Source organism: Notechis scutatus, chromosome 4 (assembly GCF_049901735.1).
Source record: "Notechis scutatus isolate UNSWTSFEM ecotype Mainland chromosome 4, rNotScu1.2, whole genome shotgun sequence".
In the NCBI taxonomy this organism is placed as follows: domain Eukaryota; kingdom Metazoa; phylum Chordata; class Lepidosauria; order Squamata; family Elapidae; genus Notechis; species Notechis scutatus.
Genome location: NC_142012.1, coordinates 59,175,705 through 59,293,053, shown reverse-complemented (window position 1 = coordinate 59,293,053; position 117,349 = coordinate 59,175,705). Strand labels below are relative to the sequence as shown.

The 117,349-nt window shown below is 42.1% G+C and overlaps 2 protein-coding genes across 5 annotated transcripts in view; one reads left to right on the top strand and one right to left on the bottom strand.

Annotated features, from left to right (window-relative positions):
- Positions 1–9,969, bottom strand: part of CCKAR (cholecystokinin A receptor) — a 28,652-nt gene extending 18,683 nt beyond the window's left edge. The window contains exons 1-2 of the mRNA XM_026687713.2: positions 9,669–9,969; positions 5,251–5,502 (exon numbers count right to left, since the gene is read on the bottom strand). Coding sequence (XP_026543498.2) covers positions 5,251–5,502; positions 9,669–9,789 — 373 coding nt within the window. The 5' untranslated portion in view covers positions 9,790–9,969. The remainder of the gene's footprint in view (positions 1–5,250; positions 5,503–9,668) is intronic.
- A 32,492-nt stretch (positions 9,970–42,461) lies between these two features.
- Positions 42,462–115,441, top strand: TBC1D19 (TBC1 domain family member 19). Of its 4 annotated transcripts, none has more exons than XM_087963502.1 (22): positions 42,462–42,689; positions 49,698–49,770; positions 52,532–52,577; positions 55,430–55,505; positions 60,048–60,122; positions 60,219–60,282; positions 61,913–61,959; positions 65,336–65,446; positions 68,275–68,347; positions 68,922–68,960; positions 76,893–77,005; positions 86,744–86,818; positions 88,340–88,402; positions 96,858–96,942; positions 98,776–98,820; positions 100,347–100,379; positions 101,245–101,354; positions 104,046–104,137; positions 105,608–105,723; positions 107,413–107,483; positions 112,808–112,881; positions 115,251–115,441. In XM_087963502.1, exons 1-22 carry the CDS (start codon positions 42,588–42,590, stop codon positions 115,276–115,278), a joined length of 1,611 nt encoding a protein of 536 aa, XP_087819628.1. In that variant the 5' UTR covers positions 42,462–42,587; the 3' UTR covers positions 115,279–115,441. The 4 variants fall into 4 exon arrangements, with proteins under 4 accessions (XP_087819628.1, XP_026543492.1, XP_087819629.1 ...); XM_087963503.1 differs by having other exon boundaries at positions 42,488–42,689; positions 52,532–52,573; XM_087963504.1 differs by having other exon boundaries at positions 42,571–42,689; positions 49,703–49,770.
- Positions 115,442–117,349: the final 1,908 nt, after the last annotated feature.

Genomic DNA, 117,349 nt, shown 5'->3' with positions numbered 1-117,349 from the left:
TCCCACCACTGGCTGGAACCACAGCATGGCCCAAGCAGATACTGTTGGGTTACAATGCAAAATATTTTGCTGATTTCTAATCAAATGGGCGATTAAGTGAACATTGGCACAGCTTTGATATTGAGGGTTATAATTTAGCATAAAACATATCTTCGACTCTTTTTAAGGGATAACTGCATTCTCAGTGGCCTTAAGATGTTGATTGAGCGTGAAGATATGATATTTTCCCCCATCTAACTCGTTGCTAACTACACTTGTGGTTTACTGGTTAAACTAAGAGATCTTGCTTCTTTTCAAAGCCACTGATATTTTTAAGGAACGTTGGAAAACAGAGAAGAGACCAGAGGTGGTATTCAGCAGGTTCTGACCAGTTCTGGAGAACCGGTAGCAGAAATTTTGAGTAGTTCTGAGAACTGGCAAATACCACCTCTGACTGGAGATTTTACAGTATCCTTCCCCTGCCATGCCCACTAAGCCATGCCCACAGAACCGGTAGTAAAAATATTTGAACCCCACCACTGGAAGAGACCCTGTTCAGATGTAGTCTACTTCCAACATGTGATATTGCACTAATAAGAAAATTGCACCATGTTTTACTTTCGCTTCCAGGACTACTCTGTACAAACTGCTTGACCATGATAAGAAACTAAGTTGGTGGGGTATGCTGAATTGTAAAGGAAGCCTCAAAAAGATTCTTGCCTTGGTGTGAAAGTTTGGCCAGGGTCTGGCCAGTTCAACCGAGATACGCTAGAATGTCTAGCACCATGTTCCAGAAGTGGCACGCAGAGCCGTTTCCCCCGGCACGTGAGAGGTCGCCCGGAAGAGCCCCACTGCGGATGTGCGTGCGTGCCACTGCCTGACAGCTGATTGTCGGGCATCTGGCGTGCATGCACAGGGGTGCGGAGGGGGCACGTGGGAGGCGCACACACATGCACAGGGATGTGCTGCGTGCAAGGGGATCATGCATGCATGCACAGACATGCTGTGCACGAGGGGAGGATGGTGTGCACATGCACAGACGCACGGCACATGAGGAGGGAGTCGCGCACGCATGCGCAGGGGACGTGGGGGGGGGGGCAGCACTCATTGGCTTTCGGGTGCTGGCATGCGAGTGCACGCAAGCGAGCGCACATGCGCAATTATGGGCACGGGAGCCATAAAATATTAGCCACCGCTGGTCTAGGATCTAAGCTAGAATCTAGCTAGGAAACTGAGATAGTTCAGGATTTGTAATTGTATCCTTTAAAAAAAAAGAAACCATTGTTTTGCTTTTGAAAGAAACTCAACTTTTTCCAGCCCTTTTGGAGAAGCGTGCCTGTGAATTCTTCTCCTTCTATCAGTTGGTAGATTCGCAATCAAGCATATGTTATAAAGATTATTATAAGTGTTATAAAATATCTTAATATGTAAATTACGGCATGTATTGTGGACAGCCAGAGTAACAATCAGAGAGGTGTTAAACCAGGGGTGTCCAACCTTGACAACTTTAAGACTTGTGGACTTCAACTCCCAGAATTCCTCAGCCAGCAAAGCTGGCTGAGGAATTCTGGGAGTTGAAGTCCACAACTCTTAAAGTTGCCAAGGTTGGACACCCCTGTGTTAAACCATATAAAACCAGACCCACCAGTGGAAGCTAAAATCTTAAGACTACGTCCGATCTTACTTTGCCATGCTATGCGTGTGACTTCATTGGAGAAGACAGTGATGCTAGGAATGGTTAGTGGAGCAAGAAGAAGGGGCAAGGCAGGGGTGGGCTGCTGGGAGTTCTCAGGGGTTTGGGGGAGCCCCTAGCTAAGATTCTGTGCAGTTTGGAGGACCCCCAAATCCCACTCCTGGCTGGCCCCGTCCACCCCGCCCCTCCCCTCCCAGGGGTCCCCACATGACCCATTTTAGATGCTTGGGAAGGGTGAAAAATGGGCCTCCCAGAAGTTTGGGAAGGCTGAAAACGGGCCCGTTTCTGGCTTCCAGAGAGTCACCAGATCCCGGGGAGGCCATTTTCGCCCTCCCAGAGGCTCAAGGAAAACCTCTGGAGGGAAAAATGCTCTTCCCCAGCTGTGGTGCAGGAGGCCGACTAGGCCACACCCACCCACCATGGCCACGCCCACCCAGCAACCGGGCGGAGAACCCGTCGCTAACATTTTTGAAGCCTGCATCAAAGCGATACAAAGGAGAATATCCAACAAATGAAGGAAGCTGCTGTTTGACAGAGACGCATGGAGAGCACTCGCCTAACAACGTCACCAAGAGCTGAACGTGACTAAATGATTCAAAACAAATAAATAAAATCTCTGGCACCGAAAAAACAGCAACCCTGGTCTCTAAAAAAGATACTCTGACTCTGAAAAACTTCCCATTACTTGAAAAGGTAGAAATCTTCATCAGGTATGGCTATTTTCAAGCTAGACTTTGCTTTGCTTAGTAGAACATTTAATTTTTGTCCAGGAAATGAACAAGTTGGAGACAAAACTGCCGAATCTGAGGCTGTTGTTGATAGGATAAAACATCATTTGTTGGTCATTCTAAGTAAAGAAGCCGTCTTCCTGCAAATCCCTTTGTTTTTCTCATTGGCAGGTAATAAAATCTGTAGCCAGTTCCTCCTGCCTCCCTCCAGGTGTGGGCTTCAAAAGGGATAAGTACCTTGGTCCACATATTAAATGTATGGCCCAGTGGGAGGCCCATATTAAAAAAAACATATACCCGGTGGTGGGATTCAATTTTTTTTACTACTGGTTCTGTGGATGTGGCCTGGTGGGCGTGGCAGGGGAAGGATACTGCAAAATCCCCATTCCCTCCCCACCCCACTAACCTGCTTTCCAGCTCCATTCTCCTGTGCAGGGCAACAAAAGAAGATCCAGCCAATCAGCTGGGACTCGGGAGGCGGAGAATAAATGGGGACGGGCCCAGTCAGAGGTGGAATTTGCCAGTTCTCCGAACTACTCAAAATTTCCGCTACCGGTTCCCCAGAACTGGTCAGAACCTGCTGAATAACCCACCTCTGCATATATCTCATGTATAGCCAGAATCTGGAAACGACATTTAATACAGCACAATTTCTGACTGAGATCGGCATAGATGGGCCTGATTGCGGTAGATTGCAGGAGTGATACAGAAATATAATTTTATTCTATTTTACATATTTACGTATTAAATGATTGTATTTTATCCTATAACTATTGTATTTTACCCTACTCTCATTTTAAATTGTTTGTTTTGAATTTTATCAGTAACGTGTTTAAACCTGTACGTTGATATCACCTATAGACCAATCAGTCAGTCAGTCAGTCAGTCAGTCAGTCTGCCTGCCTGCCTGCCTGCCTGCCTGCCTGCCTGCCTGCCTGTCTGCCTGCCTGCCTATCTATCTATCTATCTATCTATCTATCTATCTATCTATCTATCTATCTATCTATCTATCTATCTATCTATCTTGAGCTTGTTGATCAGAAAGGTCGGCAGTTCGGTGGTTCGAATCCCTAGCACCGCATAACGGAGTGAGCTCCCGTTACTTGCCAACCAGCTTCTGCCAACCTAGCAGTTCAAAAGCACGTAAAAAATGCAAGTAGAAAAATAGGGACCCCTTTGGTGGGAAGGGAACAGCGCTCCGTGCGCCTTCAGCGTTTAGTCATATGAATATATAGGAAGCATAGAAAGGTGCCTTTGGTTTAGACAAGGCTATGAGACACATAGTTCGAAATTCCACATCACCAGAAATTTCTCTTTTGAGTAGCCATTTTTCCTACTGGTTCTGAAGGTAAGTTGGAAGTAGCTGTGCACTTTGGACTTGCTAGAAGAGCCCAACATAGTTATACAAAGAACTGACAACTCCTTCTTGGGCATGTGAGTACAGATACTCCTTGACTTACAACCATTTGTTTAATGACTGCAGTTACGACAGCACTTGAAAGAAATGATTTATGATCGTTTTCCACAGTTATGACTACTGCAGCCTTGCCATGGCCATGTGATCAAAATCCGGATGCTTGCAATTGGCCCACATCTATGACGGTTGCAATGTCCCAGGGTTCATGGTGACCTTCTGACAAGCAAAGTCAATGGGGATGCCAGATTCACTTAACCATCGTGTCACTAACCTATTAACTGGAGTGACTCACTTAACAGCTCTGGCAAGAAAGGCCGTACAACGGGGCAATGGTGATTGAAGGACTTGAAAATGTGGGATCTGTTGCAGTCGTAAGCCGAGGAGTACCTATCACTCATTAGAACAGGGGTGTCAAACTCAAGGCCTGGGGCCAGATCTAGCCCATGGTGTGTGTCATGCCCCTGTTGGAATCTGGGGTCGAGCAGCTGACAGAGAGTGGGAGTCTGGCTCCAGTGGCTGTAGAGGAAACTGGGGAAGGGCAAAGTCTGGCTGGGCATTCAGAGGAAGACCCAGGCCCATCCCCTCTTCATCCTAGGGCATGCAGGGAGGAACGGATAAGGGAACAACGTGGGTTACGGGGGTTATGGGGGAGAAAAGGGCCCTGATTCCCTTCAATTAGCTGCTGCTGGGAAAACAGGATTTTAAAAGGGCATTTGCACAGCACTTTGTTGGAAGCAAATCGTGCATTATCTTTGTTTGTCAAGTCTTATCTGGGTTCGGGTATGCTCCCAACTGTGTGTGGTTTGCAATTCCTTATCCTGCCTTGTCTCATTAATTGCTGCAGCATGATGTGTTGGTTTTTATTTCTAATTTATATGTACTTTGGGTTCTGACTGAATTTCTTCCCTTTAAAAACTGTTCTTGGGAGTTTTTTCTCCAGCCAATGATAACTGGACATTGGGAGTCAAGTTGGAGGTATTACAGGGACTTTACCTACTTTTGTGACTTTGTTGCTTTTGTGCCATGCTCTGGGTCATCACAGGGTGCTTATCTCTGGCCTGTGGGGCCACCCTGGAAACAGCGAAGGACTGGCCCGTGTTGTCTCTGCCAGTGAAAACGGAACTTGTGGGGGCTGCAGGCATCCCTCCCAAGCTCCGTTTTCACTGGCAGAGGGCTTCAGGAGGCCATCACAGACAAAACAGAGCTTGGGAGCCTGTTTTTGCTGAGAGAGTGCTCGGGCCACCACAGGCACCCCTGACATGAGTGACATGGAGCTGGCCAGTCCCCCTCTGACCCCCGAGGTCAAACACAACCCTGATGTGGCTCTCAATGAAATCAAATTCAACACTCCTGTGTTAGAAGATGTCAGCCAACAACTCAAGAGGAGCCGACAGTGACTCCCTCGTGAAACAAGGACCCTTCTTCAGACTCACCCATGAAATAGCTGGTAATTTTGCAGAGCGGGCTGCCAAAAATAAAATCCTGTAGGAGGTTGGGGATCAGGGTGAAAGGCATGCAGAAGAAGCACAGCATGAGGTCGCTGATGGCCAGTGACAGCAGGAATAAGTTGGTGACCGTCCTTATCCTCTTGTTCCTGATCAGCACTGTGATCACCAAGGTATTCCCCGCGACGCTGAGTAAAAAAATCAAGGAATAGAGGAAGATCCGTACTGTCTGGTCCAATTCTGCAAGGCAATGGGAACAATAATCAGAATCGAAAGAAGCACTGTGTGGAATAATCACATGCTGAGGCGAGGTGGCGCAAGTGGTTAGAGTGCAGCACTGCAGGCTACTTCTGCTGACTGCCGGCTGCCTGAAATTTGGCAGTTCGAATCTCACCAGGCTCAAGGTTGACTCAGCCTTCCGTCCTTCTGAGGTGGGTAAAATGAGGATCCAGATTGTTGGGTGGTGGTGGTGGTAATATACTGACTCCGTAAACTGCTTAGAGAGGGTTGTAAAGCACTGGGAAGCGGTATATAAGTGCTATTGCTATTTCTAATGTCAAAGATTCCCTCTAACACTGAGAGAGCAAGCCACTTGTATGTAAACAAAGAGAAAAAACAAAGAACTTAGAGCACTGCTGATATTACCTGCAAAAAAAAAAACAACCAAGTTCAGAAAGCATAAAGGACACCACAGTGTGTGCTGCATTACATGGGCCGCAGTGGTGCAGTGGTTAGAGTGCAGTACTGCAGGCTACTTCTGGCAACTGCCTGCAATTTGGCAGATAGAATCTCACCAGGCTCCAGGTTGACTCAGCCTTCCATCCTTCCGAGGTGGGTAAAATGAGGACACAGATTGTTGGGGGAAATAGGCCAACTCTGCAAACCACTTAGAGAGGGCTATAAAGCGGTATATAAGTCTAAGTGCTATTGCTGTGCTAAAGGGTGGAAGCACTTTCTTTCTACATCAGAGGTGTCAAACTGAATTTCTTCCAAGGCCGGATCAGCATTGTAGTTCTCCTCCATGGGCGGCCGGGGGTGGGTGGGGGAAAATCACCTCCAGCAGCACCCTGCCGGCCAAAACAGGGTGCCCCTGCACTCCGTTTTGGCTGGCAGGGTGCTGCAGGAGACCGTCCAGGCCAAAAACGGGGTGCGAAGAAGCAGTGCATGGTTTCCCCGTGCCTGATTTTTACTAGCAGAAGCACCTCAGGCCAGTCCTTTGCTATTTCCAGGCCAGCCAGATTTAAGCACCCTGTGAGGCAGATCAGGCCTTGAGCTTGACATCACTGTTCTACACGGGGGACGATATGCATGGAGAATAAGGTTCCAAGATTTAGTATGATTATGATTGTTACTAATGTTAATACAGTTGATGTGAATGCAATGAATATTATTGTAAATAATGTGATTATTATTTCCTAAAATGATTTATACCCAGACAACATACTGTTCAATTGAAATTGGAATTTCTGTATGCTATAAAATAAAATAAAAACTTATTACCAAACAAACAAAAAAAGGATCCAAGATTTCTGGGTTTAATCCTTTTAAAAAAGGGGGGTAGTTTTTCTCACAGAGACTTGAAAGCTAGAAAGAAACCAGTAAGGCAAGGCTTGCCTCCTCCATGAGTAGCTTGCTCTTAGTCCTCCTTAAGTGGGACTCCTACAATTACTTGAAGGGAAGTGTTACGTTTGGAGAATAATGGAGACCAGACATCTGATCAGTGACTTCAACTCTTTAATGACAGTAGATAGAACAGAACAGAGCAAGGCTATGGGCAGCAGTAACCCTTTTATAGGGTTGGCTGCTACCCTATTAACCAATAATATGTGCAACAAGTTCAACTAATACCCAATAAGAAGTGTCCTAATATTGGCCAATCAGGGGCTTGTTATGGACCAATCCTTGTTCGTTGTTTAAGGACCAATCAGGTGTGCAGGCTTTCAAAACCCGCTTTACATTTGGGCTTAGTTACTTTTTATTGATTCACAACAGGAAGGGTCTTTTCACATCTTTGCTCCCACCCATCATTTCTTTCTATTGCTAGTACAGTGTGTTAAGCCTGGATTCCCCAACGGGTGTTAAGGAAAACAAACTAAACAGAATGTGCAGCGAAGTCAGATAGGAAGACAGGTAAATGTGTGAGATACATTTTCTAGTTAACACGCAGTAAAAATACAGATACGCTTGTGCTATCAAAAATTATAATTTATTCCATTTAAGAATTATAGCATAGTCATTATAAACAGTCCATTAGTCAAATACCAAATTCAGTCAAGTCTTGTCGAGGATACTCTAATTGCAAAGTCCGTGTCGAATAGCCAGTGTCAGTACACATATAATAAATCTGTCCAAAACTTATCTTCTCTCGTTGAGAAATATCTTCAAAGTAATCCAACACTTCTTCTCCTCCCGATCCAGCAAGAACGCAGTCTTCAATAAGCCAGCCAGTAAGAGCCAGAGAGTGCCTTGCTGCTTATATAGTACTTTTACAGCTGCACCCTTAATTACATTCCTTTAGCTTAAAGTCACATACACTTTATGTGACAAACCATGATTCATCATTTTATTATCTTTACCCAAAACGGTTAGGGTAAAACAATGTTATCCCTAACACAGTGCATCTGCCAGAGGTCTTCAAAGTGGGCTTCAATTTTTTTTTAGCAAAGGTTCTCTGCTAGGTTGCTGGGTGGGTGTGGCCATGGTGGGTGAGGCCTAGTTGCCCTCCTGCACCATGGCAGTGGAGTTTTTGCCCTCCCCGGGCTCCGGAGGCTTTCCTTGAGCCTCCAGGAGGGGGAAAACAGCCTCCCCGGGCTCCGGAGGCTCTCTGGAAGCCAGAAACAGGCCCATTTCCGGCCTTCCCGAACTTCCGGGAGGCCATTTTTCACCCTTCCCAAGACTCCATGCATGCCCTGCCCTTACCTGAATCCAAAATGGGCTTCATGGGGACTCCTGAGAGGAGCAGGATGGGGTGGGCGAAGCCAGCCAGGGATGGAATTTGGGGGTTCTCCGAACTGCACAGAATCTTAGCTAGGGGCTCTCCCGAACCCCTGCGAACCCCCAGCAGCCCACCCCTGGGTCTTCTCCTCTCTAAACCCATGAGCGGTGTCCCCCTTCACTACGGTCTGTCTGGAAACCATCGTTAGCAGCAATGAGGTGCCAAGCACAAGGTTTTCCAGGGGTTCAAAATGAAATGATGTGAAGGGGACGGATGACATTTGGAGAGGAGAAGTCATAAGCGGAGGGTGGGGGGAGTGAAGTAGACATGCTCCAACTGATTTCTCTCCAGTTAGAAGATCCTGAGCAACCTGTGCCAGTTAGCTCAAAATAGGGAAGCATGATAAATAGAGGAAAGGGCTAATCAAGTCTCTTGCTTGATGCTGCTCTTCTACAACATCCTTTTCTGCCAGCCTGATTGGAGAAATCTTATATTTGCTCTCAGTTTTGTGTCTCTGTCCCCCAAAGAATTGGGAAAGGATGACGTTCTAAGTTAGTAGAACTGGAGGATAGCTTTTCGCTGGTAAAGTTAACAGGGGCAGTAATCTTATACAGAGGGCCACCAAAAGAGGAGGGAGTCAAGTTCAACCTATGCTCCAAAGCCCTGAAGCAGGACAAGAAGCAACGGATGGAAACTAATAAAGGAGAGAAGCAACCAAGAACTGAGGAGAAATTTTCTGACAGGGAGAACAATCAGTGGAACAATTCACTTTCAGAAGTTGTGGGTGCTCCATTACTGGAAGTTTTTAAGAAGAGATTGCACAATCATTTGTCTGAAATGATATAGAGTTTCCTGCTTCAGCAGGGGGTTGGATTAGAAGACCCCCAAACTCCCTTCCAGCCCTGTTATTCTGTTATAAACAGAATCCAGGGCAACCTCCAGACTATCTCTGGTTGCTTTCACTACCCTCTAAAATGTAGTTTAATCAGCATATGTGCTCCTTCGATTGCTTTCCATCTTCTTTGTAACATGCGCCGTGGTTTGTTTTTTTAAAGGGGTTGATTTACTAGGCTTCTAAAAGGTTATGCCTGCTTATTGCACCATGATGCAGCTAAACTTTAAAGTTTTACCATTTTTCGACTAGACGTAGCAGGAGACTAATACATAATTGCACATTTGAGTGGTGAATTCCTCCCACATACCTTTTACTGCAGCCCTCAAAAGTGTTCACTGGAATATTTGAACTTCGTTCTCTCAGATCTTTTCGATCCTGCCCTGCCACTTTTAACATTTCTGGCACCACCGGCAGTTTAATCTGAACATTAACGGGCTTTTTGCTTCTGCTTTTCCTCTTTCCCTCATCCACAAATGTCACTTTTCACACAGCCTGACTTGAAAGCCTTCATAAATTGTTTACTTTAGATTAGCTAAACCCAGCCGATGCCTTCTTTATTCTTCGAAGAGCACTCACCTTTAAAAGTCCGGGGAGAGTGGTCCAAGCAGAAAATGGTGTAATTTTCCAAGTCGAGTTCGCAGAGCAGGGCAGAGATATTAGAGCTGAGGTCAATCAGACTGCCGTTGAAGATATCCATCCTTTATTCTCCCGAAATAGGTCTGCATAATTTTCCCACTAAGCGACCATTTTTGGATAAAGGGAAGCTAGCCTTGGCAAACAGGCAGGCAGTTATCCAAAGACAGCTGTCCTACAGCCGCCCATGCAGAATGATAAGACCAAAGTAGTCTAAGGAGCATGAAGGATGGATGCTTCTTAGCAAGACATGAGAAAGCTGGAGACTGCAGAAAGAGACGCATGTGTGCACGGCATAAGTCTTTTTCCCTCCCCTCCCTGCTAGGCCCACCCCTTCCCTGTAATTGACTGTGAGGATCACAACCATCCTGGAGAATGATTACAGAATTAACCCCTTCCACCATCGAACTTGATAAACCTGGCATTTTCTTCAAGCCTCCTCCATCTCCCAGGCAATCCGTCAATTGCAGATGGAACTACCACAGATCAAGTCCTTGATAGCCCCTTTCAAGACGTGTTTTCCTCAGAAGTGCTGCCTGGAGTTCAGCTTGGACTTTCAGAGAGGCAGAATATGACAGCTTGAGGCAATTGTGTTTCCTGAGGAGGTTTTTTTTTTTTTTTTTTTTTTAAAAATTACCTTTTATCTGCCACCCGTTTCTCTGACACATGCAGAAAACCACACACCTCTTTTGGGCTTCTCGATTGTGAAAATGTTTCTTTTATTTTTTAAAAAAATGTGTCTAAATCCCCCCCCCCCTTTTTAAATTTTAAAACTTTATTGAAATTTGAAACATTAAAATACAAGTAAATCTAAAAAATAACTTTGTACAATTCACCATCTTCTCTGTCAGTACTGAAAAATCTTAGTTATATTCATACATTTCTATACATTTCTAATTAATCATGTACATATATACATATTTATATCTTATTCTAATCTATGCATTTCATATTCCTACTATCTATCCATTGGTACCAATTATCCCAAATTGAGTAATATTCGGAGTCTTCCTTATTATTTAATTCTATAGTGAGTTTGTCCATTTCTGCACAATCGAATTTTTTTTTTTGAATTACTAAACTATCTGTCAGTATAGTGGTCATTTTCCAAGATTGAGCAAGTGCAATTCTCGCTGCTGTAGTGATGTGTAAAATAAAATATTGTGTCTTTTTAGGATACTAACCCTAAATCCTCTTTTATCCAAAGGCAGTGGGCAGAAGAAATACCGCTAGAAGCCATTTTTGTTGTCACAGCTCTCTGTGCAAATTGCAGGCAGGTTTAGAGACAGGATCAGTTTTCTAAAACGACAGCACCGAGAGAAATTCCTGACCCCGGAAAGAGTATAATGAGTGCAAGTTCTGCTTTTTCAAAGAAAGCACCCAGAACTGAGGCCTGCTGCAGGAAAAAACACACCCTTCTATAGGGTATACATAGACTGTTAAGAAGAACAGTTCCAGAAATTATAACAATTTGGAAGCATTAGTTGTAGGAGCTCTCAGTTACGCTCTGGGTTTTGACAGAGAATAAACTTTGTGAGCAATTTTAAGGCAAGGGTTCTACTAATCTGAAATCTGAAATCATTGGATCTGCGACCTACATAGAAGTTGGCAAGGTGAGGGGAGTTCTCATTTGAAGCAAGGAAATGAGATGCGTGTTGAATTTTTTCCCCCCCTTCCTGTCATTTTCTTCTCAAATTCCTTGGATTTTCTTGGTGGTGGTGAGTGGGAGCATTCTTTCCTCGCTATCAGTCCACCCTCTCTTCTGCCCTTTGGGAGTGAAATCACACAAAGAAGCTTCTCCTCCTCCTCCTCCTCCTTCTTCTTCTTCTTTTTTCTGCTTCTGCTTCTTCTGCTTCTGCTTCTTCTGCTTCATCTTCATCTCCTCCTCCTTCATTTCTTCTTCTTCCTCCTCCTCCCCTTCTCCTTGTTGTCCTTCTTCTTGTTGTTGTTTTTCTCCTCCTACTCCTCCTACTCCATTTCTTCTTCCTCCCCCTCCCTCTCCTCCCTTTCTTGTTGTCCTTCTTCTCATTGTCGTCATCCTCCTCCTCCTCCTCCTCCTCCCCTATTTCTCCTCCTACTCCTCTCTAATTTATTCCTTGAAGATGCTCTTCACAGTTCATACATCCCATAAGATCTTCCCATTTGGACTTAAAGGCAAGGAAAGGGGAAAAGCAAATTTTTGTAGACGTCTCTTTCTGTAGAAAGTTCTCTGCACATGAAAAATTGAGCCAGGTGCTATTTACTCACAAATTGACTGTGTTCATTTCTTGAATAGGGTTCTTCTTGGGAACCCTTGAACTATGATCTTAAGTTTCCATGGGATTCTGGATTTCTAGAAGCTCCATTGATTTATTTTAGAGCCAGCCTTTCCTTCAGGAATGCAAGGATGGTTAGATAATGTTCCACCTATTTTTCCCCATGAGGTAGATTGGACTGAGAAAGAATGACTGGCCCAAAGTCTTCTCACAAACTTGTCTAGCTGAGTGGGACCTAGAATCTGGCTGTCCTAGTCCAACACTTAGAATCATTAAACATTCTAGTATTTAATATTAAACCATAACAGTTCTTTATTATGGTCTCAGGCCAGAATTCAGCAAGTTAACAAAATAATTGAACAGTTTGTGTTTCAGGTAATATAAAATATAAATAGACCACTGAGGTAATCAAAATGGACTGAATTTTATGAATAATACAATGAAACCTTGCCACCTTGAAGTAACAAATCATACTGCCTTGAATAATACAATGAATTTTATGAATAATACAATAAAACCTTGCCACCTTGAGGTAACAAATCATACTGCCTTGGCAAGAATAGCCAAGTGTAAAATAAGTGAAAATGTATTATATATGAGTTTGTCTTCTTCAGGAAGCTTCTTCAGCTCTGACTGTATGGTAGGGAAGAAGCTTCAGCACAGCTGAAGAAGCTTCTTGGATGAGAAGTGAAATGTCTTCAAAGAAAATCCAGAAGCCTCTTGAAAAAAGCACTTTTGGGACAACCATGACCTGGATGGTTGAGAATCTCCATAGACATCTTCCTCTGATCCCAATCCAAGCGCTAAGGTAGGTTAAAGATGTCTTTACCTGTTCAAGTTTTTTTTTAAAAAAAAGTTTTCTCTTTCCTCCTTTCTTTGTGCTGCAGTCATAATCTAACATACTTCATTGCCAGTGTGGAAACAAGATCTATTTCATCTTATTGGCACTAAAGGATCCTGACGTAAATCTTTTTCTTTTTGGTTGCTGGACATTTTGACTTGACTATAGAAAAAAGAGACGCGGTGGCTCAGTGGCTAAGATGCTGAGCTTGTCGATCAGAAAGGTCGGCAGTTTGGCGGTTCGAATCCCTAGCGCCGCGTAACAGAGTGAGCTCCCATTACTTTGAACCTAGCAGTTCAAAAGCATGTAAAAATGCAAGTAGAAAAATAGGGACCACTTTGGTGGGAAGGTAACAGCGTTCTGTGCGCCTTTGGCATTTAGTCATACCGGCCACATGACCTTGGAGATGTCTTCAGACAGCGCTGGCTCTTCGGCTTTGTAACAGAGATGAGCACTGCCCCCTAGAGCCGGAAATGACTAGCATGTATATGTATGTGCGAGGGGAAACTTTACCTTTTATAGAAAAGTAGAGATTTCTAGCTTCTTCAGTGGCTCACAAAGTACCTCTCTAGTGGTCTAAGGCTCTCAAATTCGCTGTTTCTTAAACACAGTTTTAGCATTCTTGTGAAAAAGTTCTTTTGTAATGCAAAAACAAACCAACAAATCATAAACTGAGGAAGAAAAGTGGGATTTGCCAACTCTGCTGCAGATTTGGTTTTTAAGGACTGCATTCTGTTTTTCCAGTATTGAGAGGGTTGATGGTGGCTGTAATTTTGTACTCATTATTGGGGAAAACAGGTAACGTTTCATTTATCTGCTTTTCATTATTTTATTCCAATTATCAGATTTAGATATTTGGCAGACTCTGGTGCCTTCAACACGGAAAATACAGGACAATTTTTTTAAAAAAGAGAGATATAGTACTTCCAATTGTAATTCTAAATTAAATCAGTGGTCTGTCATAGTCATGCTATTGACCAGAGGTTAATTGAATTTAAAATTGGTTTCTTGGCCTGATGGAATTACAGGAAAGCTATACCTCTGAGGAACAGCACATCCAAAGTGTGGGATCTGTTTCCCAGAAAGGCTGACCCTCAGCTCCTGTACCCTGCACCTCAAATAGGGCAGGATCCTTCAGCAAGCCTTCCATAACCGATCAGATTGGATGGCCAGAATCACATCTGGCAAGTTGGTCTTATCTCTTGGTTAGTTCTAGCCCATTTTGGCTTCTTCACAAGGTACTTATCCTCACTTTTCTCTTGGAGCATTAATCAAGGTTGGAACTCACTAGTTATCAGTCAGTTTCTTCCTTCCACTTTACTCAGTTCAAGGGGCATGATGGCTCAGTGGTTAAGATGATGAGCTTGTCAGCTGGAAAGCCGACAGCCCGAGTTTAAGACCCGAGCGCCGTGCGATGGAGTGAGTTCCCATCATTTGCCTCAGCTCCTATCCACCTAGCAGTTTGAGAGTATGCAAATGCTAGCAGATAAATAGGTACCACTTTAGTGGGAAAGTAACGGCACTCTCTGTTTTGCCACACACTCTGCACTGCAGCGTGATGTCCTGCTGGCCACATGACTGTGGAAATATCTTTGGATAGCATTGGCTTAATGGCTTAAAGAAACGGGGATGCGCCATGCCCCTGGAAGTCCGCTACAACTAGCATAGTAAAACCTGCGGGGACTCCTTTACATTTGATTTAATTCAGTGACCCATCAGCCAGGCTATTTTTTTGGGATGTGGCTTTTAAAACAGCCTGAGACCCATCTTCAGAAAGAGTCTGAAGACATGGATCTCTTCTTCTTCTGATCCTATTCTAATCCCACCTCATTGGAAAGCCCAGAATAACATAATTGGAAGGGACCTTGAAGGTCTTCTAGTCCACACCCTTGCTCAAACAGGAGACCCTATACCATTCTGGACAAATGGCTATTCAGTCTCTTCTTAAAAATCTCCAATGGTGGAGAACCCACAACTTCTGGAGGCAGGCCATTTTACTGATTAATTGTTCTAACTGTTAGGAAGTTTCTTCTTAGTTCCTAACTTATACAAAGGACAACAGTTGAAGATTATTCCTTCTGCTTTGAAAGGAGCGGATTCAAAGTCAGTGGAATCCATAATCTATAAATTGCATTCCCTAATTGTCCTACTGTCAACTAAAAAAATACTTTTTTTGGTCTTTTTAGTTGCCAGCAGAAAGGGGGGTGGGGAATTAGTGCATTCCTTAAATGCTTCAGATAATTGCTAGGCAGCCAAAGCTGTTGGTGCGCAAGATTATTACTGGAGAGCATGATTGATGACTTTTGGCTATGGATGTGTCTCATTGGAGAATATACATACAGGGGTTGGGAGGAAGACCAGGGTCAAGGGTTAAATGAATGATGTGTCTTAGAGTTGACTGCACCCAGGTAACGCCAACATGGTCACTCCTAATAAATCATATTTTTTTTTACTCTGAGGGATACGGCTAGAGACGTATGATTTGAATGGGGGTGTATTGTTGGAGCCTTGACACCTACATTAAAACTGCAAGGACAGTGCAATCTTAGCTATGGAGGCAAAATAGGGCCCAGGGATTTCCAGGTATGTCTACCTGATTACAGTTCTTCATTTGATAAGCAGGCAAAATTAGCCTAGATAAAAATTAAAGAGTCTCTCTACAACTTGACTTATCACAGAAAAGAAATAGTGACCAAAAGGCAGGGTTGTTCACCAATGTTCAGGTTTGGTGGATTCTTTCTCTGCCACCCAGCAAAGCTGAGATCCTTTGAGCATATCTGCATCAAAGCTGTAAATTTTATCAGATTAATTAATAAATTAAGACAGTGAAGCATGCATTTGGCTTTGGGCAGGGGGAAATCATCTTGACAATTAGATGTGGGTCATCATTGATTACACTGATAACATGAGAGGCTTAAGAGGCACCTGCATTAATTAAGCTTTTGATAATATGCAAATGTATTTAAACATCACTGATTAAAGACTATAATCAACCAAAGGGCTTTTAAAGAGCCTCGGTGGTTCAGGGGTTAGAGTGCAGTACTGCAGGCCACTTCTGCTGACTGCTGGCTGCCTGCAATTTGGCAGTTCAAATCCCACCAGGCTCAAGGTTCTTCCATCCTTCTGAGGTGGGTAAAATGAGGACCCAGATTGTTGGGGGCAATAGGCTGACTCTGTAAAATTACTTAGAGAGGGCTTAAAGTACTATATAGCGGTATATAAGTCTAAGTGCTATTGCTATTAAATTGAATCTCTTAATGACTGCCCTATTCCTTGTACAGGAAAATATGATGGAAGCAAAGAGATACAATGAGAAATTTCTCATCCCATATTAGTCTAAAGCAGGGCTCCCCAAACTTGGCAACTTTCAGACTTGTGGATTACGTGCTGCCTGGGGAATTCTAGGAGTTGTAGTCACAAATCTGAAAGTTGTCAAGTTTGGAGAGCCCTGATCTAAAGAGAAACCATTCCACATTCTTAAAACCAAACTGTACCAAGAAGTTATCTGAAATAGTTTATGTAATTGCCTGTGTGTGTTTTCAGAGCATCATCAGTCGTTTTCCTTTCATAGAGGCATGCAGTTCTCCTGTTCTATGGTGGTGCGACTATGATTATTATTTATCATTTATTTCTTAGATTGATTACCTGCCTTTCCTCCAGAAATCCAAGACAACTTCCAATTGATTGATTGATTGATTGATTAACTTTATATGCTACACTTCTCATGGTCAATGTCTCTGGTTTATCAAAGCAGTGCCGGTCAATGTCAGGTTAATGTCAATGTCAAGTCAATGTCACATTAATGTCAAGTCAATGTTGGTGTCAATGTCATGTCAGTGTCAATGTCAATGTAATATTAATGTTGATGCCAATGTGTTGTCAATGTCCCACTAATGTCAACGTCATGTAATGTCAAAGTAATATCAATGTCAACATCATATCAATGTCATTGTCAGCATCATGTTAATATCCATGTCAATGTCATGTCAATGTCAGTGTCTTGTCCAAGCACTCCTCCTTCCATTCCTTCCTTCCTCCATAACAACAATCCAGGGAAGTAGGAATTGCCTCCAAGTCACACTAGGATTTTCCATGGCAGAGGGTGGACTATCTTGAATTTGGGATTCCTTTCTCCTGATTCAGTATTGCAACCATTAACAGCAGTTATATATTTTATTGACATTGATTGTTCCCTGAAAGGTTCTTGTTGATGAATCATGGCAATAGTTATCAGCCGAACTAAGGAGACCAGACCATGAAATCAACTCTTCAGGAAGGCTAAAATGACTTTAATTGATTAATAAAAAGCAAGGAAACCCCTCCCCCCCGAATAACAGAATCTTGCAAATTGGTTTACAGATAACAGATAATCAGAGTTGGAAGGGACCTTATAGGTCATCTAGTCCAACCCCCCACCCAAACGGGAGACCCTACACCAGGGGTGTCCAACCTTGGCAACTTTAAGACTTGTGGACCAACTCCCAGAATTCCTCAGCCAGCTTTGCTGGCTGAGGAATTCTGGGAGTTGAAGTCCACAAGTCTTAAAGTTGCCAAGGTTGGACACCCCTGCCCTACACCATTTCTGACAAATGGGAGTCCAATCTCTTCTTGAAGGTCTCAAGTGATGGTGCTTCCACAACTTCCGAAGGCAAGCTGTTCCATTGGTTGATTGTTCTCACTGTCAGAAAGTTTATGTTTATTTCCAGGTTGAATCTCTCCTTGATCAGTTTCCATCCATTATTCCTTGTCTGGCCTACAGGCACTTTAGAAATTTAGAAAATAGCTTGACTCCTTCCTCTCTCTCTGGCAGCCCCTCAAATATGCAATCATGTCTCCCCTGGTCCTTCTCTTCACTAGACTAGCCATGCCCAGTTCCTGCAACCGTTCATCATATGTTTTAGTCTCCAGTCCCCTAATCATCCTGGTTGCTCTTCTCTGTACTTTTTCTAGAGTCTCAACATCTTTTTTATAGTTTGTGCTGAATCACCACCTTATTTTTCTTACAGTTCAATGAACCAGAGAACGGTCTGTCTAAGCCAGTTTTGAATGTTACTTTGCACTTTAAACATGCTTTTGTGGGGTCCTTGATGCTCTCTGAGCTCGGTTGTTTTCTTGAAGACATTTCATTACCAAACTAGGGAACATCATCAGTGCTGGACGTGAGGTTTGTTGCCTGTTTATATGCAAGTGGCTTTTCCTATCGGTGTTGGTGGGAGTGTTCTTGGTAGTTCAATGAGCATGTGGAAGAGCAACAAGCACAATTAAGGGACTCGAAGTTCAATCATATGATGAACAGGAATTGGGTTTTGTCTAGTCTGACAAAGAGAAGGACTAGGGATGACATGATAGCAGTCCTCCAATTTTTGAGGAGCTGTCACAGAAAAGAGTGGGTCAACTTTGTTGACGACCCTCATTCTGTCAAGGACCTCGGAGTACTCATAACTAATGACCTAAATGCAAGGACTCACTGCAACAACATTGCCAAAAAAAAGCTTCAAGAGTTGTAAATATAATCTTAAGAAGTTTATCCTCTGGTAATACTGAATTACTAACTAGGGCATACAAAACCTTTGCTAGATCAATACTTGAATACAGCTTGGCTGTCTGGAATCCTCCAATTTTTGAGGAGCTGTCACAGAAAAGAGTGGGTCAACTTTGTTGACGACACTGTATATTGGACATTAATACAATTGAGCGTGTCCAGAAGTATTTCACGAGAAGAGTATTATACTCCTCTGTTTGCAACAGAATACCCTACACCACCAGGCTTGAGATTTTGAATTTGGACAACCTAGAACAGGGGTGGGCAAACTTTTTGGCTTGGGGGCCTCATTGACTTTTAAAATTTGACAGACGGGCCTGGTCAGCACAAGATACGATACATATAAAAAACTGCAAAATCTCCGCAAAATCAAGTCACTGCGCCTAATGTGCCACCTTGTGTCAAAATGCCTGTCATTACAAGTCAAAATCAAATGAATGCAATCATTCAATCATTCACATCAAAACTTAATTCTGTACCAATCTTCGGCGGGCCGGATTAAAAAGACCAATGGGCCGGATGTGGCCCGCGGGCCATAGTTTGCCCACCCCTGACCTAGAACTACGCCACCTATGGTTTGACTTACATAGTTTATAAAATAATCTGCTTTAATGTACTACCAATCAATGACTTTTTCACCTTCAACTGCAACAATACAAGAGCACACAATAGATATAAACTTAATGTACACCACTTCAAACTTGATTGCAAATACGACTTCAGCAACAGAGTGGTCAATGCCTGGGACACACTACCTGACTCTGTTGTCACATCCCTAAACCCCCAACTCCTTTTCCCTCAAAACTATCCACTATTGACCTCACCTCCTTCCTAAGAGGTCTGTTAGGGGCATGCATAAGTACACAATTGTGCCTAGCGTTCCCTGTCCTATTGTCCCCAGTTATTCCTACCCATTTCCTGTATTTATATTTATGTTTATTATTTTGTAAGTTATTGACAAATAGATAAATCAACCTATTCTCCAAAGCACCAGAGGGCAAGATAAGAAGCAATGAATGGAAATCTATAAAGGATGGTTCCAACCTGGAACTAAGGAGAAATTTTATACCAATGAGAACAATTAATCAGTAGAACAGCTTGCCTCCATCACTGGAGGTTTTAAAGAAGAAACTGGACAGCCGTTTGTCTGGAATGGTATAGGAAGTCCTGCCTGAACAAGGGTTTGGACTAGAAGACCTCCAAGGTCCCTTTCAACCTGGTTATTCTAAATTTGGCTATTTTCCCCATTTTTCTCCATTTTCTGGACGTCTTGTTAGTTCTAAGCTTGAATGTTTCTATGATTAGGAATAAAACAAAAATGAAATTAGTCTAAATTATTTTCACATAACCTCATCAAAGAGGCTTATCCGCCATCTGTCGAGAACAAAAGTTTCCAGTCTCACTAAGGATGAATATTGTAGATTAGGCTATCAGATTTCTCTGCAATGCTTTGTCTACATTATCCTTAAGAAAATGCATTTTGGAGGGGAATGGCGCAAAGTAATCTGGACAATGTCTTCTGTTTATAGAGCATTATGTCCTGCAGAGAATAAGTGGGGCTGGAAAGATACACACGTTATATTCCTTCTCATTTGTTCAGATTTCCTTTGTATTTGGACAGTTTTTAAAAGTATATTTGAAAATCACATTTAAAAAAAACGTGATGGATACATTGCTCAAGGACAACAGAGTTAGGAATCAAGGAGATATTTCACCTTTTCCCACAGGAGATCCTTTACAAAATGGTTATTAGCACTAGTAATAGACTTATATACTGCTTCGCAGTGCCCTTTCTAAGCGATTTACAGCCTATTGTCCCCAATAATCTGGGTCCCCATTTTACTCAACTCAGAAGGATGAAAGGCCGAGTCAACCTTGAACCGGTGAGGATTGAATTCCTGGCAATGGGCAGAGTCAGCCTGCAATACTGTATTCTTTTTTAAATATTTTTTTAAAATTTTATTTAACAAACATTTCATCTTTTCTTTGTACAGTGTGTCATCTGGGTACAAATATCTTGTGCATACTATTTGTGGTTAATACAATTTCTTTACTATAACAACAACAATTACATTACATTCTTATTTTGAATAATATATCTTATCATTGCAACCATCCCTTTCTTAACTCCTTCCCCTTTATATTCATATATGTTCTATACATATATCTTCTATGTTCATACATTTAATTTCTAATTTCTATTTTTCTTTTCCAACCCTTGATAAAATGATTCCCATATCGTATAATATTCAATTTGTTCTTTTCCTTTAATTGCCAGTGTTAACCTATTCATTTCTGCACATTCTAATATTTTCCTAATCACATTTTCTTCTATCGGAATCTTTTCAGTTTTGAGCAAATAGTATTCTAGTTGCAGTTACTACATGAATAATTAAATGTCTTTTCTTTACTATAACCTTCAAGTATCATCCCTAACAAAAATATTTCAGGTTTTAGGTCTATATGTTTTTTTATCATCTTTTCCAACTACATGTGTATTTTTGTCCAATATCTCTTAGCTTCAGTACATGTCCACCACATGTGGTAATATGTTCCAGGTGTCTGGTTGCATTTCCAACATTTAGTTTATTTATCTTTAAACATCTTTGCCAGTCTTTCCGGCGCAAAATGCCATCTATAAATCATCTTATATAAATTTTATTTGTATGCTGTTGACGTTGTTAATTTATAATTTCTGTCCCAGAGTTTCTGCCATTTATCTAATTCTATCGCATAGCCAAAATTGTTTGCCAATGCTATCATCATCTCCTTCACTTGTTCTGCTTCCAGTTTAATATCCAATATGTAATTATACAATTTTTATCAGTTTTTCTTCTGTTCCTGTTAATATTTTATCCAATTATGCCAGTTCTTTATAAAAACCCTCTGTTTTCACATCTTTTTTCATATCTAGAATGTATTTGCATATATGAATACCAAACCATATCAAACCCTTGTTCATTTAATTCTTGTTTCATGCCTGCATTACTATATTCTAACCACCGCAACACCATGGCTCCTATTAGATGCAAAGATTTTGTTCTTCACCCGTTCATCAAAGATGTCTTGGCGTTAGAGAATCCGGACAAAATCCTAACAGAGAGTTTCCAGTAATATTAGCAAAATAGAGTAGGGAGCCTACTGCAAGATTAAAAAGTCAAGCAAAAAAGTCAAATAGCAATGAAGGAAGGCAATACATTCCTAGGCTGCATTAACAGAAGGACAGAATCAAGATCACATGAAGTTTAGTACCACCAAAAACTGCCTTGGTAAGACCAAACTTGGAATACTGGATCCAGTTTTGGACACCAAGATAGAAAAAAAGATGTTGAGATTCTAGAAAGAACGTGTCATGTCTCTGTTGGAATCTGATTCCGAGGGGGAGGCCGAGCAGCTGACAGGGAGTGGGAGTGTGGCTCCCGGTGGTTGTGGAAGAAACTGTGACCATGGAGATGCGGCAACGGTTATATAAGTATGAAAAAGCTCTACAGTCACTTTTTTCAGTGCCATGGTAACTTCAAACAGTCACTAAATGAACATTTGAAAGTTGCAGACTAATCTGTGCATAGCAGCCATTGTTTTTTCCAGGCATTTGAACTTTTGAGTTGGCTTTTTTGGAGGCGTTCTTTAAATTAGTGATTTCCATGTAGTGTTAGATGACATGTCCTATACGAGGGATGATAAAATACATATTTTTTAAAAAGGATGGTCTAAGCTAGGGTTATCTCTTCTGGCAGAACAATCAGGTTCAATATTTAGTGCCTTGAGATGTTATAGATCTAGTCAGTCTTCCTGAATCAATCGCTCTATACCTTTCCTTTCCTTTCCTTTCCTTCCCTTTCCTTTTCTTTCCCTTCCTTCTTCTTTCCCTTCCTTCCCTCCTTCCTTCCTTTCCTTTCCTTCCCCTTCCTTCCTTCTTTCTTTTCCATTCCTTCCCTTTCCTTCCTTCTTCCTTTCCTTTCCTTCCTTCCTTTCCTTCCTTCTTTCCTTTCCTTCTCCCTCCTTCCCTTCCCCTTCCTTCCTTCTTTCCTTTCCTTTCCTTCCCCTTCGTTCCTTCCTCCTGTCCTACTTATGTTTCCTTTCCTTCTTCCTTCCTTTCCTTTTCTTCCCTTCCTTCTTTCCTTTCCTTCCCCTTCCCCTTCCTTCCTTCTCTTCTTTCCTTTCCTTCTCCTTCCTTCCTTCTTCCTTTCCTTCCTTCCTTCCTCCTTTTCCTTTCCTTTCCTTTCCTTCCATCCTTCCTTCCCTTCCTTCCTTCCTTCCTTCCTTCCTTCCTTCCTTCCTTCCTTCCTTCCTTCCTTCCTTCCTTCCTTCCTTCCTTCCTTCCTTCCTTCCTTCCTTCCTTCCTCTCCCACTGCAGTCTGTAAGTCTTCACTGACCTAAGGGGAAGAAAAGCAGAAATCCAACTTTCTAAAGTTCTTAAGAAGCCTTTCAATCAGTCTGACTGCCTTCTATTTTATGCCACATTCAATTCTTCCCATATTTTCAGCCGGTAAACCACCTTGAGGGGGGAGGGGGGGAGCTTTGGCAGAACATGGATCTTAAAATAAACATTAAATAAACAAAACAGGGATGACTGAGCAAATGGATCCAGAATCATTTCCAAGATATGCATTTATGGGAGGAAAATGTCACCGGGCTAAATGCTTATTAGAAGATACAGCTCAAAGAGGCAGTAAAAACAGAACTCCAATTTGGGAATGAAACTTTTGAGATTCTGTGAGCAGCAAAGCTTCTCATTTTTTTTTCTGGCTAAGTATAGCTCAGCCATGAAGAGGACAGAATGCAAAAAGTGCGCCCTGTACAGCCTAAAGAGAATACAGAATAACAGAGTTGGAAAGGGTCTTAGAGGTCTTCTCGTCTAACTCCTTCCTCAAGCAGGAGATCCTATACCAGGGATCTCCAAACTTGACAGCTTCAAGACTTGTGGACTTCAACTCCCAGAATTCCTCCTCCAGTCAGGTTAGCTCAGGAAATCTGGGAGTTGAAGTCCACCAGTCATGTTTGAAGACCCTTGCCCTACACCTTTCCAGACAAATGATTATTCAATCTCTTCTTGAAAACCTTCAGGGGTGGAGCACCCACAACTTCTAGAGGCAAGCTGTTCTACTGGTTAAGTGTCCTCACTGAGAGGAAATTTCTCCTTACTTCTAGGCTGGATCTCTCCTTAGTTACATCCGTTATTTCTTGTCCTGCCCTCAAGTCTTTGGAGAATAAACCAACTCCCTCTTTCCTGTAACCAGCCCGTCAAATATTGGAAGATTGCTAACATGTCACCCCTAGTCCTTCTCAATGTTAAAATCAAGGCCTGTGGATCAGATCTGGCGTGCCAGAGGCTTAGGCCCTGGAAACAGCAAAGGACCAGCCTGTGGTACCTCTGCCATCAAAAACAGAACTCAGTTTTGCTGGCAGAGGGTTGCAGGAGGCCGTCGTAGCTGAAAAGCTTGGAAGCCCATTTTCATTAGCAGAGTGCTTGGGCCACCACAGACGCCCCTGACACAAGTGAGCTGGCCACATCCACCCTGGCCCCCCGAGGTCAAACACAACCCTGTTGCGGCCCTCAGTGAAATCAACTTTGACACCCCTGGACTAAACATATCCAGTAAACCCAAACCTGAACAGAACAGGTGGGTTAGTAGTTTCTTAGCTCATTTTGGTCCCCAGCCCTTAAGAGTTCTAAAACACATGTGTGCAGAGACCAAACCTTCACATCGATAGTCAGAGAAAGACTATGGCCTCTCAGGCATTGGCTAGGATGTTCCCTAATAGACCAGCAAATGGTTGGAAATGAAATTAAGAACAGGGAACCTATTTTCATATGTGGTGGACATGCCCCCAGCTAAAAAATATTGGTTTAAAATTAGGAACTGGTTGGAGGAAATTGCAAAACAGATAATTGAATTGAGACCAGAGAGACATTCCTATTGGGTATATTAAGAAATAAAATGTGTAAGAAATTCCAATATATTATATTACATATAATAACTGCAACAAGAATAGCTTTTGCCCAGAATTGGAAAAGTGACAGCATTCCCTCCAATATTATGATAATAAAAAAAGGTTTTAGAGTGTGTAGAAATGGATAGGCTTTCAATGGAAATGAAGGAGAGAGAAGAGACAGAGTACTATGAAATTTGGAATTTATGGTATAATTGGCTGCAAGGTAGACACAAAATAGAGAGATGAATGAAAAGTTACGGTGAGATGAAATAATATGGTATGACTAAGCACAACTATGTATAATTATGTATAAATAAATAAATAACTATGTAAATATATGAAAATAAGATATAAATTGAATGTAAAAGAATGTAGTAATATTCTACATACTTAAGAATGTGTCAAAGTGAGCGAACGCTACTACAAATATGCTGCAATGAATGGAAATATGTTTTTAATTGTTTTTAATTGTAGAATTTGTTTAATAAAGATTATTAATTTTTTTTTAAAAAGAGTTCTAAAACACAGGTGTTGAACATCGATAGTCAAAGAAAGACTATGGCCTCTCAGACATTTGTGGAAGCCCAATCATGCTTCCACAGCTACACTGTGGAAATTGAAAAAGAAACTAATTGTGATATTATGGTGCCACAATGCTCTGGAAAGCAATCTTTCTAAGAAGGTGACTCTCCCCCAGCTCTGTTTAGTTCAACCTTGTGCTTCAAGTGTTTCTATTTTTTGAATTTACTTTTCAGCTGCTTCTAATTCCCCCTGAAATGTCAGCTTGAGTATTAGATTTATGATGGGGGGTGTCTGGTAAATCTTGGTTGCAGGAATAAATATTTGTCTTGATTATGGTGTTTGACCTCTCAGACATTTGTGGAAGTTCTTCCCCTAACTACACTGGAAATTGAGGGGTGGGGTGGGGTGGGGAAGCTGATTATGATGTCACTGTGCTGTAAAACAAATGGTAATGTATGCGTTCTATAGGCAGAAGGACAGTAGATTTGTCTGTAAAGAAAGAAACATTAAAAAAGAGTTGAGCAATGAAAGATCCTGGAGCTGTAATTGGCCATTAATGGCGATTAGAGCTCTGAAATCGTGACTTTCTGTTCAGAAACTTGGCGTCTTGCTCTTGAAAAAGGCTGAGGATTTTTAAACAAAAAAAAAAAAAAACCTCTTCATAGTTGCTTAGCCTTTAATAAACCATGGAATTATGTATTGGTCTTAGTGTTATAGAAGAAAGGGACGTTCTCAAATGGGTTCCACAGTGAAAGTTTTGTGGTGGCCAACACTCCCTGGTCATGAAGAGCCTTCAGTTAATCATGTAGACCAGTGGCCCCCAACCTTTTTTGTACCATGGCCCGGTACTGGCATCGCAAAATGATCCACGGACCGGTACCGGCATCAGCACGCACGACTAGGCAAGGCAAGCTGAGCGACCGGCCAGCCAGCCGTCCCCCGCTTCTCCCCGCCACCTTCAACTCCTCCTTTGTACCTTTTTTGTGCTTTTCGGGCTCTTTCTTAATCTCCTCCTGAGTAACACGAGACTCCACCGCCATCGGGAAGGCTCTTTGTTCGAAGCCGCCCCCCCCTCTTCGATGAAACTAAGGCGCGAGGATTCCTTCAGCACCCAAACGCCGCTTTCCAACAACCGACGACCGACAAGCTCACCCGGAAGCACTTTCTCAAGCGCCGTCAAAACAAGATGGCGGTGCCCAAGCAAACCGGCGGCCTGGTACAAAATGATCCCCGGACTGGTACTGGTCCGGGGCCCGGTGGTTGGGGACCACTGATGTAGACCTTTCAATTAGCCACACCACTCTGTGAAAAGTGAATATAGACCATAGAATATAGAATAGTGAGGTTGCAAAGATCTGGGAGATCTTCTAGTCCAACCTGCTCAAGCAGGAGATCCTATATCAGTGATGGTGAACCTTTTTGTTGTGGTGTGCCAAAAGCGCATGCGCGCGCTGGCACCCACAATGCAATGCACCCCGCCCCCCTGCGCATGTGCACACAACATTCCCCCTTACCTGCACTGCACATGCGCGCACCTCCTCGCTGATTTTTGGCCCATTTGCAGCCTTTTTTGGCCTCCCTGAGGTTCAAGGGAAGCCTCTACAGCCTTTGGAGGCCAAAAAAAGGGGGCCGTTTTTCAGCCTCCAAATACCGGAAGTGACGAAACGGGTCTGCCTATTGCCCTACCCAACAATTTGGGTCCTCATTTTACTGACCTCGGAGGGATGCAAGGCTGAGTCAACCTTGAGCCGGTCAGGATCAAACTGCTGACAGTCAGCAGAGTCAGCCTGCAGTACTGCATTCTAATCACTGTGCCACTACGGCTTAGTGCTGCAATCATGCATGTCCATAGAGAGTCAGAGGAAGCAAGGGAGAAAGAAGAGACTCTGTGTGCATCATGACATCAGTGCAAAAACACACGCATGATGCAAGCAGGATCATTTAGCCATCATTATGGTTTCTGTCAGACATCTATGGTAACAACATGCCAAGATACCTTTAAAAAAAATACAGTAGTTTTCTAAACAAAAAGCTTTCTGGCTTAATCTACAAATTCTGTAGACAAATTGAAATGGATTTTTAAACATAATGCTAAAGTAAACCAATGGCATATGATATGCCTTCTATTTCAGTTTTGGGTGAAATAATCTGAAAATCCTCATTTGCATTTTCCATCCTGCTTCTTTGATGAAGTTGTTTTTTCCCCCCTGAATGTTCCTAAATAAGAAACTGATAGAAAATGGGCGTTGGTAGAAGTTACCCTGAACACCCTTTCTATCTATGCTGCGAGAGAGCCCAGGATGGGTTGACTCCTTCCTATGATGTCATTTAGCTGAGTCTGTACTAAGATATAAAAGCCAGCCCCCGGGAGAGACCCCAGCTTTGGCGAAGATACTTGACAGACTGAAAGCTGTCTCTGAAAGCACAAAATGAATACAGAAATATGACTTACCCTCTCCGGACGAATCAAGGGAGGGGCTGGGCTCTCTCACAGCATAGATAGAAAGGGTGTTCAGGGTAACTTCTACCAATGCCCATTCTCCTCCATGCTGCATCGAGAGCCCAGGATGGGACATACCAAAGCTTGCATGTCCATGGGCAGATCCTCGTCTGGCTCATCACACCAACTGTGGAACCACTCGTTGAAGCACCCGTCTGCTGAAGGCTGCAGTCGCCGAGGTAAAGGCATCCAGACGGTAGTGTCTGATGAAAGGAGACCGGGATGTCCAGGTGGCTGCACGACAAATCTCCTCCAAGGGTGCTTGGGTCGCCCAGGCAGCAGAAGTGGCCGTGCTTCTGGTAGAGTGCACCGTCAGACCTCGGGGAACCGGAAGGGCTGCAGCTTTGTAGGCCTGCTCAATGCAAGATCTGACCCACCTGCTAATAGTAGAAGAGGCCTTGTGCCCCAAGTGAGAAGGGAAAAAGGAAACAAACATGGCTTCCGACTTCCTGAAGGATGAAGTGCACTTAATGTATATTCTAAGAGTCCTTCTTATGTCTAGCGTGTGCCACTGCCGCTCTAAGTCATGGTGCGGGAGGGGGCAGAAGCCAGGCAACACAATGTCCTGGGACCTGTGAAACCAGGTGTTAACCTTTGGAATAAATGAGGGGTCCAGACGAAGAACAACCCTATCATCATGAAAGGAACAAAGGTCCTGTCTGATGGAAAGAGCAGCGAGCTCGGATACCCGCCTGGCTGAAGTGATGGAAACGAGGAACACTACCTTCAGAGTCAGGAAACGGAGAGACACTGTTCTAAGGGGTTCAAAAGGGGGGCTTCGTAAGGGCATTAAGGACCACATGAAGATCCCAGGAAGGATACCTGTGAACCACCGGTGGGTGCAGGTTGGAAGCCCCTTTCAAAAACCTCCTGACTGAAGGGTGATGGGATAAGGAAGGAAGCGAACCCCATGAAAAAACCGAGGAAAGGGCCTCAACCTGCCTGCGTAAGGTGTTGAAGGCTAAACCTTTCTCTAGATCATGCTGAAGGAATCCAAGAACCTCTGCCAACTCGGCTGAAGCAGGAGAGAGACTCTCCCTAAGGCACCATTGGGAAAGGGCCTTCCAGGTGGCATCATAGATGCGCCTTGTGCGAGATGCCAGGATAGTGATGATGACCCTTTCTGGAAGATCAGCCTCCTCTAGCCGCTGCCGCTCAAGTGCCACACGGTCAGCTTGAGCCACTGCGGCTCTGGATGGAGCAGAATCCCCTGATGAAGGGAGATTAAATGGGCTGGGATCCTCCAAGGAGAAGCCACCGATAGGTTGACCAGGTCCACAAACCAACTCCTCCTTGGCCAATAGGGAGCCAGGAGGAGGAGCTCTGCTCGTTCCTCCAACATCTTCCAAATTACTGCCGGAATGATGGGAAGCGGGAGAAATGCGTAGAGGAGACCTTTGGGCCATCTGCACCAAAGAGCATTGGGACCCTCCGCTCCCTGGCAAGGAAACCTGGTGAAGAATCTGGTGACCTGGGCATTTTGAGGAGTGGAGAAGAGATCCACCTCTGGCGTACCGAATCTTAGGGAAAGGTCCCTGAATAGAGATGGAGGAATGGACCATTCTGCCTGGTCGACTAGGCTCCTGCTGAGCCAGTTGGCTTGGGAGATGTGGTCTGCCAAGATCGATAACAGGTGTTTCTCTGCCCATAACCCCAACTGTAGAGCCTCTCCCAAGAGGGCTCTGGACCTTGTCCCCCCTTGCCGGTTGACATGAGCCATTGCGGCCATGTTGTCCGAAGGACTAGAACATGAGAGCCGGTCACTGAGTGCTTGAAATGCTTGAGAGCTAGAAAAATGGCTCTGAACACTAGCCAATTTATAGGAAGGGTCTGCTCTGACCTGGACCAAACGCCCTGAGCTATCACGGCCCTGCATATGAGAACCCCAACCCAGGAGGCTGGCATCGGTGGTTATCTCTAGCCTGTCTGGGATGCTGAACAGAAGTCCCTTCCAGATTAACGGAGAACGCCACCAATTGAGAGATCTCCGTATTTGTGGTGGGAGCGGGACCTTGATGGATGAGTGGCTGGTTCCTGCTCATTGGTAGGAAAGCAGGAACCATTGGAGTGGACAGAGTGGAAAAATCTTGGCTCTGGAGATATAACAGAGTAATTTGCAGATCTCGATGGGCCGCATGGATGGAGGAGGACAGAATCAAAATGTCATCCAAGTAGCACTGGATCCTCACTGGAAAAGAACACAGAGATGCCATCAATGCTGCCACAACCTTCGTTAAGACCCTTGAAGCCAATGAGAGGCCGAAGGGAAGTGCTTGATACTGGTGATGGGTATTCTGATAACAGAAACTGAGAAACTGGCAATGATGAGGCCAAATGGGAATGTGGAGGAGAGCCTCCGTGAGATCAATGGAAGAAAGGAGATCGTCCTCCCGAATGCTCTCTTAAAATAGAATGCAGAGTCTGCATTTTAAATCAGCTGTATTTTACAAATTGGTTGAGAAATTTTAGATCAAGGATGGCTTGCTACCCCTCCTGAGGCTTTGGTAATGATGAAAAGGCAAGAGTAAAGCCCACGTCCCCATTGAGAGGGGGGAACAGGTTCAATAGCTCTGATTTCAAGAAGGTGTTGAATGGCCTGATTCATGAGGGCTTGCCTTGACATGTCCCGAGAGACAGGACAGATCAAAAATTTTTCTGGGGGTGGCATTAGGAAGTCCAATTGTAACCCTGACCTAATAGTACTGAGCACCCAGGCGTCCGTCGTTGACTCCTCCCATTTGGAGGCAAAGAAGGCTAGGCGACCTCCGATGGGTGGGGAGAACGCGGGATTACTTAGAGCGACGGAAGGAACAACCCCCCCCGAAAGGGCTGTTTACCAGTAGAAGGTTGTTGCCTGCCAGATGCTTCCGCACGTTAGTCTTGGCATTGGGAGTACGGCCTCTGAGAGCGGGGGAAGCGAGATGAGGTCTCCGCTCGGAAGGCAGGAGGGCAATAAGGAGCTGGGCGAAATCAGCTTTCTTCCAGAGGAAGAGAGAATTTTACGTTTATCTCTGGTTTCGATGAGATAAGGTCCCAGAGCATCACCAAAAAGCTTATTACCTGCGAATGGAACTGAAGCCAGCTTCCATTTTCAGCGTAACTCCGCCTGCCAATTTTGGAGCCATAACAGTCATCTTGCTGCTACTGAAGATGCCATGGCCTTGGATGGAAATTTTGGCAGAATTGAGAGTGGCATCTGCAGTGAATTCCGCCACTGCGATAATCCTATTAAGGTCTTTGTGAGACTGAAGGTCAGAAGCAGGCAATCTATTCTGGAGTTGGCGCAGCCACCGTATGGATGCCCTGGTGAAGAAGGATGCTGCTGTTGAAGCCCGAACAGCCCAAGCAGCAGCTGGTGATTGCGCTTGAGGGTCTGTTTGGAATGTTTATTATCCGGTTTCAGGATATCTTCTGGCTCCGTGGGAGTGCCAGAAGATGAGAACGAGGCCAGAACCGGAATGTCAACAGAAGGCACTGCCAGGGCATTGTCCAGAGCTGCGCTGATGTTGTAGAAACACTTATACAGAGAAGATGGGCGAGGACCTGCCGAAGGGGAAGCGCACTGTTCCTTGACCATGTCCAGGAACAAAGTGGGAGAAGGCAAAACCTCTGCATGCACTACAGGCTTGGAGAAGAGCGAATCCCCTTGGCTAGAGGGATTTCCTTGTGGCTCAGGAGCCACTTCCTCCGGTGACAGCTTGGCAGTGACCAAGGCCTTGCTGAGCAATGGCCTGAAGAGAGAAGGATTGAAGACGAATGCAGAGGATGTCTGTTCTGGGCGAGAGTCTTCTTCCACTGAAAGATTTTGGTCAAAAGTCTCGCCCTCTTCACACTCTGAACGAGAGGGGTAACTGTGTTCAGATGGTGAAGCCCTTCCCTCCTCATCAACCTCCTCCCATTCTGATAGAGAAGAATGGACCCTGAGGTCCTGGGGCCTGTGTAAATCAGGGTGATGAGGCAAGGAACTTACAGATTGAGAAGGGAGAAGGGCTTGAACCCTTTCCAGAGTCGAAGAATTTGCTTGAAGCCTTCAGCCAATCCCTGCCTAATGGACAAAGAGACAACATCTTAGATATCCCCTGGTCTATGCTCAAAGGTGAAGGCAGAAGGCCGCTGCTGTGGGAGTGAAGGTGGCTTCAGGCCTAGATTGAGAAGAGGTTCGAGGCCTGGAGGGAGTGGGAAGAGCCCAGAGCCCAGAAGCCTGTTGGAAATAAGGCCCAGATCTGCTGAGATCCTGAGGATCATATTATACTTCAGAAGCCTAGGAGACCAGGATGGAGGATGGAAAGGTTCATAGATAACTCCTCCTCCCCTGGGAGGGCTTGGCTGGGGCCCACGGGTATCACCTGAAACATGCTGTAGTTGCACTCCCTTCTGTTGAATACTGTAGAACTGCCTCTCTAGAGCTGCATGTCTGCGCTTTTCTGCCCTCAACTCAGCCTGAGTTGCTTTCTTAGGGGCTAGAGCCTTAGCTCTGATTTTAGCAGCCACCTCCCTCTGGACTGATTGGGTGCGTTGCCTACGTCTTTTTCTCTTATTGGGTTTAAGAGGCTGCTCCACTGGGGGGAGCTCTGCCTGAGCCTTATCTTGCTCCATTTGTAGAATAAAGGCTCTTGCGTTGGAAAGAAACTGTTTGGAAATTTTTTGTATTAGGGTATAAATTGGCCCCCGGGCTTACAAAATGGCCGCTCACCTCATGGTGGAAGGCTTCAATCCAAGATGGCTGCTGACTATGGGAAACAGTCTCTGAGATAGAGGAATCGTTCCTTACGCTATAAAGAGCCCCGAGCGAAGTCAGCAAAGGAAAGAGCAGCCTCCAGCCGCACGATCAGCTGGCTGACGCTGCTATCGGTTTGCCGATCGCTTTTTATGACCGCTCAAACCGCGGGGGTGGGGAAGGTCTACAGATGCTGCCCAACTTGTCTGAACAGAGCTCTGGCAACGCTGCTACCAATGTTGCAGGAGAGAGAGCCCTACTCTCCTGGAAGAGCAGCTGTCCTGATCCCTGGGAGCTGCTTGAAGCGAGGAAAAATGGCACTGAAGATAGCTGGTGAGTGCTATCTAACAGAACGCTTTCAGAGACACAGCTACTGACTGAAAGGAGCTGAGTCAAAAGCTGGGGTCTCTCCCGGGGGCTGGCTTTTATATCTTAGGACAGACACAGGTAAATGACGTCATAGGAAGGAGTCAACCCATCCTGGGCTCTCGATGCACCATGGAGGAGAAGGTTTAAAACTATTACTTTATTGGTGCTGTACTGGCTTGAGGCTGTTGCATTTGTATTAATGCTTACAGACAGGTGGGACTGAAGTGGTTTATAACGGTCATAAACAAAACATTACATAAAAAAGATAAATGCTCAAAACATAAATACTGGCTTCAAGTCAATGGAGCCGTAAAATTATGGGATACTTTATTTGTGTAACATTGTTCAATGTCTAAACTGGAGAAATTAATAGAAGGCCTGAAGCCATCCAGGTACAGTATATGAATAAATGGGCCTTACTTAGCAAAATCCTATCTTACCCACACTGATAAAATGCAAGGATTCAATGTCACTTTGGCAAAGTATTTTTTTTAAAAAATATGTCATATATATTTTCATATATGGATCTACGCAAAATGAATTTTGCTGTGTTACATTCGGACTATCTCAGCTAGCGTGAGATAATTTGCGTTCCTATGGTTTCCTTTGAAAACTGTTGTTGGTTATCTATATTTTGGGTTTCTTTTTATTACTTTCAGAGTTGTTATTAAGTTGTTGGATGTGTTTATTTTGTGGATAAAACCAATGAAAATAACAATAGCCCTGTCTTTGATCCCTGACCAGTTGGGTAACCAGACATACTTGACTGTGAGAAAAGTTAAGGAACTGTTTCCCAAGACTTTAATGCCTGCTATTCTAAACAGATTCCTTTTGCGACATTGTGTGTGGTTTTATAGATCTCCCTTGAAATGTAAGCATTCCTTAATTAGCTTAGATTGCTAATTAAAACCATGGAATAAAACTTGATACGATGTAACCAAGCATATATTAATGACATGATGTAAAATGCCTAAGGAAAATAAACGTGTTGTTTTATCAGACAAAGCCAGTGTGTTGCCCAAGTCTGAATGAGGGCCTTAACAGATTAACAGATAATCAGAGTTGGAAGCGACCTTGTAGGTCATCTAGTCCAACCCCCCTGTCCAACTGGGAGACCCTACACCATTTCTGACAAATGGCAGTCTAATCTCTCCTTGAAAGTCTCAAGTGATGACACTCCCACAACTTCCGAGGGCAACTTCTGTTCCACTGTCAGAAAGTTTCTCCTTATTTCCAGTTTAAAGGAAATAAGGAGAAACTTTCTGACAGTGAGAAGGTTTTCCTGCCCTCCGTAAGTAAAATCCCCCTGCCCCAAAATAAAAATGATGATCAAATTTTAACTCATCTGAAGCTGTTCCTGCTTTTGGCTACTGCTCTGCAAGAATCAACTCTTTCGTTTACTTCTGATCTTTGGACCGTGGCAGGAATACCACCCACCACTCAGTCATGTGAAGCTGGGAGGAGGGAAGACAGAAAATGATTTCTTTAAAAATGGTGTTGGACTATCATCATCTGCAGAGAAGAAAGAAGGGAGCTGGGAGGTACAATTCCCCAAACCTGACAAAATCTTGTGTTTATCACTAATAGTTCTTTGTCCCTCCAGATGTATTTGAAGAACATTTCAGCTCCTCTAATCAAAGAAAGAAGCATAAGATGTTTCTTAAACCCACTCATACTTATCCACCTTGTACCAAAATAGCACCGATTCTTTGATCAATAAAAATAATAAAGCTAGCTTGGCTAGTGGTGAAGGCATCAGGCTAGAAACCAGGAGATTATGAGTTCTAGTCCTAACTTCGACACGAAAGCCAGTTTGATGACTTTGGGTCAATTACTAGAAGACTCTTGAGTCCTAGTCCCGCCTTAGACGTGAATGCCAATTGGGTAACTTTGAGCCAGTCACACTCTCTCAGCCCAATCCACCTCACAGGGTTGTCGTTGCAGGGAAAATAGGAGGTGGTATGATGACCCAGGGCGTGACACAAAAATAACAAAGTCACAAGAGTAGAATAAATTCCCTTTAATGCCTCCAGCTTGGCCCCCAATGTCCAATTATCTTCGGCTGGATATTAAACTCTTCCAAAAACAGTCTACGAAGGGAGTAAATGCAGTCCGAACCCAAAGTAAAGATAATTAGAAATTTTAAAAAAAAACCAACACAAACCACACTGAAGTAATTAACACAGCAGGCCCGGATGATAAATTGCAGCACCCACAGTTGGGAGGATGCCAAAACCCAGATAAGCATGACACAGATAACAAGCTGTATGCAAACGCCCCACTTATATCTTGTTCTCTCAGCTGCAACTAATGAAAGGGATCAGGGCCTTTTTCTGTCCCGTAAGCCACATTGCTCCCTTCTCCGTTCCTCCCTGAAGAGGGGGTGGCCCTGGGTCTTCCTCTGAATGCCCAGCCGGACTGTGCCCTTCCCTGGTTTCTTCTACAGCCACCGGAGCCACACTCCCACTCCCTGTCAGCTGCTCAATCTCCCCCTCAGAATCAGACTCCAACAAGGGCATGACAGGAGGAAGGAGTATTAGGTATGTTTACCAGCTTGAGTTATTTATAAAAATAATAACAATGGAAGAAAAATAATTTAAAAATTGTTGATTTTATGCTACCAGCACTATTCCCTCCTTTGCTTCTCACACAAGGGGAAAAAATAAGCAATATAACAAACATCCGTTGTTTTCTATGTGCAAAGTAGCAAGCAAGAAAATAAATGTATAATTCACGTCCAATGTTGCCCTCCCAAAACCCTAACCAGAATCATATGATAAAGCAACTGAATTGGGGATCATGCAACCCCATTTTGGGAAAATGCATCCTATACATTTAATGACAAACCATCAAATCATAGAGGCATGGCTTGGCATGAAAATAATAATAATAATAATAATAATAATAATAATAATAATAATAATAATAATAACAACAACAACAACAACAACAACAACAACAAAGTGGCATAAAATCAATCCCTAAAAGAAAACCACCCAACCACTTACAATTTCCACCCACCCACTGTGACATCACATCCTACTCAGGGGTGGGGTTCAAAATTTTTTAGCAATGGGTTCTCTGCCAGGTTGCTGGGTGGGCGTGGCCTAGTCAGCCTCCTGCACCACGGCGGGGAGGGGGGGCATTTTCCCCTTCCTGGCTCCAGAGGTTTTCCTTGAGCCTCTGGGAGGGTGAAAATGACCTCCCCGGGCTCCAGAGGCTCTCTGGAAGCCTGAAACAGGCCCATTTCCAGCCTTCCCAAACTTCTGGGTGGCCCGTTTTTCGCACTCCCGAGCCTCCGTGCGCCCCTGCACTTACCTGCATCCAAAATGGGCCGCGTGGGGACTCCTGGGAGGGCGGGGTGGGGTGAGTGGGGCCAGCCAGGAATGGGATTTGGGGTTTTTCCAAACTGCACAGAATCTTAGCTAGGGGCTCCCCCGAACCCCTGCGAACCCCCAGCAGCCCAGCCCTGATCCTACCTCAACTGTCCATGTAGCTGATGCAATCCATGATCAACCAACAATCAAAGTATTCCTCTCCTTAATATGGGATGGGAAACCAGGTGACACAGAAAGTCAGGTTGCAAATAATTTCTTTCGGTTTTGATCAGCATTCGGGCGTAATTCATTTCAACCCCGGCACGGTGTTATTCAGAATAAGTGAACTGAAGAACTGCAGCCTTATGAATCGTTCAAGTCAGGTACTCAGTTTAGTCTGACAGTGCAATTTGGCTCTAAACTCGTTCATGTAATGAAATATGCTGCTGTGCAAAAGAACAGCTGGTAAGGAGAGAGAATTTGCCACAATATACAGTATATTATCTCTTCTGAGCCCAGAAGATTGCATGTATAGACTTAGGAAGTAAATCTCACCAGCTTGATAGGTAGCAGTGGGTTATTTTAAAGGAGACTTTGTAAAGGAAGAAGATCAGATGTCATGGTTCTTACAATGAATTTCAGTCTAAGGCTGTAGTTTGGAATAATCATAAAATCATAGGGTTGGAAGGGATCTCGGAGGTTTTCTAGTCCAACCTTCTGCTCAAGGCAGGAGCCTTATTTTTGAAAACCTCCAGTGATGGAACACCCACAAGAAGCAAGTTATTCCATTGATTAACTGGTGTTATTGTCAGAAAATTTCTCCTTACTTCTAGGTTGTATTTCTCTCTGTCAAGGAAGGAAGGAAGGAAGGAAGGAAGGAGGCAGGGAGGGAAGGAGGGAGGGAGGGAGGAAGGAAGGAAGGAAGGAAGGAAGGAAGGAAGGAAGGAAGGAAGGAGAGGTGGTATTCAGCAGGTTTTGACCAGAGGTGGGTATTCAGCAGGTTCTGACTAGTTCTGGAGAACCGGTAGTGGAAATTTTGAGTAGTTTGGAGAACCAGAAAATACCACCTCTGACTGGAGGTTTTACAGTATCCTTCCCCTGCCACGCCCACAGAACCGGTAGTAAAAAAATTTGAATCCCACCACTGGTTCTGACTCATATCTCCAAGCGGAAATTTTGAGTAGTTTGGAGAACCGCCAAATCTCACCTCTGACTGGCTCCGCCCCCATCTATTCTCCACCTCCTGAGTCCCAGCTGATCGGCTGGGTCTTCTTTTGTTGCCCTGCACAGGAGAATGGAGCTGGAAAGCAGGTTAGTGGGGTGGGGAGGGAATGGGGATTTTGCAGTAACCTTCTCCTGCCACGCCCACCAAGCCACGCCCACAGAACCGGTAATAAAAAATTTTGAATCCCACCACTGTGAAGGATGGATGGAATTTTTCTAATGAAGAGGGAAGTTTGGGGCGAGACTCATGATTTAATTGGGGTAACTGCCAGAACCCTGACAATTTAGATATTCAGTACATTTTTTTTAGAATGACTGCATTTCAACATCCTGTTTGAATAAATGTGGAAATGACAAATGGCCTTGGATTTAAAACTCAGCTTATGAACATGAACACATATATTTTGTCTCTGTTTTCTCTTTTCCCCACTTGTGCTTGCTGCAGTCAAACATATTTTGAATGTGTTAGATTAGGAATAGGGAAGACTCTAGAATTTAATCAAAATAGGAGCTATAATAGTGCAATTGAAGCTCCATCCATCTGATAATCTTGACTTTTTAGACCAAATTTTGTGTACACCCTTAGTTATGAATGGCTGTGGCAGACATGTAGGAAGTATTCAAAAGTTTCATAACCACACTGTGTTCAGTCTAAAGCTGGTCACAATAAAAGTGTTGACTTAGATGAAACAATAGAAATATCATTGTTTTATGGCAAAATGCATAAAACAATGGACACTATTCAGGAAAACTTATTTTTTTAAAAACCACTTAGATACTAAGAATTCGGTAGCATATACATTTAAAAAATTATAATGGTTGTTAGAAAAGACAACAGGACTAATGTTTAACTCAGAAATATCATGGCAAGAATGGATATTTTTTATTGCCTCTTTTTGATGCGATGGTAGCTGAGATTCAACATCAGATGACATCATCAAAAATGAGTCAGGGTGATAAGGCTGAGAAATCATTTTAAAAAGTGAAGGAAAAGTCTTTAATTGGTTTTATAACTTTAGAGGGCAATGTGAAATATAATATAGCTATTCTTAAAACAAAATCACAATTAATTTCTTTAGAAAAGCAAAGAAAAGGACACGAGGGTAAGTTATATAAAGATGTCAAGATGGGAATACTTTGATTTCATAATGTTACAACTTGAGGCAGTTTAGGACATTAAAAGGAAATGCATCTTCAGAAAATGTATGAAGTGAACACCAAAGGACAATTGTGGATCATATCAATCTATTTCACTCTAATGGAAATTATGAAAAAAAAAATCACAGCGGATTTAATGACTGTTAAGTCATTTTTAAAAAATTGTTTTTAAATCAGACTTGCTTCGGTGTAAAAGCTTGATACTGGAAAAACAGTTGGAAGGAAAGTAGTTCAATTTCTTTTGTTGAAAACTCATATAAAATTCTGTGAATAAACCACATTTGAATGATACAAATAAAAAACAATAGAATAAATAAAAAATATATATATATGGTTTTCAGCTTTGTTCGGGTATTTTCCCACGTCATTATAGCTGTGCTTTTAAAGTTGTAGCAACGTTTCGGCAGAATCTCATCTGCCATCATCAGGCTTCTTTTGATTTTATATATATATAAAATCAAGCCGCTGTTGAATCTCCTCGAGCAGGGTTCTCAAACTCATGTCATCACGGCATCGTCACGTGATGTATCACAACTTTTCCCCCCCTTTGCTAAACTGGGTGTGGGCATGGCCAGCACGTGACGCATCCGGCCCACAGGCCACAAGTTTGATAGCCCTGATAGCCCCAGTCATAAGAGGCTTGTCTGATCTTTTCCAGCCAAAATAATAATAATCATTACTATAATTTGTTCTGAAACACAAAAACTAAAGCTGATCTCTGGAGGTTTTCTGGATAGAGTGCAGGATTTGAAAACGGCTTCATAATATTGAATTGTTCAAGAGAAAAAGGCAATTGTCCAGGGGTGGGATTCTACCAGTTTGCACCTATTCGCTAGAACCAGTTGTTAACATTCTAAGCAGTTCAGAGAACCGGCTGTTAGAAGAAATTACTGGCCTAATCCTGTAAGGAAGGCAGAAAGAAAACATTCTGGTGTTGCTTACAGAAACTGCATCTCCGTTAACCCTTATTACATTCTTGGCAGGACTAGACTTCCTGTCTCAGGAACGTCTCTGGAGTTTTTTCCCCTACTTTGCTGGTACTTTGCTTGTGTGGAGTGACCATTTAAAATTACAATGGCACTGAAAAAAGTGACTTATGACCATTTTTCACACTTACGACTGTTGCAGCATCCCCACAGTCATAAGAGGCCAGGCAAGGAGATGCGTGCCTGAATGTGAGTGACGTTGAGTTGGCCACGCCCAGCCAGTCACATGACCACCAAGCCACACCCACCAACTAAGCCACGCCCACAGAACCGGTTGTTAAAAATTTGAATCCCACCCCTGAAATCATCTATATATATAAAAGCGAAAGACCGCTCACACCTCATCATATCTCCAGAACCGTAAAGCCTACAAACTTGAAATTTGGCACATTTGTTCCTCTTGGTTTCTAGGTGTTCACTAAGAAAGGATTTTTCAAAATGAGCATCAGAGCATTTAGAGTATTTCCTATATTATTATTATTACTAACACATTCTGATGCTTAGGAGTTCTACTCCGCCTCCCCACCTAAAAAGAAATCTGTTCCGAGTGCAAAACACAAGCAGAGGAGAGGAGTTTCAGTTTCAGTTTCACAGCAGCAAGCAGCTTTAGTACAGAACAGTTGAGCTAAGCCACGCCCAGGCTCCTTGCTGTCTCCTTCTTGCTCACACAACAAATACTCTTTCAGTTTCCAAACAGCCCTCAACTTTCTCACACACTGACAGGACGCTAGCCAGATGAATACAGATGGATGCTGGTAGGCAGAGGCAGATTTTCCCCCACCCCTTATTTTCCTCCCCAAAAACTAAGCACATAGTTTCGTAGTGAAGCACAGGTATCGAGCTAGTTTTAAAATAAATGGCACATTGCCAACAGTCTTGATCTGTTTCCTACCCTGATTTAAGAAGAAAGCTTTTGGAGAACTGAATGATGTAGCCTTTGACATATAACTGTTGAAAACAAGGAAATACTCTTGGTATTCATTCAATGTGAAGAAATATACCATATTCTCCTAAGAATTCTTTCACATTGCCAGCCCAAGTGATTAATGTAGAACTCCAGGTTTTGTTCTCTCTGCTGTATTGAGAATTCTTTTTTTTAATGCAGCTTGTTTTTCTACACGGAGTGAAAATACAGATCGTCCTCAAGTTATGACCACAATTGAGCTCAAAATTTATGTTGCTAAGCGAGACAGGTGTTAAATGATTTTTGACTCATTTTACAACCTTTCCTAATCATAGTTGTTAATTTAGTAACATGTTTGTTAGGTGAATCTCTCTTCTGCATTGAGGGCTGCAAAACATGATCACATGACCTGGGACATTACATCATAAATATAATGTATCATAAATAAAAGTAGTTTGCCAAGCATCTGAATTTTGATCACAAAAACGTTCATGTCACTTTTTTTCAGTCCAGTTGTAACTTTGCACAGTCACTAAATGAACTGTTGTATGTTAAAGACTACCTGAGAAAAGATTGAGGAATACTAAAATACTAAAGGCAAAAGCATTTAGTCTATTTCATCAACACTAGGAGTCTTAGAGGATATTACAACAATAAGAAATATATAGTATTATTTAGTTTTATGTAGTAAATGTAATGCCATTTCTTTCAAGGAAAGGTTATGGTAATAAATTGCATGTACCATTCCTATATTTAATCATGAAATTCTACCTTACAACACAGCAGTCTGGAGTTCAGAGATAATATGCACAGAATTCATTTTCTTCTTTACGGAAAACAGATTAACCTTTAAAATACTCCATTTTAAGTGTCTGACTAATGCATTTTTTCCCAGTTACTTGAGTTTTATGTTGAAGGTAAACCAAAGTAGCAACAGCTATTTATCTAACATGAAAACTATAACATGATCAACTGCTTTGTCCACACATAGCTAAAATATGTTTGTTTTTTCTAAGGTTTTTTCAGGTCTGAAACAGTCAAAGTAGTTATTTCTGAAACTATTATTAGAAGTTATTCTTATCTATAGTGTCATAAATATGGTGTTTATTTCATTTTGCATTGCATTGCTTTTCAGTAATGCATATGTTTTAGATTTAGAAGGGTTTTGAAGAGGGTTATTGTATGTGGTTGATAGCACATAAACTTTATTAATAATTTTTGAACTGTGAGAATATTCTTGTTATTTCTTCAAAGTTCACTGAGTTTGTGCTCAATATACTGTACTTTCTGCTGCAGGAATTTTGAATTGAAAGGAACTTTGCTCTTCCTTTTGGGAAGAACAGCTAATGAAATTGTGGAAGTATGCCCTGATGTGAAGAATAATTTCCTCCATAAAAAGTGAATTAGTTAGGAAACCATTCTTGGGTTATAATGTTGTTTATGCCAAATTCGAAATTTGGGCTCTCTTACTTACTGAATTGATATTTTTTCTAAGGCTTTCAGCATTGATCTGGATTACTGTTTGCTATTTATGACTATTGGCAATCTTTATTTGATTCGTTAAACTATATTTTCAGTTTATTAGGAACAATTGCTTGTATCATATTTTCTGTTCTTTTACAAGCTTAGTCTTTCTTGAGTATACATTTTTTTTCATTTATCCTGTTTTGATGTTTTTTAAGCAAACATATTCATACAGTAGTTAGGATATGTGCGCCACTTTCTTTTTACGAACAGGTAAATCCACCAAATCATATTCATGAAGTAATTGCAATCTGAGTTTCTGCAAGATAGGTAGTACATAAAAATCAAAGGAACTGATGAATATAATTTCTCTTTCTCGGATTAATGACCAATTTGCTTGCTTGTCCCAATTTCTTGTTTTCCTTTCTTTGCAAAACTTTTGTAGAGAAAAGTTTCCCTTCACCCCCATTGAATCTTTTTTTTTATTTAAGAAGATAATAGTTTTAAAAAGAGATTGGACAGCCATTTATAATGACTGTTTCCTAATATGATTTGATTGTCTATTTGTACCTTATGACTATGCTAAGTGTTGTATCTTATGATTCTTGACAAATGTATCTTTTCTTTTTATGTACAATGAGAGCATGTGCACCAAGACAAATTCTTGGCCAATAATTCATTCATTCATTCGTCCAGAATGGTATATAGGGACTCCTGCTCAAGCAAGGATTCTGAATATATTCCAAAAAAGGCTGGCATGAACCTGTGTCCCAGCCCTGCCAAGTTACAAAGCCTTTTATTTGACCCAGGTTGATTTTATATGGACTCTTTTAAAAAAAGAGACGAGAACATGTTTCTGAGTCTGCGTGAAATGATTTTAAGTCTCTCCCTCTACAAAGGAATTCCCACGCTCGGTCGCTTTGCAAGCGGGCGGAACGTGGCTTTCCCGGGCGGCGTTTCCTGGGGAACTCCTCCCCACCGCACCTGCCCCCCCGCCGTTGCCCGGCAACGCCGAGGCAACTCGCTGGGGTTGCGCCTAGACTGGGCTGGGCGGGAGGGTTGCTGAAATCGGTCCCCCGTGCGGCAACGGCCGAAAGCAAGGGGCCCTCTTTCGTCCGCGGGAGCCATGCTAGCCGGCGCGGATGACGGTCTCTCCCTGACCATCGCCCAGATCGTGGAGAGGCTGAAGGGCTCCGGACTTCACGCCCAGCTGGAGCGGCAGGCTCGGGTGAGGCGGCTTGAGCCGCGCTTTGGGTTCCTCCTCCCCGCCGCAGCCTTTTTCCTGCCCCGCCCCGCCTCCCCTCCTTGCTTCTTGCCCGGCTTTGCGCTCGGGCGGCTCTTTCTCAGTTGCCCTCTTAAGAATAACGGATGGATGTCTTGGTTACTTGCTGCCGGTGCATGCATGCAATTGCAGTGTCTTTTAAAAAACTCGTTGCCTTGCAAAAATGATGACAATGATAATAGTGTCATTTCCTCTCAATTCATTGCCATAATAATTAGAATACTAAATACGTGTTTTCATCCTAAAACATTCATAAACTGTTCCCGCTCAATTCATTGGCATCATCATCATCATCATCATCATGTATTTTTCATCCTAAAGCACTCATAATCTGTTCCTCTCAATTCATTGAAATAATAATCATAATAATAAATTAAAAATAAAAATAAGAAATTGTGTGTTATCTCAATTGTAATTGGAGCCCTTGGAGCAATACCCAAAGGGCTGCCTTGCTATTTGGAAATCCTGAAATTGTCAGACTTGAATACCTTGATTCTACAAAAAACCACGCTACTTGGAACAGCTTATATCCTCCAACGCTACCTTAACAGTTCCTAGGTCCTTGGTTCGAGCTGTTGAGCTACCAACCGGCCCCAAAGGCTGTGAATCTCATAAAAGATTAACCAATAATAATAATAACAATCTTTTTCATCCTAAAGCACTCATAATCTGTTCCTCTCAATTCATTGCAATAATAATAATAATAATAATAATAATAATAATAATAATAATAATAATAATAATAATAATAATATTTTTCATCCTAAAGCACTCATAATCTGTTCCTCTCAATTCATTGCAACAACAATAGTAATAGTAATAATAATAAATACGTCAAGAAGTTGCAGCTTCCTGATGTAGCGCCAGCAAAGCTGCAAAAGACGGCGCTACTCGGAACATCGTACATTTTAAGAAGAGACTTGGTTGATACCTAGGATACTGGTAGCATCCCGTATCAACCATCAGAGCCAGTCAATGATATTTGTGATACATTTTTAAATGTTCAGTTGGCTTAGTTTCATGTTTAATGAATAAAAGATAATAATAGTAGTAATAATAATAATATTATTTTCATTGTAAAACACTCATAATGTTCCCTCTCAATTCATTGCAATAAAAGTAAAAGTAATAGTAATAGTAGTAGTAATAATAATAATAATAATAATAATAATAATAATATCCTCTTGACTGCAAAAAAACACCCTAGTTGGAATTGTCTATGTATTTATTTATTTATTTATTTATTTTGTCAAGCGATTATAAGATAACAGGTATAAGTATAACATAGTTATGAATGCATGAAATCGATACATATAAGAAAAATAAAAAGAAACAATAGGACAGGGATAGTAGGCACATTGGTGCACTACCTTAATAGCTCTTAGGTCATTGGTTGGGACTTGAATTGTTAAGTTTTTACCAGTCCCAGAATCGAATTGAAATTAAACAACAACAATGATAATAATAATATGCGCCTTGGGTGCAATCCCCAAACAACTGGAGCGCTACTTGAACACCATAGGCATTGACAAATTCTCCCATCAGTCAGTTGCAGAAGGTGGCTTTACTTGGAACAGCTTCCATCCTGAGAGAATCTCTGTAACCCCAACAAACATCTGCATCTGCCTATCCCAGATCCTTGGTAAAGGCTCGATAGGTAGACAAAAATGCCAAATCCAGTCTGAATATCTGAATATCTGGCAGACTGTGCAATGATCAATAATAATAATAATAATAATAATAATAATAATAATAATAGATATTCATTGACATTGCAATACCAGGTGATACATGAATTGAAGAGAAACAAAAAATAATAAAATATTGGGATTTGCAAGTTACATTAACAACTATGGAGGAAGAAATCAATGGTTGTACCAATAGTAATGGGAGCTCTTGGAGCAATACCCAAATGGTTGCCTAGATACATGGAAATTTTGAACTTATTAGACCTGAATATCCTGACTTTGCAAAACCCACCATACTCAGAACTGTCTATATACTCAGACACTACCTTAATAACTCTTAGGTCCTTGTTTAGGACTTGAACTGTTAAATTTTTACCAGTCCCAGACTGTGAATGGAATTGAAGATTAAATCTGAAATAATAATGACAAATAACTTTTCCTTCCCAATGCATTCATGATTTGTTCTTTCCAATTCATTGCAATAATATTACTGCTAAATGTATTTTGCCTCCTAATGTATTCATAATCTGTTCCCTCCGAATTCATTGTAATAATATTTCCTCCCAGTGCAGTCGTAATTACTTTTCTTCATCCAAATTCATTACAATAATCACCATCAGTCAATCGCAAAAGGCAGCTTTACTTGGAACAGTTTAGATCCTGCAGCGATTAACGTTAAAAATTAACTATCTAGGCTGCATGGAGGAAGGATATGATTCATTATTTTTGTGATCTTCTTACCCAGGGATTTTGGTCAAGGCTTTCATGGAAATCGTAAGATTGCCAATGATAAGATTGCCAATGATAACAATAATATCATTTCTTCCCAATTCATCCATTGCAGTACAGGTAGTCCTCAATTTACAATAGTTTATTTAGTGACTGTTCAAGTTACGACGTCATTGAAAAAACTGACTTATGACCATTTTTCACATTTACAACTGTTGTAGCATCCCTGTGATCATCTGATCAAAATTCAGATGCTTGGTAAGTGACGACGTATACTTACTGTCCCATCTGATCCCCTTCTGACAAGGCCAATTCAATGAGGAAGCCAGATTCACTTAACAACTGTGCAAAAAAAAAAAAAAAAAGATTGGAGTAAAACTCACTTAACAATCTTGCTTAGCAAGATAAATTTGGGGCTCAATTGTTGTAAGTTGAGGATACCTATAGTTGGTATTCTCAAGATAATATACTTCTGTCTTTCTCTTCTACTTGACTGTTTCCAGCTGTAAGATGCAAAGTTCAGAATGGTATCAAAATTAGAATAGATGGATGTAAGCAGTCTTTCCTTCTTCACAGACCACCACTCCCTTCGAAAGTGATTTGTTCAAATAATGATTTCTTTGAGCCAACTCTACTTAATGCAAGTCCATATTTTTATAAGATGCATTATGGAATAGAATAACAGAGTTGGAAGGGACCTTGGAGATCTTCTAGTCCAACCTCCTGTTTAGGCAGGAAACCCTACACCACTTCAGACAAATGGTTATCCAACATCTTTTTAAAAATTTCCAGTATTGGAGCATTCACAACTTCTGCAGGCAAGTTGTTCCACTGATTAATTGTTCTAACGGTCAGGAAATTTCTTCTTAGTTCTAAGTTGCTTCTCTCCTTGATTAGTTTCCACCCATTGCTTCTTGTCCTGCCCTCAGGTGCTTTGGAAAATAGCTTGACCCCCTCTTCTTTGTGGCAGCCCCTCAAATATTGCAAAACTGCTATCCTGTTTCCCCTAGTCCTTCTTTTCATTAAACTAGGCATACCCAGTTCCTGCAACTGTTCTTCATATGATTTAGCCTCCGGTCCCCTAATCATCTTTGTTGCTGATAAGATATATCGTAAAATTAGTGTGGGAATAATACTTTCTATTTAATACCATAGAGGATCTTAGGCTGAAGTATTTTATTTTTTGTATGAAAAGGGCTGAAGTATTATTTACCAGCTTGCATTATGCCTGAGTCTTATGGATTATTCAGAATTCTAAATATTTTATAGAGTATATAAATATTAATACTGTATAGAATATATAAAAATGGCCACTTAAATGTTTCTAATGTACAATAATCCTGAGCATTCATTTGTTTCCAGATTCTGTGTTCAGAAAGTCTAATATGCAGAAACCTACTGTCACTGTCTGAGTTAAGACTTGCTACATGGCAGTATTGTGTCAGTACATTCATGCAGGTTATTAGGAAGGACATCTAGCAGTGTCTGCTTGTTCTTATAAAGCTTCAAGCTGTTTAAAGTATAAAGCAAAGACACATTTATTTTTCCTTAATGTTAATTTTACCATATTTCATTTTTAAGATGTATAAATACATTAGTCTATTTGAAGTTGATAATAATACATTTAATATATTGAGTTAATTAGATTTTTATAGACCAGCATAAGAAAAGTGGGGTATGACCATTAAAAAAGCATCAAGGATCTAAAAACATACAAACTGTATATGCATATAAACATATAGATACATGTGTTTGTGTAAAGAAAAAAATGTAAAAGAAATACCTGGCAAGGAAGTATTTTCTTACTGTTGTGACATAAATTGTATTTCTACAATTTCTATATTAAATTATAGAGAATATTCACAAATAGAGAGTAGGCAGGCACATATTCAGATTGTTGCCTCTAATAAAAAGTATATATTTTAATATATTTTTTTTGAAAGACGGATATAATTGTGGAACTATATTGCATATTTCTTTATTATAGGATACTTATTATTGATTTTTGAACTATTAGAAATTATAATCTGGTAATATTTAAAATAATCTACATATCTGTAAAACAATTGAGGATTTTGTTTTAAAAACAAGATATTTTTTTTTCATTTGAATCACAAACTATTTTCCCCCCAAGTACACCATTCACTTCAATCTTCTACTCAGGAATTGTTATCTGAAATAAGATACATAATTTCATCAGAAAATCAATATTGACATGTTAATGTTTTATAACTTCCAATGTAGATTTGTAACTATACCTCTGTACAATTTACTCGGTCATAATTTAGCACTAGAGAACCTCTAGAAGCGAGGAAATTAATTTTGGCAAATTGCCTACCTGAAAGATGAAGCTCCAAAGCCATTCCAGATTTTTTTTTTTTTGTAATGTCTGTATTGTTTGATGAGCTTTCCATTGCTGTTTTTCCTTCACAAATCTCCTCTGGTAGAAGTCAGAATATTCTTTTTGACTTCCTAATACTGACATGCACAGACACTAGTACAGGTGATCCTTCACTTAAAATCCATTCATTTAGTGACTGTTGAAAGTTATAGCTGGCGGCACTGAGAAAATGACTTATGACCATTTTCACACTTACATACAGGGGTGGGCTTCAAAAATTTAGCAACCGGTTCTCTGCCGAGTTGCTGGCTGGATATGGCCATGGTGGCCGTGGCTTACTCAAACTCCTGCATCACTGCAGAGGGGCATTTTTGCCCTCCCAGACTCCGGAGGCTTTCCTCAAGCTTCTGGGTGGGTGAAAACACCCTCTCCGGGCTCCGGAGGCCCATTTACCCGCTCCCTGGGCTCTGGAGGCCAGAAATGGGCCCGTTTCCGGACTTCCAGAGCCTCTGGGAGGACTGTTTTTTGCCCTCCCCAAGCCTTCACATGTGCCCTGCACTTCCCTGCAATCCAAAATGGGCAGCATGGAGACTCCTGGGAGGTACAGGGTGGGGTGGGCGGGGCCAGCCAGTCGTTGCAACTACCAGGTCGGTGACCCAGATATAAAATTAGCATCCGGTTCGCCCAAACCAGTGAGAACCAGTAGCAGCCCCACCCCTGCTGTCATGTGATCAAAATTCAGACTCTTGGCAACTGAATCATATTTATGACAGTTGCAATGTCCCGGGGTCATGTGATTCCCTTTCTTGACCAGCCAGAGGTGGTATTTGCCGGTTCTCGGAACTAGTCAACATTTCCGTTACCGGTATGCCAAAACCGGTCCGAACCATCTGAATACTACATCTGGTCCTCACAGTTGCAACGAATGCAGTGTATCCACCTTTCCATGATCAAAATCCAAGCACTGGTAACTGTTTCAAGGCACCTATGTGTGAGTTGGGCAGCGTATATAAATTTGTTTAGTAAATAAGTGCAATATTTATTTACGATGGTTGCAGTGTCCCAGGGTCACATATCTGCAATTTGCCACTTTCCCAGCTGACTTCTGACAAGTAGTGTCATTGGGGAAGACAGGATTTGCTTAACAACTTGCAGTGATTCACGTAACAATCATGGCACAAAAGTCATAACATTGGACACAACTCAATATTATAATAGCCTTGCTTAGCAATTGAAATTGTGTTCTTAGTTGTGGCCGAAACACGTTTGCACCTGTGTTTCTTTTTGTTATCTCATTCTTAAAGTGCCTTCTTCCTTCATTTTTTGTTTGTTTGTTTTTGAGGGTCCTTCTAGCTACGTGTCATAGAGTACAGAAAAGTTCAAACCTTTTTCTGAGATTTGTACATTACAATATTTTAATTTTACTCAAAGAGGTTGTCCTGGTCTATATGTGAATATAATATACATTGAGAATGGACCGTAAACCTTCTGTTATACTATATGTTTGAATGTGGTGGCTGATATGAATATTTATTTCCATGCTAGTAACGTAGATTTAGTAAGCTAATAATAGGCTGGGTGTTAGGGCTCCAACAATCTACCCGCATTCGAATCATGAGTCTCTAGCTGCGTCTCTCAGAGTTTAAAAAGAAATCATATATTAGAACTGAACATGTGGCATTACCTGGGTGCAGCTGACACTGAGACACATCATTCATCTCACCCTTGACCCTGGTCTTCCCCCACCCCCTGGATGTATATTCTCCAATGGGACACATCCATAGCCAAGAGTCATCAGTCATGCTCTCCAGTAATAATCTTGCATGCCAGAAGCTTCCTCCGCCTAGCAATTATCTAGCAATTATTACTCTCCCCACTCCTTTTCTGCTGACAACCCTAAAAGACAAGAGAAATATTTTTGAGTTGACACTGGGATCTAAAAACCCCTTGACCTTATGCATCCAAATTGAGATTGCAGCTGGCATTTGTCAAACCAAGCTAACTTTCAAATGTTGAGTGGTAACAGTGATCCATAAAACATAGGTTGTTAGTTTGCGTACCTGATATATCCCAGGAAAAATTTAAAGCAGTGCCTTTGTTTTCAATTGTAGTTTTCGCGCTTTTCCTAATTAAATATCAACTCTAGTGATTTTTGAAGGATGTTGACACTTCTGTCATGTTTGTCTTTTTTGTTAGCTCAGTTTACACAATCCAGAGATTAAGCTACAATCCCTGAAGGAAGATATTAAGGAATTCCTGAAGACATCAGGTTTGTGTTTTTTATTCATTACATTTAAGATTTTTGGTTTTAGTAAGTGCTGGATATGAGATATGGTCCATCTAATTCAGGTTAATTTTCAACAGACTAATAGACTACATTAACTGTAACAGCTTTATCCTTATTCTCCACTAACAACCATGGGGTCCAAGCAGTTATTGTGCCAATCTTCTGTGCAAGCTTTTTGAAATCTCTTCCTTGCTGTCATGTCCCTGGTGGAGTCGGACTCTGAGGGAGAGGAGGAGCAGCCGACGGAGTGGAAGCGTGGCTCCGGAAGTTGTGGAGGAGGCTGGGGAAGGGCAGAGGCCGGCTGAGCGGTCAGAGGAGGACCCAGGCCCATCCCCTCTCCATCTTAGGGCACGCAGGGAGGAGAGGATAAGGGAGAGACGTGGTCTACCCTGGAGGAGAGGGCCTTGATCCTCTTCATGGGCTGCAGCTGTGACAACTGGATAAGAGGATGAACCTGCGTACTGGCAAACGCTGGAAACAAAGCATGGAAATATCTCTAGTTTATGGTTCCTCTCTGAGTTTGGTGTCCTTCCCAATGTGTGTTATCTGTGGACGTCCTCCAACCCTGATCTTGCCTGGTTTGTGTTGCTTTTTTCCTTCTTCTTGTAACTGTTTGTATGGGAGTTTTTGTCTTCCGTCAAGAATATTTGGAGCTTGGAAGCAAAGTGAAGGAATAAAAAGGGCTTCACCTCTTTTCTGTGACTGTGTTTGTTTTGTACCCCAGCCTGGGTCATCACACTTGCTTTAAGCAGCTTGCTAACTGAACTGCTGAATGTCTTCTTATGCTACCTGAAATTTCACAGGCTGAAATACTGTCTTATCAAGCAAATATATATATTCATGTTCATGCTAATATCTCTACCTTGATCCTTTCAACTGCCTGAAAATATGTTGCCCTTATACAGGTAGTCCTCAACTTACGACCACAATTGAGCCCAGAATTTATGTTGCTAAGTGAAACATTTGTTTTAAGCAAGTGTTGCTCCAATTTACGACTTTTCTCATCACAATTGTTGACGGAACCAGTTACCGTTGTGCAGTTAGCAACACAATTGTGAAATGAACCCAGCTTCTCCGTTGACTTTGCTTAGTCAGAAGGTTGCAAAACGGGATCCCCTGACCCTGGAACACGGCAATGGTTGTAAATATGAGTCGGCTGCCAATTGTCCGGATTTTGATCAACGTTGACTTTGGGGATGCTGCCATGATTGTGAAAAATGACGATAAGTCACTTTTCTGTCAGTGCCGTTGTAACTTTGAACGGTCACTAAACGAACGGTCGTAAGTTGAGGACTACCTGTGGAGCTTAATATTGGTAGCCAGGAAACTCCTGTTTTACCTTCCTAGTTTGGCTTGGGGAAGATGGCAGGCCAAAGGAGAAGGAGTTGGCAGAGAATGGGATGGTTAGATATTGTCATCACGCAATGAATATGAATTCGGGCACGTTCCAGGAAACAGTAGAGGAAGCTATGGTGTGCTATGGTCCATGGGGTCGGGACGCATCGGACACGATGTAACAACTGAACAACAACAATTTTGGCTTGGACTCCTGCTGTTCTGACCTAGGCTTTCCAAAAGCACGAAGCCGACTCTTCGTCCTGATAAAACCCCTTTTATTTAGGTTAAAATGAATTCCTCTCCAGAAAAGTCCCGACCAACAGTCTTTCAAGAGATTTCATAACTTCAGACCTTTTATCAGGCTTGGAGAGCTGCCAGGCCAATATCTTCCAAACGCCAGTCTGTAGCAGACAATACTTGGCAAGAGGTCGGGAATAGATCTTCACCCCAATGAATTGAACTAATTGTCTCTTGCAAACACCGCTCCCCTTTCGCTCCTCTTTATTCCCTATGGGAGGGGCCGTTCACCGTCCACCTGTGCCTTTACTTCCGAGTCGACCCTTGTTCCTTAACTGTTCCCTTCTCTTGGCAGCTCTGCGCATGTGCACACTGGGAACAGGCTCCAGTTGTTCTTCTGCCCCACTGATCTCCGACTCCGAATATCTTGGGGTTCAGCGAAATGCTTGGAGCTGCTTCTTAATACGTTCTTGAAGTCGCTTGTACCTGAACAGGCAAATCAGAGGTGGTATTCAGCAGGTTCTGACCAGTTCTGGAGAACTGGTAGCGGAAATTTTGAGTAGTTCAAAGAACTGGCAAATACCACTTCTGACTGGCCCCGCCCCTATCTATTCTCCGCCTCCCGAGTCCCAGCTGATTGGCTGGGTCTTCTTTTGTTGCCCTGCACAGGAGAACGGTGCTGGAAAGCAGGTTAGTGGGGTGGGGAGGGAATGGAGATTTTGCAGTATCCTTCCCCTGCCATGCCACATCCACCAAGCCATGCCCACAGAACCGGTAGCAGAAAAATTTGAATCCCACCACTGAGGCAAATAGCCAGTGGCTTCTGTATGGCACCAGACTCCAGAATGGCATAAGATAAGTCGCAATGGATGCTTCAGAACATAGGAAGATTGTGTGCAATTGTCAAATTGCCTTACTGTGGGCCTCTACTTGGAAATCAATTCCAAGCCATCACTTGTCTTTGTATTGGTCTCTAGTACATAAGTTATGTAAATGTTTTAAACAAAATTAGGAATGTATGAATTGCATCCTGTGCTTTCATGTGCTTTTAATGCTAAAAATCCTTTTTTCCTACCCCATCCCTTTATTCTCAAGTTTTTAAAACTCCCAATTATGAGTTTTTCTAATCTTCAGGTGTGTTTTTTTTTTTTAACTCTTATTTTGCCAGGTTGGGAAAAGAAGCTGCACAATGCTGTTTATAGAGAAATCAGTATGTGAGTTTTGTTTTTGTCTCAGTGTTGGTAAAACTTTTGCTTCATGTTTGCATGCAGTATTTCTTAACTCAGAGGTCCCTAGAATGTTGCCAGCCCACTCCCCTTTGGTGTAACCTTAATGGTGCAACCTTCCCTACGGACCCAAACAGCAAAATGAAAACAAATGAGCAATAAAAGCAATGCAGTAAAATTGTGGGAAAGATGGATTTCTTGGAACAAAGTGTAACTATAATGTGTTCCGACCCAGCTTCCCAAACACGACAAAAACCTCTGACGTGAACTGAAAAGATTCCTTTATTGGGAATGCCGGCAGCCCCCAGCAAAAAAGTTTTTCTCTCAGTCTGACAAGTTTGTCTATCCGGAAGATGAATAGTTGTCTGCCACACCTATTTATTTCCACCCCCTGCCTTTTATCCCCAAAGCTAGGGTGGGGCCTCGCTAGCAGCAGTGGCTCTTCCTTCCCAAGAATCAGCCCATAGATTTCCACTGCTCTCCTCTCCTCTGCTTCTGTGTATCCGCATGTCAGGCACTGGACCCAGCTGTTCCTCTGCTTCCTCATCAGCCACCTCCAGACCTGGGGGCTGTTGACTCTCCATCTGGGGGCTGATGGACGGCCCAGGCTCTTTGTCTGTCTGTCCCTCACAGCTGCATTCCCTCTTCCCCCTCTCAAATTGCCTTGATACTGGTCCCGACTCCCACTCCGCCTCCTCCTCCTCCTCTGATTTGGCTGCTGGAGGGGCTGGCGGCCGACAGACCACAACATAATCTTCTTCATTTCTCCCCTGGATTCTGTCTGCACCTCTTCAAGCAAGATATACTGTTTCACAGCTTGGGAAACCCTTGACTTAATGTGAACAGGGAGTCCTCAGCTTAACAACCACAATTGACCCCCCCCCAAATTACCATTGTTAAAGTGAGCTGTGCCCCCATTTTATTACCTTTTATGCCACGGTTGTTAAGCAAATCAGTGCAGCTATTAAGTGAATCTGGCTTCCCAATTGAATTGGCTTGTCGGAAGCCAGCTGGGAAGGTTACAGATGGTGATCGCACGACCTCAGGAGAGTGCAACTGTCATAAGTACATGCCAGTAGCCAAGAGCCCGAATCTTGATTATGTGACCATGGGGATGCTTGCAATGGTCGTAAGTGTGAAAACTGGCCATGAGTTACTTTTATTAGTGGCGTTGTAACTTCAAATGATCGCTAAGCGAATGGTTTGTTATGTCAAGGACGGCCTGTATGGCATTTGTTTCCAATGCAACTCATTCTGGGTCGAACCCATTCGTGCCTTCTAACAGGATCATTTGGGTCATTGAGTGAGGACTTAATATGGCTGTGATTTATGATTTATTTGCAGGCTTCCCCATTGGCCTTGCTTGTGGGAAGTTGGCAGGGAACATAGAATGAATTGTTTGTTGTTCAGTCTTTGAAGCGATTATCCGTTCTCAATATTTCTCTTCAATTTTATCCTGCCTTATGAGCTTCATGCTCATTTCACAGTCTTGAAATTTAAGCAGCATGCATTGTAGCCTCTTAGGGTTGTTAATTAAGAGCTTCTTCATTTTGACCTCTTCATGGTTTGTGACAGGGGTCGCCAACCTTTTGGACCTCAGGGACCACCAAACTCATAATTTTAAATCCCGCGGACCAGAGACCCTGGGAAAATCCCCCCAAAAGTCTGTAGGAAAATTCCCCACCCCGTTTTCCTACCAATCGATCATTATTTATTTGGGATTGCAGGATCCCGTCTCCAGCTCCATTCTCAGGGGGGGAGAGAGAGAGACTTTGGGCTTCATGCAAGGAAAGCAGCAGAAGCAGCAGAACTCTTTCTTTCTCTCCCCCCAAATTCCACCAGAAATGAGTCTTTGTGAGACTTGTCACGCCAGCTCAGCCTCTTGGAACAGGATGCCTTGCAGGGTCCTAAAGAGTCATTTCTGGCGGAGTTTGGGGGAGAGAAAGAAAGACTTTTGCTGCTTTCCTTGCGTGCAGCCAAAAGCAGAAGAAGAAAGAAGCGGAAAGTGGCCAGGCCAGGCGTGTGGGTCGAGGGGGGCAAGTTCCCCCCCTCCGCCCTTTCCCCCTCCCCTCACGACCTCATGTTGTGCACAATTCAAGCGACGCAAGCCTTGAGTTCCCGTGGGCCATGTGGGCGGCGCAATCTTGTGTTCCCGCGCAGCCTAGATTAATTGTTTTGGGGGTGACATTTCTCTGTGGACCACCAAAATTTTCTCGCGGACCACCAGTGGTCCATGGCCCACTGGTTGGCAAACACAGGTTTATGATATGGTTGCAAAACTATCCTGTCTTACCCTACCTTATTGCCAGGATGAACAGTGAAACATAAGTGCCTCTAGCAATATTTCAGAAGGCCATAGATTGATCATGACACCATGTATTGAGAGCCGTGGTGGTGCAGTGGTTAGAATGCAGTTCTGCCATCTGCCAGCAGTTCGATTCTCACTGGCTCAAGGTTGACTCAGTCTTTCACCTATCCGAAGTCGGGAAAATGAAGAACCAGATTGTTGAGGGGCAGTATGCTGATTCTGTAAACCGCTTAGAGAGAGGTGTAAAGCACTGTGAAGCAGTATAATAAGTGCCGTGCTATATATTGTGCCTGAAAATTTATGTATCTGAGAAAAATATGATCTATAAAGATTTATTTAGAAATGTGGGTCTAAACCCAGGGTCTTCAAACTTGGCAAGTTTAAGACTTGTGGACTTTAACTCCCAGAATTCCTGAGCTAACATAACTGGAGGAGGAATTCTGGGAGTTGAAGTCCACAAGTCTTAAAGCTTGAAGTTTGAAGACCCCTGGTCTAAATAGTACTGGGACTAAAATATTTTTTTTCCTTTTAGGTTTCCTTTACCTTGTTCTCCATCAGTGCCTCCTGAACACATCAAGGAACCTTTGGTTTACATGAGAAAAGCTCAGGTTTGATGTGATTAAATTTTACTGCACATGCTGAAATATGGATATATACTAAGAAGTATTTGACCCAACTATGCCAGTTGGCTTGGGTCCCCAAGGGGGGAATATCACACTGGAGGTGGTTGATGAATGAACGAATGAATAAAAAAACCCTACATCCTGCTCCCTCCCTCTCTCCCTCCCTCCCTCCATATCTGTTAATTGCAACTTCACCTGAATTGTAATTCTGTTTGTATTGTTTTTAGAAATGTTTTTTTACGGTTGTATTGCTTTTAAAGCTGTTATGCCAACCAGAGTTGCTTCGAAGAAGATAAGCAAATTGAATAAATAAATAATAATAAATACATTCTTGCTGAATTGAGTGCCACCAATCTCAAGAATAGAATAAAACGAATAGAAGGGACGTGGTGACTCAGTGGCTAAGACACTGAGCTTGTCAATCAGAAAGGTTGGCGGTTCGGCGGTTCGAATCCCTAGCACCTCGTGATGGAGTGAGCTCCTGTTAGTTGTCCCAGCTTTTGCCAACCTAGCAGTTCGAAAGCATGTAAAAATGCAAGTAGAAAAATAGGGACCGCTTTGGGGGGGAAGGGAACAGCGTTCCATGCGCCTTCGGCGTTTAGTCATGCCAGCCACATGATCACGGAGAAGTCTTCGGACAGTGCTGGCTCTTCAGATTTGTAACTGAGATGAGCAACGCCCCCTAGAGCCGGAAACTACTAGCACTTGTGCGCAAGGGGAACCCTTTCCTTTACCTTAATCTCAAGAAGCCATGCTATGTGTAAACTCTGGTTTTCAGATCCATGAGATACGTAGTGGCCATTCCCAAACAATCAACCAAGGCAAACTGTGCATCTTTCACAAAAGAAGCAAGCCCCCTCCCCCTTTAAAAGGACCACAGGTAATCCTTGATTTACAATAGTTCATTTAGTGACTGTTCAAAGTTACGACAAAACTGAAACTGGTGTACTGGTGAAACTGGCGTATTATCTGTACTTTTTTTTTTGTGCCGTATATTGCCTATACTTAATGACCACAATTGAGTCCAGAATTTATGTTGTTAAGTGAGACATTTGTTAAGTGAATTTTTAAGACCTTTCTTGCCACAGTTGTTAAGTGAACCACTGCAGGGGTTAAGTTAGTCACTTGATTGTTAAGTGAAACGGGCTTCCCCGTTGACTTTGCTCGTCCGAAAGTGATCAAATTACCCTGGGACACTGGCTGCTGTCATAAATATGAATCAATAGCCAAGTGCTTGACTTTTGATGGAGATGCTGCAGTGGTCATAGGTGTGAAAAAATAGTCCTAAGTCCCTTTTTGCAATGCCATGGTAACTTTGAACAGTCACTAAATGAACTGTTGTAAGTCAAGGACTACCCATATATAGGACTCTCATTTGAAAGTATTGCTAATTGCCCAGAGTCATCTGTTTGGGAAGGGCAGCCATATATATCTGTGAAGTGAATAAATACTGACATTCTTGTGACTTTAACCTTCTTTGTGTTACTAATTATTAACCCAACCAAGGCTTATAGTTATAATGCAATGCTCAGTCGATGTTATGGCATTATACAGAAATTTAGGCCTTATATTTTTATCATGGTAGCATATAGTCACATCTGGGAGTGGTGCGGTAGCCTAGAGGCAGGGGTGGGCTGCTACGGGTTCGCCCGGGTTCGGGCGGACCTGTAGCTAATGTTATGGCCGGTTCGGCGAATTGCCAAATCCCACCCCACCCAGCCCCTCCCACCCCACCTCGCCCCTCCCAGGAGTCTCCACGTGGCCCAATTTGGATGCAAAGTAAGTGCAGGGCCCGCTTGGAGGCTCGGGGAGGGGGGAAAAACAGGCCTCCCGGAAGGCCGGAAACGGACCCATTTCAGGCCTCCGGAGGGACTCCGGAGCCTGGGGGAGGCAGTTTTTGCGCTGCCAGAGGCTCGAGGAAAGCCTCCGGAGCCTGGGGAATGCGAAAACGGGGGGACCTGTGTAGTGCAGAAGGCCGACTAGGCCAGTGGTGGTTAACCTTTTTGGACTCCTGTGCCAAAAATTGTGTGCGCACTCGCATTCACGCACTCGCATGCCAGCACCCAGAAGGCAATGCGCGCGCCCCCCTGAGCATGCGTGCGCGATCCCCCCTCCACTGTGCATGTGCGTGCCTCTCAGCTGATTTTTCATCCTGTTTGAGGCCTTTTCAGCCTCACAGAGGCTCGAGGGAAGCCTTTGCAGGCCGAAAAAGGTGCCCGTTTTATCACTTCCAGTATTTCCGGAAATACAGAAAGTGATGAAACAGGCCTGTTTTCGGCCTGCAAAGGTTGCAGAGGCTTCCCTTGAGCCTCTGGGAAGCCCAAAAAGGCCTCAACATGGTTGAAAAAATCAGCTGGGAGGTGCGCGCATGTGCAGTGAGGTAAGTTTGCCTGGGGTTCGCGTGCCTGCACAAATGGCTCTGAATGCCACCTGTAGCACGCGTGCAATAGGTTTGACATCACAGGACTAGGCCACGCCCACCATGGCCATGCCCACCCAGCAACTGGGCAGAAATTTTTGAAGCCCACCCCTGCCTAGAAGTGGAGCTCTCACCTCACAGTCAGAAGGCTGTATGTTCAATACTAGGTAAAGGCAGAAACTTCTCTCTCTGGGCACACTGAGAAGATATCTGCTGAACAAAACTCCACATTGGTGACAGGAAGGGCATCCGGCCATTAAAACATTCTGCTAGTGCTCCATTCAGTTGCCCAGACTCCACCCCTGCAAGGGATTATGGGGTCGTTAAAAGATGATAAGGATGATAAGTCACATCGGAGAGTGAAGAATGTATCATTAGGGTAATGTTGAAAAGCAGTTTACAGTAGCTAGAAAAAGATGTTCACAAAATCCTAATCAATTAATGCCCTTTCATCGATAGGACAATTTGAACAAGCTGACACTTTTCCACTTAAGCTCTAATAAGATGTGATAATATCGGCCAGTCAGTATGTCTGAGCATAAATATTTGAAGATGATTGGCAATAAAAGCTCAAGACATTTCTGGTTTTTTGCAGACAGTTAAAATGAAACAAACAAACAAGCGCTGCATCAACATATTCAGCGAGCACATGAAAAATTAGTCTCCACCCATACTTGCTACATTAAAGCATGAAAAAGAATAACATATATCACTTTGTATATTCAATAGTTAGATTATTTGCTGTTCTGTAAACACCATGCCTGAAAACTTTTCAAAAATATAATAAGAAGACATTGCTGGATGAAAAATAAATAAACCAATGATCCATAAATGTAGGTGCAGGGTGTTACCTGGGGGGAGTGATAAATTGTCCTCAAATGAATTGATGTGTGACAGTTCCATTACATTCCCCCATTTTTATTACCTAGCTACATACGATACATATGAAACAATCATGTCAGATATATTACATAGGTATAACATTATTCTGTAGATTTTTCTTTTTAAAAACAGGAATTGCAGGAAAATAAATTCTCAAATGGACAATAAAACAAGACAGGGCTGTCTCCACCCAGCTACCCTGCCTACTCCCAAACACAGTAATTGAGACTATTCCATTCCTGTTTTCTTTCACAGGGAAACAGTAGCTATTGATACCCATCCATCCATATTTATATCTATCTGTCTGTCTGTCTGTCTGTCTGTCTGTCTGTCTGTCTGTCTGTCTGTCTGTCATCTGTCTACCTCTCTATTATCGTCTGTCTGTCTGTCTGTCTATCTATCTATCTACCTACCTACCTAATCTATCTGTCATCTGTCTACCTCTCTATTATCATCTGTCTGTCTATCTATCTATCTATCTATCTATCTATCTATCTATCTATCTATCTATCTATCTCTATCCATCTGTCTGTACGTCCGTCCATCCGTCCATCCATCCATCTATCTAATCTAATTTAATCTAATCTAATCTAATCTAATCTAATCTAATCTAATCTAATCTAATCTAATCTATCTGTTCCCCCCTCTCTAGATATCTAGATATACTGGTGTGTGTGTGTGTGTGTGTGTGTGCGCGTGGTCATTTTCCCAATCAAAACTTGGGCAGGATTTGTTCTTTTTTAACACACACACACACACACACACACACACACACACACACACACACCAGTGGTGGGATTCAAATTGTTTTACCACCGGTTTGGTGGCGTGGCTTGGTGGGCGTGGCTTGTGGGCGTGCTTTGCCTAAATCCTATGCAGAGTTTTCCCCGCACCAGCTGAGGCCTGCAATGCCAATCAGCTGAGAGGATAAAAGAAGAGAAAAGCGCAGGGGCGGGTGGCAGGGACGATCCTGCGTTTTTCTCTTCTTTTTCCTGTCAGCTGATTGTCGGAGGATTTTTTCCCCCCTCCTTTCAGCTTGATTGACGGCTTTTTTTAAACTACCAGTTTGGCCGAACCGGTCCAAACTGGTAGCATACCACCACTGACACACACACACACACACACCGGTATTTAAAACTTAAATGGAAAGAGATAAAGAGAAAGTATCTTCCAATTGAACATTATAATTAGGAGGAAGATGACTTGATTTCTGTTTTCTTCTCCAGGCAAACTGGGAAAAACGTATTTTGAAGAGCCTAAACAGCATGTGTATAGAACTTGGCATTCCGTTGTCACAGAAGGTACGTTTTATTCGCCGCTTTTCCTGTAAGCATACAGTTTCTCTACAATCTCATGTACATTTGAGTTGACTGCGCCCTGTTTCTTGTGCTCTACAGAGGCCGCTGAGTGAGCAAAAAGAACTTTTGAATAAATGGAATGAAATGGGGACGGAGGAGCCAGGTATTGCCCGCCTTCATTATGAAAATTAAAATCATACTCAGTATATACGCACTTTGAGAAGAGAATATGCAAGAGAAAGACAAGAAACACCTCACTACCCGAAAGGTTGAAGATAACAAAAGCTTTTTCAGAAATCTAAATTGTGCTTTTCGTGTTTGTCTCCTGTTAATAAGCTGTTTGGAGAAAATTCTCTTTATCAATTTTCCTCACGCATCAACTGTCCCTTAAAATACAAACAGCTCATTATGGTACTGCAGGCAACAAAAACGAAGGGAATGAGGTTACAACCCCTCTAGGCAAAGTTAACAAATTAGCTGATTGGCTACTTGGATTTCTAAAATGTTTTATGGCTGAATTGACAGGGCTTAGGTTGTGTCTCAAGCCCCTGGGGATGTATTTAGGGAGAAGGGTTTTGTGCTGGTCTTCATTGACGACATAGGCGCGTAAAATGTTTCATTGGGTTCATTTATTTATTTAAAAGATTGGTATGGCCACCCATCTTAAAACAAATTCTGGGTGACTCGCAATAGCCATAAAACTATAATAATACTAATACAGGGGTCGGCAACCTTAAACACTCAAAGAGCCACAAAGATCCAAACTGGAAGCCCCCTGTTCAATTCCCCCACCATAGAGTCTCCTCATAGCTTGGTGTCCTCCTTCCTCTGCTGACAAGAAGTCTGGTTTCTCCCCCAACACCCCCAACACCCACCATAGAGTGTGGCGTCCTAGTGTGGCATCCTTTTTCCTCTTATCTGTCCTAACCGAAAGCCCTATCATGGAGCCAATTGGAAAACCCGTTCCTTGCCATAGAGTCTCCTCCTGGCGCGCCATGCTTCCATCCCCCCACACACCAAAAGCTTCTCTCAAAATTATGATAGCGAGATGCAGCAGAGGAATGAAAGAGCCACATGCGGCTCCAGAGCCGCGTGTTGCCAACTCCTACCCTAAGAACTGTCAGGATTTAATGGACTTCGAGAAGATTTAATGATCTGCGGATCCCATTTCTATCTTGTTCCATAGTCCATGTATCAATAACTTTTTTTCTGGTTCTGGGCAAGTATTCTAAAATATCGTGTGTGTTAACTCATCTCTCAAAAGAGTGCACAGATATCTTGATTATTCCAACACATGTTATCCTTTAATTTTAAATGAGTTAAAATAGACCAGCCTCAATTAGTTAATATTTTTGTGTATTACTAGTTTTCCCATTAAAGAAAACTTTCTAAAAGTTATCCTCAATTATTTATTTATTAATTAATTAATTTATTTATTTATTTAGTCAAGCGATTATTAAATAACAGGTATAAGTATAAACATGGTTATGAATACATGAAATCGATACGAATAAGAAAAAAAAGAAACAATAGGACAGGGACGGTAGGCACATTGGTGCGCTTATGCACACCCCTTATATAATTACATTATAATTACATTATAATGCCCCCTATAATTACATTAGTTCTTTCAATTATTCTGCATGAGATTTATTCCTTGGGGAAATAAACCTGGAGGTTGTTTTGAACAGTTATTAGAATGAGGCTGAAATAATATTTGATTATTATTATTACTGGAATGTATAGTTCAAATAGCTACAGAATATTTAGGGTTGAATAACTTTATATTTCAGATCTAAGTCTCTTCAGGCCAGTTTACGCACCTAAAGATTTTCTTGAGGTAAGTTTTTGCAAAAAAAAATAATGGATTGGGTTTTAGTTTTGGATATGCATTTTTTTAATCCAATAAAATCTTGTCGTTCCTGAGAATGGATCTTTTGAGTCATTAGATTCACAAATGAGCTTTAATGCAATCTTCAGTATATTGCACTTTACTGTACATGGTAAAATTAGGGGATCATCTATAGATAGCCCTCGACCTAACGACCACATTTGAGCCCAAAATTTCTGTTGCTAAGCAAGACAGCTAAGTGAGTTTTACCGCATGTTACAACCTTTCTTGCCACAATTGTTAAGTGAAACACTGCATTGATTAAATTAGTGACACGGGTGTTCAATGAATCTGGCCTTCCCATTGACTTAACTGGTCAGAAGGTCGCAAAAGGGGAACATGTGAGCCCGGGATGCTGCAACCGTCATAAATATGAACCAGTTGTCAGGCATCTGAATTTTGATCCCATGACCATGGGGATGCTACCATGAGTGTAAGTGTGAAAATTGGCCACAAGACACATTTTTTCCAATGCCGTTGTCTCTTTGAACAGTCGCTAAATAAAAGGTTGTAAGTCGAGGCCTTAAAATATTTATGATGTGTTCCTCTGAAGGAAGGACAAAAAAAGCACTTCTTACATTGTAAAGATGTGTCCTGGCTAACTAGCTTAATACTTGATTTTGTTCACCGTGTGATGAAAAAGGTTTCTTTGTAAATAACGTTTCCTGTTTGCTGGAAATGTAGACTAAAGCTACCAAATCTAAGCTGCAAAAATTGTGGTCTGCCAGTGGCTAGTGGAGCTGGCAGCAGAGTCGGACAGTGAGGAGGTTGGGGAGGAACCTGGGCCAATCCTGGAGGCTGAGGAAGGCTCGGACGAGGGCTCTGCATCAGAGGCAGAGATGGGGCCAGGGCAGGCTGGCAGTTGTCAGTTGCCTTTGGAGTCGGATAACAGTGAGGTGGGGGAGCATCTGGAGCCGGTTCCCAGTCTGCACATGCGCAGAGTTGCCAAAAGAAAATAACAATTACAAACTAAGGGTCGACGTGGGAGTAAGGCCACAGGTGAACGATGAATGGCCCCTCCCATAGGGATTAAAAGAGGAGCAAAAGGGGAGGAGACTTTTGCAGGAAATAGTTTGTTCATTGCAGCAGTGTGAAAATCTGTCTGTGCGTCTCAGAGCCTCTGTGCCGAGTCCTTCCTTGTCAGCACTGTGTTTGAAACTATTTAGTTGGCAGTTCTCCAGGCTAGATGATGTCTGTGCTCTTAAATTAGACCCTTGAAAGACTCTTTGCCAGGCCTTTGGCTGAAGGTGAATGCAAGAAATTCACCTTCGTTTAATAAAAGGGGTTTTGCCGGGACAAAAAGTCTGCTTAGTGCTTTTTGGGGAAGCCTAGGTCAGAACAAAAATTTGACTCTTCTTATTGCTATTAATAGCCATCTGTGTAGTTTTGCAGCTTAGAGCTGGTAGGGGTTCTAACACAATTTACGCCAGCCACATTTTTGTGCCCACTTCTCTGTGGGCTCCCCACTGCAGTCAACCCACCATTGGCGTTTATGCTTGGCGGGCCCTTTGTTGGCATTCCTTCCCCAGCAGTGATCTGCCGGCCTCCTCCCACAACTTCCTTCTCCTGGCCCATTCACCAAGGGACACTTGCCCCTGGGTGTTTTGATGTGCATTTTGATTTGTAGCCACGTCCCAGCTGAGGGGGAGCTCCAGGCCCTGGGCATCCACCAGCCCCGCATCCTGCTCAGGAGGAGGGACAGGAAAGGAAAGCACAAGTCCCAGCCATGCCTAGAGGCCTCAGTTGCCCTGTGGGGAGAGCATGTGTGCAGGCGGTCCCTCCCCTCCTGGGAGACCTCGTGGGAGAGGAAGGGCTTTCTAAAAAACAAAACAAAAAACCCAGAAACTATGGCATGGGAAGATAAAATGATTCAGTTTAAAAGAAAAATTACAACATTAAGTGCCTCTCATTCTTAAATGTGCAAGGAAACCTGGATTCAGGGGACAGGGAATGTCATGCCCTTGATAGAGTCGGACTCTGAGGGAGAGGAGGAACAGCCGACAGGGAGTGGAGGTGTGGCTTTGGAGGTTGTGGAGGAGGTTGTGGAAGGGCAGAGGCCGGCTGGGCAGTCAGAGGAAGAACCAGGCCCATCCCCTCTGCATCCTAGGACACACAGGGAGGAACGGAGAAGGAAACAACTTGGCTTATGAGAGAAGAAGTGGCCATGATCCTCCTCATTGGTTGCAGCTGGGGAGAATAGTATATAAGAGAGACGGTTAAAACACAGCATTGCCAGAAGCAAAGTGTGTTTTATTTTGGGCTGAAGTTATCTTGGTTGGTGTCCTTCCAACAGGCTGTGCCTTGTTATCTCCTTGAATTTGTAATTACTTATCCTAGTCCGTTGTGGAAATTTCTTCATTGTAGTTTGATTGGTTTTTTATTTCACCTCTACTCATTAAATTCGGACTGTATTGCTTTCTTTTGAAGACTATTTTTGAGTAAGTTTTATCTCCAACTGAGAATTATTGAACAGTGGGGCCAAGTTGGAGGCATTAAAGGACATTTATTAACATTTTGGATTTTGTTACATTTGTGTGACACTCCAAGTCATCATAGTGAGGGCTGTACAATTCTCAGTTGGAAGAAAAAAAAAATGACACGGACCAAATCTGAGGAGAGCGTGTGCAGGCCGCTTCTCCCTGATATAGGGTTAAAGCACCAAGGGCACTTAACCTTTTTATTTCCTCCCCAAACCGAACCGTTTTAGCTTCTCCCACCATACAGGCTCTGTTGTTGTTGATTTTTTGGGCAAGCCCTTCCTCTCCAGGAACTAATGAGGCGCACATGGGTCTCCAGCAAAGGGAGGGACAGCTTGTGTGTACTTCCCATGAGGCTGCCAAGGCTCTGACTGCAGCCAGGGCTCGCGCTCTTCTTTTGGCCTCTCCTGAGCAGAATGCAGGCCGATGGATGCTGGTGGGGCCAGAGCCACCCCCCCCCCCTCAACTGGCTACAAATGCAACCAGGCCATGGCAGGAGTGACTGCTGGCTGGGCTGCCACCCCTGCTGGTCTTGGGGGGATATGTCAGGTATCCGGGACACCGCTTAATGTCGGGTACACTGAAACACCCAGGGATAAGCTGTCCCTTGATGTATCGGCCAGCGGGTGGGCCAGGAGTACTAGCAGACTATTTCCAGGGCAGGAGGGCCTGATGGAGGGCCTGCCAAGCATAAACATCGGTGATGGGTTGCCTGAGGGGGGGCCCCGCGGAGAAGTGGGCACGAAATCTGGCCAGGGCAAATGGTCACGTTCTGTTAAGGTGGCTATTTTAAAATAATTCATTTAGTTCTTACACATGTATAGTCAATTCTAGTCTTCTTGTTAAAGGTGCTGATGAACCTGCGCAATCCAAATTACGACACCAGCGAGATGCCTAATATTAGAAATCACTTGGGACTAATTCAGGTCCCACTGAACGTGAAAGATATACCCGACCTGGTAAGCATCCATTTCAGCTTCTTTAAAAATAGAGGATAGCCATTTCATTTAACAGTAGTCTACTGAACTCAGCGGACCTTACTTATGAATCCATATGTATAAAAAAATAGTTAGCAGTGTCCAAGGCACAGAAAACCTTTAGAACAGGGGTGTCCAACCTTTCACCTTCGCTGGGCCACATTAGAAGATGAAAATTTGGTTTGGGCCGCACATAATTAAATTAAATAATTAATTAAATTAAATTAAATAATTAAATTAAATTAAATAATTAAATTAAATTAAATTAATTAATTAAATTAATAAAATAATAAAATAAAATTATTATTTATTATTTATTATTTATTAAAAATTATTTATTTTTTATTTTATAATTTTCCGGCCAAATTTTGCAGGGGGGGGGAGAAAGCTCGCCCGCCTCGCGCCTACCTCTCCTCCTGCAAATGCAGCAGCGGTGGCGGCGGGGGCAGAAGCAGCAGCGGCAGCGGCGGGGGGGCAGAAGCAGCAGTGGCGGCAGCGGCGGCAGGGGCAGAAGCAGCAGCGGTGGCGGCGGCAACAGCAGGAGGTGGCGGGGCGGGACTTTTGGGCTGCGGCTGCCTGCCTTTTCTGTTGCTCGCCTCGCCCCGCCTCGCGCCTGCCTCTCCTCCTCCTCCTCGCTGGATCTTTCATGAAGGTTGGGGTGGGCGTTGGGCCGCATTACCAGGCGACCTGGGCCGCATGCGGCCCATGGGCCGCGGGTTGGACAAGCCTGCTTTAGAATATTAAAAAATAAATATGATACAAAGGCTGAAATGAGGCAATTGTTCCCTTCTGGTGCTTTTTTGTATATGGAGAAAGAAATATTTTTTGCTTCCTGTTTGCAGAGGATGAAAAAAATGGGGGGGACAGGGCTGGGGTGAATGAATTAAAATAAAAAATTAATGATCTGTAAACTGCCCATGGGGAAAATGTGATCCTTGAATCAAAATTGTAAAGTTTCCCCCCCCCCCATGCCATCACTCTGCTAAACACTGTCCCACAACACTGTCACACTATCTAGAAAGGCAATATTACCATTATTGTTCTCATCTTCCTTATTACCTATCTCCTTATCTTCTTATGACTATAACTGTGTTGCTCGTATCGTATGACTTATATTGTTTTATTTAGTATCTTAGTGTGATTTATGTTGATTGCTTATTATCCATGCCCATCACTAAGTATTGTATCTAATGTTTTATGATGAGTGTGTTTTTACAATGACTATGATAATGATTTGCCACACACACATATTATTGTATGTACACTGAGAGCATATGCACGGGAGACAAATTCCTTGTGTGTCTAATCACTCTTGGCCAATAAAGAATTCTAAATGTAATTCTAAATCTAATTCTAATTCTGTATATGAGAATTGCTGAATATTCTTGATACATAAATTTTAAACCCCCTGCTGTAAAGGATTATTTTTCACAAATGACATTAAATAAAATTCTAGCCTATAACTCAGAGGTCTTCAAACTTGACAGCTTTAAGACTTGTGGACTTCAACTCCCAGAATTCCTCCTCTAGTCATGTTAGCTCAGGAATTATGGGAGATGAAGTCCACAAGTCTTAAACTTGCCAAGTTTGAAGACGCTTGGTCTGTGGTAAAGAGCCTTCCATATCTATCTATCTATCTATCTATCTATCTATCTATCTATCTATCTATCTATCTATCTATCTATCTATCTATCTATCTATCTATCTCTAATCTATCTATCTATATCTATTTATCTCTAATCTATCTATCTCTATTTCTCTATATCTATCTCTATATCTATCTATCTATCTATCTATCTATCTATCTATCTATCTATCTCTAATCTATCTATCTTTATATCTATCTATCTATTTATCTATCTATCTATCTCTAATCTATCTATCTATCTATCTATCTATCTATCTATCTATCTATCTATCTATCTATCTATCTATCATCTATCTATCTCTATATCTATCTCTCTATCTATCTCTCTCTCTCTCTCTCTCTCTCTCTCTCTCTCTATCTATCTATCTATCTCTATCTATTTATCTCTTATCTATCTATCCATATCTAATCTATCTATCTCCATATCTATATTTCTCTATCTATCTATCATCTATCTAAAGAATCTGAAAGAATTTAAAGCAGGGAGTCTTAAACTTGCCAAGTTTGAAGACCCTTGCTATAACTGGTAACTAAGTGATATATATTGCAGTGCAGCATTCACCTTGCTGTAAGGGTGGTCCTCGATTTATGGGTGGTCCACGAATTTCTGTGGCTAAGTAAGACATTTGTTAAGTGAACTTCGCCCCACTTTACGACCTTTCTTGCCACAATTGTTAAATGAATCACTGCAGTTGTTAAGTTGGTAACCTGGTTGTTAATGGACTCTGGCTTCCCCGCTGACTTTGCTTGTCAGAGGGTCATAAATGGGGAGCACATGACCCCAGGATATTCCGTCATAAATAGGAGTCAGTTGCCAAGCGTCTGAATTTTGATCATGTATCCATGACGATGGTGCAACGGTTGTAAGTGTGAAAAATGACCACGTGTCATCGTTTTAGTGCTGTTGTAACTTTGAATGGTCACTAAATGACCATTGTAAGTCAAGGACTGTCTATGTCAAGTTTTTAACTAAGATGCTGGGATTTTGGTCTTCCGAGGGATGGAATTTATTACATAGCATGGGTCCCATGAGTCTTAGCCTTTGTGTTTACAGCTTGCCAGTTAAAGCAATATATTGATATTTCATGTTGATTTTACATATGGTGTAGGGTGACGCGATCTTTTGGAAAATGTCTTTTTTTTCCTTTTTTGTCCCCTTAAGAAGGAGTACTTTAGTGAATTAGACCTGAACACTGGTCAGATGGATATTGATGATTCTACACATGTGCCTTCAGGTGGGTGTTTAAGTTTAACTGTCAGCGTTCCAGCAACCCTCCATTCCACCCAGTAACCCCAAGACAGACATCTCCCCAAAAGTTCCTTTTATTTTGGATAGTAACTGGCACAACTGTGGAATCCCGAATCTGAAAGTTCCGAGCTTCCTTGCAATAAGTAAAAACTACAAAATCCATCCCCTGCACCCATCATCACATCCCATGCCCCAATCACCATCCATTCCCAGTTAAGTCTTCCTCTCAGTTATGCACAACACAACCTGACCTTCAATCAGAAAAATAATCTTATTATGTCTAACTAGGTATACTCCAATATATTTCCCCTTCCCACTTTCCCAGGCTCAGATGTGGGAGAATCTGATCTCAATATGGCATCCAAAGCTGACACTAACCACAATTAATATAGGATTGCTATTTTCTGTTAAAAAAAAACACAACTTGAGAAACATTGCATGCACGTGATTATGCATGTTCATTTGAATCTTTGTACGTGCTTGGAGCATTACGTTCCATTAAGTAATTCTGATATTCACATAGAACTAATATTTTTATTTTATTCTTATTAACTTTTTAGAGCTTTTTGAAAATGAGCACATACGGCTCGGTCAAAAAGGTAAGAGTTGGATGCAGTAATCATTTTTAATATACTGTTTATTTGTTTGTTTTTTAAAAAAACCATACAATTGCCGTTTGTTTCTATTTTAAGTTATATAAGGAGCAGCCATGCTGGAGTTGTAATCACACTGCCCTAGAGGTAAGCCTGTTGAAAATTTCCAAATAAGCAAGTTTAGGATTATGCTGCAGTTATAGACAATGTGATAATGCCCTGTGCATTTAAAAAAGGCAAAATAGCCAGGCCATTATAATCACCCTTAGCTATAGAAAGAACTTAAATTAGGTGGCTAATTTAAAATAATGTGTCCTTACACACAGCTCTTTGCCTGAGCTGAATCCCTGTTTAGAATAGAATAGAATAGAATAGAATAGAATAGAATAGAATAGAATAGAATAGAATAGAATAGAATAGAACAGAACAGAACAGAACAGAACAGAACAGAACAGAATAGAATAGAATAGAATAGAATAGAATAGAATAGAATAGAATAGAATAGAATTCTTTATTGGCCAAGTGTGATTGGACACACAAGGAATTTGTCTTGGTGCAAATGCTCTCATTGTACATTAAAAAAAAGATTCAAGAGTCAAGAATCATAAGGTACAACACTTAATAATAGCCATATTATTTAGAATTTTACTTGAAAATCACCAAGCCTCTCTTTTGCATGTTCAAAATATTCTTATTGTTATTAAGACAGCTATGTCCATACGTCAAAAGAAAATAATCTTAATTCTGCTTGATGGTTAGTAACTACAACAGGCCTTTGATGGATCTGCTACCCTGAGCATCAAAAAAAAAAAAAAAAAAGGAAACAGATCATCTATACAACATCTTCTAACCAAGATCACACAAAGTGTTAATACCACTTTATAATGCCTTGGTAAGGCCACACTTGGAATACTGCATCCATTTTTGGTTGCCACGTTGTAAAAAAATGTTGAGACTCTAGAAACTGTGCAGAGAAGAGCAACAAAGATGATTAGGGGACTGGAAGCTAAAACATATAAAGAACAGTTGCAGGAATTGGGTATGTCTAGTTTAATAAACAGACATGAGAGCAGTGTTCCAATATTTGAGGGGCTGCCACAGAGAAGAAGGGGTCAAGCTATTTTCTAAAGCACCTGAAGGCCAGACAAGAAGCAATGGGTGGAAACTAATCAAAGAGAGAAGCAACGTACAACTAAGGAGAACTTTCCTGATAGTTAGAACAATTAATCAGTGGAACAACTTGCCTCCAGAAGTTGTGAATGCTCCAAAACTGGAAGTTTTAAAGAAGAGATTGGACCACCATTTGTTTGAAATGGTATAGGGTTTCCTGCCTAAGCAGGGGGTTGGACTAGAAGACCTCCAAGGTTCTGTTCTATTCTATTTCCATGCAACTAAGTTAAGTGGGCCTGATCATCCAACCCAATATAGCACAACCAACATAAGTTATAAAAAAGATAACATATGTAAAAAAAAAACAACCCTCATAAACCAACTGACTATTGCAACCAGATGGCCTCACCATAACACACAAATCAACTAAAGCCCTCCCAAACATCCTAAGTAACCCAGAAGGCCCAGCAGCCTCAGAAGAAAAACAGAGAAGTCATCTATAACAGCAGTTGCCAACCGGTGGGCTGCGAGAAAATTTTGGTGGGCCACAGAGAAATCTCACCCCAGAGCACCCCCTCCAAAGCAGAAACACAAGGCTGCGCTGCCCACATGGCCCGTGGGAATCCTCCCCGCCCACTCACTCCTACCGGGCAAACTTGCCTGCTAAATTGATATTTTTCCTTTTTCCAACCATCATCTGTTCTGCTGTGCTGAGAGATTTAGATTAGCTAGGAAGCAGAAAATGGTTGGATTTCTTGCTTTCTAGCTAGCCTTTAGATCTTCGGCTCTGCTTTTAAGCACAGCCAAACCTCCCTTAGGACTGAAGGTTCTATTATTCAGTGCACGGCAAGCAAATTCGCGACTCACGGCAATCAAATTTTATGTGACAGACTGAGCTAGCCGATGGCAGATAGATAGATCACTGAATGATTCTGTGAGCAACTCAATCTGTCTGCGTGCTTTGCCTGATTTTGGGTAAAAGTTGCTCTTTTTTTAATAAAAAAAATATATCAATATTTACATACATGGTGTGTTGTGAGTTAATTTTGTGAGTTTCCTTGCTAGCAAATGTTATGAGTTTGCTTGCAAGCAAATCTTATGTGACAGACTGAGCTAGCTGATGGCAGATCACTGAATGATTCTGTGAGCAACTCAATCTGCCTGCCTGCTTTGCCTGATTTTGGGTAAAAGTTGCTCTTTTTTAAATAAAAAATTCAATATTTATATAAATATTTATAATATTTACATACAAGCCATGCCCAGCCAGTCACATGACCACCAAGCCACACCCACAAATTAGGCCACGCCCACAGAACTAGTTAGTGGTCCCTGGGATTTAAAATTATACATTTGGTGGTCCCTGAGGGCCAAAAGGTTGGCGACCCCGATCTACAACGTACTGTGTAAGGACTGCAACAGTCAGTATGTAGGACATACCAGCCGAAAACCTAACGGATCCATGAACACCAACTAGCAATAAGAAGACTTGATGGAAACTCCTAAATTTCACAACATATGGGTAGACTTAGCCATAGTTTCTCTTTAAAAAAAAAACAAAAAAAAACAATTTTATTTATTTATAATATAGAATAGAAAGAAAATACAAAAGTAACTGGTAGGGAAGTTAGGGAAGGGAAAAGGGAAGAGAAGAGTGGGGGAAAGGAAGAGGAAAAAAAGAAAAAAAGGCATTGACTTCCAACTCCCTTCGGTGCAGTAGAATTAACCTCAAACCTCAACTTTTTACTTCTACATATAATATATAAAGTAGCCATTTCTATAACAACAGATCTATTTAATTGGCAAAGCCCAAAGTCAACGTTTCATTTTTTTCCCCACCTGAAACACAAAGTCTAGAAGCAGTTTCCAGGTAGAAATAAAAGAATTTGTATTTTTTTTCCTTTGATCAAAACAGTCAATTCGGCCATCTCTGCTAACTCTATCAGTTTTTGCAGCCATTCATCTATTGTGGGGATCGAAATGACCTACCATTTCTGTGCATAGAATAATCTTGCTATTCTCAACATATATAACTTCAAAATTCCAAAAAAAAATAAAAATCCAGTTTTTTTTCTTTTAAACCCAAAAGAAAAGTCTTAAACTTAGCCATAGTTTCAACAGGGAAACTGATTATCCCACACCCGTGATGGCAAACCTGTGGCACGCTTGCCAGAGGGGGCACGCAGAGCCCTCTCTCTGGGCACACGAGCCATCGCCCCAGCTCAGCTCTGCTGCGCAGGCACATGTGCGCCTCCCAGAGTTTTAAAGAGTTTTAAAACTCTCAGAGGTTTAAAGCAGCTGGCAGAGGTAATCTCAGAACCACTGCACCACATCTTATAAAAATCCTGGAGCACCGGGGAACTACCAGAAGACTGGAAGAGAGCTGATGTGGTTCCCATCTTCAAAAAAAGGAAAAAAACAGACCCAGGAAACTATAGACCAATCAGCCTAACATCAATACCCGGGAAGATACTGGAAAAGATAATAAAAAAACAGATCTGCCAACATCTAGAAACAAATAAAGTAATAACTAGCAGTCAGCACGGGTTTGTCAAAAACAGATCATGCCAAACCAATCTTATTTCATTCTTCAACACAGTGACTAAATTAGTAGACCAGCAAAATACTGTGGACATAATATATTTAGATTTCAGCAAGGCATTCGACAAAGTAGACCACAACCTATTTCTTAGTAAGCTAGAAAAAAAGTGGAATAGATAGCACCACCACTAGATGGACTCGCAACTGGCTGGCAAACCGTACTCAACAAGTAGTCCTTTATGGGTCTAAGTCTACATGGAGGAAAGTAAGCAGTGGGGTGCCACAAGGTTCCGTCTTAGGCCCAGTACTCTTCAAAATCTAACGACTTAGATGAGAGAGTAGAAGGGGAACTTACCAAATTTGCAGATAATGCTAAGCTGGCAGGAATAGCTAGCACCCAAGAAGATAGGTTCAAGATCCAGATGGATCTTGACAGACTAGAACACTGGGTCGTATCTAACAAAATGAAATTCAATGTAGAGAAAAGTAAAGTCCTTTACTTAAGCAAGAAAAACCAAAAGTACACATATAGACTGGGTGAAACCAGGCTCAATAGCAGTAACTGTGAGAGGGATCTTGGAGTCTTAGTGGACAACCAGCTAAATAGGAGCCAGCAGTGTGCAAAAGCCGCCAAAAAAGCCAATGCAATCCTAAATTGCATTAACAGAGGAATACAATCAAGATCAAGGAAAGTGCTAATACCACTCTATAAAGCCTTAGTAAGACCACAACTAGAGTACTGCATCCAGTTTTGTTTACCACATTATAAAAAAAGATGTTGAAACTCTAGAAAAAGTACAGAGAAGAGCAACCAGGATGATTAGGGGACTGCAGACTAAAACATACAATGAACGGTTGCAGGAACTTGGCTTGGCTTGTTTAGTAAAGAGAAGGACCAGGGGAGACATGATATCAGTCTTCCAATATTTGACGGGCTGCCACAGAGAGGAGGAAGGGGTCAAGCTATTTTCTAAAGCGCCTGTAGGCCAGACAAGGAATAATGGATGGAAACTGAACAAGGAGAGATTTAACCTGGAAATAAGGAGAAACTTTCTGACAGTGAGAACAATCACCAATGGAACAGAAGTTGCCTTCGGAAGTTGTGGGAGCGCCATCACTTGAGACTTTCAAGGAGAGATTGGATTGCCATTTGTCAGAAATGGTGTAGGGTCTCCCGCTTGGGTGGGGGGTTGGACTAGATGACATACAAGGTCCCTTCCAACTCTGATTATCTAAATCTGTCCAGCTGATCTTCAGTACTCTGCCGTGCATTCAGGGGAGCGGGGCACGGGCTCAGGTCGCTCACACATGTGCGGGGTTGCGGGGGGTGCATGCGTGAGGTGGCCACGCTTGTTGCATTTTGGGGATGCGCGCACACGCGCTTTGGGCACTTGGTGCCAAAAAGGTGAGCCATCACTGTCCTACACCAAGCCAAGTTCAGAAACGCTTCCTGGAATTTCTGGAAGCCTGCTGGCACTCTTGACAGATCAGCCATCCACAGGATTGTTGTTTTTGAATTTATATTTGAATTACGTATTTGTCCGCAAGTAAAGAACATACAGAATTCTTTATTGGCCAAGTGTGATTGGACACACAAGGAATTTGTCTTTGGTGCATAGGCTCCCAATGTACATAAAAGAAAAATAAAATACATTCATAAGATACAACACAATGATAATCACTGGTTACTAATAAGCAATCAAATCATACTAGGAAACAAATAAAAACAATATAAATGGTAAAGATAGAAGCAACACGGTTATAGTCATAAGTGGGAAGAGATAGCTACTAGGAAGGATGAGAAGAATACTAGTAATATAATAATAAATAAATAATAAATGACAGTTACAATTGGGAGATGAGGGGTTTTTCTTCTTTCTCTTAACAGCTGTGTTACTAACTTAACAACTGTAGTGATTCATTTAACAACGGTGGCAAGAAAGGTCATAAAATGGGGCAACATTCACTTAGTAACTTTCACTGAGCGACAGAAATTTGGGTCTCAATTGGACTTCCGGTTTGAGCTTCTTCAGCGACAGACCAAAACCTCGTCTCTGTGAGGCTTCGATCCGTGCTCGCCGCTGGAGCGCCCCAAGCTGGCTGGTTTCGGGGCTAAGCCACCCCATAGAGGTGGTGAAGAGGGGGGAGACTGCCAGCAGGGTTGAGGAAAGCCACACCTCTCCTCCCCAGCTGGCCATTACTCCCTTTCCCAAAGGTGGTTGCAGCGGTGGTCAGAAATGGCCACCACAAAGAAGAACTCGACCGGAAAAGAATGTGCAGGAGGAAGATAAGAAGAGAAAGTTTTGGTTGACCGGGTCAAACAGCAAAAGCAACAAATAAGGTACCCTGGAATTGAAACTGTTAAAAAACAATAACATTGTTCCCTAAAAAGATTTTTAAGCTGCGAAGGAGAGAGAAAAGGGAAAAGATTTGGTTTTTTTTTTCCTCCTTTTCCTATACTGACAGCTAAGAGACTTAAGCAAGAAATTGGAAAAAAATCCACTTTGACATCAATAGGCATTTAATGCTGAAAATAAAAAGTCAAAGGGATAATAAAGATTTCTGGATAATTAAAAGCTTTTGAAAACAGGAAAGGAGAGAAAAAGAATAAAAGGGTAGGATCTGTTAGGAGACTGCCTGGAATTAAAAAAGAACGTACAGCAAAATCTCAACAAGACTTCCAAAAGATACATTTTAACTGAAATATCACAACAAAAACTCCAGGAAGAGAAAGTCGAAAAAGAAATCAGAAAATATAACTCGGGACTATCTGGATTACTTGATGATTTCTGGATTCTTGGTTATTGTTTTGAATGACTAAAATCAATCAGGTGGTTGTTTAAAACTGTTTAAAATGGCTCCACTTTTAGAAGAACTGAAAATGGAACTTAAAAAGTACAAAGAAGATGCACAAGAAGAGACAGGTTCTTTTGGCTTCATATTTCAGTTTTTAGAAATGGAGATTTGGAATTATGAGAAACAACAAGAAATGCCTGCAGAACAAGAAGATTGCGACAAAGAAGAAGCCATCTTTAATGAACAAGTAATCTTAGATGGGGGAAAAAAAGGAAAGGGGGAAAAGAGAATGGAAAGTTTAAGATTGGGAAAAACAACTCCAAAAAAAATAGAGTGAAAAATAAGTATAAAATCAGAAAGCAACAGAAGAGGGAAATGCAGAAGAGAGAATTGGAACTAGAGAGACAAGGGGGTAAAAAGGGGAGGGAGAAGATGAGAGGGAAGAAAGAAAGGAAAAGAAGTTATAAAGGACAGAAGCAAAATATAGAGAAACAGGGCCTATTTAGAGATAATGGGTGAAAACTTAATGGAAAAAGGATTCTGCAAAGGTACATAAGATAGTATGGTTATATTAGAAGCAGAAATAATTTTAGAAAATATGAAACAATGTATGATTAAAATGTCTGATAAAATAGCTATCGTAATTCAATGGAATGCTTGTCAATAAATAAATGTAACAAAAGGTATATTTAATTATTTATAAAACATGTGAAGAGAAATAAGGGAAAAATTAATTATGGAGATTATATGTGTTTTTAAGGAAGTATGATATTTAATTGAAAAGTGTTAAAGATGTTAAGATTTTAACGATTATTAATGATAGAACTGAACTGGAATGGAATGAGGATTTATAATTACATATATTTACAATCTTTCTTTTTAAAAAATAATAATATAGTGTGTATTATAAGAATGTACCAAGCAGAATTCGATTGGAAGTTATGTATTATGTATTATATTGAAGGTCATAACCTTAAGGTATATATTGAAGTTTAAATAAGAGTTGAATGGATGTAATTAAAAGATATAAAGGTGTCATACTCCAATTAGTAACTACAGGAGAAAATTTGTTTAATGAGAAAAGATAATATGAAATTGAAACAGAACAGACAAAGGTATAAATATAATGATTTGAATTGAGATGAGATAATCAAAATAAAATTGAGAAAATTAAAAGAGGGGGAAAACTATATAGAAAATGTAAAATAGTATAAGATATGGAATAGAATATAAAAAGGAGCATGAAATTGAGTTTTGTGTCTGTATAAAGAAGTTCAACCCGGGACCATGCTATTTTCAAAAAAGATGTTTTACTTGTATTTTGTGTGTGAAAACCCAAATAATACTTTATTAAAAAAAAAAAAAAAGAAATTTGGGTCCCAATTAAGGTCTAATGACGGTCCTGTAATTGATATTAGCTACCTCTTAGGTTTCACTTTAGTACTGTGAGGTTTTAGGTATTTTGCCTAATTATACAATCTACATTTCTCATAGTCCTTGCGGAGCAGGATAGCGCAGCCGCTCAACAGTACGTGCGCCAAGGGTCCCCAAATTCATTGAGAGCAGAGCTGTGGGCGCTAATTCTGAACATTTCAACCCAGCCAGAGGTAAGTTGGAAAAGTAGAATGGAAATACGGATTTCTGTTTACATTCCTGTGACAGCTAAGTGTATGTTTTGGTTCTAGAATTGAGCATTGTTGGAGTCTTTTTTTTTTTTTTTTTGCAAGATCCTACAGGGGCATCTGTATTTATTTAACACTTTTGTTCAAACTTCTGACTTTCTAGCATAACATTTTTTTTAACAGTGGACTCTTCTTATATCAATAAATGCTGCTGAATGTGCAGCATATTCCCAGGTCTCAGAACTGTCTGATCTTTTCCCACCCACGTTTTGTGCAACTTCTGCTTCCCTTTTTGCGGGAACGCCTACAAAAACATCCCCAACCCTCTTCCCAATACAGGATGAACTGAATGGCCTTGTGATGACCCGGGGCGTAGCACAAAGGCAAATAAGTAATAAGAGTCCCTTATTATCTCCAACTTTGCCCCCAGTGTCCAGGTTACCCTCGGCTGGAGAAAAACTCCCAGGAATAGCCTTCAGTCCAAAACAAGGTACACACAAACTGTAACTTAAAATCCAAAGAAACCAAACTGAAGTAATTAGCTTGACAGGGCAGGAGAAGGAATTTCAGACTTGAAAGCACAGCAAAACTCACACAGTTGGGAAGATGCCAAGAACACAGATAAGTCAAGACGATACAAGATAAATTCACGTTTGCTCCTAACAGCTTGCTGCATGCAGCTTGGCTTTTTTATACACTGTGTTCCCAGCTGCAGCTAATGAAGGGAATCGGGGCCCTTTCCTCCCCCGTAAGCCACACAACCCATGTTGCTCTCTTCTCTGTTCCTCCCCTGCGTGCCCTAAGATGAAGAAGGGGTGGCCCTGAGTCTTCCTCTGAACTCCCTCTCCCTTGGTCTCCCTCTCCTCTGCTCTGCCCAGCTGGACTTTGCCCTTCCCCAGTTTCCTCCACAGCCAACGGAGCCACATTCCCACTGATGTGGAATAAGTGGCCCTGGGGATGCTTGCAATGGTCATAAATGTGAAAAAACTGTCATCAGTTATTTTTTTTTCAGTACCGTTGTGATTTTGAGCGGTAACTAAACGAATGATTGTCTGAGTGGTGCGGTGGCCTAGAGGTGGAGCTCTCGCCTCACAATCAGGAGCCTGGGAGTTCGATCCTAGGTAGAGGCAGATATTTCTCTCTCTGGGCACAACGAGAATATATCTGCTGAACAAAACTCATCATTGGTGACAGGAAGGGCATCCGGCCAGTAAATACTCAGCTCCTTTCAGTTGCCCAAACTCCACCCTGCTAGAGATTATGGGGTCATTAAAAGAAGATGATGATGACTAAATCAATGATTGTCATTCAAGGGCTGCCTATATATTATGAGCATTTCCCAATGCAAAATGGGAAAACCCGCATTATATTGTTATAAAGTCAGGGTGGATGAATAGTTGGAAAGCCTGGTCAATAGGAAGACCAACCTCTCTCTCTCTCCCTCCCTCTCCCTCTCCCTCTCTCCCACCAATGTTGGCAAGCCACCATGACTCCGGGGAGGGGAGGGGTGCGAACCGGTGAGAACTGAACCGATAGCATGCAAACACGGAGAATAAATATAAACACATTCTAAGTTCCTTTTGGAGATGGTCCTTAGAAAAAGGAGAAAACTTTGGAATTCCCACAACATTCCTTTTCTTATCTCTTCATATAAAGGGTTTTCTCTTTAAGCTTCTCAAGTAAAGGGTCAGCAGCTTAGAGGATTGCTTTTAAGAAGGGAATATATTTCAAGCTCTCTGCTCTGACTCTCTACATTTCAGGGCTACTAATGCTGTTCTGCAATTCTCTCCTTCGTTAAAAAAGGGAATTAAATTGACATTGTGGTTCCAGCCAGGGAAAGAATTGCTAATCTTAGAAATAGGATTAGTTGAAGTCTTAATGTAAAGGAGTAAAGTTTAAAGCATGTTATCATTAGACATTCTTTCTTCCCCTTTTTCCTTTTTTTTTCACCCCCCCATCCCTTTGGAAAGAAAATATCTTCCCCTTGAAACCATTAACCTAAATTATGATCCCTTTCTATCCCCCTTATTTTAATCAATTTAACCTTTAATATAATACCCAATCCCAACCTGATTTTTCTTGAAATTATCTAATAGCATACCAAAATAATTAAATATATAATTAGATAATAAGCCTAAATGAAAAAAAATATTATAATAAAATTTTTTTATAGGGGGTCAGTCTCTTCGGGGGCGAATGACTGGGGAAAATGGCTAATTTTTGTAATTGTATAGCTGTTTTCTCTTAAAGATCCCAGAATTTAAAACAATTACAGGATGACTTTAGCTATTAGCTCTTAGAGTTTTTATAGATTAAGTGGATTTTGACTCCATCTTTATGAAAAAACCAGTGCAATTCTTAATTTAATTTATAAAGTATTAATATACATAGTTATTCAGGGGGGATTTTTTTTAAATAAAGGGACTACATTCTTTTTATATAGGTTTTCTTCTGTAATTCTCTCAGGCTTATCTGCTAGGCATAGGGGTTTATTTTATGAAAAAAGATTTATATGGTCATTCATCTTTAGAACACAACTTGAAGCAGCTCAAAAGAATAATAAAATTACAAACAATTAAGACTTTAAAAACTAAAATGAAGAACTAAAAAAAAATAAAGAAAGCCCTCAGGCTCCAACACAATTGGGATGTTAGTGTGAAAATTGTGGCCTGATCTAGTGATTTTGTGTTTTATTAAGCCTCAACACAGTGCGGCTTCCGGTTTGAGCTTCTTCGGTGATAGACCGAAATCTGCGATCGTGCGCAGTTTCGATCTGTGCTCGCCACTGGAGCGCCTCAAGCCGGCTGGTTTCGGGGCTAAGCCACCCCGTAGAGGTGGTGAAGAGGGGGGAGACTGCTAGCAGGGTCGAGGAGAGTTGCATCTCTCCTCCCCAGCTGGCCATTACTCCCTTTCCCGAAGGCGGTTGCAGCAGTGGTCAGAAATGGCCACCTCAAAGAAGAACTTGACCGGAAAAGAATGTGCAGGAGGAAGATAAGAAGAGAAAGTTTTGGCTGACCGGGTTGAACTGAAAAAGCAACAATATAAGATACCCCAGAATTTGAATTATAAAGAACAACATTATTCCCAAAGAAGACTTTGAAGCAGCGAATGAGAGAGGGAAGGGAAAGGATTTGTTTTTTTTTTCTTCCCTATATAAACAACTAAGAGATTTAAGCAAGAAACCGGCAAAAATCCACTTTGACATTAACAGGTATTTAAGATGAAAATAAAAAGTCAAAGGGATAATAAAGATTTCTGGATTATCAAAAACTTTCAAAAGAAGGAAAAAACAAAAGGATGGGATCTGGAAAAATGGAGGAGACCACCTGGAAGTGAAAGGAATTAACAGTGAAACTTTAATAAGATTCCTAAAAGATACATTTTAACTGAAACTTTGTAACAAGATAAGAGAACCCCAGGAAGAGAAAGTGGGGAAAAAAAGCAAGAAGAAACAGCTTTGGATTATTTGGTTTACTTGGTGATTTTTGGATTTTTAGCTATTGGATTTAAAGGACTAAAATTAATCGGGTGGTTGTTTAAAAGTTTTTAAAATGGTATCACTCTTGGAAGAATTGAGAATGGAACTAAAAAAACAGAAAGAAGATGCACAAGAAGGAAGAGGTTCTTTTGGCTTCATATTTCAATTTTTAGAAATGGAGATCCTGAACTATGAGAAACAACAAGAAATGCCTGTAGAACAAGAAGGGCGGGACAAAGAAGAAGCCATCTTCAATGACCAGGTATTTCTATGTGGGGAAAAGAAAGGAAAGGGGGGAAGGAGAGTGAAAAAATTAAGATTTGAAAAAACAACCCCAAAAAAGAATAGTTTGAAAAGTAATTACAACATTAGGAAGAAACAGAAGAGAGGATTACAGAAGAGAGAATCAGAATTAGAGAGAGAAGGGGTCAAAAAGGGAAGGGAGAAGAAGAGGGGGGAAGAGGGAAAGGAAAAGAAATTATAAAGGACAGAAACAGGACATAGGGAAAACGTATAAGGATTTAGGGCATAAGCCTATTTAGAAGACACAGAGATAATGGGTGAAAACTTAATTGAAAGGGGGATTCTGCAAGGGTACATAAGATAGTATTGTTATATTAGAAATAGAAATGAACTTTGAAAATATGAAACAAGTGTGATTAAAATGATAGATAAAATACTCAGTAATGTAATGGAATGTTTAATAAATAAATGAAATAAAGAGAATGAGAGAATGACATTAGGAAAGGAGGGGAACATTTTAATTATTATAAATGTGTTATAAAAATTTAAGTGAAGAGGAATATGAAAGAAACATGAAAAATTATGGAAATATTATAAGTGTTCCTAGAAGTATGATACCCTATTGAAAAGAAATGTTAAGGATGTCAAAGATTATAACTAACATTAATGATAGAGCTGAATTGGAATAGAATAAGTATTTTATTTATTATTGTTTTATATATATATTCAGCTCTATCATTAATGTTAGTTATAATCTTTGACATATATATATATATATATATATATCTCCTTAAGAACTTATTGCCTATTCTAAGAATGTACCAAGCAGAACCCGACTGGAAGTTATGTGTTATATTGAATGTTATAATTGTAAAGGCATAAACTGAAGTTTAAATAAGAGTTGAATGGATAAAAATTAAAAGATACAAAGGTGTCATATTCCAATTAGTAACTACAGGAAAAAAATTTGTTTAATGAGAAAAGAAAATATGAAATTGAAACAGGACAGGCAAAAGTATAAATATAATGACTAGAAAGATATTGAAACTTAGAAAAAGATATATATATAACTGAATTTAGAAAGGAATGAGATAATTAAAAGTAAGATTGAGAAAACTAAGGGAAGGGAAAAATTATTGAGAAAATGTTAAAATACTAATAAGATATGGAATAGAACACAAAGATGAATATGAAATTGAATTTGTGTCTGTATGGAGAAGTGATAACCCGGGACCATGCTATTCTCAAAAAAAGAAATTTTATTTGTATTATGTTTTGTGAAAACCCAAATAAAATTTTTATATAAAAAAAAGCCTCAACACAGTGTTAGTAGTCATTTTATTTTAATGCGATTATTTCTATTTTGTTTCTTGCCATATGAACTGATTTAATACGTAAAATAAATGATGCCCACCAATATGTTGGGGAATTACAGGTCAAAATAGAATTCAGGCAAAGTCAGAAGAATTAGAATTCAGCTAGTCAGAACTACCGGTTCACCAAACCAGATATAAAATTAACATCCGGTTCAGCTGAACTGGCGTGAACCATCTGAAGCCCACCCCTGGTTTTGCCCCATTTTACGACCTTTTGTCAGCGTTCCAGAAAACCTCCACTCCAATCAAATAACTCCGAGGCAGTCATCTTCTCAAAAGTTCTGTTTTAATGGGATAGTAAACTGGCACATCTGGGGAATCCCGAATCTGAAAGTTCCGGACTTCCTTGCAATAAATAAAATCTACACATCCACCCCCTGCACCCATCATCACATCACATGCCCCAATCACTATCCGTCCCAACTTGTTTCTTCCCCTCACTTAAGTGCAGAATAACATGGATAACCATTTGTCTGAAATGGTATAGGGTTTCCTTCCTTAGCAGGGGGTTAGACTAGAAGACCTCCAAGGTCCCTTCCAACTCGATTATTCTATTCTATTCTAAACTGTCAATTGATCCAGATGAGCTCGTGGAATTTCTCTCTTTCTACCTAGTCTCCGATGTAGGTCAACCACCTGTTTTCTATCCTCAATCAGCCAGACACCACAAGGAAACTGTTCTTAATGTCATGTCTAACTTAAGAATGTCTGGGATGTAACACAGTCAAGCAAATAATTGACATGTTCTGAAGTTGTTGAATCCTGATGCAGTATTTTCAGAAGGCATAGGAATTCAATTTGTAAACCTAGGAGGAACTTCATTATTTCATTGATACGAAGAAATGGATTTGGTCTTCCCCAAAGTGCTTTTTCAGGAGGCAACTGGACTTTCTTGTTTTTTTTCTTTTGAAGACATTTTGCTTCTCATCCATGAAGCTTCTTCAGCTCTGACAGGATAGCGAGGACTGGAAGGATTTATATTCCTTACAGAGAGCTGGTCATTTGCATCCTATTAGAGGGTCGTTGAGGCCACTTGGAGGTTTATCTGTGTCCTCAGGGTCACCTGAGTAGTGCCCCTGGTTCCTGCAGTCTGCAACTTTTCACTCTCTGGAAATCCATTCCTACTCCCACACCATTCCAAGGATGTTCATCCCAAATTGTTTAGCTAAAACAGGGGTCTCCAACCTTGTCCACTTTAAGACTTGTGGACTTCAACTCCCAGAGTTCCAAGCCACTGGCTGAGGAACTCTGGGAGTTGAAGTCCACAAGTCTTAAAGTGGACAAGGTTGGAGACCCCTGAGCTAATACATGTAGAGATTCTCAGTCATGCAGGTCGTGGCTTTCAGGAGGTAACTGGACTTCCTTGGTTTTTCTTTTGAAGACGTTTGAATTTTCATCCAAGAAGCTTCTTCAGCTTTGACAGGATAGTGTGGAATGAAAGGAGTTATATTTGGTCTATTCTGCATCGATGTTGTGAAAATGAATTGAAGTCATCTGTATTATATGTTGGAGACAAAACATGAATTCATTAATGCCCGTGGATTTTTTTAAAGTTCTTTCCCCCCTCCCTTCTGTTGCATTTAGTGTTTTAATCACTAACATATATACCTTTTTTTTAAAAAAATAATAATAACTCCTGTGTATTTCTTTGTCATTGTTTGTCATTGTTTTATTTTAATGAAATTCTACCCTACAAATGTCTCTTAATCACCTTTTAAAATCCACTTTTGATAACAGTTTCTGTTTGAATAATAAAACATAAATGCTTATGGAAATGAATCTTGTATTTCCTTGTTTTAAAATATTTCTTATTCCTTGTTTGGAGATGAAATGTGTTTCATTTGTTTTGACGATGAATATCTAACAGTGTTTCTGAGATTATATTTGGATATCCTGAATGAATTTTTTCCCAGTTCCATTTTTTTTTAATTTCTGGAACTCATTTATTTACGTAAGGCATTCAGTTCTGCCTTTCCACTATAATCAGAGCTGGTTATATAAGAACTTTAGAACAATAATATTTAAAAGCACTGAGATCAGTATTACAGCCGAAAAACCTAATATACATATAAAACAGGCAATAAATTAACTTCATTCACAGCAGGGGTGTCAAACTCAAGGCCAGGGGCCCAGATCCGGCCCGCAGGATGCTTAGATCTGGTCCACCGGACCATCCTGGAAATAGTGAAGGACCAGCCTCCGATGCCTCTGCCAGTGAAAACGGAGCTCGGGAGGACCACGCCCCCCCCCCCACTCTGTTTTCACTAGCAAAGGGTTACAGCCAAAAACGGAGCTTGGGAGCCTGTTTTTGCTGGCAGAGTGCTTGGGCGACCACAGGTGCCCTCCCCCTCAACACAAGTGATGCCATGCTAGCCACGCCCACCTTGGCCATGCCCACCCCGGCCCCCTGAGGTCAAACACAACCCCAATGCGGCCCTCAATAGAATCAAGTTTGATACTCCTGATTCACAGCAAAGGTAAATATAAAACATTTTTATCACAACTAAGTAAAACTAGCAAATTTTTAAATTGTGTGGTTTCCAGTAACACTGGTTGATTTTTTGCGGGGGGGGGGGGGGGGGGGGGGTAAAATTTTTAAATTTTATTTTATTAGGGCCCGGGCCCGAGCTTGGGAAAGGGGGGGGTTTGTTTCTTTTGCTTGGCCGGGGGGGCAGGGATTTTTTTTTTCCCTCTTTTTGTTTCATTCCCCCGAAGGGCGCTCGGCGGCCAACCCGGGGGTGCTTCCGGCCCCGCCCAAAAGCCGTCCGCGCCCTTTCACCAGGAACCGTCTGGCGGTTAATAATATTGAAAAATACCGCCCAAACAATTTTAGTATTATCTATTCACAGTTGTGTGAAATCAAAGGTGGCAGTTCTTTAGCTGGTACAGGTCTTCATATGTATCCAATTCTTGATGTCGTGATGTATCAGCAGAGTAAATTCTGATAGTATATGAGCCACAGTGGCGCAGTGGTTAAGAGTACAGCACTGCAGGCCACTTCTGCTGCCTGCCGGCTGCCTGCAATTTGGCAGTTCAAATCTCACCAGGCTCAAGGTTGACTCAGCCTTCCATCCTTCCGAGGTGGGTAAAAGGAGGACCCAGATTGTTGGGGAGGGGCAATATGCTGACTCCATAAACTGCTTAGAGAGGGCTGTAAAGCACCCCTGACCCCTCACCAACCTTTTGGATCTCAGGGACCACCAAATTCATAATTTTAAATCCCGTGGACCAGAGACCCTGGGAAAAATACCCCAAAAAGTGCAGGAAAATTCCCCACCGTGTTTTCCTACCAATCGACCATTCTTTATTTGGGATCACAGGATACCGTCTCTATCTCCATTCTCAGAGGGAGAGAGAGAGAGAGACTTTTGGCTTCATGAAAGGAAAGCAGCAAAAGCAGCAGAAGTCTTTCTTTCTCCCAAATCCCGCCAGAAATGAGTCTTTGTGAGACTTGTGCCAGCGCAGCCTCTTGGAGCAGGATGCCTTTCAGGCTCCCAAAGACTCATTTCTGGTGGAGCGTTTAGGACTGCGTGATGTATCGGTGGATTATCCGAGCAGATCCCAGTAAGGTGGCCTTCTGCAGGTGACCAATGGTGATTTTGTCAGCACCAGTTGTTCTTAAGTGCTTGCCGAGGTCTTTAGCACAGCACCCAGTGTGCCGAGTACCACTGGAACCACCTGTACTGGTCTATGCCAGAGTCTCTGCCGTTCGAGTCCTGATATCTAGTGATTTTTTCAAGTTGTTTCTCGTCAATTCTGCTGTCACCAGGTATGGCAATGTCGACAATCCACACTTTTTTTTTCTCCACAGTCGTGATATCCGGGGTGTTGTGTTCCAAAACTTTATCAGTCTGTATTCGGAAGTCCCACAGTAGTTTTGCATGCTCATTTTCGACCACTTTTTCAGGCTTATGATCCCACCAGTTCTTTGCTAAAGGCAGATGGTAGTTGTGACACAAATTCCAGTGGACCATTTGAGCGACTATGTTGTGACGTTGTTTGTAGTCAGTCTGAGCTATTGTCTTGCAACAGCTCAGTATATGATCATCGATCACATTTATTGTTGTTGTTGTTGTTATTATTATTGTCTCTTTTATTCATTAAACATGAAACTCAGTAATAAAAAAGGTTTTAGATTGTGCAGAAATGGATAGGCTTTCAATGGAAATGAAAGAGAAGAAACAGAGTACCATGAAATCTGGAGTCTATGGTACAATTGGCTACAAGATAGATATAAAATAGATAAATTAAAGAAAGTTTATGGTGAGATGAAACAATATTGTCTGACTTAAGTATAACTACGTATAATTATGTAACTAACTATGTAAATATATAAATATATGTTATAAATTGAATGTAAAATAATTGTAATAATATTTAGTAACAATTTACATATTAAGAACATGTCAATGAGAGTGAACGCCACTACAAATACGCTGAAGTGAATGGAAATATGTTTTTAATTGTAAAATTTGACCGATAAAGATTTTTTTAAATTAAAAAAAGGCATGAAACTCAGTCAACTGAACATTTAAAAATGTATCACAAGTATCATTGACTGGCGTTAATGGTTGATATGGGATGACAATTATTATTATCGTTATTGTTATTATTATTTCATTTTAGGATATCTTGTACTATGAGCAGCTGAAGTCTAACGTGATCCAGTACAATCTTTTGGTGGACAGTCTGATTTATAAAGTAAGTAATTTTTGTACTGCATATTTCTGTGGTCAGTAGTTAACATGTTACTCAGCCTTTAGGCTTTATATAGTGAAAATAAATGTTTGTTTTGACTGCTTAATGTCTTTTAGAATGGCTAACCTTATTAATTGTGTTCTGCTGGCAAGATAGCTGGTAGCAAACTAATCCAAGGGCCTTGAATTTCTGACTAGTAAGGAGTGAAAAATCTCTATGGTTCTGCTATGATCACCACAATTATAGCTTTTGAATGTGGTGTTTAGTGCTAACAGAGGAATCAAAATCAGCATGACTCTTGCTCTAGGAATTCCCATTTACTGCATTTCTCTTTAGAATCCTTTGGAATGTGGCATATCTCAGTCTGGCCAAACACAATTTCGTTTCCTGAGTAAATGGGGAAATAAGCCCTCTTTGTTTGGACTGCTGACTAGTTAAATAATAAACAGCAGGAATAAATGGAGATCTGAGAAATGTCCGTTGTTGGATCCCACAATGTTTTGCTAGCAGTGTTCCAATATTTGAGTGGCTGCCCCAAAGAAGAGGGGATCAAACTATTCTCCAAAGCACCTGAGGGCAGGACAAGAAGCAATGGGTGGAAAATAATCAAGGAGAGAAGCAACTTATAACTAAGGAGAAATTTCCTGACAGCGAGAACAATTAATCAGTGGAACAGCTTTTGCCTTCAGAAGTTGTGGGTGATCCATCACTGGAGTTTTTAAGAAGAGGTTGAACAACCATTTGTCTGAAATGGTTTAGGGCAGTGATAGTGAACCTTTTTGTTGTCGTGTGCCAAAAGCACATGCGCACGCGATAGCGTGCACAGGCGTGTACATGCCAGCACCCACAATTCAATGCGCCCCGCCCCCCTGCACATGCACGTGCAACACCCCCGCCCCCTTACCTGCACTGCGCATGTGTGTGCCTCCCAGCTGATTTTCAGCCCGTTTGAGGCCGTTTTCACCCTCCCAGACGCTCGAAGGAAGCCTCTGCAGCCTCGGGAGGCCGAAAAACAGGTCCGTTTAAGCACTTCCGGTATTTCCAGAAGGCCCATTTTTCAGCAGAGGCTTCCCTCAAGCCTCCAGGAGGGCGAATACGGCCTCAAACGGGCCAAAAATCAGTTGGGAGGCACGCACATGCCCAGTGCAGGTAGGTTTGGCTAGGGCTCATGTGCCCGCACAAATGGCTCTGCGTGCCACCTGTGCCATAAGTTTGCCATCACGGGTATAGGGTTTCTTGCTTGAGCAGGGGGTTCAACTAGAAGACCACCAAGGTCCCTTCCAACTCTCTTATTCTGTTTCTTTCATTGTAGATCAATAATTCTAATGGAACCTTCCGTTGCATTTGAAAATTAGAAGTCGATGAAAGGCTGTGCTTGATATATCGTTAGTGCCGTAGCTGTTGTTAGCGCCATTAGATTACAATAATGCTGCCTGTTGTTATATTGTGTACAGTGTGAGAGGTGCCCATGTGGAAAAGATGTGACTCAGCTTCAGAAAGTTGTGGTTTTTTATTTTATTTCAGGATGTGAAATTGACAGCCAGCAATGATGACTATTATTTTGTGTTTGAGGATTATTTATATCAGGTAAGTAATTTACGTGGAACAAATGGCAAATCATACGTCACTGGAAGAAGGACATTTGGGGCAGAGTAGAGTTTGTTCTGTTTACTTTGTAGATCAAATAAAACTTGTAATGCAACAGCTGCTCTTAAGTAGAGCTACAGTGCGTTGCTATGTGTACAGTTTACACAAGAGTAAATTCCATTGATGTTTTGTGGGGCTTACCTTTAAGTTAAACCTGTTCAGAATTGGGTTACTGGTCCAAGTGACTGTATATAAATCATTGCCTAATAAGAAATCATTCAATTGTGCCTGTGGATTGTTAACATTAACCATAGACAACTCTGAATCAACAATGATAAGATATCTCTTGGATAAGTTCAAATCTTTGTTGAATTCCTTGAAAACGCCTTGTAAAATGTGCCAGCCTGTACAGTTGGTTAATTGATTTTACCAGCTAAACTCTGAATTATAGAGATCGAGGTCTTTGCAACTGGATCAAAGACATTTCGGTGCTATTTCTTAATTTCTGCTGTTTATTCAGTAATTCTATAGACTCTTTAGGATATTTTAATAGCAATGACTTCCCCATTGTTCATAACAGTATATTCTTATTATGTGTATATCAATGCATATAAAGCATTGTGCTACTTTTTGGACTTCTGTCGAATTGCAATTCGTTTCACCGGTTTCAAAAATGCTGTTCATCACTAGGCAAGTGAAAAGTTTATTTAGTGTATTTGACTTATTATATATATTGATATTTATTCGTTATTGGCTAGGACAACTGCATAACAATGAGTCTCAGCATGATGCTGAAATATGAAAAATGTTTAAAGAATCCTAAACAAAATGAAATAAACCCTACTCCAGGGAGAAAACAGAAAAAGAAAACAAGTTAGTCATGCTAAAACAATAGTTCAAAGTCGAATTCCTGGGGAAAAACCACAAGGATTAATCTCAACTGTATGATACCAGAGAGTTCTGGGAGGGGCCCAGTTGGGTAGAGGGCATATCGCTCAAGATGGCTGGCTAAATTTTTATGACTGAAACATATTACAAAAACAAGCAGAAGCACTAAAAAGGCAATAAAGCCAAAAACAAAACTAACAAACAAAAAAAAGCAGGAAAGTAGGAAATGTTAAGGTTCCCCTTTCCTAAGGACACCATCTAGTGCAGGGATGTCAAACTTGCATCATCACGGAATCGTCACATGATGTATTGCGACTTCCCCCCTTCACTAAACCGGGTGGAGTGCCCAGCGCATCACACCTGTGGCCCATGGGCTGTGAGTTTGACACGCCTGATCTAGTGGGACCAAGAAGAAGGACTTTTTCTGTGGGGGCTCCCTCCCTCTAGAACAGGGGTGTCAAACTTGATTTAATTGAGGGCCGCATTAGGGTTGTGTTTGACCTCAGGTGGCCAGGGTGGTGTGGCCAGCTCGACATCACTCATGTTGGGGGCGCCTGTGGTGCCCCAATTGCTCTGACAGCAAAAATGGGCTCCGGACCTCCATTTTTGGCTGCGATGGCCCCCTGCAAATCTCTACCAGCGAAAACAGATCAGGAGAGCTGCCCACAGCCCTCCCGAGCTCCATTTTCACTGGCAGAGGCACCGCAGGCCAGTCCTTCGCTGTTTTGAGGGTGGCCCCATGGGCCAGATCTAGGGCCTTGAGTTTGACACCCCTGCTCTAGAACACCATTTTCCAATTTTTCTGGCTTTACGGACTGGCGGGGGTTTGTGTGAAAGGGGATTGTTTTGTGTGAGTGGGGCGTGCGGCGGGCGTGTGAGTACATGCGCACGCAGTCGCATTGGCGCAAGTGGCAGGCACATGCGCCCTCTGCTTGTGCAAATGGGGCTTTGCGCTCGCATTAGTGCAGAAGCGCATACAAACACAGCTGCGCCCCCTCACACACTTGCCTGTCAATTTCAACGGCCCTTTTCCGTACGGACCAAGGCTCAGTAGTGAACCGGGAGTTGGGGACCCCTGCTGTAGAATATCATCCCTGCAGAAACAAGGTTGGCCCCTACTGACTCATGCCCATGAAGGCCTGGTTTTTCCAAGGGGCCTGGGGACCTCTGCAGTGGGATGAAGGCTTGTTTGATTATTGTCACCAAAGGGGTGAGGGTTATTGGGTTTTTTTTTAAATTGTTTTTATATTGGGTTTCCCCCCCCCTTATAAGCCGCCTGGAGTCACTGAGTGAGAGCCGGGCGGACCCTATAAATTTTCTTAAATAAATAAAAGAAAACCTGGGGTTGGTAGATGAAGCATTATAGCTACTGTTGTTCTCAGCCAGTGGAGGCTAACATTTTTGGGCTCCTGTGCCAAAAATTGAGCGCGTGCCAGTGTACACACACATGCCAGCACCCAAAATGCAAATGTGTGCCCCCCTCCCCACACCCCCTGCTCATGCATGCGCAATCCCCCCCTCCGCCACTCCCTCACCTGCACTGCACCTCACAACTGATTTTTCAGCTGGTTTGAGGCCTTTTTCGGTCTCCCAGAGGCTTGGAAAAAGACTCTGCAAGGCTTTTCAGGCCAAATTATAGGCCCATTTCGTCACTTCCAGTATTACAGGAAGTGATGAAACGGGCCTATAATTCAACCTGAAAAGCCTTGCAGAGGCTTTTTTCCAAGCTTCTGGGAGACCGAAAAAGGCCTCAAACCAGCCGGAAAAAAAATCAGCTGTGAGGCGCGCGCATGCGCAGTGAGGTAAGTTTGCCTGTGGCTCTCATGCCAGCACAAATGGCTCTGTGTGCCACTTGTGGCACGCGTGCCATAGGTTCGCCATCACGGATCTAAGCATTGCTCTTGTTTGCAATGGAGATGAATGGGTAATGGCCATGGGTTTGGAAGAAAAGGTGGCATTCATGTGAAATTTGGGTCCTTTTAGGAGTTCTTCTGGAAAGGGTATCAAGAATACAAGTTTTAAACATTCAAAGATGATTTAAAGATAAAAGGAACCAACAATATTTGTTGTGCCCAGTCTTAGGCACATATAAAAGAAGTAACCGTGTGTGTGTGTGTGTGTGTGTGTGTGTGTGTGATATAATTTACTACTATGACCCTTGGAAAGGCACCCATAATTTATGCATCTATAATATATGACCTTTGTTTCTATTAAAAATGGAAGCTGTGTGTGTGTTTGTAATTGTCTGTGTCGCTTCTTTTAAATCTCTTTTAATGAAGGGTTATTACATTTGCAAATTTGCTAACATTGATTAAAATTTCAGTATAAATGTCACGGGGTTAGCCCCTCCTTTTCACAATGTTCAACTCAATTGGTCAAAGCTGTTGGAGTGGGGGGGTGTCCTTTTTTTTCTTCGCAGCTGCAATCAAACAAGCGTTCCTTAGCTTAGCGGATAAGAGTATTCTGAGAATAAAGTATAGGCAAAAATCTGATGCTCTCTAAAAAAGCATCATTAAGATATTTCTCTAATTGCCTTGCAGTTAAGAAGGCTTGCAAAATAAAAGCTTGTGATATTGAAGATGCCATCTAGCTAAAAGTACAGCCTTAAGAGTAGTAGACTAAAACATTGATTTATTTAGCTAGAAGAAAGCTGCATTACCCAAGCTGTAAAACACCAGGATCACATATTGTACATATGCCAAGCTAGACATGCTACAGAGAGGAAGTCAGTGTGCTCTTTTGCCTAGTTTCTAGCCAGAATTTTATGTTTCTAGGTGGCCTTTCAGGTGAAATAGTCTTACCTGTGTTTCCCTGAAAATAAGACCCTGTCTTATATATTTTTTTGCCACCAAAAAAGGCGCCAGGTCTTATTTTCAGGGGATATCATCCACTGACTAACCTCACTTGCGCACATCACCCTTGGCCTCCTTTTCACTGTCAGAGGCCTTCAGGAACTTCTTCTGTAGTGGGCAATTTTATCCTGAAGGCCTCTGCAGTCGATAACAGAGCTCTGGATCGATCTTGGCCTCTGTTATCAGCTACAGAGACTTTTAGGAAAGCCTTACTGACTACAGAAGAAATGGGCCGGCAAGGCAGGTGTCGAGGTGTGCGAGGCCTGGCTACAACTGTCCAAAGGTAAGTAAGGGCAGCTCCACCTCCCATCCCCACCCTAGCTTAATTTTTGCCTGTGCACTTTGGAGTGGGCAGGATCTTAATTAGGGCTTATATTGGGCGCACATGTAAAAAGCAAGCTAGGACTTACTTTCAGGGTAGGTCGTATTTTCAGGGAAACAGGGTAGATGTTCGTAGCTAGGCAGCTCACTACTCTTTGCAAATGCACCAAATGCCCCTTTCAAATCTTCTTAAGGGGAAGTTAAGAGAATCAGGTGGCAGAAAGCCCAATGCAATCCTAGGCTGCATCAAGAGAAGGATAATCTCAAGATCACATGAAGTGTTAGTACCACTTTATACTGCACCGGTGAGACCATGCTTGGAATACAGGTAGTCCTTATCATAGAGTTAATAACTCTGCAGTTCAGGCAGAATTGAAGGCAGAAGATTGTTTCCTGTGTGTGTGGTTTTTTGTTTTTTTAAAAAAATATCTCCGACAAAAGCTATTTCAGCCATTTCAGAAAAGAATTGTCCGGTGAAACAGAGTTACTTAGAGTCGATACAAATCCTCAGATTATCTAATTGCCAAATTCTGCTTCCGAGTGATAAGGATATGTCGTCAGATGTTCATTTCTTTGGGACTATTTATAATGAGTAATTTGGATATATCAATAACTGTTGGATAAGCAGTAAGAGGACGGAATGTTTCCATTTGTGTATAATTTCATGAAGTCTGCTCTGTGTCTGCATAAGTCAGGCTCAAGGCCAAAGACACACTGAAAAGCAATGGACTTCAGTCTTTTATTTGCTTACCTTACCGGATAGAATCTCTTGCCAAACTAAGGCTAATCCAGGCAGTCCTTGCCTTAACGACCACAACTGAGCCTAGAATTTATGTCGTTAAGTGAGGAAATTGGTTAAGTGAGTTTTGTCCCATTTTACGACTTTTCTCACCACATTTGTTAAGTGAATCGTTGCAGTTATTAATTGCACTTAACACGGTTAACGGAGGGAGGGAGGAAAGGAAGGAAGGAAGAGGGAGGGAGAAAGGAAACGAAGGAAGGAAGGTAAAGGGGTGGGAGGAAAGGAAGGAAGGAGGAAGGAAGGAAGATAAGGAAGGAGGAAAGGGAGGGAGGAAAGGAAGGAAGGAAGATATGGACGGAGGAAAAGAAGGGAGGAAAGGAAGGAAGGAAAAGGAAGGAAGATAGGGAAGGAGAGAAGGAAGAGGGAGAGAGAAAGGAAAGGAAGGAAGGTAAAAGGGTGGGAGGAAAGGAAGGAAGGATAGGGAAGGAGGAAAGGGAGGGAGGAAAGGAAGGAAGGAAGATATGGACGGAGGAAAATAAGGGAGGGAGGGAGGAAAGGAAGGAAGGAAGATAGGGAAGGAGAGAAGAGGAAGAGGGAGAGAGAAAGGAAGGAAGGAAGGAAGGTAAAAGGGTGGGAGGAAAGGAAGGAACGAAGGAAGATAGGAAAGGAAGATAGGGAGGGAGGAAAGGAAGGAAGATATGGATGGAGGAAAAGAAGGGAGGGAGGGAGGAAAGGAAGGAAGGGAGATAGAGATGGAGGAAAGGAAGCAAGAGGGGGAAGGAAGGAAGATTGGGAGGGAAGGAAGGTAGGTATGTCTTGAAAAAAAAACATAGCTAGAATTTTGAATAGCAAGTTTTTACACTGCCAATTTGTTGACAGTCTTAATTATTACTTTGTACAACAGTTAAATTAGTGTTCCTGCGTAATAAATCAGAATGAAAATGGAAACAAAAAGATAGGAAAGTTGCATGGAGCATGACAAGCTTCTCTGCGTTAGAGGAAATAATTAAATACAGTTCAGAATTCTGAGGTGGGGAAGTTAAGATACAGGAGGGGGGAGGAATTCTCATGTAATAGACCTTGTTTTGGAGTCAATATGACTAATATCCAGAGGAGCAGTATTCAGTGATAGTTGAAACTCAAAAAAACCTTTGGGCAAGAGAGTGACAGGTAGCCTCCCGACTTGTGATGGTATGGTGTTTGTAAACCTAGAGTTTAGAAGGATATAAAAATCATTCCCTGTGCATTTCTGAAATATTACACCTCTGGAAACCTGAAAGAAACCTGTAAAGAAGGAAGTTCAAAACCGTGTGGAGTACTTCTCAGCATTTGGGAAGGTGAATTTGCCTGTATTAATTTATTTCAAGTATGTATATACGCTGATAAAAACATACGACACAAAAATAGTTTATAATCAGGGAAGGAAAATGGGGCTGACTTTAAGACTATCAGCAAAAAGTCCATATTTGGGGGGGGCGGGGGAATATGGACAAAGAAGGAAGTACATTTAGAAAAATACAAAAGGAGATCTATGGGATTGTGAGAATGTGGGAAAGCAAAAGGCCAGGGGCTTGGTTTGTCTAAGAGGCAACTCAATCCAGAGCTAACAGATGTGGGAAGAAATCCTTTCAAAATGAAATTGTCTTAATTCAATTACTATTGCTGAGCCTGGGACCTTATTCTTAAGTTTTCAAGATTCTATGTTTACTCCTGGCTAGCATTAAGTCAATTCTGAGTCCCAGCAAAACCTCTTTTATTACATTAATGTGAATTTATTTCATTCACAGTCAGCCAACGGCTTGGCAAACAGTCTTGCAAAGGTATACTAATTAGCTCAGACCTTTATCAACCCAGGAACGCTGTCCAGTAAATAGTTCCACACTCAGTGCTGACAGGGAAGGGCTGAGTTATATAGACAAATCTTCACGAGACTAGAACGAACGGACGAATGAACGAGCAAGTTGTTTCCTGCAAAAGCCCCCTCCCCTTTTGTTTCTCTTTTAATCCTGATGGGAGGGGCCATTCATCATCCACCTGTGGCCTTGCTCCCATGTCGACCCTGAGTTCTTAATTGTGCCTTCCTTTTGGCAGCTCTGCGCATGCGCAGGCTGGGAACCAGTTCCAGAAGCTCTCCTACCTCACTGCCAGCCTGCCCTGGCCCCATCTCTGCCTCTGATACAGAACCCTCATCCAAGCCTTCCTCAACCTCCAGGACTGGCCCAGGTTCCTCCCCAACCTCCTCACTACTGTCCGACTGCTGCCAGCTCCGCCAGCCACTGGTGGGCCACAACAGGTCAGCATGGTCAGTGTGGAAACCAATCATAAGCCCCCTCCCCCTTTATTTTTCACTGCCATTGCAACTAAACAAACGATTGTAAGTTGTAGGAAATTGGGAGAACCAGGCTGGTGTGGTGGTTATGGCTAGTATCAGGAGACCACGAAGTTCTAGTCCTGCCTTTCAGCCCAAAGCTTCTGGGTGACCTTGAGCCAGTCCTTTTCTCCCAGCCCTAGAAAACAGGCAATGGCAAACTGTTTCTGAAAAATTCTTGTCCAAGAAAAACTTGTGGGGATTTTTCCAGGCAGTCTCCGAGGATTGAACTTGAATTGGAGGGAAGTAAAATGAAACAAAAATAAGAAGATATTTCTACCTTCACCCCCAATTCGTAGGGCAATCAGAGGAGCCCTTGTCTGTATCCATAATTTTCCCTCCTCTTTCTGCTGACATGGGTTCTTATAAACTAGTTTTTAATTTTTCCTGTTTATTTCTACTTTGCTGGCTGTGGTATATTTTAAGAGGTCGGATAGGAGCACGGGGGCTGATAAGTAGTGCTGAAAGTGTGTATTTAAGATAAAGGTACTTTGTCGTCTGACAAAAAAATGTTAACCAGCAAAAGTAGCAGGTTGTTCAAAGGAGGTAAGGCCATATCTCTGGCAGAAAATTATTCTGTCCTCTATCAGAAGCCCAGACGGATTTTCAAGACGTTTCTGCTTTTCTTTGACAAATACAATTTTCAGAGGATTTTGTTTATACAAATATTAAACAGAAAAGTACTCTCCACACAGGCCTTGCACTGGGAAACATTGTCATGGCGTTGGAAAAATTCTGTTTAAAATAAAAAGATAAGCTGCTGCACGTCCCACATTAGAATGATTACTCGTGGAAATGAATTTGCTGTAGTCTTGTGTGTGTGTGTGTGTGTGTGTGTGTGTGTGTGTGTGTATAGATAGATAGATAGATAGATAGATAGATAGAGAGAGAGAGAGAGAGAGAGAGAGAGAGAGAGAGAGAGCAGAATAAACGGAGCAGTCGGGTGTGTATAGGATTCTGAGTTTATTCTGAGTAGAAAAGTTGTCTTTGCTGGCAATCTAGTTTGAGTTTTCCCTACTGCTGCCTTAAGAAAACTAGGAAACTGGAGGTTATTTTTACAATTCTCCTTAGAAGTCCAAATAGGACGAAGCATACCTGTTAACCTTTCCAGAAACACAAAAGCCATTCTTCAGTTGGAAGAGATTAATCTGAACCCTTTTCTGTGTTTTAGTGTGTAGTAAGACGTTGACCTTTGCGGGAAATGCATTTTTTTTTTTCTAGATTCAGTTAAAAATGAGCTTATTATTGACACAGAACTTTCTGATAAGTTTGTGTTTTCCGCAGGTATTGCTTTGTTTCTCCCGAGACACTTCCGTGTTGGAACACTTTGCATACAACAGTGCTAGCCCACCCAGATCATTCATTCGAGGTAAAGAAACATTTTATTTGAAATGCTCGAGCCATACAGAGGCGCTGAAGAGAGAGAATTGTTTTATAAATGTTACTTGATGGTCTTAAGCAAACCAGGATTGGGTAACATTCAAACCTTAACGTCCATGATGACCAATGCACTTAATTACCACTTTCTTTGCATCTCATGGACGATGAACATGTGCTATCTTTGACGGGTTGGATACGTATGTTAGGCCCTGTTCTGACCTGGGCTTCCTAAGATCATGAGGCAGACTCCTCGTCCCAATAAAACCCCTTTTATTGAGGTTAAAGGGAACTCTTCTCCAGCAAAGTCCCGGCCAACAGTCTTTCATGAGATTTCACAACTACAGACCTTTATCAGGCTGGGAGAGTTGCCAGGCCGATATCTTCCAAATGCCACGCTGTAGCAGTAATTACTTGGCAAGAAGTCAGGAACAGATCTTCACCCTAATGAATTGAACTAATTGTTTCCTGCAAACACCACTCCACTTTCGCTCCTCTTTATTCTGTATGGGAGGAGCCACTGGGCCCTTACTCCTGAGTCAACTCTTGTTCCTTAACTGTTCCCTTCTCCTGGCAGCTCTGCGCATGTGCACACTGGGAACAGACTCCAGCTGTTCTTCTGCCCCACTGATCTCCGACTCTGAAGGCAGCTGATAACTGTCAGACGGCCCTGGCCCCATCTCTGCCTCCCACTCAGAGCACTCATCAGAGCCTTCCCCAGAATCCCGGACTGGCCCATGTTCCTCCCCAACCTCCTCACTGTACGAGTCTGCCGCCAACTCCTCTAGCCACTGGCGGGCCACATCAGGCCCTACAAAGGGAAAATGTTTCGGCTTTTGGGGGGAGGGGCTTCTGCGTAATCCAGCTGCTGAAACAACAATCAAAGTAAAAGATTGACAGGGGTACTGGGAGTCAGCCCAATTTACCCATATTCCATTTTATTTTTTAAAATGAAAACTGATGAAAATCAATGCTGTACCGTGGAGGAAAAATAGGCCTGCAGGCAGTTCTCGAACCTACAAGCACAGCCGAGCCCAAAATGTCTGTTGCTAAGTGGGTTTTGCCCCGTTTGCTTGGCCCACGCTTGTTAAGTGATTCCCTGCAGTTAAGTTGGTAGTATAGTTGTTAAGAGAATCCCCGTTGACTTTGCTTGTCAGAAGGTGACCACGTAACCTTGCAACCCTCATAAATATGAGCCAGTTGCCAAGCATCCAGTGGATCTGATCTGGGGCCACGGCTCACATGCCAGCAGAAATGGCTCTGTGTGCTACTTCCAGCATGCATGCCACAGGTTCGCTACCACGGTTCTAGATCATTACTTTAAGGATAGTTTTACCGGTAGTTAGTTCTCCACTTACAACAGTTCGTTGGCTGACTGTCCGATATTACAGTCATATTTTAAAAAGTGACTTATGATCATTTTTCACACTTACGACCGTCGTAGCATCCCCATGGGCAGGTGATTTAAACTTGGAGGCTCACATTTATGACGGTTGCAGGATCCTGGAAGTCATGTGATCACATTTTGCCACCTTCTGACTAGCAAACTCCTGTAACCTACTCCTCACTTAACAAATATAAATTTTGTACTTTTGTGGTCGTAAGTTAAGGACTATACAGCTCTAGATGGATTTGTTATTTTTATTATTATTATTTTCCTGTCCTCGGAATTTGCACTCTAGTTTGTTCCTCTTGTTCATTGTGACAGGTCTATATTTTTCATATGGAAAACTTTGCATTCTCTTTGCTGTTTCTCTGATGCTCGGTGTGTTATTTCTGTTTGTTTGTTTTTTTGTTGTTTGTTCGTTTGTTTGTTTTTGTGTAGGGAAGCTTGGAATGGAACAATATGCTGTGTTTTATCCGCCAAATGGTAAAGATGTTATATTGTTGCCCCCTCTAGTGGGAAACAGGGGGAACTATATACCCTTTTTAAAGAGTGGATTCTTTTGAATGGCATTTTTGTCCTTTGGGTAAAAAGAAATAACAACTGTTATTAAAAAAAAAATTGGCAGAACTTTTTTTTTATTTTTTGCTTTGAAGCATTCCAGGGTGTTTTTTCCCCAGCCATACAGAAGCAGGCTCAGAAGATTAAAGAATTGGTGCTGCTGCATTTATTTGATCCTTCTTCTTCCTCTTCTCCTTCTCCACCTCCTCCTCCTTCTTCCTCCTCCTCTTCTTCTTCTCCTTCTCCTTCTTCCTCCTCCTTTTCCTGTTCCCCTTCTCCTTTTCCTTCCTCTTCCTCCTCTTCTCCTTATTCCCCTTCTTCTTCCTCCTCCTCTTCCTCTTTTTCTTCTCCTTCCTCCTCCTCCTCCTCCTTTTCCTCTTCTTTTCCTTCTCCTTCTTCCTCTTCCTCCTCCTCTTTTCCTCCTCCTCCTTCCTCCTCCTTTTCCTCTTCCTCTTCTCCTCCTCCTCTTCCTCCCCTTCTCCTTCCCCCTCTTCTTTCTCCTCCCCTTCCCCTTCCTCCTTCTCCTCCTCCTGTCACAAAGGAGCAATTGCTTTTAAAATAAAACATCATTATCATTATTATGTAAGCTGCTCCAAACCAGGCTTGAAGCCAAACTGAAATGGATCTAGATAATCCCTTTCATCCAAAAATTCCTGGTGCCTCGCATGACCGCATGTTGAAGTAATTTGCTGAGAAATAGCAAACTTGACACCGGTTATGGTGGGGTCTCAAGAAAGAAAGATCTCACTCCACTACAGCCTCCCAAAGGTTGACTAGAAATAGATCTTCCTCTAGAGCAGCACATGATGCTCCCTTCAGCCTGTTGACAAAGTATTTTGTCCTAAGGCAGTTTGTGGCTGCTTTAATTAGCCAAGGAAGAACAAGGATGAAATGCACACCTTCTTGAATGTGTTCAGGTCTTTAGGCTGCGCGCAGTGAATCCCCTCTAATCCATCCAGGGAAAGTAGGTGTCAGTGATAACCTTGCTACCCATGTGTAATTCACAATAATTCCCCAACGTGTGTAGCAAAAGGGCCCCAGATGGCATCTGAGCCTGTCTTTCTAACTCCTATTGTGGCAGAATTTTATGCTGTGAGGGAGGTGATTTGTGCAAAATTTGGAATTCCCCCCCACCCACCCAACTTTCCCAAAAGTGCCTTCTTCCAAGAGGCAACGGGACTTTCTGGGGTTTTTCTTTGAAGACGTTTCACTTCTCATCCAAGAAGCTCCTTCAGTTCTTCTGGAAGCTTCTTGAAATGAGAAGCGAAACTTCTTCAAAAGAAAACCCCAGAAAATCCAGTTGCCTCTTGAAAAAAAAATCACATTTGGGACAACCTTGAACCTGGATGACTGAGAATCTCCGTAGATTTTTTTTTAAAGTTTCCTATTTCTGAAAACACCCACTCTTTAGACACTAAGTGGAATATGTTTGTTTTTTTCCCTTTCTTTAGGTGTCATTCCTTTCCATGGCTTTTCAATGTATGGTAAGTAGCTTGTCATTGGTAGATAATAGATAATAGATATGGTTGTGTAGAAGCTGTGGGTTGTCACGGTTCTTAAAACAGGTCCCTTTCTATATTATCTCTCACAACTTAATAACCTGGAAACTCTTTCGTTCCAGTGATGCTTGGATGTCTTTTTCTGAGCTTGCAAAAAAGAAAGAAAGAAAGAAAAAAAAAAGACAGAATTTGCATGGAGGTGCTATTCTTAGCAGCGTTTATGCACCTGCCAATTTTTTTTAGTAATTGCCAGCACACAAAAACAACACAGCTGCTTCTGAAAGTAGTAGGATCTACACAGCCAATGTAGTGATCTCCGTTCACCCAACTAATGCTTTCCAGCAATTCTTTTGACATAATACACAAGTGGTGTATTATCTGTGGTGCTGCTTAATTATTCCAACTGTCGGTAAGCAGTACCTGAATGAATATTAAGGGAAAACAGACATTCTTCTTCCATAGTTATAGTTATGCTGGAATAACTATAGCTGTGGAATAATAATGCCTGTTTTCCCTTAATATTCATTGAGGTACTGCAGCACAGTGGTTAGAATGCAGTACTGCAGGCTACTTCTGCTGACTGCTGGCTGCCAGCAATTTGGCAGTTCAATTCTGACCAGCTCAAGGTTGACTCCGCCTTCCGTCCTTCCGAGGTCAGTAAAACGAGGACCCAGATGGTTGGGGGCAATAGGCTGACTCTGCAAACCGCTTAAAGAGGGCTATGAAGCGGTACGTAAGTCTATTGCCATTGAAATCCATCTTCCTGAAATTTTAAAATTATTATACAGTACACGTTACTATTTTTCCATTGCTAACTAGTGGTGTTTTTTTTTTCTTTTAATGTTTTCAGTTGCTCCTCTTTGTTTTCTCTACAATGAGCCCTCCAAGCTATATCAGATATTCCGTGAAATATATGTGCGGTACTTCTTCAGACTTCATTCTATTTCCTCTCACTCTTCTGTAAGTTGATTTTGTAGTGCATAACTGCAATGCCCACTTAATATATATATTTTTTTAAAAAAAATAGAACTCCGCTTGATGAAAATGTCCTTGGCCATCTATGGCCCATCCAGGCCAACTGAAGCTCTTAACCCACCCAAAGTCCCCTCATTCTTCTCCTAGCTGCTCTTGCCTTTTGCCAAGCAAGTGGCTTGGGAAGGAGTGGGGGACCCCAAGAGAGGGGTTCCCCTCCCTCTCTTCTTCTTTCTCTTCTCCTCCTCCTTCTCCTTTTCCCTCTCTTCCTCCTCTTCTCTTCTCCTCTTCTTCTAGTTTTCTCCTCCCTTCTTCTTTCTTTCTCCTCCCTCCCCTTCTCCTTTTCCCTCTCTTCCTCCTCTTCTCTTCTTTCTTTCTCTTCTAGTTTTCTCCTTCTCCCTCTCTTCTTCTTTCTCTTCTCCTCCTCCTTCTCCTTTTCCCTCTCTTCCTCCTCTTCTCTTCTCTTCTTCTTGTTTTCTCCTTCTCCCTCTCTTCTTCTTTCTCTCTCCTCCTCCTTCTCCTTTTCCCTCTCTTCCTCTCTTCTCTTCTCCTCCTCTTCTAGTTTTCTCCTCCCTCTCTTTCTTTCTCTTCTCCTCCTCCTTCTCCTTTCCCTCTCTTCCTCCTCTTCTCTTCTTCTTCCTCTTCTCTTCTAGTTTTCTCCTTCTCCCTCTCTTCTTCTTTCTCTTCTCCTCCTCCTTCTCCTTTTCCCTCTCTTCCTCCTCTTCTCTTCTCCTCTTCTTCTAGTTTTCTCCTTCTCCCTCTCTTCTTCTCCTCTCTCCTCTCTTTCTCCTTTCCCTCTCTTCCTCCTCTTCTCCTCTTCTCATTTTCTCCTTCTCCCTCTCTTCTTTCTCTTCTCCTCCTCCTTCTCCTTTTCCCTCTCTTCCTCCTCTTCTCTTCTAGTTTTCTCCTTCTCCCTCTCTTCTTCTTTCTCTTCTCCTCCTCCTTCTCCTTTTCCCTCTATTCCTCCTCTTCTCTTCTCCTCTTCTTCTAGTTTTCTCCTCCCTCTCTTCTTCTTTCTCTTCTCCTTCCTTTTCCCTCTCTTCCTCCTCTTCTCTTCTCCTCTTCTTCTAGTTTTCTCCTTCTCCCCCTCTTCTTCTCTTTCTCCTTCTCCCTGTCGTCTCCTCCTCCTCCTCTTCTCCTCTTTTTAGTTTTGGCATCTAACATAAAGCGATATGGTTAATCCTCAACTTGACTACATTTAAGCCTGAAATTTCCATTAAGTGAGATGGTTGTTAAGTGAGTTTCCCCCCCCCTCCTTCCCTGTTTTACAACCCTTTATTGCCACCACTGTTAAGGGAATCGTTGCTGTTGTTAAATGAAGCCTCTGGCTGTTAAGAAAAATGTAGCTCCTCCCCAATTCTCCTGAATTTTGGGATGCTGCATTGGTCGGTAAGTGTGAAACCTGGTACAGAGGTCACCTTTTTCAGTGTTGTGGTAACTTCAGACAGTCCCTGAATGAATGTTGTTGAAGATTACTGTACCCAGGGGTGGGCTGCTACCGGTTCTCCCTGGTTCGGGCAAACCGGTAACTAATGTTATCATTTTTAATTATCGATTTGGCGAACCAGTAAATCCCATCCCTGGCTGGCCCGCCCTTCCCTCCTCTCCCAAGAGTCCCCATGCGGTACATTTTGGATGCCGGGTATAGGACCCACGTAGAGGCTCAGGGAGGGTGAGGGAACACCCTCCCGGAGGTGTTCTTCGTCAAGCGTAATTAATCACAAACTTGTTTTAAAAACAAAACCTATTTTATTGCAACGCTGGGAATTGTTTTTATTCCCAGCCGAAACTAATCTTAAACAGTCCCCCAAGATAAGCACACACCTTTCAGTTCTGTGGAATGCTGCCAAAAACTGAAGTATCAAACGAACTAGAAAAGAAACCAACCGAAGTACAAGAAAAAAACAACAACCGAAGTACACAGAGCTTGAGGATGACTCAAAACTGATCAAACTACTTTGCTTCCTGCAAAGGTTTCGTCATTTAGGTCTGACTTTTATCCCTTATGGGAGGGGCTATCACCTCCCAGCCTGACTCCTGAGTCGCCCCTTTTGTCTCCGCTGCTCTTGCCTTCTAGCAGCTCTGCGCACATTCGCACTGGAAACAGGCTCCCCTGGGTCCTCTACCTCGCTGCTGCCAGACTCCAAAGGCTCTGGAGTCAGCACACCACTCCCAGATGGTCCTGGCCCCATCTCTGCATAGGATGCAGGACCCTTGGTCCGAATCCTCTCCAGACTCCCTGACTGGTCCCCTTTCTTCCTCACTGTCCGATTCCACTGCTGTCTGCACCGGCTGCCGGCGAACCACAACAGGAGGCTCGATGAAAGCCTCCGGAGCCCAGGGAAGGCAAAAATGCCCCCGGTGTGGTGCAGGAGGCCAACTAGGCCACACCCACCCAGCAATCGGGCAGAGAACCGGTTGCTGAAATTTTTGAAGTCCACCCCTGACTGTACCTGTACTTAAAGCAAGTCCTGCCAGAACAGTTTTAAGCAAAACTACTATTGTCATAGGCTTGTAAGCCGATTTCTTGCAACATGCGAATACCGTCTTTACTTATCGCTGCTTTAAAAATGTAACAAGCTGTTTTCTATATTGAATATTTCTAGTGTTTTAAATCCAGCATTAAGAGATGTATTTTGAGGGTGTTTTTTTTTTAATCCTTCCTTCCTTGTTTAAAAGGGGATTGTATCGCTATGTCTTCTCTTTGAGAATCTCCTTCAAAGCCATCTCCCACAGCTGTTCTATCATCTTCGAGAAATTGGAGCACAGCCGTAAGTATCGTCCTTTCAAGTGAAACATAAATGTATTAATTTGAGGTATCTAGTCTTTTCTTTTTTTTACCCTTCTTTTAATCGTTAAAAAGTTCCTGCATCTGTATACACCAGTTGTGATAACCTGGGGCATGGCACAAAGGCATGTCAGTCAAATAAGCAATAAGAGTCATATAAGCAATAAGAGTCCCTTTATTATCTCCAACTTTGCCCCCAATGTCCAGGTTACCTTCAGCTGGAGAAAAACTCTCCCAGGAACAGCCTTTAACTATAGAAAATTCAGTCCAAAACAAGGTACACACAAACTGTAACTTAAAATCCAAACAAACCAAACTGAAGTAATTAGCTTGACAGGCAGAAGAAGGTATTTCAGACTTGAAAGCATGGCAAAACTCACACAGTTAGGAAGATACCAGGAACACAGATAAACCACAACAATACAAGATAAATTCACATTTGCTCCCAACAGCTTGCTGTTCACAGCTTCCTCTTTTATACATTAATTTTATGGCCAGTTCGGCGAACCGGCAAATCCCACCCCTGGCTGGCCCTGCCCACCCCACCCCTCCCTGAAGTCCCAGCGTGACCCGTTTTGGATCACAGGTAAGTGCAGGGCCTGTGTGGATCCTCAGGGCGGGTCAAAAAACAGGCCTCCTAGATGTTCCAGAAGGCCGGAAACGGTCCCGTTTCCGGCATCCAGAGAGGCCCTGGAGCCTGGGGGAGGCCGTTTTCGCCGTCCTGGAGGCTCAAGGAAACCCTCTGGAGCCCGGGGGAGGACAAAAATGCTCCCTCCCCCCGCTGCACCTTTTTTGCTCCTAGGCGAGGGTGGTGCAGGAGGCCAACTAGGCCAAGAAGAGTTCTCCACTCCTCTACTCGTTGCAGAATACCTTATGCCATCAGACTTAGAAAACCTAGACCTAGAAAACCTTGAATTACGTCGTCTTTGGTCTGATCTAAGTATAGTATATAAAATCATACATTGCAACAACTTAACCTGTCAATGAATACTTCAGCTTCAACCATAACAACACAAGAGCAAACAATAGATACAAACTCAAGGTAAATCGCACCAAACTTGATTGCAGGAAATACGGCTTCAGCAACAGAGTGGTCAATGTCTGGAATACTCTACCTGACTCTGTGGTTTCTTCCCCAAACCCCAAAAAACTTTAACCTTAGACTATTACTACTATTGACCTCTACTATTGACCTCACCCCTTTCCTAAGAGGTCTGTAGGGGGTGTGCATAAGCGCACCAACGTGCCTACCGTCCCTGTCCTATTGTTTCTTTTATTTTTCTTATATGTACCCATTTCATGTATTCATAACTATGTATATACTTATACCTATTATCTTGTAAGTGATTGACAAATCAAATAAATAAATAAATGCCCACCCAATTCAAAAGTTTTTGAAGCCCACCCCGCTCTTAAGAGTAAAAAAAATTGTGTGTTTTTCACTATTTTTCAGGCTAAGAATATCATTTAAATGGATGGTCCGAGCGTTCTCTGGATACTTGGCTACTGATCAGCTGCTGTTTTTGTGGGACAGAATTTTGGGATACAACACTTTGGAAATCTTGGCTGGTAATGTTTAGGGGATGGGAGTTCTTAGTGTTCGTAGATGGAAATTCTAAATTTTTGTAAAAAAAAAAAAAAAAGGCATGCGTTTGGGTACAGAATGACTGAAAAGTGTGTGATGCCTCCCTGAAAGAAAGAAAAAGGAAAAAAAAACCACCTTCGTCCCCTTGGTAGGCAGCGGCAAAACTCTTGTTTTTCTGGAAAAAAAATGGAATCGAATGGAAAGAGAAAGATCTTTTTGATCTTTGATCATTTTGCCCTGCCATTTCCACCAGAAAAAGGCAAACGGTCTGCTCATGTGAGAAATTGCTTTATTGAGCGGGCGGATTTTCTTTCGCCCCTGCACAAATCTGGAAATCGCTGCTTTGTGGAATCTGGGAGTATATCACTATGATTAAGCAGACTTTCTGCAATTAGAAGCACAAAGGGCTTGGTTTTCAGGACCTCTGTAATTTCAGCAGAGTCAAAATGAACTGTTTGTTGATTAGCGTACTTTTACTGTCTCAGTGGCTTTTGCCAAAAGATAAAATTATTGGACAGCTTCATACCAAATCAGCATTAATGAACCACTGATTTGGCCTTCCTTCCTTCCTTCCTTCCTTCCTTCCTTCCTTCCTTCCTTCCTTCCTTCCTTCCTTCCTTCCTTCCTTCCTTCCTTCCTTCCTTTTTTCCTTCCTTCCTTCCTTCCTTCCTTCCTTCCTTCCTTCCTTCCTTCCTTCCTTCCTTCCTCCCTCCCTCCCTCCCTCCCTCCCTCCTCCTTTTTTCCTTCCTTCTTTTTCCTTCCTTCTTTCCTTCCTTCCTTCCTCTCTCCCACCCTTTTTCCTTCCCCTTCCCTCCCTCTTTTTCCTTCCTTCTTTCCTTCCTTCCTCACTCCCACCCTTTTTCCTTCCTCCCTCCCTCTCTCTTTTTCCTCCTTCTTTCCTTCCTTCCTGCATCCCTCCCCTTCCTTCTTCCCTTACTCCCTCTCCTTTTTTCCTTTCTCCCTCTCTTCCTTCACTGGTTCATTTTTGCTAATTTGTTGAGTGTGTGTATATGTAGATTGATAGATAAATAGATGGATAAATACTCTGCATAAACAATTGAGATGAGCGTTTATTGCTTTACCATTGCATTTGCTTTATTATCCATTTAGAGAGACAGGACCCAAATCCATTTGGGAATTTATTCGTATTTATTTTTCATTTCCCCTGTTCTTCGGTAGGAAGGCTAAGCACTCGCTCCTCAGGCCTGTGGATGATAACTATGGGTAAATCATACCTAACATTAATTGTGAGCCAATCAACCCTTCCTTTTTATATTGAAGGGGGGGCTGCAGCTGCTACACCCCCCCAATTTCCCTCGTTCTCTTTTGCCTCAAAATAGGAGCAGTGGGATAACAGGCATCAAAGCAATCCACGGGAGTGGACTTTCCCAAATTAAACGAGTAGGCAAATGCGTGGGTGTAGAACTTGTAAGCCAAATACTGTTAGAGAAAACTCGGATTATTCAGTCCCCGGTGAATGTTGAATCTCTCTTTCAATACTTTCCCATTGCTTTTGTCCAGCTCTCACAAATTGGCAATCCCTTACCCAAGCCAGAAGACCATTGAAGGGGACTCAAGAATAACTAGACCAAAAGTATCGTTAACAACTAATTAGTATGGCCGCCAGTCTAAATGCTGCACATTCTTTTATTTATTTATTTATTTTTTTCCAGTGCTGGCAGCTGCTGTGTTTGCTTTCCGAGCAGGGAATCTAATGGAGGTGACATCACTAGCCGCAGCTGAAGTAAGGATAAGTTTCCAGTTGTAGAACTATGGAAATAATTTTTGACGTCTTGCCAACCAGAGTAATTTGAGCTTCATGGGCACATAGCTTTGCGGTGTCAGGCTCTCGGCTGAAATTTTTTACCCTGGAAGAAGTTCAGGAGATGTGAAAAATGCAGATTGCAATTCATTTAAAAAAAAAAAACTTCTCAACTGTTGAAAGAAAAAAATAATAATTAATTTGGGTTGTAAACCTTCCATGTATTTTTTTTACCTCCCACTTCTACTTGGATTTTTCAACCTGCTTGGTGTCTCCTTTAATAAAATCTGCAGAGTCCTGCAGAGAATAATCAAACATAGCTAAAAGAGAGTTGCCACAAATAAGCTTACTGTAGCTATTTTTATTTTCAGGAATATTTTTTTCTCTCTTGTGCCTATCACATTCCATATAAAGCATTCGAGGATTCAGTGAGTTTTCTTCCCTGCTAAGTTATGCTTGGAATTCTGACTTTGTTATGAGTTACATTTATTTTATATTTCTTCCACATCCATCCTTAACATGAATTTCCCCCCTTTCCCTCCAGCCTTTCTTTTTCATCTTACATAACTATTCAGAAACTCTGACAAATTACCCATTTGTAACAGGGACTGGTCAGTTTGAGAAGCCTATAACCAAAACTGTGAGAGGGATCTTGGAGTCTTCGTGAACAACCAGTTAAATATGAGCCAGCAGTGTGCAGCAGCCACCAAAAAAGCCAATGCAATCCTAAGTTGCATTAACAGAGGGATACAATCAAGATCAAGTGAGGTTCTAATACCACCCTATAAAGCCTTAGTAAGACCACACCTAAGAGTACTGCATCCAGTTCTGGTCACCACACTATAAAAAAGATGCTGAGACTCTAGAAAGAGTGCAGAGAAGAGCAACCAGGATGATTAGGGGACTGGAGACTAAAACATATGATGAACGGTTGCAGGAACTGGGCCTGGCTAGTCTAGTGAAGAGAAGGACCAGGGGAGACAGAATAGCAGTGTTCCAATATTTGAGGGGCTGCCATAGAGAGGAAGGGGTCAAGCTATTTTCTACAGCGCCTGTAGGCCAGACAAGGAATAATGGATGGAAACTGAACAAGGAGAGATTCAACCTAGAAATAAGGAGAAACTTTCTGACGGTGAGAACAGTCAACTGATGGAACAGAAGTTGCCTTCAAAAGTTGTAGGAGCTTCATCACTGGAGGCTTTCAAGAAGAGACTGTCATTTGTCAGAAATGGTGTAGGATCTCCTGCTTGGGCAGGGGGTTGGACTAGATGACCTACAAGGTCCCTTCCAACTCTGATTATCTGTTAAAGCATAACAAGAACAGCTGGCCACAGTGCAGTAACCAGCATTTTGTTTTGACAGCTATTCTATCAGAAGGCTATCGGTGATCTGATGCTACCAAATGTTCCTGTTTCTTATTCTTACAAAATAATATGTGCTTGGCAGCTTCATGTAGCTCTAATATATGTCTTACCTAAATCAGAACAAACAAAACTGGAATATTTTGTATTGATTTACAGCACCATATTAATACCGTCTTTCCCCCAAAATAAGACCCTGTCATGTTTTTTTTGCCACCAAAAAAAGGCACAAGGTCTTGTTTTCGGGGGATGTCATCCACTGATTAACCTCACTTGCGTGCATCACCCTCGGCCTCCTTTTCACTGTCAGAGGCCTGCAGGAACTTCTTCTGCGGCCGGCAAGGCTTTCCTGAAGGCCTCTGCAGAAAATAACAGAGCTCCAGATCGATCCAGAGCTTTGTTATTAGCTCCAGAGGCCTTCAGGAAAGCCTTGCCAGTCTTGCCGGCTGCAGACAAAATGGGCCAGCGAGGCAGGTGTCAGGGTATGTGAGGCCTGGCTGCAACTGTCCAAAGGTAAGTAATAGGGTAGCTCCACCACCCCTACCCTAGCTTAATTTTTACCTATCCACTCTGGAGTGGGCAGGATCTTAATTAGGGCTTATTTGGGGGGTTAGAGCTTATATTGGGCACACATGTAAAAATCAAGCTAGGACTTACTTTCAGGGTAGGTCTATTTTTGGGGAAATGGGGTAGTTCAGGGGAGTTTTACATCAATAAGATTAGAGCACATATTTATAGATCACTGAATCTTATTCAACCTACTGTACCATCTTATTTAATTACTAACAACTGGTCGCAGCTAATATGAGTATAAAGCTACTTCCAGGTTTTATTTAGTGCCAGCTGTTAACCACCTCTTGATTCTCATGTTAAAGCAGTGTTCCAGAAGAACGCTCATGTCTCCGTGCTTTTTGCTAAAACCGCGGATATCAATCTAGGTTCTCATATAGTGCTTGTTTTTTTTACAATCCGTATGAATTTGATGGCAGTATTTGATTAGAATATTTCTTTCATTCTCAAATTTCCACCGGAACAACAGAATCACTTTTCTAATACCAGTGTAAAATAATACAAGCCACTTATCTGGAATTTTTTGAGTCAAAATTTTGATCATCATTGTTTTCACCAGTTATTTTTTTATTCTCTCTCAAGCAAAATATCAAATTGCTCAAATATAAAACCTGTGCTTCGATTGTTGGGCAAAAAACCTTGGGGGGAAAAGGAGATCTGCTTGCATTTAATTCCCCCAAAGTGATCATCGCTGCTTAACTCAGATGAAAGGAAGACTTGATTCTTTAGGCAGCTATGAAATGGATGGCCTTTTTTTTTTTTTTTGCCATTTTGGAGATGAACGTTCATTTTTACCAGCAAAATGGGAGCAGGCAGTCCATATCTCAGTAGAGATGGCAGATTAATATGTCTTTCAGTCTCGCATCCCGTCATTACCCAGAGAATATTCCTTTCAACTTGGAGTATTTCATGGCTTTGATAGCTACCCCTGAACACATGCGGGAGTGTTAAATCCAACTTTTCCCACTGAGAAATGATAACAGACCATGACGTTTGAATTTGACAGCTGTTAAACACATTTACAGTTGAGTAGATAATATAGTTTGCTTCTGTCTTAACCAACTTTTCTGGAATTTGAAAGAGACCTGATGTCTATGGAGATTTTCAGTCATCTAGGTCATGGTTGTTCCAAAAGCTTTGTCTAAAAGGCAGTTGGGCTTTATGGATTTTCTTTTTTATTGAAAACATTTTGTTTCTCATCTAAGAAGCTTCTTCGGGTAGCCCTAAGCAATTTTATCTTTCCATTGAAAATGTAATCAACATTTACTTACACTGGATAAATATTGAACTGAACTGAATTCTTTATTGGCCAAGTGTGATTGGACACACAAGGAATTTGTCTTGGTGCAAATGCTCTCAGTGTACATAAAAGAAAATACATTCATCAAGAGTCAAGAATCATAAGGTACAGCACTTAATAATAGTCATAGGGTACAATAAGCAATCAAATCATGCTAGGAAAGAGTCAATATAAATTGTTAGGATACACTTATATGCCATGTCCTGGATCAAGGGGCTTCAAACTTGGCAAGTTTAAGACTTGTGGACTTCAACTCCCAGAATTCCTGAGCGAACATGACTGGAGGAGGAATTCTGGGAGTTGAAGTCCACAAGTCTTAAAGCTGTCAAGTTTGAAGGCCCCCAGCTCTAGTCCAACCTGAGCCAATTTAAAACTTGTGGACTTCAGTTCTCAGAATTCCTCAGCCAGCCTTGCGGATTTGTGGATTTCAACTTGCAAATAAGCTCTCAAATCTTAAAAAGGGCCAAGATTGGACAACCCTGCTTTAGACATTTTAACAAGAGGCAGAGGTGAAATCCAGAAAGCAACTAGATGCAAACTGACATTAATGTTTAAACTCAATGGTCTATCTAACCAGACAACCCCATGACTTTATCTTCTCTTACAAAGGTCTTCAAACTTGGCAAGTTTAAGACTTGTGGACTTCAACTCCCAGAATTCGTGAGCTAACATGACTGGAGGAGGAATTTTGGGAATTGAAGTCCAGAAGTCTTAGGCTTGCCAAGTTTGAAGACCCCTGTCCCGGATAGAAGGAAGTGAACTTCCAATAATCTTTTTTGCCATCCCCACCATTCTATGCACTGCCTTTCTGTCCGAACCAGTAATACTTCCAACAGCATTTTCTTAAGTTGGTAGCATCAAGCCATGTGTTATTTTCAAGTAAGATTTTTTTTAAAAAAAGTAATTAAATAGCTACTTTGAAAATGAAAGGGCATGAGGTTGAAGCCTAATTAAAATCACCGAGTTATAAGACTTATAATTTAACCCAAGCCGGATAAGGATTCTTAACACACAATTATTTTTAAGTACAAGGTGAAATTTTAGACTCCCTTCAGCACCAGTGAGGCCACACATATTAGAACGAGGTCTAAATCCCAAAATAAAATTTTAAAAACAGGTTACTTGTTCACAGTGTCTGTGTTCAGCCACTTTTTCAATCAACTTGATTAAAGTGAAAGGCTTTTCAGTAGACCCCAAGGTGCTTTTTTTCAAAAGTCAACTGGACTTCTGTTTTTTTTTTTCCGCTTCTCATCCAAGAAGCTTCTTCAGTTCTAACTGAATAGCGGAGAATGAAAGGATTTATATATCTTGCAGTCAGAGGTGGGTATTCAGCAGGTTCTGACCAGTTCTGGAGAACCGGTAGCGGAAATATTGAGTAGTTCGGAGAACCGGCAAATACCCCCTCTGACTGGCCCCGCCCCCATCTATTCTCCGCCTTCTGAGTCCCAGCTGATTGGCTGGGTCTTTTTTGGTTGCCCTGCCCAGGAGAACAGAGCTGGAAAGCAGGTTAGTGGGGTGGGGAGGGAATGGAAATTTTGCAGTATCCTTCCCGTGCCACGCCCACCAAGCCACACCCACCAAGCCACGCTCACAAACCAGCAGTAAAATTTTTTGAATCCCACCACTGAATCATTTGATAATCTGAGAGTCGTTGAGGCCACTTGGAGGTTTATCTGCACCCTCAGGTCACCTGAATAGTGCAGTGGGTGTGGGTACTCGGGTGACCCCGAAGGCACAGATAAATTTCCAAGTGGCCTCAACGACTCTAAGAAAGTGCTAAAGACCAGATGGCGACAAGGAGTATAAATCCTTCCATCCTCCCTCATTCAGTCAGAACTGAAGAAGCTTCTTGTGTGTGAGAAGTGAAACGTCATCAAAGAAAAACCAGAAAGTCCAGTGGGCTTTTGAAAAAAAGCACCTTTGGCACAACCATGACCTGGACAACTTGAGAATCTCCTCAGACGCTTTTCCATCAAAGTCAAAGCAGAAAAATGACCGTGTGCATTTATGAAGAAGTAAGTTACTCGCTGACCTTCACTTTTATGAAATATTATAGTTTCTCCTTTTCTTTCCAGGCTGTCCTTGCTGATTTGTCGACTCTGAAAGTTATGCCTCTTCTTCAGATTTTCCTCTTCGCCACTGGCTCTTCGTAAGCCTCCAAAGTCACCGGACTTTTCAATGGATGCTGATAATAATAAGGCCACGCAATTCCTTCCACCCAATTAACAATTTAACAATGATGGTTTTGCAAAGCATTGAATATGCAGCTCTTCCCTAGTAACCTCGCCAAAGGCTGTTGTGCACCACCTTTTCACAGCTGGTTGCTGTTGTATTTTAAGCCGAGATAGCTGGATGTAGTGCAAATCAAAAATCAAAATCTTTTTTTTCTTTAATGCATGCTGTATTAAGTGCAGGACGAAAGGAGGAAAGGAGGAAAACTTTAGACCTCAGTGGTACCTTTGTGCCATAAAAAGGCGGAAAGGAATTTTTCCCCCCCAGTAAATTCTAATCTGTCATTCAGTCAACGAATCTTTCACCGTATAATTTTGTCTGCAATACTTGAAGAAAAGCATTGAACAATATTTAATTTTTCCAAATTGAACGATCGTGAAAAATGGTAGCAAAGCTTCCCTCTAATGCCTTCTGGATTATGTCTGGTGGACTGAGCTGTTCATTTTAGGGTATAGAGGTATAGAAAACCATAAATGATGTGATAAAGGCACATGTGCCCGCACACACAAAAACACGAGACACACAGATAAGATCAAGTATCGAGGTTTAGAGGTGTGGTGTTTTTTTTTGCAAGCTTAAAAGTCAGCAAAACCTATTTTATTTTTGGGAAATGAAATTAGCACCAAAAAGACGGGGAGGGGAGGGGAGAGAGGGGGGAAATGCCTCATGACCTATTCTCCATTTTCTAAATGCAATTGACTAAAATCCAATTTACCGTATCTTTCGGTCTATAAGATGTACTTTTTTACCCCCCAAAAGTGGGTGGAAATGTCTGTCTGTCTTATACCGCGAATGTTGCCGAAGCCCCGCTGACCCCCCACCCTTTGGCCTCTGCCTCCCAACAATTTGCCTCCCTTGCAGCAAACAGCAAAAAGCCTGGTCAGCTTCAGCACAGCCGGATTTGGCACAAGCAGCTGACTGTCGGTTGGATTGGCCTCCCGACAATCAGCTGTTTCAGGCCGCAGGGATCGCCATCACCTATTGCTGCCTTTGCACATCCCATTTTTGACCTCCGTATCCCATTTTCGTCCTCCGTGTGCCCCATTTTCAACCTGTTCCGATCCCTGCTGCCTGGAACGGTCCAAAAACGGGGCCCACGGAGGCCGGGAACGGGATGCGGAGGCCAAAAATGGGGCCCACGGAAGTGGCAATAGGCGATGGCACTCCCTGCAGCCTCAAACAGCTGATTGTCGGGAGGCTGATCCAACTGACAATCGGCTGCTTATGCTAATCCGGATGTGCTGAAGCTGACCAGGCTTTTTTGCTGTTTGCTGCAAGGGAGGCAAGTTGCTGGGAGGCGCGTGCAGATTTTTTTTCTTCTTGTTTTCCTCCGCAAAAGCTAGGTGGATCTTATAATCCAGAGCGTTTTATAATCTGAAAAATACGGTGATCCTTGTCTCACACTTTCTCCCAACTCTGCCAGGAAATGACATGTGTCCAGGCACCTGCTTTCTCCAGGATCTGTTGGAGCCTGTCTTATGCAGGAGCCAAAACATTTGCCTGCACACAACAACCCTCCCTCTCCCCTTCCCTCTTTCTCTCAACCCCAGCTGGTTTTGAGAAGCTGAATGTGCTGCTTCAGCGGGTTTCTACAGGGGTCGTGGTCCAAGATCCTCTATATCAATTGGCCATATCCAAGCTCATATTCCTGAACGACAGAAGTCATACCAATCTTGGGGTAGTTACTCTTTCAATGGCGATGAGCTGTTTTCCCCTTTTCTCTAGGGATTCCTCTAAGCCTCCATAAAAGCTGAATGGATTGCTAGATTATTCTGATTTAGCTACATTACAGCTGTCAGCCAAGACTGGATATTTAGACGTTACGGTAAAGATGGGTAATTGATTTTTTGCATGTTACTTTCAGCCAGGTTGTGTGTCCTTTTGGGTTCATCGAATTAAAGCCGTTCGGAGGGCTTTAAAGATGGAAGGACAATCGCCTTCCTCTCTCGTTTGGGTCAAACATAATATTCGAATCATTTTTTTAAAAAAAGTTAAATCCTATTGAGATTAAATCGGATTTGATTACAGATCTTCAATAGGACCCCTTAAAATACTATTTTTGCAGGCTTGCAGTGACAGGAATTGTGTAAATTAAATAGTATTTAATTGCAACTCTTGATAGGATCCCTAAAATACACTGCCTACATGGACTTGCAGTGATAGTTTGTGTAGGTTATCCTGTACAATACATCCTTGGAGATCTGATGTCAGAAAAACTTTAAAATGCAGCTTCAAATCCAAATGTGTATTACTTATTTATTCATTCATTTATTTATTTTTTTCCAGGACATGGAAGATAGAGGGGACTGAATAGCTATTTTGTAAAAGTATGTTATATCTAAAGATCAAATGGGAGAATTGAACACGCTTTATTTATTGTATTGAAGACGGCTTCTTTAAAGGAGTTTTCATTTGCAACTCATACCGGAATTTAATTCTTTTTGTTATCTAAAATAAAAATCCCAAACATTCATCATGAATCTGTTGGCTATAAATCTGTTCATGTCATGTGGGAAAGATCAGGTCCACACATGAAGCTCCAATTAAACTGATTTATTTCTACTCATGCCTTTGGACAGGAATCTTCTCTAGTAAGGGTATGCATCTGCTTGGGGTTAGAGAAGGGTCAGTGGAATTCAAGGAAGGCTGGACTAAGTTCACTTGGGACTACGCAGGGTGTGAAGACCCGGGGCGTGGCACAGAGGCAACACAGTCAAATAAGCAATAAGGATCCCTTTATTATCTCCAATTTTGCTCCCAATGTCCAGGTTACCTTCGGCTGGAGAAAAACTCTCCCAGGAACAGCCTTTGAATGTAGAAAATTCCATCCAAAACAAGGTATACACACAAACTATAACTAAAAACCCAAACAAACCAAACTGAAGTAATTAGCTTGACAGGGCAGGAAAAGGAATTCCAGACTTGAAAGCACGACAAAACTCACACAGTTGGGAAGACACCAGAAACAGATAAGCCACCACGATACAAGATAAATTCACGTTTGCCCCCAACATCTTGCTGTGTGCAAATTCCCTTTTTAAACACTGTGTTCCCAGCTGCAGCTAATGAAGGGAATCAGGGCCCCTTCCTCCCCCGTAAGCCATGCAACCCATGTTGCTCTCTTCTCTGTTCCTCACCTGTGTGCCCTAAGATGAAGAAGGGTTGGCCCTGAGTCTTCCTCTGAACTCCCTCTCCCTTGCTCTCCCTCTCCCCTGCTCTGCCCAGCCGGACTTTGCCCTTCCCCAGTTTCTTCCACAGCCAACAGAGCCACACTCCCACTCCCTGTCAGCTGTTTGGCTTCCCCCTCTGAGTCAGATTCCAATGGGCATGACACTGGGATTCTAGGCTGATCACTCTTTTAAACGCCACCCCCCCAGCTTCTGCCCCTTCTTCTCTTACGCTTAAATGATTTCCTGTACCTACAATCCTTTCATGAACAACCATATGGTTGAGGAACAAAGCACCTGCCCTTTTTATAAAGTTTATAAAATAAACTTTTAATTCATGGAGTACATTCAAACAAAAATATAAGGTAGTCAAGATAAGTCCTCTACCTGAACCGTTTCCTCATACTTTCCCGTATTAATTATCATAGACTGATCTAGGTAGTTGTCTTTGACAAAACAAATAAAATAATTGAAGTTTGCTATCCCCCCACCCTGATCTGCCATTTAAGCCAGCTGCATCTCTTCATTGTTCATTGGTGATCTATAACGACCAGGCTGTGCAGAGATATCTCTAGCCTTTCCCAATTCCCAAACGAGATTTGGGGTGATTGTGGATTTGGGAGCCAGTCTTATACTTGCCAAGTGTGGAGATCCCTGCACTTGAGGGACCAGACCTATGAAAGTGAGGATTGTGGCAGACTTCCGGTTTGCAAGGCTTCAGCAGCAGCAGGAATCCACGATCGTGCACGGTTCCTGCTGCGCTCGCTGCTGGAGTGCCCCCGATCCAGTTGGATTTGGAGGCTATAGTTACCCCGTAGAGGTAACTGAAGATAGGGGAGATCCAGGCAGGGGTCCGGGGGAATCGCAACCCCCCTCCTCAGCTGGCTTAATTCCCTTTTCCAAAGGCGGTGGAGTGGCGGTCAGAAATGGCCGCCACAAAGAAGCTTTCAGCCGGACAAGATTGTGCAGAAGGAAGCTGAGAAAGTGAAAGTTTTTGGCTGAACCGGGACACAAGTAACATCTAAATACCCTAGAAATTCAACTTTCTTAAAGATACATTGTTCCCTAAGAAGATCGTAAAAAGCGGCGGATGAAAGTGAAAAGGGAAAGTTTGTTTTCTCTCACTCTCCTTCCCAACGGAGATAGCAGATGGAAATCGGAAAAACCCGCTTTGGCAACAGAAGGTAATTAAATTTGAAAATTAAAGCCAAGGGGACA

What these genes read in the sequence shown, in the direction of transcription:
- TBC1D19 (XM_087963502.1), top strand. Translation starts at nt 42,588, where the DNA reads ATGCTAGCCGGCGCGGATGACGGTCTCTCCCTGACCATCGCCCAGATC. An exon ending in CACTTTGGAAATCTTGGCTG is followed by an intron (nt 105,724 to 107,412) that starts GTAATGTTTAGG and finishes ATTTTTTTCCAG; the next exon opens with TGCTGGCAGCTGCTGTGTTT. An exon ending in CATCACTAGCCGCAGCTGAA is followed by an intron (nt 107,484 to 112,807) that starts GTAAGGATAAGT and finishes TTTTCTTTCCAG; the next exon opens with GCTGTCCTTGCTGATTTGTC.